Source organism: Armigeres subalbatus, chromosome 3 (genome assembly GCF_024139115.2).
Source record: "Armigeres subalbatus isolate Guangzhou_Male chromosome 3, GZ_Asu_2, whole genome shotgun sequence".
In the NCBI taxonomy this organism is placed as follows: Eukaryota; Metazoa; Arthropoda; class Insecta; order Diptera; family Culicidae; genus Armigeres; species Armigeres subalbatus.
In genome coordinates this window covers 49,029,099-49,131,312 of record NC_085141.1, presented here as the reverse complement: position 1 = coordinate 49,131,312, position 102,214 = coordinate 49,029,099, and the positions used below count along the sequence as shown (strand labels likewise).

At 39.9% G+C, this 102,214-nt stretch overlaps 1 protein-coding gene across 7 annotated transcripts; it reads left to right on the top strand.

The window, feature by feature from the left end:
- The first annotated feature begins 11,978 nt into the window (after positions 1-11,978).
- Positions 11,979-89,175, top strand: LOC134223734 (DENN domain-containing protein Crag). 7 transcript variants are annotated; one of them, XM_062702925.1, is made up of 13 exons: positions 12,307-12,605; positions 13,363-13,550; positions 13,744-14,258; positions 78,414-79,178; positions 79,242-79,348; positions 82,907-83,057; positions 83,117-85,290; positions 85,352-85,675; positions 86,300-86,383; positions 86,526-86,922; positions 86,985-87,425; positions 87,483-87,661; positions 87,727-89,175. In XM_062702925.1, exons 4-13 carry the CDS (start codon positions 78,429-78,431, stop codon positions 88,043-88,045), a joined length of 4,926 nt encoding a protein of 1,641 aa, XP_062558909.1. In that variant the 5' UTR covers positions 12,307-12,605; positions 13,363-13,550; positions 13,744-14,258; positions 78,414-78,428; the 3' UTR covers positions 88,046-89,175. The 7 variants fall into 7 exon arrangements, with proteins under 7 accessions (XP_062558910.1, XP_062558908.1, XP_062558907.1 ...); XM_062702926.1 differs by lacking the exons at positions 12,307-12,605; positions 13,363-13,550 and adding an exon at positions 11,979-12,084; XM_062702924.1 differs by lacking the exons at positions 12,307-12,605; positions 13,363-13,550 and adding an exon at positions 11,984-12,084 and having other exon boundaries at positions 13,664-14,258.
- The last annotated feature ends 13,039 nt before the right edge of the window (positions 89,176-102,214 follow it).

Here is a 102,214-nt window from a genome sequence, read left to right as displayed (position 1 = left end):
CAGTAATAATGTTGCTACTTCGGTTAGCTCTCGTAGATTAGCAAAATTTATCCGCCATTCAAACAGTGTGTGCTATCAAGGCATTCATCACCTCACTTCACCACGTGCCCCTCTTGCTTCCGATGGTGATTCCAACCACTCCAAAATTTGATTTTATTGACCCAACGAAGTACAACTCAGTGCCTCTAAACGATTGACAGACCCATTCTAAAGTTGGATTTTTTATGATTGACTAATCCACATCAGAGTTTGTTGTCTGAACCATCACGAATTTTTAAATGATTTGTCATGATTCTTCGCTCTCTATGATGTACTTTAAAGTACGTCAGTTCCTTCAATTAAGTGAAAGAAACAGCCATTATGGACAATATGAGCTGAAAAGAACTTTCAGCTATTTGGTTTTTTAATTTGGAAAAGTATGTTGATTTTTTATTCTTTCGAAAGAACATCTTTTTCTAAGTTACGACATATCCATTTTAAAACTTTTTATTATTTTGATTGCTTGGCAGTTATCACACAGGTTGACAGGCGCCCCATAGTAAAAACAAGTTAGGGGTGTTGAACACGCAAATTTATAAAGTTTTCCACCAAAATTTATAATATCTTGAATTTATGCTTAACAGATTCATAATATACTTATAATAATCCCTTATAAAAAAAAACATGTTTTAAAGTTCTTCCAGCCCGTTCTGGACGTTTCTATAGATTCCATACGAAGATCCAGAAATACCCACGACACTGCAAATTTCCTTACATATTTTGCTATATTGATTTAACAAATATTAGAAATATATAACAAAACGTTATAACTATTCAGAGAAAAGCCTCCGAACACTGCTTACTTTTTGAAGCATCTTCAATCCACTTTTTAATCTTACTTTTAAGTGAGATTCAAATAGTTATCGGACTGTACAATGTTGCACATTTGTCATTAGTAACGGAGGGGCGCACAAAACAGATTCCACCAAGGGCGTCGGGAATCCACGCTACGGCATCATCTTTTTTTTGTCAGTTAGCGAATGATTTGAATCGTGCACATGCTCTGAGATTTCAAGTTTTTTAATGCTGAATACTGAAAGTTCATTTTAGTATGCTAATGTTGAGCTTCGCTATCAATCCCATACTATACTAATACAAACTATTATATGCGAGAAAATAAACGAAATTCCAATTGATGTAACCGTTTTTTTAGAATTTTTATTTCTCAACGTTGAATTCAGCCTACAATGGATTGAAATTTTGTTAATAGTGGTCTTCCATTTAAAGTTTATCAATAATTTTAAAATTTCCCAAAAAGAAGTATGTATACGGTTTTATTCCAATGAAGATGAATGATATGATGAGGGTTAACTCTACCAAGGTGAAGTACATTGTTACCAGAACAAACAACAACAAAATCAGATTAAGAAAGGAATTGTTACATCGTTCCTGTTGCGGTAAGTGTCCGAACGGCTATACACTTTCCGACATCTTAAACTGCACCAACAACGGACAGCACTCCACTCTGCAACAGTGCTGCAACAGTCTCTCAAACGGCCCCTGCCCCCGTTCCGGCAGAGTAAGGGGATTCTTGCCCGAAGGCAATTGCAACCGCTTAGTGGATAATCACGAAAAATTCGGAAAATGTGCACGCGTCGAGGAGATGGCTCCGATCCAGGACGTTAGCAACAACAACGGCTAGCGCAATCTGGAACTCCAACATGTCCAACACCCTAAACCCCGGATGAGTATTTTTAGAAGCGGCCAATGCCGAACAGGGAGCGCTCACGGTACTGGTTAAGATACCACATTGATAATAAACAATTTTCAATAAACATGTAAAAATTTAATATGGCTTCTTTTAATTCTGAAAGCATTACTGTCGATTCTAATGGATTTCACACACATTTAGCTTTGAGAGTAAAATATTATTTTGAGAAGTTTCATACGCATTTAGTTTTGAGAGGAAAATGTCATTTTAAAATGTGAAATACACATTTAATTTTGAAAGAAAAATTTTATTTTGAAAAGTCGCCACTTATGAAAGTTTTTCCAGAAGTGAAGATTTTGAAATTGTAGATTCAACAGTATTATACTTTCTACTGAAAATCACTGAATGGTTTTCTTAATTTTACCAACGTTTCTTTTACCAACGATTTTTTTTGTGTGTAGCGTTTCAAAATTATGGAAGGACCACATTCCACGGCAAAGATGTCTATATGTTATTCAGTATAATGTTTGATGGGGACGTGTTTGAAGTTTAAGACTTTGTGTAATGCTTGGGACAAATGTATATGCCGAAAAACACCATGCGTCTCCACTTGTAGTAGGTAGAACGGGTTTGCTTTTTATTTTAAAATAGCTATTTACTGGAGAAGTAAATAAGAGCAATGGCATTGGAAACAAATCTCCTTGGAAATGCGTTCCTTAAAAAAATCATTGGAGAGACGTTCAATTTGACGTTGCATACTGGAAATACCTAGAGCACCGGCACCGGGATGAAAATACACTAATCTCAATGCTATATTGAACATCATCTCGCTACCTTTTCAACGCTGAGAAATTTGGTCATCTTCGGTAGTTAATTAAATTGCAGTTATCGCACAGAAATTCTGATAAATAGGCGACTTTATTTAACTAATCCATAGAATGCTCTGGATCAATTCTGTTTTTAATGGAGATTGCAGAAGGCACTTGAACAAATGTTTTTTTTTTGCAGTTCATTGCACAGTTAACTCGATAATTTTCGTTAAATCAACGAATTCTCCTTGAAGATACCGAACACTCGCTTTAATATTGCCATTTTGACTTTATTCGTGTAATTCTTTCCATTGAATCTTGCATTCGTTTGAAAAATTGATTCTGAGTGGGGAAAACCGATGAAAATTTTCGTTGGAGGGTGCTAAAACGCCAGTGTGCGGAATATGAGTCATGTTCGGGATTTGAGTCAAAACAGTAACAATGATTCAACGATTCATTGACTTTATTGTCAACAAAGCATCATCGTAAAATCGTTATCTTTATATCAAAGTAGGCGTTAAATTAACGACTATATTATCAATCAACAACCCTGAAAGTGTACTCCAAAGAAAATGTTGAACAAGGTATGAAATACGTAAATTTTAGATATCCAGGTATAATAGAAGACATAAACCACATTGTGCATTTCAATCTAATGCCAATTTCTGCGATATAATTTCAAAACTTGCACTGACAATGTCCTGTTTGAATATAGCAGAAGCAAAACTTTGAACGCCTCATTCCACCTAACGGTCAAAAATACGGATTAATATTTATTTTCTACTCTATCTACACATTCTGCAAAGACTCATGGTGTGCTATGGAACTTTTAGAGAAATATCTTATCTTGCACAGTACAGGGGTACAATACTGAATCAATCAATTCAAACTATGAGTTACATTTCACTGTGTTATGTTAATCAGCGATGTGCTTCACTGAAGGTGTGGCTCAAAATACCCTTAGCTTGTATTATTCGTCACGTTGTTGGTAGCAATTTTATTCGAATATGTGAGTATGCTGAGTACATTCGGCCATTGAGAGTTTCGCTCACCAAAAAGCGAATATTCGTTGAGCTAATAATACTACTTGTAGGTTTGTTCCACACCACATGTAGGTACTGAAGCACATCGGGTATACAGGAAATCTAAGACGCACACCTCTTCCAAAGCTAAGTAAAAATGCGAACCCTGTTTAGTTTTCATAGAGTGAAAATGACATAGAAACATAGAGAAGATCGTATTCTCAAAATTCAAATGTGATACATACTTTTAGATCCTACTTAGTCTTAGTTGTCTAATTTGGTCATAAAAAAATGCATTCGTGGATGAATGTGAATTAGTCTTTCACTATTTAAAATTGATTTGATCGGCATTGGCGTAACTACAGGGGGGCTAGGGGGGGCTATAGCCCAACCTAGGATCTGGCTACCCCCCCTAGAAAATTAGTAACTTTGTATAAGTATTGCACATATCTAGTCCACTGATTATATACAGGGGTAAATGCAGAGAAAGGATTGTCTTCATTATCCAATCCCTCTCTTCGAAACACTACAGCAAGTTGAATCAATTCGCTTAAGTTTTTGAACTTCGAGCAATTGTTATAAGGCGTGCTCATGACAAAATCTGGACCCCTCAAAACACGTTATAACTTATGAAATACCAAAGGAAATACCTCATCAACAAGTGAATTAAAAATTATATTATTATTATAGTATTACAAGTACGTAATGGATAATGGACAATTCCTTGAGATTTTCAAGTTTTTCCAGGATTTTGTGAGTAATTGTTATCTAAATCGAGCGTATGATCTTAACTTTCCTAACTACAGTAATACCTCGATATAACGTAACCTCGATATAACGTAACCTCGATATAACGTAACTCGATATAACGTAACTCGATATAACGTAACTTTTTTGTTGCTCCCATTTTTACAAGTTTACATTATAAACGTGATTCATTGAGTATAGAAATATGTTTTTCAATTCTAGGCCACTATAGGACCATCCTCAACATACATAGGGTGGAGGGAAGAATCTAAGATTTTGAGACGTGACGTCACATTCCAAATTTTCACGTTCCGACATAGCTTCTCTATGAGGCTGTCTGGGTTCATTCATTTTCATTCCTTTAGTTTACATCTTAACAGAAAACACTGAATCAGCAATTTGACGCTTCAATACACGGTTCGAGGCCGTATCTCTCCAACCTCGAATGCACCCCTCGCTCGCCAAGTCGTTATGTACCTGGTCAGCCCACCTCGCTTGCTGCGCTCCACGACTTCTTGTACTTGCCGGATCTGGGGCGAACACCATCTTTGCAGGGTTGCTATCCGGCATTCTTGCAACATGTCCTGCCCATCGTACTCTTCCGGCTTTAGCTACCTTCTGAATACTGGGTTCGTCGTAGAGCTGGGCATGCTCATGGTTCATCCTTCCCCGCCACACACCGTCTTCTTGCACACCGCCAAAGATGGTCCTAAGCAGCTGTCTCTTGAATACTCCGAGTGCTTGCAAATCTTCCTCGAGCATGGTCCAAGTTTCATGTCTGTAGAGGACTACCGGTCTTATGAGCGTTTTGTACATGATACATTCGGTGCGGGTGTGAATCTTTTTTGACCGCAATTTCTTCTGGAGTTTGTAGTAGGCCCGACATCCACAGATGATAGGCCTTTACCAACATTATTTTCCTACCAACATTATTTTCAGCCGTTAGCAAGGATCCAAGGTAGACGAATTCATCGACCACCTCGAAAGTGTCCCCGTCTATCGTAACATTTCTTCCCAGGCGATCCCTGTCGCGCTCAGTTTCGCCCATTCACCACCAGAGCAACTTTTGTTACTTCACGTTTCAGGGGGTGTACAGTTCTGCCACCTTTGCAATTTATCGGCCGATAGTGTCCATGTCATCCGCGAAACAAATAAATTGATTGGATCTTTTGAAAATCGTACCCCTGGCTCTCCGCATGTCACTTTCTAGTGTAATGTTGATCCACAGGCACGAAAGTCCATCACCTTGCCTGGAGTTTTCGCCCGAAATCTTCTCACAGTTTTGCCCCCATCCACCATTGTTTTGATTAGTCTGGTAAGCTTCCCAGGGCAGATGTTCTCGTCCATAATATTCCATAGCTCTACGCTGGCTATACTGTCGTATGTTGCCTTATAATCGATATACAGATGGTGCGTTGGGACCTGGTATTCATGGCGTTTTTGGATGATTTTTCATAAAGTCAAGATCTGATCCGTTGTCGTTAGGCCATCAACGGAGCCAGCTTGCCAATTTCCCACCCATCCGGACCCATCTTGATGACCTCAGCTCCGATACCATCCTTACCAGCTGCTTTATTGGCCTTTAGGTGATGGAGGGCATTCCTAACTTCCCTCATGGCTGGCTGGCCTCCATCGTCCGTAGAACTGACGTAGTCATCTCCTCCGCTGCCTTGACTTTCAGTGCCTGTACCCTCATGACCATTCAATTGTTCCTCGTAGTGCTGCTTCCATTTTTCGATCACCACACGTTCGTCCGTCAAGATGCTTCCATCCTTATCCCTGTATCCCTCGGCTCGCGGCACGAAACCTTTGCGGGATGCGTTGAGCTTCTGATAGAACCTGCGTGTTTCTTGAGAACGGCACAACTGTTTCATCTCCTCGCACTCGGCTTCTTCCAGGCTGCTTTAACTGTATTCCAGCAGTCCTCAAGAGGGGCCTTAAGAGCTCACCCTCTTCCAGCAACGCTGCCTCGAGATACTGCACGTATGCAGTGGCGACATCAGGTTGGTTTAGTCGCTCTAGGTCGTATCGCGGCGGTCGTCGGTACCAAATATTGTTGATGACGGAAAGGGTTAAGGCGCAGTGAAATCATCACCAGATAGTGATCAGAGTCGATGTAGGCGCCACGATATGTCCTAACGTCGATAATGTCGGAGAAGTGCCGTCCATCAATCAGAGCGATCGATTTGTGATTCTGTCTGCTGTGGTGATCTCAGGTGTACCGATATGGAAGGCTGTGTTGGCTGTTTTTGTTCGTCAGCTGATGGGCACTTAACTTTCCAAAAGTCGGTCTGAACTTATCCTCTTGGTCAACCTGAGCGCTCAAATCTCCTATGATGATTTTGAAGTTGTGGCTTGGGCAGCTGTCGTACTTCCGTTCCAGCTGCGTGTATAATGCGTCCTTATCATCATCAGTGCTTCCGGAGTATGGGCTATGGATGTTGATTATGCTAAAGTTGTAGAACCGGCTTTTGAATCTCAACCTGCGCATTCTCTCATGAATCGGCCACCACCCGATCACGTGACTTTGCATATCGGCCATTACTACTCAAGCTGTTCAAAGCTCGTGTGTGTTGCCGCTGCTCTGATAGACGATATGATTACCTCTAAACGCACAATTGATCTCTTCCATCAAACCTCCTACAGCGCTACGAATCCACGGTCCTTGAGCACATCACCGAGTATGCGTGTGCTTCCGATGAAGTTGAGAAATTTTCAGTTCCACGAATTTTCCCTAGGTGGGCACCACCGAGTTTCAGTAAACATGATTTTTGCTGAGATCTCAGTAAAAGTGACGGGTTCTGAGACAATGTAAATATTTTGCTGAGAATCTTCTTCTTCTTCTTATTGGCATTACATCCCCACACTGGGACAGAGCCGCCTCGCAGCTTAGTGTTCATTAAGCACTTCCACAGTTATTAACTGCGAGGTTTCTAAGCCAGATTACCATTTTTGCAGGCAGCCCTTACTTTGCACCGTTCAATGTGGAAAAGCGATCCATAAAAGAATGAAAATCGATCCATAAATAACATCTGAATATTCCATAAAACGCTACCATAAATCCATAAAATAGTTCGAGAGATTCCATAAAGAATATTTTTATGATCCATAAAACTTTGAAAAATGATCCATAAAAACTATAAATTGATTCATAAAATTTCAAATTTGCGCAATTTATATCCTGATGATGATCCATAATGTCAGCCATACATATGATCCATAATTTTGGTCATATGATCCATAATTTTGATAATGTGATCCATAATGCTTGGAAAGAAGGCCAATGAAACTATATTAATTGATCCACACATTTTATAAAATCTATGGATCATCTATCAAAATTTATGGATCATATCACCAAAACTATGGATCATTTGAACAAAGTTATGGACCAAATGGCCAGAATTATGGATCATATGACTAAAATTATGGATCATATTACTGAAATTATGGATCATCATCACGATAAAAAAAATGCGCAAATTTGAAGTTTTATGGATCAAAATATAGTTTTTATGGATCATTTGCCAAAGATTTATGGATCATTTGTCATATTTTCATGGGAAAATAGCAAGAATTGTATTGTTTTTCTTGACCATGTTAATGGAACATATTTCCCAATTAATTGCTAAATTTTAGCTTAGTTATGGATCGAAAAATTATTCTTTATGGAATCTCATTAACTATTTTATGGATTTATGGTAGCATTTTAAGGAACATTCAGATATTATTTATGGATCGTTTTCCAGTTTTTTATGGATCCGTCTTTATCGTTTATATGCAAAAGTATGTTTTGCCATTTTTGCATTCGTATATCATGAGGCTAACACGATGATACTTTTATGCCCAGGGAAGTTGAGACAATTTCCAATCCGAAAATTGCCTAGACCGGCACCGGGAATCGAACCCAGCCACCCTCAGCATGGTCTTGCTTTGTAGCCGCGCGTCTTACCGCACGGCTAAGGAGGGCCCCCTTTTGCTGAGAATCAGTACCTACTAAACGAAATTTCCTGCCGAAGTTCAGTTCTGAAATGACTTATTAGCGTAGCCGAAGCACTTGTAGCAGACCACAAGTGGTTGGTGTATGATCACGTAACATACCATTAATCACATTAACACATATAGGTGCATATAGGCTTTTTTTGTCGCAGCTACCTTCTCTGCCGTTTGTTTTACGACTCACTTCGTTTTCATTTTCGGCTTTTTAGGGATGGCAATTTCCCACCAGGGACGATGGTCCCACCGATGAAATTCAGTCGGTGGGAGTACTACACTTAACGTTTTGGGGCGGCATCCTGCACAATCTTACTCACTTTAAGAGTCGCACCACCAACTCCTTCTAATCAATAAGGAGGCGTTTCTCACGTTCCACCTCCTTACTAGACATTAGCAGAGACTTCCACTGCTGCCTAGCCATTGTAACTAGGTCGCAGAGAATCAGCACGACGAGTTTGAAATACTTGCTGAAGGTCTGAAGGTCATAAACGGCATGATTATGTCCGTAATTTCCGTTACCACGTCACCTTTTGGGTGCTCCCCCTCTCTACATGGTTAGTCAGCATGTTTTTAGAGATTGATCAGAGTGGCTTTGTCTATTTTCGAGTCCGCGGGACCTCCTCTAACCAATCCATCACCATAGACCATCATCATAGAAGATCTTTTGGTCGCCAAAGCGTGGGAGGTAGTTCCAGCTGACTCGATTCGCAAATCTTACAATATTCTTTACAATGCTCCATAAAGTCGAGAATGAGGATGATGTACCACTGTCAGTTTTAAGAGGCACACTGAGAAGCATTCATGAGAAGGGAAGCATACCGACCCTATGCCGGTGACAACACAAGTCAATGTCAACGCAAGAAGAAGCATGTCATGTCACAATCTGCGAGTTTTGTAAATGATAACGAATATGTGAACGAGTTGGAACAAGCAGCCCTCAATGGGTTCATTATGGTAATCAGATACTCGGAATAGAACAATTGGCCACTGACTAATCAGTTCTCGCTGCGTCAGATGCGTACCTAGGGTTACTGCTCCTGGACTTCATCTCATAGCTCCGATATTGGTCTCACGAAAAACAAAGCAATGAAAAGGTATTTTGTTTGTTTATTATTTTTGTGATTTTTTCCAGCAGTGAGCATGCATGTTAGCAAAAAGAAGCGACGAAATTGGTGCGGAATTTCTTTGTTTCGCGATGAGATGAATATATGTACAGTGAGATGGAAAACGGAACAGTTCCCCTATATCGCGGACATCGTAATTAAAAAATAGCACTAAAAAGGCTTCAGTGCAGAAATGTTGTTTTGCTATTTCGAACTGGTTTGAGAATTGTTATGAACTTGAGTTCTACTTCCATGAATAAAGAATGGTAATCTAGAATAATATTAAATTTTGGTTTATTCTTATTTATAAATTATTAAACGAATACTGATTGAAGTAATATTCTAAGTTAAAAAGTAAATACGAAAACAGAAATGGAAAAAAATAGATAAGCAAATAAGAAACAAAAAAAGTATCAAAAAATAAAAAAAATAAAAAGTTAACTAAGAAAGGTTGGAACACCCTGATGGATGAATAACATTGATTTTACGTTATGATTCTTTTATACAAAAAATATTTTAAACAAATATGAGAAAAAAAATTTGTTTCGATATAACGTAACCTCGATATACCGTAACGAAAATAAAAATTGAGTTACGTTATATCGAGGTATGACTGTAATACCAATCCTAAAAGCTACAGCGCATTATTATCACTGTAGGCTTCTTGAGAAAGGTTCGGTAAAACTCTTAGATTTCAAGTAGAGGTAACTGAAAGTTGAATAAGAAAGAACTTTGTATTCTTTCGGGTGGATTTTAAAAACTCTGCATACTATTTAGTTTTCTAAACTCCTATTGTCGCTGCAGCAATGAAACCAGTGAAAATGTCTCAGTAGGTGTGAAACAGACCTACTGAGAGAAAAGATGTGTTAAATGTTTCTATGTGCTAGTTAATTAACAAATGCTCCTATAAGTTAATTTGTTGCAATTTTTTTAACTAAATTGAAAATTAACGACCAATAAGTTGTATTGGGATGTATAGAACTGATTTTTTTAAACCATCCTAGAAGTTATTCTAACAGAGAAGAGAGGTTAGTTTGTTGTGGTCAGATCGCCATTTGAAAGCTCGTAGGAATTGTCAGGCCACTGAATTGAAAGCTGGCGAAAAAAGTTTGAATTACCTACTAATATTTAATTTATAATGTATTCTGGGTTCGAAGCAAATAAAAAAATCCTTTGAAAATCCAACATCCAACAAATCCAATCCAACATTCTATTTACGGCGAGCGCAACACCTATGGTTTTTTGAACATATCAAGAATTTTGGGAATCCTACGAGATTTCTATATTCTACATCATTTGAAATATTTAAGTCGTATTAGAAAAGTTAAAAAAAAGTTAGGTCCCCTAAAATTTCTCATTAGTTACTCCAATGTTGATCGGCCGATCATTCCGAAGCTATTGGAAAACATTGTATTTTTTACAAAAAAAATGAAAACCTTAAAAAATGCATTGCATTCAAATGAACGCAAATAGATGAGAACGGATAAAAGTAATGGAATCTATCCCCCTAAAGCTATATTTTGATCTCTATCTTGCCTAAAGCAGTATGTAGTCTAGCTGGAGTGAACAATGAATGGCGCTTCTATTGATATTTAGCTTTTGAGTAATATGTATCTGCAAGTAAGTGGAACGGTGTGATTTCACATTCAAATTTTACGGACATGAAGCATGGACGTTAAAAAAAGCGGACTAGAGAGCTTTCGAAGTTTTCGAGCGTAAAGTGCTGCGTGCATTATGAATCACGAGCTGTATCAAGTGTGCAAAGAAGAAAACAATGCAAATAGTATAAAATACGGCAAACTTTAATGTGCTGGTCACTTAGTGCGAATGTCTCAAGAAAAATAACGAAAACTAAATTCAACAGAGAACAACGAACATCAATTCGCTTTTGATACGAACATTATTTTAAGCTTTTAGTGGAATGTATTTACTTGTCATAAGACAAGTTTGTACTATTCCATTTAATTCCACTACTTTATTTTACCTTTGACAGATACGTATTTCGACCTCAACAGTAAGGCCGTCTTCAGTGTCTCGTACTTGACTCGACTCGACGCTTCATTGTTTTTAACAAAGGAGAACCAAAGAAAACATACAATAATGATGTGAAGTGACAAGTGAAGACATTCCACTAAAAAAGCTCAACATAGTTTTCTTAATACAATAATGATTCAAATAGATGATTAAATCTCCACCATAAGTTTTTCTATTTTGAATTAGGTGCTTTTCAACTCACGATTGATTTGAATCGTTCATGAGTTTTAGTACATTAGGTTTTTCCCAATGTACTGCGATTCAAGACTGTTGAAATGAGAAATGAAGCTTATGAGCCCTCCATTCAAACAAAACTTGTACAACCCCTTATTCCCCCATTTTCAAAGTGGTATGAAAAACGCGCAGGCTACCATGATGGGTATCGTCGCTACCAAACCAGCCATCACCCACTTCATCGCCGGGTTTGCCTGATGTGGGCGATTCGCTCTCCGTCAAAGCGATGCGATGTGCCATTTGTTTTGGTCGCGTAGTTTCCACGCACACACTAACAACATTGGCACTTTTCATTCATTCTTTTGCTCATGCATCGTCCTCTCGTGCTTTGTCAAAGCTCAGTCGTGAATGTGAGTTCGTTCCAGTCGGTTCGATTTGTAGTTTGATCCTGGGAACAATAAAATTGTTTCGGACGTCGTGACGTGTGATATTCGTTGTTGTTATTGTTTGTTAGTGTGCCATTGTTTTTTTTTGTGTACTGTTATCTCCCACCACCGTATATTGCTCTCTATCCGTTTCCTCCATTCTACGCTGAGCTTCTGGTGGTCGGTTGGGCGATTGGTGGAGCGTTGTCCTTCGCTCATACCTTGGTCGCGATGAACCGTCTTCTGTGACTTGTTTGCCATTCGATTGGCCAAGGCAGGCGGCTCAGGGGAAGTGAGAAACAGTCTTTTCACTTCATTGTGATTATTTTTCCATCGTTCTTTCGTCATTCAATCATCGATACTGCGCGACCATCTATACTGTTGCAGCCCAAGGGACGTTCGAAGGGAAACAGTGCAATCAATTCTAATTGGAAATGGAATGGTGAAGAGTACCGCGAGCGGCAGACTGAAAATTGATTCCGTTTTCCGAAATGCAGCGTGAAACGGTGTTAGCAAGGAATTTATTTCGATAAAATAAGTTCTACAGTGTTTGAAAAATTCAGGTGTGTTCTCTAGCTCAGTCAGTGATTTGCTTGGGTATGTGTGTAAGTAATGGACTTCTAGCTGTGCACAGTGGGATACGCTGAGCTGTGGGCACAATGGCTTGAATATCATTTTATTTTGAATAGGGGGAAAGACGGCTTTGGCAGGTTTTGTTCTATTGGCCGGGGGGGTTTTTGTCGACCTAATTTTCTGAAATTTGGCCACAATATTCTTTGATTTGCAAAGAATGTTTAGGCCAAATTTGAGCATAATCAGTCATAAAAAAAACCCTGACAATAATAGAACAAAACCTGCCAAAGCCGTCATTCCCCCTATTTGTTTAAATTTTTATTACATTTATTATCGATATAGGGGAACTGTTCGACACCTCATCTCATAGTTCCAATGTCCATCCCATCAAAAGCAAAGCAATGAAAATGAATTAGATTAAATTTTAAATTAAGAAATTTTGTTTCTTTTATTTTTGTGATTTTTTTCAGCGGTTAGCACGCATGTTAGCAAAAAGAAGCGTCAAGATTAATGCTGTATTTCTCTGTTTTGCGTTGAGATTAATATATTTTCATTGAGGTGGAAAACGGAAATTCTTAATATGTTTACCCCATCCCTTCCTTGATGGGACTGACTACATTTTACTCGAATGACCTGTTTTTCATTAGACAGAAAGATGCATCTCGTTGATGATGTAAATTTCACACGTCGACCACCGTATATCGTGCACGTCGACTCAAGAATAACTGACTATATTTATTCACTGCCAAGCCTGCCAAATGTTCAAATCATTCAAACGGAATCTTGCAGTTCAGTGTCCCACAGTGCGCTATACAGCCGTCAGACCAGAGTGTGCGTGGCGCGATTCTTGGTAGCGAGTGGCCAAGCAAAGAAGAACGATGAACAGTAACCATGGATAGAAAACAAACCCCATAAAGAAGCAACAACGCAACGGCCCTCAGAGCGAGCGGAGAATGAATCTGAATCGGACTGGCAAAGTAGGTGGTCGAAAGAAAACATTGCTGAGCATCGCTTCACGGGAAAACGGTCGAGTCGAGACCGTCGTCGTCGGACGGGTGAATGACGTTCCGATGATGTTCTTCCATTCAAGCGATCCAAGCAATCAAGGTGGCCTCAATTATTGCGAAATAACGTGTCGTCGGTTTGTTTTGGTGTTTTTACTGATACAAGTGCTGGAAATGTGTTGAGTCGACACACCTGGTGTCTGATAATCGAATTCAAATTGAATGTTCCAAGAATCAGTGATAGTAACCAACGAATCAATTTGGTGTAGTGGTGAAATTTAATTTTGCAATCAGAATATAGTTCTATGTGCTCGGAAGTGAAAATCAGAAATGTCATGGAATGTGAGGCTGCTTCACCACCTGTGACAAGCCAACAGTGTTCAGTGTTGTAGCTCTCCGAACAGGTACTCGTCCGGAAAGAGGATTATTGTGGATTTTCTTCCGTCATCGGAATCGACACCAGCCGGGTCCGAGCGGCTTCACGGGCGGCAGAGAGCACAAACACATTCAGCAGAAACAGAAGAGTGTGTCTCTGTGGAGCACCTATAGATATAGGTGGTAGCTGCCTGCCTATCTAGAGCGCCGCCGGTGCAGCAAGGAGGAAGGCCAGAGCGGACAGTAGCAGCAGCAGTAGCTATAACTTGGAAAAAAATATATAGCAAAGCAGCAAAACCAGATTAGGTAATGTACTACAACAATCAAGCTTTCGTAATTAGCGGGTAATTGATTTGCACAGGTTGTTCTCTTGGATGGGATTGCTGGGAAGGGAGAGTCTGGTAGGGGCTTTAAAACTGCACACTCCATATCATCAACTTTGTTGGTGGGGCAAAAAAGATTGAAGGGAAACAGAAGCAATTGTCAATTAGAACCATTCAGAACAATGTTATCAAAACACGTTCAGGAGATATATATTGCTATTATGTAAGTTAAGGCTGCAGCCATGGTAGTAAGAAAATATACACAAGTTGTTTTTCATTACCTTATGATTATGAATGTTGCATATTCCTAATTGAAACTCGACTGAATATCATAATTTAATACGTCAAAGCCAGTTATTCAACATATATCTGTATTATTACGGGTTGGCGTTAAAAACTACGGTTGGGGTAGTATTTATCTCCTCTTGTTATCTCAAACGGAACCGGACCAAACTGGAAAGGCACCAAAAAATTGTAATTAATTTACCGTGGAAATTACGAAGAATTTCCACGAAATGTTTTTATAATCTCCATGGATTTTTTTTCGGAATTTAAACTGTAATTTTTTTTTAATTTCTCCGAAAAATTCTTTGGCATTCATTGGTACTTCTCTTTTCTGAAAAAATTTGAAAACTATTTTCCGTGGAATTTCGTAAAAACTTCAAAGTCCCATGAAAATTCCGAAGAATTTTCAGTGAAACTTCCAAAGAATATCTTCTTATGGAATCTAATTTTATCACCTAGATCATAGTTTCCCAAAGTGGTGGGTCGTGACCCCCCGCAGCCTGTGTAAATCTTATGGAAGGGGATCGCGACCCCCCAACTTTGGGAAGCTATGACCTAGATACATTATTGTAACTGTTTTCTTCAAATCACACAATCCTCAAAATTCTCACGAGAATTAAAACATATTCAGTTGATGAGGTTTTAAGCATATTCTGTGTCGGACAAATGTCTAGTCGATATTGGGCAAAAGTTCTGTCAAAGTCCGTTAGTTTTTGAGTCTAACCCAAATAGCACAGTTGAGACCGATTTGGTTACAACAACTCATATATGACTGGATTTGCTCGTACATAAGTGGCAGCCACTCGGTGCTGCTTGGGAAGTCGGCCAATGTTGAGTAAGTTATTGCTATTGTATTTAGGTTCAAGCTTGATAAGTGTATCGATTTTTGCCTTGCTCGTACAACAGAGTTGTACCGAAAGGCTACATGATCACTCCAAAAACGAATTTTCGATAGGAGGCCCAGAGACCCATAGTGTTATATACAAATCAACCCAAACAACTGGTCAGTCAGCATAGGATCAGAAGTTATAGCCAAAATACTATTTTTTATGCCCAAAACACGCTAAAAAATACTTATTTCTATTTTTAGTATTTTTTGCACGAGAAAAGCACCAACCCCGCTAGGTGGATTAATAGGATTTTTCAATTAATCGCAGGGTAAACCTATGGAGGAATTCCCGAAAGAATTTGCGGAGGATTCAGCAACTCTTTCGAAATCTCCTTCTGGAATTGTTCCGGGAATTCCGTCTGGAACTTCACCAGTACTTCATTCTGAAACTCCTCCAAAAAATCTCCTGAAGAACAATCCAGGAATTCCTTCGGAAATTCCTGAAGGGATTCCTTCAAAACATCTTCATGAAACGAAACCAGTAATTACTTCGGAAAACCTTCCGGGAACTTCCTCCCTCAGAACTTTCCAAACCAATCCTACAAGAATAACATTAACAGTTTCTTCAGGAATACTCCCAGAAATTTCCCGTAGATTACTCCAAGAATCCCTTTGGACATTCCTTCAAGACTTCCTACAAAAACTCTTTCAGGGACTCTCTCGAAAAATCCTCCGGAAATAACTTCTTCTATTTAATTAATCTAAACATTACTTTTTTAATTCCTCCGGATGTTCTTTCAAAAACTGAAATAAGAAACTAAATTTCGAACTTCGTTATGAAATTCCTTCGGAGACTCCATAAACCATTCATTTAGAAACCTATTTACGAATTCCTTTAGAAACTTCTTCATTCCTTTGGGAATTCGTGCGGAAATTTCTTTAGATTTGGAATATTTGCGTATGCACTTCTTCAGAAATTGGCTAGGAAAATTTCTTAGGAGTTTTGGAATTAATTTGAGAGTTTCTTAGAAAATTCCTATGGGAACTCCCTCAGAAATATCCTAAGAAATTGTTTCAGGCATTTCAGAAAAAAAACATCTAAGAACTCCTTTAGAATATTTTCCAGCAAATCTTCCCAAGTTTTCAAGAAATTTCTTTGGAAATTCCTCAAGAAATTACTTCAGGAATTCCTCCGGAAATTTCTTCTAGATTTCCATAAAAAAATCAGAATTTCTTTATAAATTTCATAGGAAATTCCTCTAGATTTTTTTCGGAAATTTGGCAACTAATTTAAAAATTCCTTTAGAAATGCTTTGAGAATTCTTTTAGAGCAGCGGTTCTCAGCCTAGGGAACATGCACCCCTGGGGGTACTTTCGCCGGGCCCAGGGGATATCTCGGACAAAAAAAGTAATGACAGATGAATTACAATCGAAACTATTTGATAAAGTTTTAATAATTGTGTAATTTTTGCTATTTCAAAATTTTGTCCTGTACATAATATGCATGGAAATCAGCAAATCAAGGCCTATTCAATTCTGCCCTCCTCAATCAGCACGGTGGATGATGGGCAGTGGGACCAAAAATCAAATGGACAAAACGTCGAATGAGCTAATTTAAAAAATCTTCTTTGCAATCTACCTAATTGAAACAAAATGTTGAATAAGCTTCTAAGCCAAAATCTAGAGTCTACAGGTTCCGAAGCCATTTGAGAAGCACGGAGGATTTTTTTCCGAAAAGCTCAGTTGCTTCTACGCTTCTCGGAAGCCTCCTTCCAAGCAACTCGGAGGACTGCTTTCAAGAGACTTGGAGGCTCAAAAGGGTCGGAATCCTCATTTCAAAAGACCCGAAAGCCTCCTATCAAAATGCCCGGAAACCTCCTTTTAAGAGGTTCGAAAACTTTTTTTCAAGACTCCCGGAAGCCTTCTTTGATGCTTTTTTCTTCAAACTTTCTTTCGTTTTTTTCTCCTTCTTCTAAAAGGCTCATCTTTCAAGAGGCCTTTTTTAAAGTAGCTCGGAATTATTCTTTCAAAAGGCTTCGAAGCGTACTGTCAAGAGACTCAGAAGCTTCCTTTCAATATACTCAGAAGCCCCCTTTCAAGAGGCTTGGATGTCTCATTTCAAGACGCTCGAAAGCCGCCCTTTTAGGGGCTCGGAATCCTTCCATCAAAGGCCCGTAAGCCTCCTTCCGAAAGGCTCAGAAGCCTTCTTTCAAAATGCTCGGAATCCCCATTTCAAGAGGTTCGGATGCTCCAAAGCCTCTCTTCAAAAAGCTCGGAAGACTTCTTTCAAGAGGCTCGGAAGCCTCCTTTCAAGGGGCTCGGAAGCTTCCTTTCATATAACTCGGACGCCTCTCTTCAAGTGGCTCAGATTTTTTTTGATTCCAAAAAAACCTCCCGTGACACATATGAGAGGTCGTAGAGTTCTCTGCATCTTTTTTAAGTAGGTATCCAATTAACCAGCATGCCCAAGGACGCTCCCAGGACAGATCTCGACTACTAGAGAGTGCATTGCTTCAATCTAAGAGATAATGGTTAGTCCCAAATCAATATCTATGGTAACGTATGAAAGTCATTCTACTCTCATACAATAGTATTGGCTTGTACCACCTACGAATTTGTGCGAATTCCTCAATGCTAATGCTAATAGAATGATCATGTGAAGTAAATTAGACTGTACAATATTGGTTCAGATTTATCTTTATAAAGCCCATTTTTCTCCATTGCAAAAAATAGCATGTTTTTTTAACACAGCAATAGTAATTCTTGATTCAAAGCTTTCCTGTATTCCTAACATTGAGTTCAGAATCAAAAAGGCGTGTATGGCTTTCGGCCAATGCCTTTGGTAAAACTTGGGGTCTTAAACCCAAATATATCAAATGAATTTACATAACAGTTGTGCGACCAAATTTGGCTTATGGATGTCTTGTGTGGTGGCGAAAAGGGGAAGTGAGGACAATTCAGTCTAAATGAGGCCATCTTCAAAGAATGTGCCAAATGGCAATAACTGGTACGTTCTGTTCAACTCCCACGGCTGCTCTCGAAATTCTCTTCGACGTGGCTCCACTACACATACATCTTAAACAAGAAGCATTTTCTTGTACTTACCGACTATGGGTACTCGGTTTTATGGAAGAGAATCCTGTAAACCGCAGTTCTACACACACTTTGTTGTTACCGCTTATGGTTTATTGGGACAAATTTTTCTTTATTCCAAATGATCTCTCGCACGTTAGTAGTTTTCCGTATAGGACATTTTCAACACAATTTGTTTGTTACATTGTTTGTTACGCATTGTTTGTTACACTGACGGCTCCCTTCTCGAAGGTAGAGCGAGTGTAGGCGTCTATTCGCGTGAGCTGAGATTGGAACAGTTACACTTACTGGGTAAACACTGCACTGTCTTTCAAGCGGAAATATTTGCCATCATATGTGCACATCAATTTGCACTGCAGCAACGCATTATGGGCAAAGTAATATAATTCTGTTCAGATAGCCAAGCAACTATTAAAGCTCTCGTCTCGGCCAACTCAAGGTCGAAGTTAGTAATCGTATGTCCAACTCAAATTGAACAACTGAATTCAGTTAATACTTTATACCTCATATGGGTGCCTGGCCATACTTCCATAGCTGGAAACGAATTGGCTGATGAGTTAGCTCGTAAAGGAGCATCACATGACTTTATTGGTCCTGAGCCAGCTATTCCAATATCCAAGTGTTGGGTGAAGCTTTTGATCAACTCTTAGGCTGCCACTTAGCACAAATGGCATCGGAGTAGTCTGGATTCATGTCATCAAACAAAATTGTACATCCGCGAGCCATCTCCGGTAGTAGCAGGCTATTTAGCTAATCTGTCTAAACAGAAATGCAATATCTTAGTCAAGGCCTTGACAGGCCACTGCCGACTGAACTATCACATGGAAAAAACTCAACGCGTTGAATCATCTGTTTGTGATGTTGTGAATCCGATGATGGAACTTCTTATCATCTGATATGTCTATGCCCAGTCTATGTGCAATTGTGCTTCCAAATATTTGGTAAACACTTACTTAGGGAAATTGACTTCAAAAACCTGCAACTTCAGAGTATTTTGTTGTTCATAACCCCTCTGTGATAAGGAAATATAAGATCTTGCACGCTTCTGCGTTATATGTCCTCTTCAAGGACCCTTTTCCAAACTTTCCCTTTGTTCTCCCATCCACATTCCCTTCCTTTTTGTTCACTTCCTTTTCCGTCAGGTGTGTGATGAAAAAGGCTGTGCACCAAATTGAGGTGAACGTGACCCTGTAGCCAACGTTCTGATACCTGACACCTTAGGCCCAAATCAAAATCTGTGATAACGGATGAAAGTGATTCTACTCTCATACAATAGTCTTGGCTTGTACCACCTACGAATTTGTGCGAATTGCTCAATGCCAATGCTAATAGAATGATCATGTGAAGTAAATTATTGGTTCAGATTTATCTTATTAAAGCCCATTTTTCTCCATTGCAAAAAATACCATGTTTTTTTAGCACGAGTTGTATTTACGTAGAGGGAATGACGGCTTTGGCAGGTTTTGTTCTATTATTGTCAGGGTTTTTTTTTATGACTGATTATGCTCAATTTTGGCCTAAACATTCTTTGCATATCAAAGTATATTGTGGCCAAATTTCATAAAGTTTGGTCAACAAAAACCCCCTGCCAATAATACAGTCGCCTTTCCACGTCTCGATATTGAAGGGACCATCGAGATAGGGAGAGATCGAGGAATGGAAGGAAACTTGAAATGGGTACTAGATCGAAAAAAGCTCGTTGTTATGAAAAACGACAATGTCTTTTCTTGTTATTGATGTGTTTGTTATTGCCCAAAACTGGTCCAGTAGCCTAAAAATCTGACCATATCGACATAAGGAGAGTGAATCCTGAACAAAATATGATCAGAACCCATCGAGATAGAAAGATATCGAGATAGGGAGGTTATCGAGATGTAGAAAACCCAAATATATGTAGATCGAAGGGACTGAGGAAACCAACGACATAGGGAGAGATATCGAGATATAGAACATCGAGATGTGGAGAGTCGACTGTAGAACAAAACCTGCCAAAGCCGTTTTTCCCCCTACTTACGTACGATAAATACTACTAGTGCTGAAAAAACGAGTTTTGTAACGAGTTGCACACGCTATTTTTTGCAATGACGAAAAATGGACTTTAATTTAATAAATCTAAACCAAAATTGTACAGTCAAATTTTCTCCACATGATCATTCTTGTTCCCTGTTACCATGCCACATTGCATAGTTCGATTAGCCTTGAAGCGATAGATGTACTTGCCTTTGGAAATTTTCGATGTCATGTCCATCAAACTATTTCATTTATTACCCGACGCAGAGAATACACTATTTGAACACTCATCCAAGCTAATTCAGCAAAATATAGTCATGTAACTACTGTTCTGATGTTGGTTTTTCATTATAGCACCCAAATGAGTGTTATAATGAATATTATGCAACTCATTTGAGTTGCATTATGTTCAAAAGCACCCATTTTGTTGGTATGGAAAAGTAGGCCGTTTTATCACTCAAACGAACTGTAAACTAGATATTATGATCAGGAATTGCGAAAATATAATTTATCAAACTGTCAAGTAATTTAATTTTGATAATATAAAATATGTGAAAACCGTTGCACGGTTGAGGTCTTTTTTTATCCTCATAAAATGAGGGGTGTGATTAATTTTTTTAACCCAGAGAAAACTACGGAAGCTTATCATTTATGTATACACTCTCACAATATGTAGGCAAAAAAAAAGAATTTTACTAGCCTACCAAAATATCTTTCGTTGATCACATTCCTCAAATGAGTAGACAGTAGTTCGAAATGCCGGAAGCAACGAAACTTGTTTGCATCGTATAAATTGAAAGTCGTGCCTCCCACAATCACCGAACATTTGGACGTCACTAATCATGACGATACCGTCGTCGCCACTAAATTAGCCAACTAACAATGTCAACACAACGACCACAAGCGATCAAATCTCCGAACAAATTTCGCATTTCTCGTTTGACCACGCCCGTTGCTGTGTAATATTGTTCTACGTTCTGTATGACGTCCGCATTTATTTTCGAAAGCGAATCTTAACTCTTGGTAGTGTTATACATATACCAGGCCAAGTAGCTGAATTGCTGTTCATGAAACATTTCGACAGTACTAGAAAAATGGGATAAAAAATAAATTTGTCAAAATTAACTTTTCAGATTATTTCCAATACTGTACATACTTACTTGATACCGTAGATGTGAATAAAATTTACGCAAAATATTATGCAATATTGTCCGAATTATAAAAATTATAAATATGTTTATGTATCGATACATTTATTTAAAACATAACCAAGTGGTATATTACTGTAAAAAGCTTGTTACGGTTAACATGTTTTTATTTTGGGCTTTTATTTCCAAAGTTTCATATTAATTCTACATTTATTGAGCAACTTGAATTTTTGTTTGTGGTATAAAAGCTCGCGTTTTTTATAAGAAAAATATATCTTTATCATGAGACGTACACAGTTAGGTCATCCGTCGCGTGTTGCTATCGCAACCCAGCACAGCAAGATCAAGCCAAGTCAGTCAAACAAAGTCGCTCTTTCATCTCACCCAGATATACGGGGCTCGGGGCTTGGTCGACACCGAGACGGCGATCATCATCAACTACTAAAATATACATTAGCTCTATCTACAGCAAACCGGCGACGGACTACATATCTTTAATTGCGGCGCGCAACTACGCATTTCGGTTGATCTTTGATCCGTGTTCTTGCTCGGGGACGATCGCCGCATCTGTCGTCAAACACCAGACTGTATAGGCAATCAAGACGGCGTCGACCTATTAGCGTTGGAGTTGTTGAAGAACTCGGACTCCTGTCTATATGGAAACGCAATTGAAGACACGAGGTTCGAGGTGAATCTCGCCGCTCGATAGGTTTTAATTGTTCGTTGGACCTACAGGCAATTGTCTGGCTATTAATTAGCACCAGCCGGAGTAACAGTCGCGATTCCATTGCTAGTATCGTGCGCAGCTGCTCATGGAAAGCAAGTGTAAAAATAATCATTTCTGAATCTATTTATTTTATCGCCGCACATGGGCAGCCGTAAAACGGTATTGATAACAATGTATAAACAAACAGCAACGACGGCTTGCACTGGGTTGGGTTTTGTTTGTCGTGTGAAAACGATATCGCAACCGCACGATGGCACCTTGAACTTTTGAGGCTACCTTCCGATTTTGATATTGATTTGAAATTATGCAACTTACTCAGTTATGGTTTTAGTGATTGATGGGAAATGTTCCGCCTAGTAGAACTCCCGGAAATTCGATTAGATTGATTAATAAACCAACTCAGCAACTTTTATATATCCTAACCTTATCATGGTACTGAATGGTTTAGTACGTCAACCTCTAGAAAAAAGTTGTGTGGTGCGTTTTTGCTTATAGACAAATGCGCACGCTTGTGATATGTTTGGCTGCGCAATTCCGCAATATGCATCGTTATTGTGGTAAAATCCGTTTTACTCTGCCCCACTTGGATAAAAAGTAGGATTGATTTTCCTGAAATAAATTGCGTTTGCTACGGTTTATAATTTGTTTACCAACTTATTCAATATGCTTTCCCGGTGCTAAAACGGTTTCAAAAATATCAAAAATCTCGTACTTCCTCAAGTTGACGAACGCACTGAGAATCATATTCTCCCAATATAGGGGAACTGTTCCTATCTGCATACTACTAAAACATATTTGTCTCATCTCGTCAAATAAAACACAGATTTCGCCAGTTGTTGAACATGCGTTCTCACTGCGTGCTGGTGAACGCTCAATCTTTAGAAGACCTGTGCAGTATAGCATTCCGTAGGGTAACCGTACCCTTAGTGGAAGTAGCACCAATAGTGGAGGTAGTGGGGTTTTAATGAGAATTTTCATAATTATACACTTTACGATGGTTTCAGTTGATGCGTCATGCTTTAAATATCCTGTCAAATACAACTTATCCGAAGATTTCGCCCGAAAAATTATTAAAAACAATGATTTTCCTTAATAAAATTGACTCCTTTGCACCTATAGTGGTGCAACTGCACAAATAGTGGCAAGTCTCATAAGAAATCAATGGAATAGCACCACTATGGGTGCCAAAATTAATTTTTACCACCACTAAAGGAACAGTGTTCCCATTAGTGGAGTAAGCGATATTTGATAGTTGTTGATGTTAAATGACATCAATTTTCGGTAGCAACTTTATTAGTTTATCTATTGGCTAAGGTATTAAAACTTTAAATTTCCCATAATCATCAATTTAAAACAATATTTTCTTTTGTTGATATACTAATACCTCCACTATTGGTATCATTACCCTAATGCTTTTGGTAAGTTACCACAAAAGTTCAACTCAATGGACGCAGTGGTTCTACGCCCCAACAAAAAAAATGCTTTTGGTAGTAAAGTAAGTCGTTTTATAAATCAAACACGAACTGCAAAAGTGGTTGTTACGATTCCAAATTAGAATTAAAATAATTTTCCATATCTTAAGCATGAGTAGCATAACCTCCATATTACTGTTGGAAATCCGCTTCGCTTCGGGAGTGTAAAAGAGTGATTTTTTTTTAATGTCGGCTGAAGGTACGGAGTTAGTAAAGACCCTTGATATTCCAGCCAACAAAAGGGCGATCGTTTTCTAGGATACTTTGGATCCAGGGGTGTTTGGGGTGGTCGTTTTGCAGGGCCGCAATTACACTGGCCTTCGAAAAACGTGGGTATTCTCCGGATGTGATGAAATCGTACACAGCGGCTTTTTGCTATATGGCCGATTTCGAAATGGGAGAACGCCTGCGGATTGACTACTGAGAAGAGGATATTGATAAATTCTCTACGTGTTGGTCATGTTAGTTATAACCGGTATAGGAGTCTGCTATCGAGCAAAGCTTCTCCGAATCTTTACCGGGTGGCCCTGTTGCACAATGGGATCATCCTGAAAATAGACGATCGAAAATGTTTTGACCCCCTAAACGGCATTTTTTCGCCACGGTGTCTTCCTAGGGTAGTCTCATACTATTCCCCTGCATCAGCAGGAATATAAATTTCAAGAATAAATTTACTTGAATACCCGAACAAAAAATAAATTTCATGAGAATTTTTTTTAGAGGGTTGATGTCTTCAGCAAAGTTGTAGAGTATGTTATTTTGAACTTCTTTGCTGAATAAACCTTATACTTTGGACTAACATTTGTAGGGGAAATCGGTTCAATTTGGTAAACTAACCTCAAAATCGGGTTTTTAGGTTTTCCATGGTTTAGTTTCAATTAATCAACTCAGTATGTTCTGTGAACTTGTATATCTAAGTAAAATATAGCAATTTAAGGAGACTTAATTTTCTATATTTTACTTAGATATACAATGAGAATATGTGATGATATAATGATTATTAGGTCAAATAGGTATTATTTTATTCAATGTTTATTTTTTCAATTGGCACATCTTGGCACCTAAATTTATAATAATTTGTTAGCCCATTATGTCTAAAATGAGGTAGGGAATAAATAATTATCGGGTCTCATGAGGCACATTTCATCCAATAGGTATTTTTAAATGTCTCAAAAATCAAGGAAATCAAACTGTTTCGTGAAGTAGTCAAGCAAAATCGAATAAATTGTAAGATCTCATTTTTTTCTTCAAAGTAGAATTCTTAAGCTTTCATTTCATAATAATAGATTGAAAATTGGTTCAGTAGTTCAAACGTTATGGATTCTTGACAAAAGTAAATATTCGAAAATATCGTTCTTATAGAGATGGTATATCGTAATGCAGGTACACGTACAGCAATATCAGGTGAAAGCGATTTACAACCTTCCAGAGTTTTGCAAAATTTGGTTGAATTGCTGAATTATTCCTCTACGAAAATTAATAGATCCGTTGTTTTATTGTTTGGCCATTAGGGTTAGTAATTTTGAAAAATTATTACCATTATCAAAAGTTTACTTTTGTCAAAAATTCATAACTTTTGAACTACTGGACCGATTTTCAATCTATTATTATGAAATAAAAGCTTAAGAGTGCTTCTTTCAATAAAAAATATGACATCCTTCGATTTCCTTGATCTTGCTTGGATAGTTCACGAAACAGTTCGTTCTCCATAATTTTGGAGACATTTAAAAATACCTATTGGATGAAATGTGCCTTATGAGACCCGATAATTATTTATCCCCTACCTCATTCTAGACATAATGAGCTAACAAACTTTTAAAAACTTAGGTGCCAAGATGTGCCAATTCAAAAAATAAACTTTGAATAAAATAATACCTATTTGACCTAATAATCATTATATCTTCACATATCCTCATTGTATATTGCTGGAGTCTCCTTAAATTGCTATATTTTACTTATATATACAAGTTCACAGAACATACTGAGTTGATTAATTGAAACTAAAACATGGAAAACCTAAAAACCCGATTTTGAGGTTAGTTTACCAAATTGAACCGATTTCCCCTACAAATGTTAGTCCAAAGTATAAGGTTTATTCAGCAAAGAGGTTCAAAATAACATACTCTACAACATTGCTAAAGACATCAACCCTCTAAAAAAATTTCTCATAAAATTTATTTTTTGCTCGGGTATTCAAGTAAATTTACCCTTGAAATTTATATTCCTGCTGATGCAGGGGAAAAGTATGAGACTACCCTAGGAAGACACCGTGGCGAAAAAATGCCGTTTAGGGGGTCAAAACATTTTCGATCGTCTATTTTCAGGATGATCCCATTGTGTGTTGTTGTTCCTATGAGATTTTCAAAGGGTTTTGATTATGGGTTTTATATCCTGGAGCTGCAGCCGGTTATACCCGCACTAAAATGAGAAGTAAAGATCAGTCCTCGATCGATGGAGACCCCAAGGACCTTAATAAGTTTCCAGTTGGGAATCAGTTGATCATTTCCCTTGAGGCTAGGGCCAGATAGACGGTGTCGCCCATTTGCACACATACCCGCGGACACTTTTCGAGCGAAACCAACTGACGAGGCCTAGGGATGGACGGTACTACTTTTCGGATTCGCGTTCTGTTCGGAGTTTTTCTCCGACGACCACAAGCAGAATGTTCCCAGAATGTAGACAAAATCAACGCCAGGATCAACGCCAGAACGAACCCTTGTGGGATCCTAGTTTTCTCCAGGTGGAAAAAGGTGGTGGCTTTAGCTTAGCTTTAGCTTAGCTTTAGCTTAGCTTTAGCTTAGCTTTAGCTTAGCTTTAGCTTAGCTTTAGCTTAGCTTTAGCTTAGCTTTTTAGCTTGGCTTTAGCTTAGCGTTAGCTTAGCTTTAGCTTAGCTTTATCTTTTTTTTAGCTTAGCTTTAGCTTATCTTTAGCTTAGCTTTAAGCTAGCTTTAGAAAGCTTTAACAGCTTTAGCTTCAAGCTTAGCAAGCTTTTAGCTTAGCTTAGCTGAAGCACCAGCTGTTCACCCCAGCTCCAAGCTTCCTGTAGCTTTAGCTAGCTTAGCTTTTCAGCCCAGCTGAAACCTGTTCCACCCAACTGTTCACCCCAGCCCCACCCCAGCTCCAGCTGACCAGCTTTAACCCCTGTTCCCAAGCTTAGCTTTCCCAGCTTAGCTTCTGTTCCACCCCAGCTTTAGCTCCCCACCCCACAGCTCCCAAGCCTGTTCCCCAGTTCAACTGCCCCAGCTCAGCTCCCAGCCCCCCAGCTCCCACCAGCCCCACAACAGCCTGTTCCCAGCTTTAGCCCACCCCAGCTTTAAGCAACTGGCTTAGCTTTAGCTTAGCTTTCAGCAAAGCTTTAGCAAGCTTTAGCTCCCAGCCTCAGCCCCAGCCTCAGCCTCAGCTTTAGCTTAGCTTTAGCAGCTTTTAGCTTAAGCTTTAGCTAGCTTTAGCAGCTTAGCTTAGCAAAGCTTAGCTTAGCTTTAGCTAGCTTTAGCTTAGCTTAGCTTTAGCTTAGCTTTAGTCAGCTTTAGCTTAGCTTTAGCTTAGCAATAGCTTAACTTTAGCTTAGCTTAGCTTTAGCTAGCTTTAGCTTTAGCTTAGCTTTAGCTTAGCTTTAGCTTAGCTTTAGCTTAGCTTTAGCTTAGCTTTAGCTTAGCTTCAGCTTAGCTTTAGCTTAGCTTAAGCTTTGCTTTAGCTTACCTTGAGCAAATGAAGACAATTTGATAACTACATCGCTGCCATGGCAGCAAAAAAAATTGAAAAACAAATTGGAAATTGCCAATAAAGAAGGAACCTGCTGGCTGCAGTGACATCTATTTAAGGTGAATCGCGTTGGAGTCCAATTAAAAATCGACATAGCGCTTTAAAGGGCACATAACTCGAAAAGTAAACGACAGGCAAAAGCGGAAAATAGTTTTTCACCTTTGCTTACTTGCAGCACACACACGAAAAAATGGTTTACAGATGTGCTAACCGCCTAAATATTCACATTTGTGCGAGCAAAAACGCGAGGTGAGGGATAGCACGGCCATTGTGCCTGCCATTTTTGGACGCCGCCGTAACTCACCTTAAGTAGCAGAATATTCATTGAAAAAGGTAGCGGAGCTATCATTAAGAATGATCCGGTCTTCGATTGTCGGAAGTGGTCCTTACAGATCCACTTTTACTTGCAATGACTGTGCGGTCCAATAAAGCCTCTTGAAGGCCGATAACCGACTGGTAGCTATCGTGAGTAAGTAGCTCGTGGTTCTGCAGGTTGTTCCAAAGCGCGTTTATGTTCCATTGGAGACATAGCTTAGGGTAGGCGGTTTGGAGGTTGTTCGTTTCACCTTCAAAAGGCAGTGAAGATAGTCCCATAACCAATTGAGCAAATAACCCGAAAAGCAAAAAAAGGGTGTGAGATTTACCTCCTGCCCAGAAGGACTGGACAGGTTCTTTTCGTATATTATTTTCGTCCGGGGTTTGTTTCTTCTTCTGCGACTATCTAAGGGTGTCTTGGTCGGTCCGAAGGTTCCAATAGCGGTTGACATTTGTAGGGATTGTATAATTCTATGAATTGAATAATTCTTCAAACATAAGATTTTTTCAAAAATTACATTTCACTGAAATCAAAACTTAATCAAAAATAATATTCCCCAGAAAACAATATTTTCTCGAATATAGCGAATTTTTGGGTTGTCCCAGTATTGCATGAAACCGTCGATTTCATGCTCTGATTCTCAGTACCAATTTTTTAAGTGAGTCTATGAAAAAGAAATCTGTGTATGTCATTCTATGTTTTGAATAATCGTGCGATATTTGCCAAATTCGGGGTGAAGTTGGTTCATGGACGTGAATAAATATTTAATCTTCTGCTCAAGGTAAAAAAAAAATCTCAAGAAATATGAACCATGAGATGAAAGTCGTATTTCCCAGGATATATAATTTAAACTATATTTAGGATGTATTCCATCTAGCTTTCTGCTAAGCGGAAGATGTATGCGATTTCATCTAACAAGCGTAGCATGACGGTTAGACTGTTCCAGCTTTCTTTGATCAGAAAACAATTAATGCTGTGTTTTCTAGAATCGTTTTGCATCAAGTCATGTTTAGTTAACGTTTTCAAATATGTATTGTAAGCAGAGAATAAAATGTTGAAGCATTCGATGTGAGTTTTTTTTGGTTATTTAAAACATAGAATAACTTACTCAGTGTTTTTGTTCACAGACTCACTCACTGAGTATGATAACTGCTTGCGAAAAAAAGCCTTGATTAAAATGACATTTTTCGCCTGAGATCTTAGTTTTTCGTTAAAAACAACAGCCTCGTTGTTGATCATCGGGATTATATCTTTGTGTGCATTTATTTGAATCATATTTTCAGTTTTACGGTAATCTCTTGGGAACTTTGAATAAATACTCACTGACCCTTATTCATCCAAAATTTGACAGTGCAGAACCGAATATGAATATGGGGAAAGCCAGAGTAAACGCAACGAGCGATGCGACGCGATTCACGTAAAAGAATAACAATCATTATCAACAGGCTGTCAAATTGCACTGTCGCGTCGCATCGCACGTCACGTTTACTCTGTTTCGAAGTGAGGCGACAAATCAGGCCGATGGGTTTCATAAAAATGTTTCGATTATTCAAAGCTCTGATTATTAGTATCAATTGGAAAGTGGCTGATGTGTTGCTCTTTATTCATTGAGCAGTCTAAAGGTTCCTTCCATTCCTATAAATTACCTCCTCCCTGACAAGAGCAAGGTCGACCGACGGATAAGCCAGCGAGGTATGGGACGGTGCTTGCGTGATAAAAACAAACAAACCGCCCTGGTCCGTTGTGTACAACACCCACACCTCCGCATTAGCACCAGGCTACAAATGAAAGACCAAGGCCACGAGGCACGAGAACACCACCGCATGGCGGTGGCATTACTACTTCGGACAGTCGGTAGTTACAATTTGGGTGCGCGACCGGAAGTTTGGGGAATTTTACCCATATATGAATATTCATCTAGTTTTATTTTTAGGCATATGGACGTTTAGTACGATACGGAATCTGCTTTCTTGGAAATGCTTTCTTGTTCTTCTAAGAAGCTTTTTTTGTCCTCCATCGGTCCGAATGTCTAATGGAAAACATTTGGAACATACAGGCCTGTGGTAGTGTGGATTATGGTGTGTAACTAATCTATAAACGTGGTCATACGCCAAAGGGCTCTAGTTTCTATATGTTCTCGTTATTGATCGATGACGCCCTTGAAAAAAAAAACAAGTTACAGCGACACTACAGTTGAGAGCAGCGCCAGTGACCAGTTATACGGGCTAGGCGTACGCACGCAGCGATGAACTATTATTGTTGTGATATTTGAGAAACGAAATCAATACGCTTTTGGCGGGCGCGGTCCATCGGCTCTTGTTCTGAAAACTGTCGTCGTCGTTGCTGCCATTGACGACGATGTTACCTTGACGGTTTCGCATGGCTGCAGTGCGAAGCCGGTGGTTAGCAGCACACATTCATTCGTTCACTGAAATGCATTCATCACCCGGCGGGTAGTGTTTGCGGAAAGCTTTTTCTACTTTAGATAGTTACTGTGGGCTCATTTTTTGAAGGCCGTTTGTTATCACATAGGAAAAGTAGTCATCAAATTAAACACGAGACTATCCTGCTTTTTAATCTGCATAATCATAATGTGCTGCACCAGTATTGTGTAAATTTGGGATTTTTTAGGTGGATTGAGATATTTTTTTATTTTGATATCATGCATCGTTATATGTGCTGGCTTGATAAGCTATTTCGCTATCTTGTATGTAAAGTGATAAACAATGCTCTTGATTATTTTTTTATTGTACCTATTTTTCACTTTTAATTGTGTTTCTCAAAAAGCATTTTTATCATAGAGTGTTGTTATTGAAAGTCCGGCAAGGAATTAACCGAACAGTTAAATTAAATGTGTTGAAATTGAGACATGAACAACTATCACAAAATATAGTATTATTATTCACTCTCGAATCGAGGGGCACAATGCACATCCATGAAACGTACTTCACTATAAATCCCTGTTTCGGTAATATATAGTCATATTACCTTCTACGGGAAGTTGAATCACAACACTCGTCGTGACTCAGTCCAAGTTTGTTTGTCCCCGCCATCAAATGAAAACAACACAACTTCGAGGCAAACCCACAGGCTCTACACTTCGATGATTCTCTAATTACTAAATCGCAGCTGCACGCAAATTACGCTTCTGCGACAACGACAGTGATACTTGAACCGTACTGCCAATGGGGTTCTGGAATCCCATGAATGCTAGGCGTATAGCAAAGGTGCGCGATCTGTTTGCATCTTGCATGATCATTATCATTAGACCGTCACCGCCATAGTGAGGCACACTTCCTTATGAAAAAAATGAAAATGATGAGAGCTGCACCGTATTCAGTGCTTACATCGCATTTGCATCTTCGGAATCTTCCCCATCGCAGCACGTTGCAGTTTAATCATGCATGCGCATGATCATTTGAGCTATATGTATTAGACTGGCCCAGCTTAGTATGGGGAGAAAAAAATGTTATCGAATTCCACGGGGCACCCCCCAGAATTGTGTCTTTGGGTTAGAAAACCAATCTCTGAAAATTTCAGCTCAATCGCTTGTTGCATAAGCTGGCGCATTTGATTTGAAGTTTGTATGGGGATTTCATCCAAAATATATAGGAAAATACACCTTCGTCACTCATTCGATCTGGAAGTTGGTTCTGATTGTTCGATTGACCTCAGAATTTCAAAAACGGCAGTTGGTATGCTACAGAACAATTCCACAGAACATTGTATGATGATGAAATGAACTTTTATATAGCTTTCGGCTGATTTATTAGGAGCTGAATTGTGTATTTTTGGATTTATTGATCGAATTGTATCAACCGAAACCTATATAAAAGTTCATTTAATCATCATACAATGTTCTGTGAAATTGTTCTGTAGCATACCAACTGCCGTTTTTGAAATTCTGAGGTCAATCGAGCAATCAGAACCAATTTCCAGATCGAATGAGTGACGGAGGTGTATTTTCCTATATATTTTGGATGAAATCCCCATACAAACTTCAAATCAAATGCGCCAGCTTATGCAACAAGCGATTGAGCTGAAATTTTCAGAGATTGATTTTCTCACCCAAAGACACAATCCTGGGGGCGCCCCGTGGAATTAGACAACTTTTTGTTTCCTGGGCCAGTCTAATATGTATGTACGATGCTACACGACGCGAAACAATCACCACAACAAACCTCGGACCTACAATAATGGTGCGAGAATCTCGACGCGGAATGAGGTTTTCCTGTTTGCGAGTGGCGTAATTTTCTTATCAGTGAAGCAAGTGGTGTGATTGCCGTCGATCGATTAGCGAGAAATGGAGGAATTCCCGCGAAGTCCGTTTGTTCGTGTGATTAGGAGGGAATTCTGTTTACGCAGTGCCGGTGAAACGGAGGGTACATATTTTGGAGTGAAACTTCATCATCGGTCATCGACTAGATCCTATGAACCTTAAGGCGATCCGGCAGAGAAAGTTGTAGATCGGGTCTGTTGAGTGGTTGTATCCGTCTTGGGTCGGTGTCATTACGAAGATGAAACGGGAAGATGATTCATGTTCGGTGCGCCGTTGTGCGAGTCTATTAAAGACAAACCAGGTATCAAAGGCATTGATGTATAGCTTTCATATTTGTATTTCGGGAAATAATGCCAAAGAATTGATACCAAATGAAGCTCAGGAGTCTATGTTAGTCCATGATGTGTCATGGTTTCCCAATGGAATGAATCCAGCAGATCAAAAAAGTCATATTCAATTAACTTTTTTTATTATCCTCTTTTTCACACTTTACACCACTGCAAAATAGTCGGGTTTAGGCGATACTGATTTCAACGCATTTTTACTAGTTAAGGAGATGTTGGGGGTATTGGCGTAAATAAAAGGGGGTGGCCACCCCAGACTAACTATAGAAATTTTGAAATTTAGTTTGGATTCAATTTCATATTTATTAAATGTTTCTTATTAAGATTTAAGGTTTTATCAGAATTCTTTTGTGCGTATTGTATCGTATGACCATTTATTTGACAAAGTATCGATCTTGTCGTTGCAATAATCTACAATTCCTCTTGCAACACGTGATTACATTCAGGCTTGATTATGCAAAGTTCAGAAAGACGATTGCTTGAATAAATAAAATATATTCCTGCTGCAAGCTGGAGTCGGGTTTAAAAGAAGCTGAAACATATTTCGAGCACAATGAAGTAAACGGCAATTGTGGGCGATAATTATTTCCGAAAGCAAATTCGAAACAGAAAAAGGGAAACGTTTCGCGACTTTATCCCATAGCTCCTATTTCCGTCGTATCAAAAACAAAGCAATGAAAAGGAATTTGGTTTGTTTCTCATTTTTGTGATTTTTCTACCAGTAAGCACGCCTGTTAGCTAAAAGAAGCGACAAGATTGGTGCTGTATTTCTTTGCTTTGCGATGAGATGGACTAGTAAGACTAGGGTTGCTAGTTCCAACGATAATTCTTTTGAAAATATTCCGCTACAGTCAACTTTCACTCGTTGGACTATCTTTAGATGTGCTACTATTTAGTTGGGCGCCCGTTAGTTGAACTGCAGCCCAATTCAAATGAAGGTTAAGGTGATTATAGAATGAAGCCAGAAATCGGCCATTTTGTAAACCACGTGCTTTTCCAATATTTTTTTCAAGACCACGAGATGAAAGAACCATAACGCGTATGGGGCTGAAATAATGGTAGATCGTTTGCTTAGTTATGCTAAACAATCATGATTTGAGTTTCGGCACTGTACGAAAACTATTACGCCAGATTTGGGGTTTTGGAAATGTATGTAGATAAACGTGTGGTGAATTTGAAATTCACCACGGGCTTCATTCTACAATCACCTTAATGTTAAATTGGGACAGCTCGAACATTGTTTTTCACAGACTGGGCATTTCTGAATTTCTATTGTATTTGCAGATTTGACGTAAGGACTGTATCGAAAATAAGTTATCCACTCTATTTTATTCGGATAAAATCGGATGAATTTTAAAAGTTTATAAAAATTTGTCTAGCAATATATGCTTATTCTGTTTGTTAAGTTTTATGAAAAAATATAATACTTAATAAATATTGCACTATTCGAACATTTATTCAAGCATTTGTCTGTCAGCCCAACGAGTGAAAGTTGACTGTATTAGAAATGATATACAATCGAATATTAATTGATCAAATTGTTTTTTTAGTCCGCCAGCATAGCGCTATTCGTATATTCGTAACAAATATGAATGAAGTTGCGGAATAGAAAAACTTCTAGCCTAATTAAATTATATTCCAAGATATTGTATTGTGTATTGTGGTGCTGCTGAATTTATTAGACATATAGTGTCTTAAAATATTGGTTAATTTCAGAATCCCATCCGATTTCCATTACGTCACGCTACGAATTTCTCGCGGAATCTCAGGTTTCCTTCTGAAAATTCTCTTTGAAATCCCTGACATAATTATCGCTAAAATTTCTCAAGAACTTCCCAAATCTTCACAGAAAGATAAAACTATTTGCGTTACATCCAGTGGCACAGTTTTAAAAGTTGAATCAAATATTAGGATTATAAAAACCGGAGACTCACAAAAAATTGGGATGGGCCGAAAGTTATTTGACCAAAATGTCATTTGGCTGAAATGGACATACGGCCGAACTGGTTATTTGACCGAAAAAGTCGTTTAACCGAATAGGTAATTTGGCCGAAAGAGTCGTTTGACAGAAAGTGCCATTTGCCCGAAAAAGTCATTTGGGTAAATAGATCATTTTGCCGAAAATGTCGTTTGACAGAGCGGATCTTGCGACCGTAATCGTTATTTGGCCAAAAAATAGTGAATAATTGTGGAGTTAAAAGTAAGAAATCAGAACGAAGAAGTGAGAAACTAGAAGTGAGAAGTGAGACGTCTCATTTCTCACTTCTTATTTCTCACTTCTTACTCCTTATTAGTGAAATTAGGAGTAGGAAGGGATACGTCTCACTTCCCATTTCTCGTTCCTTATTTCGCACTTTTCATTTGTCACTTCTCACTTTGTCTTCTTCTTCTTCTTCAATGGCTCTACATTCCAACTTGAACTTGGCCTAGCTTTTCAACTTAGTATTCTATTAGCATTTCCTCAGTTATTATTTGAAATCTTTTCTATGCCCGACATTGCATGAGTATGTACCTTGTGTGGCATAGCATGAATACACTATGCCCAGGGTGTCGAGAATGTTTCCAACCCGAAAACATCCTAGACCGGACCGAGAATCGAACTCGCCATCTCCGGATTGGCAATCATACGCCTTTGCTCGCAAGGCTACTGGAGACCCCTATCTCACTTTGTACTTTGTGTAATTATCAGTGTGAAAAGTGAGAGGTGCAAATTGAGAAGGCGGAAATGAGAAATGAATAATTCGACGTTTCACTTCTCACTTCCGCCTCTTCATTTCTCACTTCTCACTATAAAAATTTGGTAGTGCGAAACGTTGAGTGAGAAATGAGAATTGAGAAAGTAAGAAGTTAAACGACTCATTTCTCATTCCTCAAACGTCTCACTCCTCATTTTTAACTTCGAACTTCACATTTTACCCAGTGAGGGCTTTGGGACAGAAGGTCGAAAGACAAAAGGTCGACAGACAAAAGGTCGAAAGGTCAAAAGATCGAAGGGACAGAAATTATGATTTATGGTACTTTATAGATAATGCACTTGTAGCACACGTTGCTTCTGTCTATTACGAAGATACAGAAGATTGTTAGTCTCTTGAAGTAATGAGTGTCAAAATTATTTTTCTCTTCTTATCTTGTATTGGATGTGGGCGATACTAGTTTTAATTTATTTTGTTTTATTGGGTTTCATTCAAAAATAAACTGCAAAAAATGTACAGTAAAAATGGTCTTTTAATCCCAAGAAGACTATTCAATACGCTAGGAGAAGAATGAATTCTGTCATCAAAAGAAAAAGTAGAACCATGAAAAAAAATTCACAGCAAGGTATGGAATGCAGCTTTCAAAATAATTTTCAAAATTTCAAAATAAAATTTATTTATAAATAATTTATAGCATGAGGTTAGAATTTTGATTATCTACATTATACATATATTAATTTGATTATTAGTGACAATGAAGTTTTTTCTTGAAATGATTCCGGAGATGGTACTACTTTTAATCTTAATTGAATTTCTAATCCCGCCTAATAAATTATTTTCATAAAAATCTCTGTTTGTAATTTTTAAATTTATTTTCAATTCCATTGGCTATACCTTGCCGTGTTAAATTTCAGTGATTCTACTTTTCCTCTGATGACAGCGTTCATCCACTTCTCCTCGCGTATGGACCTGTGAAGGGGTTCATCAAATTCACTTGACATTTGAGTGGGGCGTTCACTCGAACAAAAGTTCATTTTGCATTAATTTTACAACCTGCTCAAACGTTATAATTTCTTCGGAGAATTTTCTTTGCGTTGGTCTATTAGTGAGCTGTGCATTACACAATTAATTGCATATTATTCCGCGATTCAACCGTACGAACAATAATGTTAATTTATAATCATGGTACCTAAATTAAAGTTTTGCTTTGTATTGTTCTCAAGACAATGGCTCTCCAATGTTAGAATTTTTGCAATTTCGATATTTTGTCCTTTCGACCTTTTCTCCCCTTGACATTTTGTCCATTCGATCTTTCGTCTTTCGACCTTTTGTCTTTCGACCTTTGTCATAGATTCCCAGTGAGAGGTGAGAAGTGACGTAACCCAAGTAGCACACGCAATATCTTCCAAAAAGCATTCTATTCAGTTTCATTAAAGGCATTGGAAAAACATCAAAGCACGAAAAAGTTGCCTTAAAATGTTAAAAACGTTCGAATTGTGATCAATGTTTCATTAACATTGCAATGCAGTACGCGTTTGGCTTTTAGTAACAAACAACCAAAGAATACTGTACTGCATGTTGCATACACGAAACAAAATCATTAGGTTGCATATTTTTTACCATGTAACTTCAATGCGTCTTTCAAAATTGAATTGTTTGTTTAAATAAAGTTACAGATAAGTTGAGTGCATCTTCATGTTTGATTTAGCATCGTTCAACGTTTCGACAACTTATAATTTATTCCGGTGATGGTGCAATCAAGTAACAGGAAACCTGAGTACAAAACTTCATAATCGTATGGTTTTTATGGTGAGTCAACATGCAGTGTCTTCAAAGTGTTGAATGGTGCTGTGTTAGAGTGAAGGACTATCAATCACAAGACCCATACATCGAATCCAGTTTTATATTATTATTTTATTTTATTTTTTCGCAGAAGTTTTTTGCAACATTATTGCAATTTTACTGCAATCGATGAATGTTTCCGTAGGCTCCATCCCTTGCGCTTTTTTTGGTGGCACATACGCAAAGATTATTTCTTTACTCAAAGTTTCAACACAGTGAAATGTTCAGTAGTGAAACAAGTTGTGCTGCTTGGGTAAGTGAGACGTATCATTTCTATCATTTCATTTCTTTACCACATCACTTCTCAATTCTCACTGAGAAAAATGAGAAATAAGAAGCGAAAAATTAGCTGTGAGAAGTGGGAAATTTGACGTCACACTTTTCATTCCTCATTTCGCACTTCTGTCTTCTCACTGTAAAAAGTGAGAAGTAATAAGTGAGGAATAAGGAATGAGAAGTGAGAAATGAGACGTCTCGCTTCTCGTTTCTTATTTCTCACTTCTAATTCCTCATTTCGCAGTTATCAGTATTCACTTTGCACTTTTCACATTCACTATTTTTCGGCCAAACGACATTTCTCGGGTACTTATTCAAAAGCACGTATGTGATTTTGTAAACAAAGATTGAAACGTCGATTTGTCCAATCTGATAGCACTCCCACGCAAACCAACACCACCAACAGGTAACCTAAGCCTGCCCATACCTGTCTGTGGTGATGGTACCCCGGGGCAAGTGGGACCTAAAAAAACGCTAGTTGAGCAAAATATTTGACGCATACTTAGAAAACAGGTTATTTTAAAACATTAACCACGGATACATCATTATATGCTTCCATTGTTGAAGCGTAGGGGTGTTGGATTGGTCAATTACAAAAATATTGGTAATGCAAGAAATAAATTTACCTTCAGGATCCAGTTACCCCTTCAAACGGGGCAAGTGGGACCTATTCTGTTTTCTACTGTGAAACGAAACTAATTTGAGGAATGTAGATATACTTTTCATATTATTTCTGAGTATTTTTCAGATCATGGATTGAGATTAGTTGAATGTCGGACTTTATTTTTGCAACAAGAGAAGGATAAGTAATGTTAGCAGATATGAAAAAAAGACAACAGCCGATTTACTGTTCATTTGGATGTGTCTTGTTTTAATACCATATATATTACCATATTATAGCCGTACGGCTTGTTTAACAAACCATTCTGTTCGGCCAAATGGCATTTTCGGTCGTATGACATGACTCGTTCGGCCTTTGGTCTTTGCAGTTAAACGACCATTTCGGCCAAACAGCGTCTTCAGGTCAATGACTCAATCAGAAAAAAAAACGAGTTTGTCGGCTAAACAATCCATTCGTACATATGATCTGTTCGGCCGAACGGTATTTTCGGCCATCTGACACGTCTTCTGCCTAAAAGCACAGACAAACAGACGTAACAGCTTGAACATTTTTCTGAAAAATCCATCGCTCAACTCCTCTACCACCATTTTGCGAGCATGTTACACGAAACGATGTTTCGTATGACATCGTCACCAGAAGGCGCTGGAGTGAAATGTCAAACCCGAATGATTACGACACTAGCGCCTCTAGTTGTGAATTGCGTAATCAATTAAATTCAAATTGATCGTTGAAGTCATGGTCGATGGTATTTTCTCTAGTGTTACGTCTGTTTGTCTTTGCTAAAAGCTTTCTTTGACAAATGACCAATTCGGCCGCATGTCGCATTCGGTCAAATTACATTTTCGGCAAAACCATTTTCTACCTAATAATCGTTTCAGCCAAACTGCACAGCCAAATGAAGCTAGACTTGATATCTTTCGGTTTAATGTGTTTCGACCCTTTCCCAATGGGGAATACATTTAAGATTTTTTTCTAAAAACCATACATTGTGACCATATTCTTTTTCATTGAATTTTATTTCAAAACTTTTACGAATTTTGTACAGAAATAAATGATGAGCCCCTTATTATCCTCAAATTCTCTTATTTCGAATTTTAAATTCTATAAACTTTTTTCGGTACAGAAATTATTTCAAACAAAATTAGGATTCTCTTGCACTCGGCGGAGGAAACTCTTAGTTACAATTATTATATTATTTATTCCGAGTATGTCCTGTAATACATAGAAGTAGTCTGCATTCAACTGGGCCTATGATTGCACGTTGCCAACCACGCAGTCTACGGCTTTGTACAGATTCGATTCTATCCGCGCCTTTGTGGATAATAGGATTTTAAACAGCGGAATAGTACTTCAAAATCGATCGAACAAAGGAACAGTAAATAGCTTTTAGACAATGTATGTTTAAGAAAAGTTTTGTCATCCTGAATAGGAATCTCAACGTTCGCGAAACCTCGTCAACAATATACGAGATACGCAACTGGAATGTTAAGAAAAACTCCAATGTGGATAGGTGTACATTATGTGGAAGAATTTGATTTGAAAAATGTATTGGTGTTAACCACTTTCCTTTGATGTGACTCGAACCCACGACCCTCAGTACGCTAGACTGGTGCTTTCAACCAACTAAGCTACGAAAGACCCCCGTCGAGTTTCGCAACTTAGCGGCAACTGAATGAACCCGAGATCCCCAAATCGGACGCATAGTCAAAGCACTCACAATACATTGCCTAAACCAGCTTGTCGTTTAGCTTGGGTTTAGCTTATCGAAAGCTGTTGTCAAGTCGGTGAACATAACGTCCGTTTGTCCCCTTAAGGGTTCTCCTGACGGAATCCAAGTTTCATAGTGCTCGCGTTTTCGGGGACACACCACTCGATAAGGAGGCGGCGCACAACTGTCATTTTTGTTGACTTAGCTTTGCTGCGTCACAGCATGCGTGAAATATTCAAAATGACAGTTGTTGGTTGCTTCCGTATCGAGTGGTGTGCCCCCGAAAACGCGAGCACTTTGAAACTTGGATTCCGTCAGGTGTGACCTTAAGGGATTTTCTTGGGGTCTGGCAACATGTGAGTAATCTTCCAGCATGACAAAAAGGGGCCACTAAGTATCAAGGGAACCAAAGGTGGGGGATGTGGAACGTGCTTAACCAAAGAATTTGGAGCGGCAGTGATGGATGGTGGGGCGTTTGGGCACTCACGAAAAATAGACTTGAACAGCGATAATTTTCATTCTCCACATGGTTGATTTAGCATAGAGTTTCATGAAATAAGAAACCATGGTGAGATGTTTGAAATGGCAGCTAGCTTAAAGTCTAAGATTTCCTCATTTGAAGTCAAATTTCCCACAATTTCAAGATACGGAACGACAGTCAATGTACTCGAGTCCTATCCGGCGGATTGTACGCAGCGCAAAGAAGTAACGGACCATCCTTCAAATCGATAATGTCCCACACCTTCTGTAGACTTGCTGCACTACGATTGCAGCGATAGACCTCATAGTCAGGACCAAACACTTGATTGAAGATTGTGGAAGAGTCAAGCCAATTCTCGATCAGCTTTGAAAGTAAACTTTCTGTTAACTATTGGCTCATACACCTTTACATGAACTGATCGGTTTTATTTCGGGATACCAGCAATGGTGACGAGAGACCCATACGCTAAATTAACACGAGGAGCAGCTCCAACAATTCAGACGAACAGAGACATCCGTCGTAGTGCTGGATAATGTACGTGACCACAAAAGTTCAACCAGGAAGAAAACCGAATCGTAAGCGTCATGATTCTCATCTTCTTCTTCTTCTTCGATGACTCTACATTCTAACTGTAACTGGGCCTGCTTTTCAACTTGGTATTCTATTAGCATTTCCTCAGTTATTAATTGCAAGCTTTTTTATGCCCGCCATTCCATGAGTACGTATCTTGTGTGGCAAGCAGGGATGGGGAAAATCAAATTTTTGAAAAATCGAAAATGATCAAACTCACCCGCGATTTTACTTTTAAATTATCAAGTGATAAAAACTCGCCAGCGATAAAGAATCGTTTGAAAATCGTATCTTGATTTAAAGCATTTACCGTTACATTTAGAACTCTTTTTCCTTACTATCATGAAACCATAACGCCTAATAGAAGATATAACGTAACTGCTGACAATTATCTGATATTAGTGAAGAATAATGATTGAATGAAAATTCTGTGTTTATTATCGTTTGAGTACAAAATTTGAGAAGTTGTCGCCGGCGACAACTCGCCTACTGTTTTCACTTGAAAAGTTTTCACATGAAAATTGCAATCATGTTCGTCTGATAATGATTAAGCACAACACTGGTGGCAAGTACAATGGATACCCTATACTCAGGGTGTCGAGAATGTTTCCAACCCGAAAACACCTAGAATCGAACTCGCCGGGTTGGTAATCCTACGTCTTTGGTCACAAGGCTACTAGATGATGATGATGATGATGATGATACTACCATCTATTGTAGCAAGGCACCTGCCGATAGCACTGGCCATATCTGACAAACGATTTGATCATGATTATGCTATTGTTTGTATTTCATCAGACTCCTGTATGAAGGGCCAAAAATGGGTGGGGTGGTTCCATAAGCAAAGAATCCACGGGAAGAATAGAGAATCTCCTTCCAGAAGAAAGTTCGTTCATACAATATTATAAGGGTCTGTTCACAAATTACGTAACGCAAAAATCCGAGTTTTTGACCCCCTCCCTCACCCCCCGTAACAAAAAGTAACATTTTCGATACCCCCTCCCTCCCCCGTATAACGCGTAACTAAAAAGCAGTTTTTTTTCCTTCTGTGTGGGTTTAAGTATTTTTTGAACACTGTTAGAATAGGAACGGCACATGATCAAAAATCAAGGATATTGAAAACGCAGCTAGTAAAAACGAAAACAGAATTTGTCACCATAACCTATCAAATAGTTTAGCGGAGCTGTTTTGTCGAGAAATACAATATTTGCTTGGTGTTTCAGTCTCACTATGTGCTTGATTTCGCTAATGACTTATGCGATAACGATAGACATATCATTTTTAAACTGTTTACGAACTTTGGCTTGGTTTAATCGCTGTCTTTTAGAATTAAAAAAAAACACCAAAATAGCCGGCTTTGAGATAAAAACCAAAAAACTACAAAGACTAGCATGGGACAATTATGGCTAGTATGATAGTGAAGAGGATAGGTTGCGTATTCATCGTCTTGATCAAAACATGTCAGCAATAATACCTACTTCAATCGGTGATTAAAAAAGCATTCAAAATAAATAGTTATTCGCGTTATGCGTAACATTAGGTAGTCCCCCCCCCTCACCACCTTCTGGTGTAACAAAATATAACGCAAGTTGGACCTCCCCCCTCCCCCCAAAATCGTTACGTAATGTGTGAACAGACCCTAATCTAGCCCTCGTTTCCCAAGTTGACCCAATAGATGGGGAGAAGAGCCCGCCCTTTATCCACGAAACGTTGACAATAGGAAGTTTGCAATTCCACTCTTCCTATCCAAATCGCTTCAATCAGGTGCCCTGATAGTTATTTCATATGTATATTATCATACAGTTCAATAAAAAATAAAAATATAGGTATACATTGGAATTTTCTCACTAAATTTCCGTGCTTGAAAAATACACATTTCATCGTTTGTCCTGGTCCTTTCATCAGCACCATTAAGGTGACACGGGAAGCACTAACAATCATCAAATCGTCATCATTTTCATCATTGAATGCTTAACTTTTTTTCTACAACAAATATGATTTTGAAAAGTATCACCGGCGCGTGCTTACTCGCAATCTACATGCTGATACATTTACAGTTACATCAAACAACTGAAAACCGAAATACGCCGCTCCAAAGTTGCGAGGTGATAATGCTAGAAAGAGACGAAAGATAGGAAAAATAACACGGTGTTTAGTGCCTCCCCGATTCACCTTAACCTTAACCTTAACCTAGCACCATTTGTTTTAGAATAAATTGTTCTCTTCAAAATCGAGTCCAAAATTTCCTGTTTATAATCAGATGAGTCGTCCAAATCTTGAAAATTTTAATCTTGAATCTTTGAAAGATGGGATAAAAGAGGGAGCAGTATCAAACGCCATAACAAGCTAGTTAATTTATTTATCCTATTCCATGTTTCTGCACCCCAAAATATCGTAAATTTATCAAACTAGGATTATTTGTACGCGGTAAGAAACATTAAAAGTTACAATCAAACAGTAAAGATTCTTTTTTTGTGCTGTGACTTAATATGTTTTCTAGTCCGATGTAAATCCTGTACCAGGTGTCAAAGTTTTACCTCCTTAACTCTATATTCTCCTGTGTTAGATGATCGCTTCGATATTAAGTAGATGACAGTTCATTATAGAAAACAACATTCGATTCAACAGCTAATAAAACCCCTTATTGACCAAGAATCTCCTATGGTTTTGGTAATACGGGGTAGCACAATTCTACATACATCTTCTATCTAACCGTAACCATACATCTTGACCCCAACACTAAGGCCATCTTCATTATCTCACAATTGATTTCAGTCTGATGCTGAAAAACGTCCCCAGGGTACCATCAAAACGCATATCTGCACCACAATCATTTTTACAAATATTAAAGACTAGAATACATGAAAAACCTATAAGCAGTTTTCAAGGTGCAACATGTGTGAGATGTTCACGTAAGTTTTTGTACCCAATCAAACATTACTTGCTATGCTCGAGCTTGCACATAGCAATCTGAACACGAGCCTGAACTCCGATACACCCAGACATATTGACATATTGCTGTATGAAGGGCCAAAATGGGGGTGGTGGACCTGTAAGCAGAGACACGTACATGGAACCCACGGGAAAATGAGAATCTCCTTCCAGCAGAATAATCCAACAAAAAGAATAATGAAATTTGTAATACTTGTCAAGTTTTTCACGGAATGGTTTGGGCGCATCAACTGGTTAACAAATGTTGGAGATAAAAGTAATAGACGCGAACAACTAAAACTTTCCATCCTTGACTCCGATTGGCTACCACTTCATTGTCCAGGAATCATGAAAAAATGTCACAATTTTGTTTTGAAATGAATAATAAATAATGAAAATGAAAGTCATAAAATAGGAAAATATAGTAAAATTATTCACTATCGTCAAATCGACTCGCGAATTACAAGTCAGAGCAATGCGCAATAACATATTTTTTCAAGGTGACGGACTTGGGATTAAACTTATTATACATTTATTATTATTTCATTCAGGGGGTATTTAGAAATCTATGAAAATTCAGGTTAACCGAGAAATTAATGAATTCCAACCGTGTAAAAAAAACCTGGGTGTAATTTCAATGTGAGTCAGGAATGATAGCAAATATACCGTCTAACGTAGAGAATGTAAAATAATTCAAAAAGTATACAACATTAAAAGTTGAAAGATATAAAATAGTAGAGGAAAACTAATCAAACAAAATCAAAATGATACTCAATTATTCCAGAGATGACCTTCAATCTTGAGTTTGAACTCTACCAGCAACAGTAGAAAGTGATTTGCGGGACTGTGTAGATTGAGATTTTAGGGAAAACGGTCCATTATATTAGCTATCTACCATAAAAATTTGGTGATGGTAAACTAATAAACAAAAAAGTTATGACATTTCAAACATTTCACAATTTTCACATTTAGTTAAAAAAATTGTTTTCTGTGTAAGTTATTTCGAGAATTGCAGTTTGATGCAGATTTTATTGTTAAGGGACGTGATTTAAACAAGTTGTTTTCATGATATTTTGATTTAATTATTCATAGCATCTATAAGAAACTTAGACACGATCCAGTGTTGTGATCAAAAGTATTGATAGTGTCATAATTTTCATTGCACGTGACTGGCGAAAACTTCTTTTAATAGTGTTGAAACCTGTTGATAATAACGTTGATAGAAACATATCAGAAATGTTATTTTTAAGACAAAAGCTGCAAAATCAAAGATTTATATACACGTGTACGTCTATAGTTTACCTGCAAAAAATATACCTCTTAGAGAATATACTTTATGATCGGGAGGAAACGGGTATCTTCAACAACAACAAATGCATGATAGGTACATACCATGACAATGCTCACGAAAAAGCAAAAAAATTACTACTACTAAGGTTGTTAAAGATCTTATAGTAATTTTTTTCTTCAGTCAAGCAAATGACACCAAACTAGTCAGTAAAAACTTAAAAGTGATTTTGTTTATTGATATATTACGAACAACATGAGTAGCCGCTTTCTCAACTGTTGTAGGCCGTTTGATGGAAAAAAGTGTTCAAAAGAGTTACGAAATCTCACCGAAAGCACCATAGATAAACTGAAAGCGACTGGTTATGCTCCAATGTCCAAATTTTTTTTTGTTTACTATATGTGAAAATTGTGAAATGTTTGAAATGTCATAACTTTTTTGTTTATTAGTTTACCATCACCAAATTTTTATGGTAGATAGCTAATATAATGGACCGTTTTCCCGTTACGTTCGAAAAAAGATAGGGTTTTGAGATATTTGAGTTTTTGTGACAAAAATGATATTTTTAAAGGCAAAAAATTTTTTTTTTTACTGTGCACATTTTCTTAAGAATCACCATTTAGTTGTCTAACTTTGCTGAAAAAATCATAACAATCGAACATTCCGTTTTTGCTGTGCAGCTTTTTAAATATTTTTTGAACCATTTTCACATACACCCTTTTGAAAAGTTAGTCGTGACTCAATATGAAGATTTGATATCGAAAAATGACGATTTAGATGAAATTGAAAAACTGTGCAAAGTTTCAACTCAATAGAAAATCATGAATTAAAAATTTTCTTAAATTTTGATGCTGTTGCTTGGAATCGCTCGGCTGTAAAAGCAAATTCTAATTAATAATTAATTTTGAGCGTCTTAGGGGAAATTTTTTTCAAATTCTAATTTTTAATGTTGAAGTCTAGAACCATTTCTCGATTGTAGTCGTATCCACATGAGTCTCATGCAAAGCAGATAAATACAGATTATTGCCAAAGTTTGTTTAGAACAAACATCTTGAAACATAACAATTTTTCTGAAACATTACCCATATAAATAATGAAGAAGCCAAAGTTATATTATCCTCTATATAAATTCAATTGGAGCGGAACCGATTCAATGAAATTCTGTAGAAAAGTTATTATTATTATTATCGTCTTTAATAAAGAGGTTTTCAGCCCTTGGCTGGCTCACCTCTAGTATCTGAAAGCTGTAAATAAGTTGACGATTTGTGTGGGCAAACAGGACCTTTAGCATTCTCGTCTTTCCTCCTAACTTAGCCGATGTTCTCGTAGTGGTTTTAGCTGCGTGCAAGCCGCATCCATGCAAGGTACCCAGCATCAAATGTAGTCGTGCATACTTGCTTTTCATGTCATGTTTGAATAGTATGAAAATCATAGAAAATCAAATCAGTTTTGACATTGGCATTTGAACCATAAGTGAATAAAAAGGCTTGTTAACATGATTTCAAAACAATTCCACATTTTGAAATGTTCAGGTTTTTTATCAGTTAAAGATTTATTGGTTTATTTCAACAATTTATGTTTGAAGATTAAAACAGTTTCAAAACCATTTTATCTCATTTTCAATTTCGAAGAAAGCATTAATTCGTGCAGGTGAACGGAAACCAGTATATGTATGTATGTATGCAATCCGCCAACAAAACGAAACTGTACCACTTTTAAGCCAGTTGTCGCAATAACTTTATTGCCCTCGAATTGCATTAAACTTTCAGTTCCGCCGACGCCATCTCGAACCAGCTTCTGCTACAATCACAGGGTTTATGACCGAATAAAAAAAATACCTCGAAAACCCCGAACCGGCATCGATGAATAATTCAAACATCATCGAAACGTACGGTCAACTTTCGGCCTTTCGCTGAGCTGAGAGGCCAATGGATCCAGCAGAATCGCGAAACTAATGCGAAATTGATGCGCTTCCGATTGACCGATCGCACGTTCAGCCAGCCAACTAACCAAGCAAACAAATTGAACCAATTTATGCTTCGTTCGAGTCCGACCGTCTGCTGCGGATAGTGCTGCTTTCGTGCGGTGGCGGAAGATATTCTTCTTGTAAGCGCACAAAGAGCTTCTCAAGAGCGATCGTTGGACCCGGCAAGAAAGGAGTAACACAAACAAGACTACTGTGCGGTTGAGATGTTGGGGGGATTACATTCAAAAAGAAGTGGAGTAAATATCCGGATATATCCACCTATGATGGAATTTTTCTTAAAAATTCTGGGGTGGAATTTTTTCTATAAAGTATAATTGTTATTCCAACGACGATACCAAAAATGTTTGTATTCTTTTGTTTACGATTGGGATGATTGCCAAACATAGTTTCTGTTTTAAAGATTAAAAATGGTTAGTGGCGTTTTTCGCCAACTTTGTGAAGGGAAGGCTAAATTGGATTATTTTCGTTTCTGATAGAAACGAAATTATTTATGCAATTTTTAAAACCATCTCAGGTGAACGAAGGATAAAAACCGGAATCGCAGACAAACCCACGGGGGAGCACATGTGCGCGGTGTTCTCCAACCGGTTAAGTCGTCTAGCGGGTCGGGTGAGTAGTTGTTACAATAAAGCAGAGTCGCGCCGGCGTTGCGTTGATTTGCTCTTTATGCGCGCGGTCTCGCTTGGGCGAAGCTTTCAGTTGATTCTGTTGAAGCACATCCGTTGTCCAACGGCCGTTTCTACAGAGATCGGATCGGCCCATGAACTTTTTTTTAACTGAGGCTAGGTTTCATTGCACAGGCAGCTAAGGTAGACGATGACTCATGCGCTGTCTAGCGAGGTGAAATCGGCGTCGAACGTGTAGTTGAGATTTGATTTATGGCATATAATAGAGGGTAACCAATTTTAGCGAAGATCCCGTATGAAGATGTTTTAAACATTTTTGGTATTGATTGTCTAAGATTCCGTTCTCCATTTTTACGAACATTAATTCAAAATAATAAAAATGGTAATAATTCCAATTAACATTATTCATGTTTTTCACTATGTGAAACCTTTGAAAAGAACATCATTTCAGAGCGATTCTGTTTCCACGTATTTTAAAATAAATAAACAGCTAGAAAGAATAAAATTGTACACCGTCCTAAAATTTTATGAGTATGTATCAAAACGTTTCAATGGTAGTCCCTCTCCAGTTCAGCGAATAAAGTCTCATTTATCAGTACATGTTTATTTTGTATTTGGGGTATTTACCAGCAGTCTGATTTTCATCCACGATAAAACACGAAAGGGCTTCCTTAGCTGTGCGGTAAGATGCGCGGCTAGAAAGCAAGACCATGCTGGGTTCGATTCCTAGTCCCAGAAAATTTCAGGTTGGAAATTTTCTTGACTTTCCTCGGCATTAAAGTATCATCATGTTAGCCTCATGATAAACGAATGCAAAAATGGTAACTTGGCTTAGAAACCTCGTAGTTAATTACTGTGGAAGTGCTGACAGAACACTAAGCTGCAAGGTGGATATGTCCCAGGGGTGTAATGCCATTAAGAAGAAGAAGAAAGAGGTAACAAACTATAGGAAAAGATAGTCGCTGTCTTCATTGCATTTATCGGTACAATTCTGCTGACGATTTGACAAGTGTATACCAAACATGTTTAGAAAGAAAAACACTGTGAACTATTCCCCTCTACAGTTCTTCTTTAATGTATTTTGTTTTGTAAAATCTATTTTGTTTCATAAAAATGTGAATATATTACTTTCAAAAACATGCATAAGACATGAGAAATATGTTTCTTACATATTTCCCTAAAAGTTTCGATAATGCCTAAAAACGACTGTGTCCATCCAAATTAATATAAATACCCCTCCAGATTGCAGTTGTCGTGGTGGACGTCAATGTAGGTAAAAATCAAACACATTGTCGACTATGATGACGCCAAACGGCTGTCGAAATGCACGCAAAGCTAAAACTAACATACCGAACGGATAGCTGAAAGACACGACATATGGTGCGGAAGGATTGCTCTTTTGCCTGCTGCACTAAAATATACTGCAGTGTGTGACATATGGGGTAAAGACAAACACTAAGTCTTGTCTATTTTCGTTGTGGTTTATTTTCGTGTCTTTCGAAGTTGCTGTTGTTTACCGGAGAGCTTAATAAAAAAAACATTTTTATTTGCTGAAGTTCGAGTCGCGGAAAGAGTGAAAACAAAGCGCCCCTCTCTATTTCTTGATCGTTGTCCAACTCAGTTAAACACTAGATGTATAGGGTTATTGTCCCTGAGCATGTCATAGGGTAAGACACCCAGAGATCGCCTTCACCACAGCTTTCGCCCACCGATTTTAAAATCTTCATTTCTCGAGAACTAGTTGTTGAAACCAGTTAACTACTAGTTTTAGACAGATGAAGATTTTGAAATAGGTGGGCAAAAACTGTGGTGGTGGCAATTTCTGGGTGTCTTACCTACTGATTTTCTATGCAACTCATTGAAGGGTCTTCAACTTTTCCATTCGTATTTTTTTGTTTCTTTTAACAAGTAGCTCCAACTGTGTAACCACTAAAAAAAAAATATACACGCCCAAATTCATCTGAAAAAAAATGACTTCGACAAATAAATAAATTTCTGGATGAACTTTCGAAGTAATTCCTGAAAGAACTCCCGAAGTAGTTCCTCGAGGTATTTAAAAGTTTCTTCGGAAATTACAATAGGATTTGCTTCGGGAACTTCTTTAGGAATACTTCGAAAATACTTCCAGATTCTCCTCCGAAACGTTTTTAAAAAATTCCTCCGAAAATGAGCTCAGTAATCCTTCATTCAGTAATCCAGAAAATTTATTTAGACACAATTTGGAAATTTTTTCCAACAATAAACATTCGGAATTTTCTTCCTTTCGTATTTTTTCTAAAATTCCCTTAAGGATTTTCCTTTGGGAGTTTTATCGGATATTCTTTTAGAAAGTCCTTCTAAAATTCTTTATGAAATTTCATTTTTTTTCAAATTCATTCCCAAATTCCTGTAAAAAATCCTACGAAAATTTATTTAGAATTTTCTTAAGAAATATCTCCTGAAATAATTTCCAGAAAAACAGGAATTATTAGAATAAAAATTGAAGGAAACCGTAAAGAAATTTCCGAAAGTATTCCCGAATTAAATTACGATGTAATTTTTGAAGGAATTTCCAAAATAATTTCTAATGAGATTTTTAAAAAAAAAAAGATGAAGGCATATTAAAAGGAGTTCCTGGTAGCCCTGTGCACCACCACGCCACTCCGCCGTCGCCACCGCCGTATGATAATTAATCACGCCGGCGAATATTTTTTACTACTCCGATGGCATTTTCACTGTTAAGTCCAGATTTATCTAGCTCCTGTCGGAAATACATATTTCCAAGAATACGACCATATCCCACCATATCCCATGTTGTACAACGTGTACTCGGTCAAACAAAACAACATTTGTTCAAACAAATTTCACCTGACATTTAGGTATTCAGAAAAAGTGGGAATTGTTCTTCAGGGATTCAAGGAATTGTTCCTACAACTTCTACGACAGTTTGTACTAGAATATCTCGGTCTGGAAATATTTCAGGATTTGTATTAAAATTTGTTTGGAAACAACTACCTTTTTTGAAATTATTCATGAATTAAAACTTCTACACCTTCTTTAGAATTCCTTCAAAAATAAGACATACTTCATGCATAGCACATTAAAATCTTTTATGAACTCCTTCGGATCTTCCCACACAAATTTCTAACAAAAGAACAAAAGAGTTTTGGAAGAAGAGTATTCGTAGATATTCTTGTAGGTATTTTTATAAGAATTCTTGGGGAATTTCTGAAGAAAAAGCGGAAGAATTTTGCAGCGGAGTAATTTCCTTATGATATGTCGGAGTCGGAGTAGTTTTTAACGGAGTTTCCCGAAAAAATCCTCTAGTGTTTTCTGGGCGAATTCTAGAGAAATTGTAGAGAAGTTTCCGTGGGGATTGCCGGAAGAATCACAAAAATGATCCCCAGTGAAATTTTCTGAGAGATTCTTGAAGGAATTTGTGAAGGAGTTCTTAAAGAAATTACCGGAAGAATTCCTTAAGAAACTGCCGTAGCATTAATTTCCAGAAGCATCTATTTGACTTACTGAAGGAATTATGAGGTAGAAATTTCCAGGATAATTTCTGGAAGAATTCTTAGAGGAATGTGCGTAAGATTTTCCAGATCTAGATTTTGCAATTTATGTTCCATAAAAAGTTCTTCAAGAATCTTGGGCATTTTTCCGCAAGAATTTACAAAAGGTGAGTTTAGTGCAGCGGTTCTCAACCTGGGGTACATGTACCCCTGGGGGTACCTTCGCTGGCCCTAGGGGGTACCTCGGACAAAAATGCGTAATGGCGGACGTATTCCAATAAAAACTCATTGGTACAGTTTTGATAATTGTGTATTTTTATTTCAAAAATTTATATTGTAGGTACATAATATGCAATGCGATCAATAATTCCAATTGGATTGGAGCACAATGCATGAAAGACTGCGGAACAAAAGATCGAACGTGCAAAACGTCGAATGAACAAAATGATTTTTTTTGTGCTGGTTGTGCTTTGTGCAAGTGCTCGGTTGCTTCGTTGCAAAAGGATTAGAAACACTTCTACGCATCACGGAAGCCTTCTTCCAAGCAACTCGAAGGCCTCCTTTCAAGAGGCTCGGAAGCCTCCTGGGCACTTCAGAAGCCTCCTTTCAAGTGGATAGGTTGCCTCCTTTCAAGAGACTCGTAAGCCTCCTTTCAAGAGGCTCGGAAGCCTCCTTTTAAGAGGCTCGGAAGCCTCCTTTCAAGAGACGTGGTAGCCTCCTTTCAAGATCCTTTCAAGAGGCTCGGAAGCCTCCTCTCAAGAGGCTCGGTAGCCTATTTTCAAGAGGCTCGGAAGGCTTTTTTAAGAGGCTCGGAAGCCCCCTTTCAAGAGGCTCGGAAGCCTCTTTTCAAGAGGTTCGGAAGCCTCCTTTCAAGTGGTTAGGTTACCTCCTTTAAGAGGCTCGTAAGCCTCCTTTCAAAGGCTCGGAAGCCTCCATTCAAGAAGCTCGGAATTCTTCATTCAAGAGGCTTGGAAGTGTCCTTTTAAGATGCAAAGGAAGACTCCTTTTAAGTGGCTCAAAAACCGCCTTCCAGGCTCAGAAGCCTCCTTTCAAGAGGCTCAAAAGCATCCTTTCAAGAGGCTCGGAAGGCTTTTTTAAGAGGCCTGAAAGCCTCCTTTCAAGAAGCTCAAAAGCCTTCTTTTCTAGAGTCTCAAAAGCCTCCTTTTAAGATGCTCCCTCCTCGGAAGCCCCCTTTCAAGAGGCTCGGAAGCCTCTTTTCAAGAGGTTCGAAAGCCTCCTTTCAAGTGGTTAGGTTACCTCCTTTAAGAGGCTCGGAAGCCTCCTTTCAAGAGGCTCGGAAGCCTCCATTCAAGAAGCTCGGAATTCTTCATTCAAGAGGCTTGGAAGTGTCCTTTTAAGATGCAAAGGAAGACTCCTTTTAAGTGGCTCAAAAACCGCCTTCCAGGCTCAGAAGCCTCCTTCTAAAAGGCTCATAAGCGTCCTTTCAAGAGGCTCGGAAGGCTTTTTTAAGAGGCCTGAAAGCCTGCTTTCAAGAAGCTCAAAAGCCTTCTTTTCTAGAGTCTCAAAAGCCTCCTTTTAAGATGCAAAGAAAGACTCCTTCCAGGCTCAGAAGCCTTTTTTCAAGAAGCTCAAAAGCCTCCTTTCAAGAGGCTCGAAATCCTTCTTTAAAGAGGCTCGGAGGCCTCCTTTCAAGTAGCTCAAAAGCCTCCTTTTCTAGAAGCTCAAAAACCTGCTTTCAAGAGGCTCAGAAGCTTCCTTCCAAGATCCTTTCATGAGGCTCGGAAGCCTCCTTTCAAGAGGCCTAGAAGCCTCCTTTCACGAGGCCTGGGAGCCTCTTTTCAAGAGGCCTGGAGGCCTCCTTTCAAGAGGTTAAGTTGCCTCCATTCAAAAGGCTCGTAAGCCTCCTTTTAAGAGGCTCGGAAGCCTCCTTTTAAGAGGCTCGGAAGCCTCCTTTCAAGAGACGCGTTAGCCTCCTTTCAAGAGGCTTGGAAGCCTCCTCTCAAGAGGCTCGGTAGACTATTTTCAAGAGGCTCGGAAGGCTTTTTAAGAGGCTCGGAAGCCCCCTTTCAAGAGGCTCGGAAGCCTCTTTTCAAGAGGTTCGGAAGCCTCCTTTCAAGTGGTTAGGTTGCCTCCTTTAAGAGGCTCGGAAGCCTCCTTTCAAGAGGCTCAGAAGCCTCCATTCTTTTAAGAGGTTTGGAAGCGTCCTTTTAAGATGCAAAGAAAGACTCCTTTTAAGTGGCTCGAAAACCGCCTTCAAGCGGCTCGGAAGCCTCTCTACAAGAGGCTCAAAAGCCTCTAATTAAGAGGCGCGGAAGCCTACTTTAAAAGGATTCAAAAGCTGAAAGGAGCTTCCATTCTAAGGGCTTGGAATTAATCTTTCAAGAGGATTGGAAGCCTAATTGCGAGATGGGGGTATCTCAACTAATGCAAAAATTCGAAGGAGTACCTCTCAAGAAAAAGGTTGAGAACCGCTGGTTTAGTGGAATTCAATGTGAATTTCGGAAGGAACTCAGAAAAAAAACCTGTAGAGTCCTCGTGGTAATTTCTGTATAGTTTGCGAGGTAATTTATGAAGTGTACTTGACGAAATGTTTGATGAACTTCAGAGAGGAATACAGGATAAACTATATGGGTAATTATTTAAGAAGTTAAGGACTTCCGGGTATTTTCTGAGCAAACTTCCGGAGAATTTCTTGGAGAAGCTTCCTGAGTCATTAATGGAGGCACTTCCGGAAGCATTTCTGGATGCACTTCCGGAGGCATTCCTGGAGAATACTTTCGGAGGAAATTTAGGAGGAATTCCCGGAGAAACTTCCGAAGAAATTCCTGGAGGATCTTCCGAAGGAACTTCTGAAGAAATTTCTGGAAAAACTCCCGGAGGCATTCCTAGAGGAACTCTCGCAGGCATTCCTGGAGGAGCTTCCGGAGGAATGAGTGGAGGAATTCCTGGAAAAACTTCCGGAGGCATTCCTGGCGGAACTTCTGGAGGCATTGCAGGAGGATCCTCCGGGGGAACTTCCGGAAGAATTCCTGGAGGCACTTCCAGAGGTATTTCCGGAGGAACTTCCGAAGCAATTACTGGAGAAATTTCCGAAGCAATTCCTGAAGGAACTTCTGATAACGAGATAAACTCCCGGTGGCATTCCTAGAGGAACTTCCGCAGGCATTCCTGGAGGAGCTTCCGGAGGAATTCCTGGAGAAACTTCCGGAGGGATTCCTGGAGGAACTTCCGGAGGCATTCCTGGAGGAACTTCTGGAGGCATTCCAGGAGGATCTTCCGGAGGAACTTCTAGAGGTATTTCCGGAGAAGCTTTCGAAGGAATTCCTGGAGGAAATTCCAAAGCAATTCCTGGAGGAACTTCCGGAAGAATTCCTGGAGAAACTTCCGGAGAAATTCCTGGAGGAACTTCCGGAAGAATTCCTGGAGAAACTTCCGGAGAAATTCCTGGAGGAACTTTCCGAGGAATTCCTGGAGGAGCTTCTAGAGGCATTCCTGGAGGATCTTCCAGACGAGGTATTTCCGGAGGAGCTTCCGAAGAAATTCCTGGAGGAACTTCCGAAGCAATTCCTGAAGGAACTTCTGGTGAAATTCTCGGAGGAAATTTCGGAGAATTTCTTATGCACGAAATAAGCTCCCGCCGACCAACGCCGCCACCGATAACTCACGCCGTGACGCCGCCACGCTGCCGCCGCTGGCTGAAAATGATCTACAATTTTCAATCGGCGCACAGGTCTAGCTCCTAGGAAGCTAGGAAGAATTCTATAAGAAATAACCAAAAGTTTTCTTAAATATGGTATTGGAAACTAGAGTTTCCATCCCGGGACAAAAAATCCCGGGATTTAGGAAAGTTCGGGATTTCCCGATTCCCGGGATATTATTATTGAAATCCCGAAAATCCCGGGATACCTAGGACAAAAAAATCTGTTCCATTTCCGGTTCGCAAACAGTGTAATTTTTCTTCTTACAAAAGTTATTTGTTTTGAACGTGAAACCCAACTTAGGTGATAAATTCATATCATATTTTTATACCTCCCATCAGACATGATGTTTTTTCCAAGTTCGTTTATTTGGTAGGCATAGGCACGTATACGGAGCCAAGGTTCTTTGTGATGCACAATCGATATCATCTTATTATTGAATTAGTAAGAGAGGATCAGACATGAAAATATCGGAGATAGTTAATAGAACACCTTCACAAAAACTATTAGATTCCCCTATACCACTCAATGGAGGGCTACTGACTGATACTTTTTCCAGCAGCTACACTGCCGCTAACCGCAAGTCAGACTTATCTGTATATGGACGCCATACCCAGATTAAACTGACTTGCGGTTAGCAGCAGTACAGCTCTCTATTAATTAAACGACAAGTATCTACAGCACGGTGTGTTTGTCCGAAGAGGCTTATTTTCAAAAAATCAGTATACTCACTACACGAAAGTATAGGTTTTCCTCTTTCACGTAGGTGCATTTTTAAAATGTTCTATCGGGGGTCATTTTTCCATACATTTTTGGGGGTGTTAAATCGGCTATCATTTGAGATTTTTATGGAATTTGCACCAAAAATAGTGAAAAAAATAAAAATTGTTATAGATTCCCCGATAGAACATTTTAGTTTACCCACTATAAGAAAGAGGAGAGCATCTACTTTCACGTGGTGAGTGTTTCATAGATACTGATTTTGAAAAATAATATTTCCCCATCTACATCTATTTGGCGCCTGCTTCCTACTCTGCTGTCTGTCTTCCTGAGCTTCTTGCCTCCAAAACAATTCTTGATCCGATTCATGTCCTTCCAATCGACATTCGTACAACAAGTACACGCAAGTACACGTGTTCCGACCCCGATGCCCTGTCTATTTTTTTTTGGATCTTGTTGCTGACCAGTTCATGACTAAAGCTTCGCTTTTGGACTCCTACTGATCAACTAACAAGCTACCGAAACTTCGATCTTCCCACTAAATTCTGTACGGCGCTACCCTTGACTTTCGCAGCCAATGCATGATCCCACGATGCCACGAGACTTATGCGCCCGATCCATGGATCCCGGACTGCGATTACGTTTCTGTGAGAATCCATCGACACTATGTTTAAGATCCAAAATCTTCTTGGACCATAATCTGTTCCAGGGTTGTTAATCGATAAATCATCGTCGTTAATTTAACGCCAACTTCGATAACGATAACGGTTGTACAATGATGTTTCGTTGACGATAAAGTGAGCGTTGATTTAACGTTATCGTTATCGAGTACTCGCTGATTTATCGATAATTATCGAGTTAACTGTAACGTATACTACAGTTAAAAGTACAAATATTCTCAAGTTGGTTTTACAAAACCTATTTCAAGCATTGCATCACCTTCAAATATTCAGAATCGCGTTTAAATTGTGGATTTAATTGGAATTCAAGAAGGTCACCGAATTTTCCAATCATTAAATTTCTTACAGAGTAATTGTTTTCCATAGTAAATAATCTGAGAATATTTTAAATGTCTTCACTGTTTAATTTAGTATGATTAACAAAACTTCTATGTTGAAGATGCAAAACACCCAGATGAACGATTATTTTTTTAACAACAGTGAGGAGAAAATTCCTCAGCCTAACCGAATCATACTGAATAGGGGACGAGGTTGGTTCACCAATTCATTGAGAGTATTTTTACTCGGTGCAGATACTCTATGCCTAGAATGCAGTAATGCAGGTCGCTGCATCAAATATTGTTTTAGAGCTTGAATCCCAACATGTTGCCGAGGGATTCCGACTCCAGCTGCTTATCCTTGCTTATCCGATAAGAAGGATTGACAAAGAAAAAGTCATCATGCGTCGGCGGTAGAAGCGTACATATATTGATGTACATCTGTCTGATTAGTTCTTATCAGAACAACTATGCATATTCAAAACAATGCAAACAGTCAAGCCGACTTCAACCGCCAGCGAACCCTTCTTCTCGGACTCGGCGATTATATATTCCAAAAGGGTACTCTATCTTCGGAGAAAAATGTGAACATTATTTGCTTCTAGTTTTTTTTTTTTTCGAAAGAATCGATTCAAATTAGAGTTCCAATTTGAACTCTGTATTATCTGGCCTTTCTAAAATATGAACTTTACCCCTGAACATTGAATAAAATCGTTTTTGAATCAAAAAATTAGTTTTCTAAGGAAACATTGAAAAATCCCGGGATCCCGGGATTTCCGAGTCGACGAGTAAATACATTCCACTAAAAGCTTTAAATAATTTTCGTAACTTAAATAATTGTTTGTAGAAAAGTGAAATAGACGAAGAATTTAGTTTTTTATGGAATGCCTCAAACAATTTCTTATTGAACTTCCTAAAGAATTTCAGGATTAATTTCTATATTAATTTCTTATATAAAAGCTGCTTCTAAATTTTACATGTATACAATGTTTTTTTTATATTCCTGGAAACTCAACGAAAACCCTGAAAAAAAAACAGAAAAATCAGGGAATATTTCCCTTGTCATAAGACGATGCCGAATTTCCTCAGTCGATGGCGTAGCTGGTGGGTGATGTAAGGTTCAAAGAACATATTGCAGAAGTAAGTAAGGCTAAGAGGGAAACTGATAAGGGATTAAATTATGAGTTTAGGTCTAAGGTAGCTGAACATGTATATCAGGAAAATCAGTCAATTACGACATCAAACATTAAAATTTTAAGAAATGTCTCTTCTCCGTTGGAAACTTGATGTTGCTGAGAGCTTGGAAATCTACCGACAGGTACAAACGCGATTGTTGAATAAAGATCAAGGAAATGGTAGCTCCTGGCTCTTCAAGTTTATACCTAAGCATTAAGCGCAGCAAGCGAGTAGGGGAACAGGTGGTAAAATGAACACGTTAAGGAAACGCGTTGAATTCAATTATAAAACAAGGATAATTCGCCAGTTTTACCACTTGGCCCAACAATTTAACTCATATTCTTATTGCACTGAACAATTTTTTCGCTAATAAACATTGTTTTATATAGTTTTTCTTCGAAATAAAAAACACCGAAATTTCGCATGTTCAAAAATAGTGCGGGTAAAATGAACACTACCTGGTGGTAAAATGAACATCGCTTCTAAAACCCTTTTGAAACATTTAATTATCTTTTTTTAACTCTAGCACTGTATATACAACTAATTGAGATTACGAGAACCTTTTGAAAAATCTGGTATATCTTTTGAAAAGCTCTTAATTATCAATATAATAAAAAGAAGGAAAAAAGTTTTAAAATATCAGTTATTTTAAAATTAAATTACTATATTCAAAGTTTTATCTTGGTTATTTGATATGGTTTGTTTCTTCAACTTCCGCTTCACAAATGCACAACTTTTATCATAAATTTGTGAAAGTTTGATACAAGTGTTCATTTTACCCCCATACATGCCATCTGATAAAAAACTCTTCGTATAACGATGCAAACCAATAATTTGACTATTTACCCCTGCAACATCTTTGTGAAGGTTGTCCTATTTGCCACTGTAGTTTGCACAGGTTTGGACCAATGTTATGATGAACTTATTAAGAATTAAAGCTTGCGGAAAAATAGTTGAAAATTACATCAGACCCAATTTTTACGGCCTCGTTTGATATTTTGGATAGTAATAGCTATTCGTTCGGTCTCAAAACTAAAATATTGGCTTAGGTACCTTATTTTATTTCAAAGAAAACGTGTGCATGGTTAACATACGCCTAAATAGTGTTTTAATATAAATATAGCCAACTGTTCATTTTACCACCCCTGTTCATTTTACCACCTCTTCCCCTAGAAGTAAGCACCGTAGTAAATGTAACTAGATAAGTACCTAGATAAATTATTATACCTACGCATAGTATAAATAGTGTAAGCTGCGATCATTTCCTTCAAGTCGAGTCAAGTACGAGACACTGAAGCCGGCCTTACTGTTGAAGTCGAAATACGTATCTGTCAAGATACAATTAAGTGGTGGAATTCAATGGGATTGTACAAACTCGTCTCATGACAAGTGAAGATATTCCACTAAAAAGCTCAAAATAATTTTCTTAGGGAATTTTTATTTTGAAGATGAGTCGACACCCTGGATGATTGACTAGAGAATTACTAATTTCGCGAAGCCTTTCTGTAGTTATGAATCAATATTCCATATCCAACAACTTTCAACTCTTTCTTTCGACAAACATGTGAGGTTTATGACAAAATTTCTACAAAATGTTTAACCAACCCGATATAAAAAAATGCTAACCAATGGTGAAGCAAAACCTTATTTGTTTATATATTTGACCAGAAGACAATAAATTCCAATGTGTTAAAACAAGCGAAAAAATAAAATCTTTTTTGAAGGGAATTAGGGCTTTTCAGTTCAAGACGAGCTCGGTGGTCTAGTAGCTGAAAATTATTTTGAGCTTTTTAGTGGAATGTCTTCACTTGTCATAAACTCATCTTATGACAAGAAAAGGGTCTAGTAGCTACCGATTCTGCCTTATAAGCAAGAGGTCGTCGGTTCAATTCCGTGGGCTCGTCCCTTTCCTACTTTGTATTTGTATCTTAGTTCTTTCTGTGTTTCACGTTCTACCAAAACGATTCCTACTGTTATAACCTCCCACACATTCCCAAAACCTCCCGTGGCACTTATGAGAGATCGAAGAGTTCTCTGCATCTTTCTTAAGTAGGTGTCCAACTAACCATCCTTCTCCTTCCTCAGCATTCCTAAGGACGTGGCCAGGACAGATCTCGACTATTGGAGAGTGCATAGCTTCCATCTAAGAGATAGTGATTAGTCCCAAATCAATATCTGAGGTAACGGATGAAAGTAATGCTACCCTCATACAATAGTCTTGGCTTGTACCACCTACGAATTTGTGCGAATTGCTCAATGCTAATGCTAATTAGGGCTTTTCAGTTCAATTTTGTTGTTTGAAGATCTATAAAATCGAATTCTTAGTGTCCACATCAGAAATAAAATCAAAAGGTGTTGAAATTTTGGCGAACACAATGGAAGGGAGTGCTGCAATTTGTTATGATTTACTAAATCCGACGCGAACTCATTTTTTATCCATTGGATTTTGTACATGGTGGGTCGCGAATACTATGGTATAAAATAATACTATACTAAAGCCTAGATCATTTAAAAATGGGGCACTTCATTTTAGAGATTGCGCCGTTCCTAGTGGTTGGATATGCAAGTTTTTCACAGCGTTTCATAAATAGTAAACCATTCATTTTGGTCTATTTTTTTCACAGTTTGAAACTAACGTGGTTTCAAAATATTCACCATGCAGGAAGAGAAACGAAAAATAATTATGCACAGTCCTGCAAAATCCATCTGCGTCAAAAGCCTTATTTTACCGCTCATTCAGTCCCATGATGGCCTATTTACGTTTGGCTAGATTTTGCCAGCTGCCATTGCAGTAAGGAAGTGCTACAGTGATACCACAATAGTGGAGTCCAGTCCATCCCAAAAAATTTGACTCCAGCAAATTGTCTACAGTTCCATACAATAGAGTAATTTTGGGTGATTATTAACCAGAAACTGAAGATGAGGAGCAGGGGAGCAGGTATCACTGATATTGGCCGTATGAAGAATTGGTGGAATCAGCTAGCCAAAATCATGACTGAAGAAAGTGTGCGCCGACTGACAAGCGCCATCAACAGAAAACTGAGAGAATTTCTTTGAAATAACGATGCATGATTCGTTTCAGTCATTCATAAGACATAAAAAAATATAACTTTTGTTTCATTCTTAAAAAGTTTTTCGATCAAACTTAAAATTTGAGAATTACATGCATTTGAAAGTGCCCCATTTCTAAATGATCTGGTCTTTATGATATAAAAGTCTTTTTAAACTGAATAATAGCGTTCAGCCCTCCTTAGCCGTGCGGTAAGACGCGCGGCTACAAAGCAAGACCATGCTGAGGGTGGCTGGGTTCGATTCCCGGTGCCGGTCTAGACAATTTTCGGATTGGAAATTGTCTCGATTTCCCTGGGCATAAAAGTATCATCGTGCTAGCCTCATGATATACGAATGCAAAAATGGTAACTTGGCTTAGAAACCTCGCAGTTAATAACTGTGGAAGTGCTTAATGAACATTAAGCTGCGAGGCGGCTCTGTCCCAGTGTGGGGATGTAATGCCAATAAGAAGAAGAATAGCGTTCAGCTCTGTTCAGCGATGAATAGATGTCGGGTGTATCTTGTAGGAAACTAATTGGGTCCAGGATACTGTCAAGAGAAAATATTCCTTTAAGGACATAGTTGGAAGAGTACCACGATGGCAGCCAATATGGCACCGGACCTTCCACGGGCCAACCCCACACCTCCCGCACTTCTCTCCCACCAACATTCGAATGCATCGAACAGCATCGAACAAAAGTTAATTATTCAAATTACTAACCTGTTCACAGCATATTTCCTTACTTCCCGTGATAATGAACATGTTTCTTCAATGAATCCTATGTATTCCGGCTCGAATTGTAGTATAAATTAGCAGTTTAGTGCCAATTTAATAGCCGTCCGCGATTTGTTGGGTTCATCACTGCACTTCACTTCTTCTCAAAGGGCATTGGAAAATCAAGTTTTACTCACTTCTCCGCACATGAGCAGCCCGAAATGTTGATAGAATGCAAATCAAATACCACTTTTGAAATCAGTCACTTATTTGAACCGAAAACTTAGTATAAACTGCTAGATTTGCCCGAAAAAAACGATTAAAAACTGATCGCGGAGCGAATGTAAACACCGCGGTGCACCGGCACCGGCAGCAGCAAACTAATAAGTAGGGTGGCTCAAAAAAATAATTTTGCTTCGCCACGCTCAGTTGATTATGATTTATAATTTGGGTGTCATCCAATGGTTTGGGCTGGTTTGAATAGGCTTACCGTGCGCAGGTCGTTTCAGGTTTGTATGACAGTTGATATGGCGAGGTTGAATTTAACATTATTCTGATTCTGGCACTCCGTCATTGGGCGATGGCGAGGGGGGAGACCATATGACGGGATGAAATATTTAAGAGCTTCAACTCCATAGACAATCCATATTGAATGGTCGTTCCAATAGTTGGGAGTCGATTTTAATCGAGGTTGCGATTCTTTCGCATGACAATTAGGCTTCTCAGAAGGCATCAGTGAAACGTGAAATTCAACAAAATACCCAGAATTTGTCTGTGATATCTATCGTACCAGGGGGAGATACTTCATACAAAAAGTGTGACATAAGGGTGAGTATAAAATGCTATATTTGCGTTACGTAATCAATGGATCTTTCCTGCGGTGCGGTTTTCGTTCACTGAAGTCTCTGGAATGTTGCTTTCAGCAATGTGGGTTCTCTTTTCGCCAGCGTTTGGAGGTAAAGCGCCGTAATCAGTGTAATAAAAGGTTTAGTTTCCCATTCTAGTTTTCATACAAACCTGAACCGGCTTGCGCTCAACCAGTTTTTGTTCAAATCGGTTTTTTTAGGACACTCGGAGCATGGGACGGAATAGAGTGAGCGTGATGATGCTGGGTCGTTTTTTGAATCACCCTACTAATATTCTTTGTTTTTTATAAATACGACACCAATACTACTACAGTATATGAAAGTTTTTACTGTACCAATACTATCGAAGCTTTGTTTTGGTACTCAACCCACCTTCACCTTAAGCGGAATTTGGAGCAAATGTGCCACCTTAAGCGATTTGTTCTGTAACTTTTAGGAAACTTCTTGTTAAAACTCGTTCAAACCCTTACGTATACTTATTTATACTTGTTTATACGAAATCAATAGTGATTTTCTCAGACACCATTTAATCCAGTACCGTACAAGTAATCAATCATAAGAGAGAGAAAATAGCATCATAATATATTTACCTAGTCTTGAATCGATTGACCTGCAGTGACATCAGAGGCCCAGAAAACCACATGAGGTCCGGTATAATATTTCATTTTCGGTTTATCTTCTGTGAAGGCTTGGCGTTCGTGCACGTGCACGCAACCAAGTGTAGCTCGAATTGCATAAGGTTAATTTTGTTGTGGCTAGATGCGGCATTGATGTAGGTATTTGCGCATCACATTCACTACGTAAAACTAAATCGTGTCGATTATGTGTTTCAGACGAAGCAGTAGATAACATCAGATGTTATTTCTATTAGTAAATCATATTTATTTCTATTTATTTCATACAACATGATTCATCAAAACTGAGCTCTTGAACTATGTGTAGGTTATTGGATAAAAATAGCATTAATAAATGGAGATATATTCCATAGCGATAAAAGGAAGGATACAGTGGAAGCGCCATATTCTGCACACATAGGGCCTAAAAAATTTTTCAAAGTCAAATAATGTTAAGAAATTTCATTCTTATCCATACGTGAGCAAATTTGAAAGCATAGTTATTTTTTTTCTTAAATTGTACTATATTTAAATCTGTACAGAATTGGGAGCTGACATCATAAATGAAAATGAAATATGTGTAAGTGCATTTATCGCTTAAAACCATTGACAGAATAGAATTCGATTCGAATAAATTGGACGACTACTCACCCCATCACGACGCGACGCTACATGATAGATTATTTACATGTCGATTTGGCCGGTGTCCAGTACGGACATGTGTACCATTTCCACTAGCAACTGACAAGCACTATGGGTTCAACTGCCCCGGCTTCATGTTTCAAAACCATCGGCAAGCAAATAGCAATCAACACGCGGCACTTGTCCATCAACGCTTTGAATCTGCTGCTAGCGGGCAAAACCGGCGCGATGTTGCGAATTTCGAAAACAAATGAAGCAGTGGAGCTATCAAGAGAGGCGAAACTCCAACTGCTGAAAACGACCATGACCTGCATTCGGGGACCAATTACGTCGCCTTTTTACATTGTTGACTACGGTCGGATTACTGCCACCGAAGTATCTGTATTGCAAACAGCCGTTTATTGCCCTTAGAGGGCATTCATAAAAGACGTGCCACGTTCAAGAGGACGATGAGTTTGAAAGGGCATTTCGTGAGCACTAAATTTCACACGAGTATGGACGGATAGGATCATAAGGCATCTAATTTTCGTCCCCGTAGTTTATAAACTCTCACTTATTGTGCCAATGTTACAGCCGCTAATGGATGCTCACGAAGTGCTACTTTTGGCGATGTTATGTTTTATGATGTTTATGTAATTTAACGTTCATCACATTGTGTTTAGTACGTGGGCAAATAGGGCTACTACCCAAGGGGCATTGTCTTACGGAGGTAAATTGTCGCTCTGGTTGTGACTTGATTGTGAGCCATTGTGAAGGATGACAAACCGACCCGAATCACGTCACGTACATCTAAAAGTGGTCCCTTTTATACATTTCCGTGAATATGGTCAATTCAAAAACATTCATCGTTCTCGGTAGCGGAGGATGGTCTTTGGTGGAACGTGATCCAACAATTGGCCATTAAACTTTTTGGACAGACTTTTCGGACGGCACCGCGGATTGTCTTCCAATTGCGGGCACCTTTGAAAAGTGGCTTCTCTGAACTTATTTTTAATGGACTGAAATTTAATCCTTTCCTACAGTACTAAAACAGCTTTCGGTCGAATGAGAGCAGGTGGTTACGTCAACTCATGAACGCACACACCTGCTCTACAAGGTAAAACAGCCGCGGCAAGTGGTTCAGCTATATGGTCCAACGGTTGCTGTTGAAATGCACACCCCCTGGTAGAATCATAATAATTGCGCGAGATTGAAGCATTAATTTCCTTGCCGATTATCGACAGCTGATGCGTATCTATATTTTACACACCGTTGCGCAGTTACATTGCTGATGAAGTTATAGAAACGCGTTTGTATGAATCTACAATTCGTTTCCAGTCAGTCAGCCCAAGTTCAATGACGCCTTTCCTATAGCACCACACTCATCAGTACTCGGCCCGCAGCATGTATTAGCTTCTAGGAATATGACATTCAACTCGACGTTTGCCGAGTTTCTGTGAGCTCACCCGCTCGAGGTCAATGTTGCAATTATGTGACTCACTGTTGAACAGTGGTTACCCGCTTGACGGAAGCTGTGTTTTATGAGATGTGCCTCGTTCGATTATTGCAACGGAAACATAAAACTAATTTTATGTTGGAATGGAAAGGTCAGCATTATTGTGTCGGGTATGTTTACATTACCGTGTTCATTGTGCTGATGATTTCAGAAAACGATACCAGCGGATAAATTCAAAAACGAATCGTGGTTGGGCACTGTATTTATAAATAGAAAAATATTTAGAGCTTTTCAGTGGAATGTCTTTATGTCAACTCGTATGTTAGTATGAACCTATTTTTTCACAAAACACTTCGATAGAATAGAGTTCGCCGTCAAACAAAATGTTGATTATCTCCTTCTTCTGTGCCAAGAGCTGAAAGCCTCTTTAATAAAGAAGATACAGAAAAATCTTCTTCTTCTTTTGCTCTACATTCCAACTGGATTTGGCTTGCTTTTCAACTTAGTATTTTTTAGCATTTCCCTAGTTATTAATTGAAAGCTTTTATATGCCCGTCATTTGCATGAATATGTATCTTGTTTGACAAGTACAATGTATACACTATGCCCAGGGTGTCGAGAATGCTTTCTAAAACATACTAGACCGCACCGACAATCTAACTCGCCATCTCCGAATTGTCAACCCTACGCCATGGCTAAAAACCCGAGCAAAAATGAATAACTTTTTGATAACAAATTCTATTATCCGGTTATCGAACATATTGATAACTAAACTTGTTATCATTTTGGCTGAATTAACAGACAAAATAACAAAAATGATATCAGAATTTTGTTCCAGAAATAACTACATGAAAACAAATAAGGTTATCACTGATACCAAATTGATAGCACATTTTGTTATAATTTTTTTTACTCAAATAACTAATTTAGTTATTATTTAGCTATCAGCCATCACTGTTGTATCGACTAAAATAGTTAAATCTTCTTTTGCCGACTTCGTTTCGCATTGAAAAAAAATGTTGGCATTCACTGGGATTTGAACTCGAATCGAGTGATTGTGCAGCGACGTCTCTAGGCACTCACCCAATTACGCTTTCTTGGGAGCATGAGAGAAGAGCACTACGCTTTCTATGATCTTGCATTTACTGGAAGACTATTTACAATCAAATCATGATGCCGCTGACCATTTATGTAAATAACAGTCAGCTGGACAGAGTGCAAAGCAGAATACTTATTAATAACAAACCTAATTACCCAGTTATATTGATAACTGGAATTGTAATCATTTTGGTTGAATTACCAGTCAACATAACAAAAATGATAACCGAAATGAATTTAAAATAGCGAATCAGCAATCAGTTAGGATAAATTCGTTTCGTCGTCCTTTTATTGAATACATTTTGTTTTCAGTTGTGACCAATTAAATAATAGAAGCTTAGGTTAGTTTTTCTCTCGAATATTATCACTCATCAGGTTTTTAAAACAATTACTAGCAGCGCCATGCTGTAAATCGATTTTCGGTTATAGGTTTTATTCAAACTAAACCACAACCTTGCATTTTCACAGTGAAACGTTTCATGTTTCATATGCATATATAAACATAAACACTGCTGATCCCAGGAAGAATAAATCTGTGAAAAAATGTTGCTATTCGGTGGATCCAGGGCCGGACTGTGTGGGCCTAAATATACGAAAAGGTTGGTTTTGGTACAAAAGGTTATGTGGGGGGCCGGGGCCATGGCCCCCGGAATTAGGATTCGAATGAAAATTTCGTATGAGTACCTAGTCCACAATGTGCATTTTCGCCTACAAAGTTCTTAATTAAGTTCTTAAGTTCTTAATTAACTACAACGTTTGGTTCTCAGATACATATTTCATTATTTAACGACACCTGAAATGAAAGTAAAGTTAATAAGGATAGTATAGAACAACCAGCAAAATTTCAACTTTTGTGCAAATTCCTTTGTTGACAGAGAAATAAACAAATCCAGTAGATATCGTTATTAACGAGGAAAATCACCGTCTGCTTAGAAGAAAGTTTCAGTTCAGTGTTTGGAAACAGCTCTTGTCACACTATTTATAGCATAGGCCGGATCCATTTAGCAGAAGTTAGTATTGTGCCTTGCAACAAAATAACATCTTTCATAATCATTTTTCAAAGCTTCTACAGATCTGGCATTCATCGCTACAAACCACCACGTGGCGGTCAAATTTTCAAAATTATCAAACTACCTTTTTGTTACAGGTATGTTTTTCTTAGGATTACTATGGCGCTTATTTTTTGGATGCGTCGAAAAATAAGCGGATGAGTGAATTTTTTTATGGGTTGTATAATATGTTTGAAAGAATAGAATGCTTAGCCCGATATCTGAACGACGCGAAATTTAGAAGAAAATACCAAAATTTGTTTTGATAACAAATTTAGTTATTATTCAGTTATCAGTAAATCACATGATTGATAACTAAATATCAAGTTGATAATAAGAATAACTAATCGTGTTATCAGTTTGATATCATTTCAGTTATCTGCCTTTGCTCGGGAAGATTATCTACTAAACGCTTATTAGACCGACAACTCTTTTCAAGCACGAGACATAGACAATGCTTGTGTTGGTGCGGGAGAAATTAGTAACTGATGTCATTGAAAGAAGCCGAAAAATGCAGCTTTTAGAGACATCCATCATCCATTGTCCATTCTCCAAAAATATGGCTATGGTGGATAAGCCTCAGGCTGGTAAAAATGGTTCTGGAGCTATGATCTGAGTATTATAGAGATGACATCTATGTACAGCATAGAACATTAGAGTCTTAATACGATACAAAATATTAACATTCAACATGCGACCTTTATAATTGTTAATCGTCCATCTGTATTTTGTCTCTAACAAGATGATAGAAAAAAAACCAGATTAATCCAAGTAGCGGCGATGATTTTTCAATAATTCCCAAATGCAATGTCCGATCGGGCCAAATTTCAATAGAAACCATTGGGACCTCATACCCCTTCAAATGCAACTTGTTGCGAGTAAATCGAATAAGTTCCAAAAAATGTGCCTACAAACACACACATACATACATACATACACACATACAGACATCACCTCGGTTCGTCGAACTGAGTCGATCGGTATATAACACTATGGGTCTCCGGGCCTTCTATCAAAAGTTGTCTTTTGGAGTAATTCTTTAGCCTTTCGGTACAACTTTGTTGTACGAGAAAGGCAAAAAATAAACATTAGAAGTACTTTGCCATATCCAATCCATCATCTAACACAAACGATCTCGTGCAGAACGTTACTACTTTGTTTATATTGACCAATTAGTAACGTTCTGCATGCAATCATTAAGGCAATTGTCATTGTCTATAAGCCAATTGTATCTTTTACCGAAACATTAATAAGGGCCTCTGAAAATTGTGTAATATTTGGTTGATTTTTTTCCTTTATGTACTCTTTTTTTCTTTTCTTTATTTCGTATAGAATCCGAAAATTTAAAATAATATTGATGGTTTTTTTTCTGAGTCGTATGAAAAAAATGTAGGAAGTAGTTCGTTTTGAGTAGTAAACGTCACTTGTGGAACACGTTCGTATGAATAACAGCGACTTTATTACACTACAAATATATACGTTGCTACTCATGTCTGTGATGTAGATTATAAATCAGATTCGCAGTGAAGTGTCGTTGTTGTGATAAGAAAACTAAGAAAATTATGAAATGATCATCGCCATCATGTGGTCTATTTATGTTATGACGTTACAGCCAGTGTTGGTAAAATCACTCATAAATCTCAATCAACGAGCGCTCCCGTGCGATAGAAATCGTCTGCGATTTCAAACGAATGCATCACGCTTGAATTTTTCATGCTAAAACGCATCATTTCACTCATTTTCCAAAAAATCATTTTGGTTTAAAAACGCATTTGAAATCAATTTGGAGGCAATTTATTGCTTATACTTAAAAGAGTGTCTAATATTTCATGCGACAAACGTCAATTCATTGTTTTTAACGAAAGAGAACAAAAGAAAACCTACGATGAAAAAATGGATGACTCAACTCATCCATGAGTTTTTAGGTGCTGAGTTGGGTGCGTTTCAACTCACGCTTGATTTGAATCATCCTTGAGTTTGAGATTTAGAGTTTTTACCAACACTGGCTACAACATGCAGTAAAAAGTAGTAAACTGTAGTAAACGCTCAAGTTCGAATGTAGTATGCGTTACATGTTCGAAAAGTTTTTGACGAAGAACTACGTCTGTTCTTTTTATACCGGGTACACTTTGCGATTGCGAAAATAGAAAACCGTCACGGAAATATGATAAACTTTAAACGTTAATATCTTAGCCGTTTCTCGATGAATTTTCATTTTTTTACCATTCGATCAAGGAAAAGTCAACGTTTCTTTGTATTGTTCTTAAAATACTAATTTTTAACTATTATATTATCGATAATTGCTAAAAAGTTTAGAAACACAAATTTATAACTAAGTGGTGATTATGCCATTCTCGATTCAACATGTTGAATTCGAATTAATGTTGTAAATGCAATGCTTTCATTTATTCATTTATTTAGTCTACATCTAAGCAGAGAACACTAAATCAACAATTTGACGCCACAATACACGGTTCAAGGCTGCATCTCTCCATCCTCGAATACGCCCCACGCTCGCCAAGTCGTTTTGGACCTGGTCTGACCATCTTGCTCGCTGCGCTCCACACCGTCTCGTACCTGCAGGATTACAAGCGAACACCATCTTTGCAGGGTTGCTGTCCGGAATTCACGCAACATGCCCTGCCCATCATACCCTTCCGCCTTTAGCTACCTTCTGGATACTGGGTTCGCCGTAGAGCTGGGCGAGCTCATGGTTCATTCTCCGCCGCCACACACCGTTCTCTTGCACACCGCCAAAGATGGTCCTAAGCACCAGTCTCTCGAATACTCCAAGTGCTTGCAAGTCCTCCTCGAGCATTGTCCATGTTTCATGTCCGTAGAGGACACCCGGTCTTATTAGCGTCTTGTACATGACACATTTGGTGCGGTGGCGAATCTTTTTTGACCGCAGTTTCTTCTGGAGCCCGTAGTAGGCCCGACTTCCACAGATGATACGCCTTCGTATTTCACGACTGACATTGTTATCGGCCGTTAGCAAGGATCCGAGGTAGACGAATTCCTCGACCATCTCGAAGGTATCCCCGTCTATCGTAACACTGCTTCCCAGGCGGGCTCTGTCACGCTCTGTTCCGCCCACAAGCATGTACGTGGTCTTTGAGGCATTCACCACCAGTCCAACTTTTGTTGCTTCATGTTTCAGGCGGGTGTACAGTTCTGCCACCTTTGCAAATGTTCGGCCGACAATGTCCATGTCATCCGCGAAACAAATAAATTGACTGGATCTGTTGAAAATCGTATCCCGGCTGTTACACCGGCTCTCCGCATGACACCTTCTAGCGCAATGTTGAACAACAGGCACGAAAGTCCATCACCTTGTCTTCGTTACCACTGCAATTCGAATGAACTGGAGTGTTCGCTAGAAATTTTCACAGTGTTTTGCACACCATCCGCCGTTACTTTGATCTGTCTGGTAAGCTGCCCAGGGAAGCTGTTCTCGTCCTTGGGTTTCCATAGCTCTATGTGGTGTATACTGTCGTATACCGGCTTGAAATCAACGAACAGACGATGCGTTTGGGACCTGGTATTCAAGGCATTTTTGAAGGATTTGCCGTACAGTAAAGATCTGGTCCGTTGTGGAGCGGCCGTCAACGGAGCTGGCTTGATAACTTCCCACGAACTCATTCACCAATGGTGACAGACGACGGAAAATGATCAGGGATATCACTTTGTAGGCGGCATTAAGGATGGTGATCGCTCGAAAGTTCTCACACTCCAGCTTGTCGCCTTTCTTGTAGATGGGGCATATAACCCCTTCCTTCCACTCCTCCGGTAGCTGTTCAGTTTCCCAGATTCTGACTATCAATTTGTGCAGGCAAGTGGCTAGCTTTTCCGGGCCCATCTTGATGAGCTCAGCTCCGATACCATCCTTACCAGCTGCTTTATTGGTCTTTAGCTGTTGGATGGCATCCTTAACTTCCCTCAAGGTGGGGCTGGTTGGCTTCCATCGTCCGCTGAACTGACGTAGTCATCTCCTCTGCTGCCTTGTCTTTCATTGCCTGTACTCTCAGCGCCATTCAAATGTTCCTCGTAGTGCTGCTTCCACCTTTCGATCACCACACGTTCGTCCGTCAAGATGCTCCCATCCTTATCCGGCACATTTCGGCTCGCGGCACGAAGCCTTTGCGGGATGCGTTGAGCTTCTGGTAGAACTTGCGTGTTTCTTGAGAATGGCACAGCTGTTCTATCTCCTCGCACTCCGCTTCTTCCAGGCGGCGTTTCTTCTTTTGAAAAAGGCGGGTCTGCTGTCTCCGCTTCCGTTCCACGTTCTGCCGGGTACCTTGCTGCAGCGCGACCGCCTGCGCTGCGTCCTTCTCCTCCAGAATCTGTCTGCACTCTTCGTCGAACCAATCGTTCCGTCTCTTCCGGCAACGCTGCCTCGAGATGCTGCGCGTATGCAGTGGCGACATCAGGTTACTTCAGTCGCTCTAGGTCGTACCGCAGCGGTCGTAGGTACCGAACATTGTTGATGACGGATAGTTTGGGCCCAGTTCAACCATCACCAGATAGTGGTCAGAGTCGATGTTAGCGCCACGATATGTCCTGACGTCGATAATGTCGGAGAAGTGCCGTCCATCAATCAGAACGTAGTCGATTTGTGGTTCTGTCTGCAGTGGTGATCTCCAGGTGTACCGATACGGGAGGCTGTGTTGGAGGTAGGTGCTGCGAATGTCCATATTCTTGGAGGCGGCGAAATCAATTAGTCGTAGGCCGTTTTCGTTCGTCAGTCGGTGTGCGCTGAACTTCCCAATAGTCGGTCTAAACTCCTCCTCTTGCCCTTGTCATAAGACGAGTTTGTACAATCCCATTGAATTCCACCACTTAATTGTATCTTGACAGATACGTATTTCGACCTCAACAGTAAGGCCGTCTTCAGTGTCTCGTACTTGACCTGACTCGACAAGTCGAGTCAAGTACGGAACACTGAAGACGGCCTTACTGTTGAGGTCGAAATACGTATCTGCCAAGATACAAGTGGTGGAATTCAATGGGATTGTACAAACTCGTCTTATACATTCTTAGACATTCCACTAAAAAGCTCAAAATAATTTTCTTAACTCCTCCTCTTGGCCAACCTGCGCGTTCTAATCTCCTATGATGATTTTGACGTCGTGGCTTGGGCAGCTGTCGTACTCACGTTCCAGCTGCGCGTAGAATGCGTCCTTATCATCATCAGTGCTTCCGGAGTGTGGACTATGGACGTTGATTATGCTGAAGTTGAAGAACCGGCCTTTGATCCTTAACCTGCACATTCTTTCATTGATCGCCCATCACTATGAAAGCTGTTCCCAGCTCGTGTGTGTTGCCGCAGCTCTGGTAGATGGTATGATTACCTCTCAACGTTCGCACCATTGATCCTTTCCACCAAATAGGTTTGTTGGCAGCGCTATGATGCCGAATCCACAGTCCTTGAGCACATCGGCGAGTATGCGTGTGCTCCCAATGAAGTTGAGAGATTTGCAGTTCCACGAACCGAGTTTCCAATCGATAGTCCCTTTTCGTCGCAGTGGTCTTAGCCGATGGTTTCCGGTCCGTACTCTCTTGTTGATTGTTCGTTGCTTAAGATTTTTAAAGGCTGGCTTGCAGGGCCTGACACCAAACCCCTAAATTTCCGGAGGACCATTTCCACCTTATTTCCGGTGGACCATGGTGCACAGTTTCACTTAAAGTCCCTCGCTGGCACTTGGACGATGATCAGCCGCCCCTAACATGGAGAACAGACGCTGTTGTGAGCCGATCCTGACATGGAGAACAGACGTTCAATAAGATTTGCACCTCCGGATAGGAGCAAATCTTCCCTTCCCTGTCAGCATACGACCATAGTTCCCACCGGGGTTGGTTACCCGATCTTCCCTAAGGTTGCTCGTATCCCGGCCAGCACCGCGGGGAGGTAGGGATAGGAGTTGGTGGGTAAGAGGCTAAGGACCGCGAGATGGTGTCTATTTTATTCCTTCAGGTACGCGATTACCAATGGTACGCTTTACCCAGCATTTGCCGTGCAATGCTTATTGCCTACATTTTATCGGTTAAAAGATTTGATGCAATTCTTCCACACTGCTTAAAAATTAATAAATTATGAGCGTAATGAGTTGCGCCTCGGCTAAAATGATTAATGATTTAATGTGTGAATGTAAATAATGTTTTTGTTGATTAAAAAGTAAAAATATAACCCAAACTGCTGGATTTATTGAAATACAAAAACAATAGTGTCGAACTAGGATATTTGCTCCGTCGAATGAAACCAGTTGCACTCGAATCGGTCAAGTCCTTCTATAAGAAACACGTTTAACAAAAAAAAATCAGATAGTGCTCAGTTTTTCGAGTTGAGTCGATTGATATATAACACTATGGGTCTTCGACCCTCCTTTAATTTTTTTACTTTTATGCATCGCAAGCACAGACATCAAAATCAAGCAACTTTCAGGTTTGGATCTGATTCTTAGAGATGTCGTAAAATCTCGATTAATCGATTAGTAACTAATCGATTACTTTCGATTCTTATCGATTATTGAATCGATTAATCGTTGGGTAGTAATCGATTAAAAATTAATCGATTATCACAACGATGAATCGATTAATCGAAGTAATCGCTTAATTTGCGACATCCTTATGATGTTGTAAAATCCCGATTAATCGATTAGTAACTAATCGATTACTGTTGATTCTTCTCGATTATTGAATCGATTAGTTGTTGGGTAATAATCGATTCAAAATTAATCGATTATCACAACGATTAATCGATTAATCGAAATAATCGATTAATTTGCGACATCTCTACTGATTCTAAGATTTCACGCAAAGCGAACACATCAGCATGAAGGCGCTGGTAGCAGTCTCAACGGAAAGCCATTGTATTGGTGGTGATCGTCGTGGCACTGCAGTGAATACTGTAGCACAGACAAACAGACATAACACTCACGAAGTTTTCATCGTTCACTGATCTACCGGTCAATTTAAATAATCTTTAGTTGGCCAATCGGTCACAAGTGGCGGGCGCATCGCATTTGCTCTAATTTGACGTTTGCTCACTAACGTCATCTTGTTCGTGATTTGCCCAACTAAGTGAAAGCAACAGATGTCGTTAGTGTTTGTACGACGATGAATGTGATGAGTGAATGTTCAATATGCTATGTCTGTTTGTCTGTGGCTGTAGATGACTGAATGATGGCAATGATAGCTCTTTGCTCAGCAGCAGCGTAATTGACTTCTTGCTAAAGTATTAGAAAGCCACCTAAATAAGCAAAAACATATAAATTGAAGATGTCTTTGATAAATGTGAAAATTTGGAGTAGGATGTAAGAAATTTAGCTGGAGAGTTAACCCGTCAAACCTTTCAAAAATTTTATTGATCTTTTAGAAAGCAATTGTACGACACTCTAGAAAACTTAAAGGATTGATGCGTTGCTGAGAGAATCCTTTGAAAATTTAAGATTTGTTAGAAATTTTTTGATAATAAAATTTTGTGTCTCTGTGAATCTTAAATAATTTCTCTAAAATTTAAGACCATATAAGCAAGTATTTTACTTGAATTTTGCGTCTTTCTATCAAAAACTCACTTTGTTGTGGAAGTTTTGGTGTGGCTAAATCGACCCCCCCCCTAGCCCCCTGTATTTATGCCAATGTATAATACTAAACATAATCCGGATCTCCCACTACCAATTCAATAGAAGAAAAGGTGATGATCCGAGGTAATGTTCTATAAATCTGATTCTTTGAAGAAATTCAGGGTGATATCTCATGTGAAAATTACAAAAATGCATACAGTTGTGTGGGAATTTAAAACAATTGTATTTAAATCAATGTAGAATGTCCTACGTCACCTTTGAGTCCCCATCGTTTACTCTGTGGGCTTAACTTTCGAGTAGATACTACAAGCTTTGAGATATGCTGCTTTTTATTCATACGACCCATTGTCTGCGAATTTTATCATTGTGTGCGATCAGTGTCTTATCTATTAACGAACGAAACTAGCCATGTTTATCTTCAACTAAAAGTGGCCGTTTTTACATGCCACAAAGTGTAACGTCGCTATTTCTGATAATAATCAATCTCTCATGATAAACAGTTCCATGCCACGCACTTCCTCGTTGCCTTTTATTGCCCGTACAAGTCTTCGGCAAATATGGCCACCCGGGAAATGATTAGAATTTCTAATCGATTCTGCCGGCTACCGTATTTACGCATGTCACAAGCATTTATCCATCCACCCAGTTGACCATTCATATTCCATCAAGCGAGAGCAGCAACGAACAGCAACGTAGAATTTCGGCAAAGTTCCAAAAACGAATCAACACCACCCAGTGCCAGTGGATAGTTATGCAAGAAGGCGAGGGCAAACGCTGCTGGTTTGATGGCGCGACATCTCATTGGTTTTCCTATTCGGTGTTTGTTATGTTGCTTTCCTCCCATATATGCAAATGTATACAGATTGGCCTTTATGCTGACAGGAAGAACTCGTCGCCGTTGTCATCATCGTCATCGTATGCAAATGGGCCCCAAATCGAATTACGACGCGTCCGTCGTTCGCTCACTTTACAGACACCATTCAGACGCAGCGAACAAGCGTCAACGATTTAGGGTTATTGGTTATGCATTGGTTCCACACTTACGTCAGTGCTCTCTGCCCACATATACGGCGGCGGATGGAAGAGTTGTAAATAATGCGTGATCGAAGCGGGTTTGAACTAGCGACCGGCGTCGCCTAATAACGAGGCGGGTAGGGTTAATGAACCGATCAGTGACTATTATGGTTGCAGTTCACTTCCGGAAATGTGTGAATGCTGTTTTATATTTTGAAATGACACCTCAGCAATGAATTCGGTTCTTGAGCTTGTCGTTTACTTGTTCGTATACTTAAACGTAGCATTTCCGAAGGTTCCTACTTTTAAGATAGGCTTCCCAAAATAACATTGAAAACTTAAATTTATCCGTCTAATGGCGATGATGCTTTACTAACATCTAACTAATGCATCATCTTCGACAGCATATCGAAAGAACTAAGGGGTCGTACTCATATTACGTAAGCACCTACGGGAGAAGGGAGGGGGTCTGTTCTTTTCTTACGCACTTTTCACTTCTCATTTCTCACTTCTCACTAGGAAAAGTGAGTAGTGAGGCGTCTCACTTCGCACTACTCACTTTTTACAGTGAGAAGTGAGAAAAGAGGAGTGAGAAGTGAAACGTCTCGCTACTCACTTCTCATTTCTCATTGCTCACTGTAAAAAGTGAGAAGTGAGTAGTGAGACGTCTCACTTCTTACTTCGCACTACTCACTTTTCACAGTGAGAAGTGAGATGTATCACTTCTCACTTCTCACTGCTAAAAGTGAGTAGTGAGTAGTGAGACATCTCACTACTCACTTCGCGCTTTTCACTTTTAGCAATGAGAAGTGAGAATTGAGGCATTTCACTTCTCACTCCTCATTTCTTACTTTTCAAATGACCTATTCGGACAAATCTCCTGCTCGGCCAAATGACATGTTCGGCCAAATGTCCTATTCGTCCAAATTATCTATTCGGCCAAATGACTTTCGGCCAAACGGCCTTTCACTAAACAAATATTCGGGGTTAAACAAAAAGGTTGAGATAGGCTCGATTTCGAGAAAAACTGGGAACATTGGACGTAGAAACTCTTCTAGTTTTCTGGTCGCATTCTAAATCTTAGTAAGATCTCTAGCAAGATCGGAGGCTAATCCTACGTCTCAAATATTTGTTTCCTGTACAATTATGATGATTACATCCTCCACCGTCCCTCCAGGAAAAAAAATTAACAAGGCGAAACCAACATAATAAGACACTAAACTCTAATACTGATTTTACAAGGTTCTTATGCCGAGTTGTAAGAAAATATAACATTCTCGGGTTGAGTATGTTCGCAGCACAATTTTCTTTTTTAGCACTGAAGGGAATCGAAAATTATTAAGCACTGTGGATGTGCATCTCCAAAACTAAGCTAGTAAACGAAGATTATCTCTCTTCTACGAAATATTGATTTTGCAACGCTGCTTGCTCCAGTTCGCTTTTACGACCGGACACCCGGTCACTCGAACAGACGCAACATCAAGAGTACATACACCGCAAACAGTATACTACACTGCAGAACTCCTTGGTTATTGATTATTTATGCATGCACCGAGGTCCAGTAGTAGGTACGTACAACACAATCTCAAGTATGCTGACCTCAATACTGGGCAAACGAATGGAAATGTCCCTTGTTTGCAATGGCATCCTCTTCAACTTTCGACTACCCTTCCACGGTTTGCTACATATGAATCCTTCACCACTTATTTGTGTAATGATGAAAATCCATATCTACTGTGTAGCAAGACGAAGTACCCGAGAAGGTTCAAGCACCCTTACTCGAGCGCCTCGCATCGGATCTCCACCGCCATCGAGTGGTTGACAAATTGCAGCTAGACCACTAATTATTGCAAAAGTTGCAACAACGTCGTTCCGTGTGTGGTTTTTCTCGTTCAGATTGAAGCGAAATCTCATTTTCTAGCATGGGGGGCGAAGGTAGGTTCGTACCTTGGAGAACATGTTGTCGGTGCCGGGTGATTAAGGCTCGGAGGAATTCATTCATTTGCTAGTAGACAAGCACCGACAGCAAGCCACCGAATGCTGAGCCAATCATAAGGAATGTTTGTATGAACTTAGTTACAGCTTGTATGGCGATTCAAGTAGGTTGATAAATAGATGCCAACGTTGATTATGCCATCAATCGAGCGTACGGAGTGGAGATATATGGCGAACTCCATTAGAAACGTGACTTTTTGTATCACGATCCACGTGCGGAATGGCCAGCATTGTGGTTGGTGCTGCTGATATTGAGCAAGATATGGTGTTTAGCTGGTGGTATCAAATCGATAGTGTTTGTTGCTAATATGTATGTATGACGAGAGGCAAGGTCACCGTTAGAAATATGATAGGAAAGTGTGATTTTCCATTTATGAGGGAAATCAGCGCTATCAATATTTTGCGTGACTTGGTGTGTCATGTGCAATTATCGGCACTTTTATTTTTGCTGTACCTTCTGAACATTAGAGGTGGTTTGTGTGATACAGCTTTTTATAACACTGTAACATTTTTTGTGTTCTTCATTGAAACACAACACTTTTGATCGACATTTATTAATCTGATTATTTGTTCAAATATGTTAGGTTAGGGATTTAGGGACCACCTTTACATCATTTGTGTACCATTGTGTTTGTAGGCATGTGAATGACGCTATTTTGCTTACAGCTTTTCAAGTTTTCTACAATGTTTCCAGAATGGCAACTAATTTCCATATTTGTTTTCTCTTCTCTATTCCGCTTCCAGACAACCGCACCCACGATGGACGAGCGTCGGGTGGCGGATTACTTCGTGGTGGCCGGCATGCCGGAGAACCCGAAGCTACTGAAGGAGAACATCTTCAACGATTCGTCCCACCTGCGATCGGCAGTCACAATCGATCCCATCACCGATATCGGTGTGTTCTTTCCGTCGCTGGGTGAAAAAATTCCCGCAGACTACGAAGTGCTGGAGAACACACCGACCGGTCTGCTGGCAGATCTCAACTATGGTTCGGTGCGAACGACAGCCTGTTTCCTGTATTACCGCCGGGGGAAGGACAAATCTCCGCTGGTTGACATTGGGGTTATGTACGAAGGAGCCGAACGGATCATGCCCGATGCGGAAATCGTGCATTACACCCCAGGCGATCGGTTGGCCAATGTGAACAATTCGTCCGCCAAAACGTTTCTCACATTTCGAAGAGCGAAGAATGACATGCCCTGCAACGAGCTGGTCGTCACCGATCTGTGCGTGGTGGTACCATCCAAGGGGGAGAAACCGCCGCATGCCTTCTGCATGATCCACAAAACGCTCAACAAGGGCATCATGGGCAGCGACGTATATCTGTGCTACAAAAAGTCCATGAACCGTCCGAAGCTCATCAGTTATCAGCCGGAGATTCTGCACAGGTATCCCACGGTGGATCATAACGATTTCCCGCTGAATTTGTGTCCCAGTGTGCCACTGTTCTGCCTGCCGATGGGAACGACGCTTGAAGCATGGCCCCACGTTCCCGGTGGTGATGGGAAGGTTTGTCTGCGTTTGCCTTTCTTCCAAAAGTACATTTTTGTTCACAACATTGTCTTTTTCCAGCTGAAACGGAAGCCAATCCAGCCTATTTTCAGCACGTTTGTGCTGACTGTCAACGATGGAACCTACAAAGTGTACGGTTCGGCCTTAACGTTCTACGAAGATTTTGAGTAAGTATGAAAGAAATATCCTCAAATTCTGCATTTTTGAGTAGTTTTATTCGTTCCGACGGAAATTGATATTTGATCTAATATAGTCCGCGAAGGGTAATGGGAGGTTATGTTAGCCTTAGATGTAACGTTAGCTCATCACGTAGAATAACACTATCCAACAAAATTAAACTTTTATGTTCCTTTCAACCATTTCCAATGTACTTAATAGATTTTTTTACGCTGAATTCAGACACATATCAAGATTTTCTGTAACACGTCCAGTTTTTAAAATAAAAGGGTTTTAATTCACAAAAGTACGTATTTTCATAGAAATTTGGTTTCTTTGCTCTGCAAAGCTCTATGTCAGCTTTTAAATTCGAGAAAAACATTGAAATTTCCAAGTCCCCAGCCACATTCGAATCGACGTTACTCTACACAAACATCTCCTTATTTATTGTGCATCTGGTAGATTTCTCGATGAAAGGAAGCTTCCAGGCCTCTTGAAAGGAGGCTTCCAAGCCTCTTGAAAGGAGGCTTCCAGGCCTCTTGAAAGGAGGCTTCCAAGCCTCTTGAAAGGAGGCTTCCAAGCCTCTTGAAAGGAGGCTTCCAGGCCTCTTGAAAGGAGGCTTCCAGGCCTCTTGAAGGGAGGCTTCCAGGCCTCTTGAAAGGAGGCTTCCAGGCCTCTTGAAAGGAGGCTTCCAGGCCTCTTGAAAGGAGGCTTCCAGGCCTCTTGAAAGGAGGCTTCCAGGCCTCTTGAAAGGAGGCTTCCAGGCCTCTTGAAAGGAGGCTTCCAGGCCTCTTGAAAGGAGGCTTCCAGGCCTCTTGAAAGGAGGCTTCCAGGCCTCTTGAAAGGAGGCTTCCAGGCCTCTTGAAAGGAGGCTTCCAGGCCTCTTGAAAGGAGGCTTCCAGGCCTCTTGAAAAGAAGCTTCCAGGCCTCTTGAAAGGAGGCTTCCAGGCCTCTTGAAAGGAGGCTTCCAGGCCTCTTGAAAGGATGCTTCCAGGCCTCTTGAAAGGATGCTTCCAGGCCTCTTGAAAAAAGGCTTCCAGGCCTCTTGAAAGATGGCTTCCAGGCCTCTTGAAAAGTGGCTTCCAGGCCTCTTGAAAGGTGGCTTCCAGGCCTCTTGAAAGGAGGCTTCCAGGCCTCTTGAAAGGAGGCTTCCAGGCCTCTTGAAAGGAGGCTTCCAGGCCTCTTGAAAGGAGGCTTGCAGGCCTCTTGAAAGGAGGCTTCCAGGCCTCTTGAAAGGAGGCTTCCAGGCCTCTTGAAAGGAGGCTTCCAGGCCTCTTGAAAGGAGGCTTCCAGGCCTCTTGAAAGGAGGCTTCCAGGCCTCTTGAAAGGAGGCTTCCAGGCCTCTTGAAAGGAGGCTTCCAGGCCTCTTGAAAGGAGGCTTCCAGGCCTCTTGAAAGGAGGCTTCCAGGCCTCTTGAAAGGAGGCTTCCAGGCCTCTTGAAAGGAGGCTTCCAGGCCTCTTGAAAGGAGGCTTCCAGGCCTCTTGAAAGGAGGCTTCCAGGCCTCTTGAAAGGAGGCTTTCAGGCCTCTTGAAAGGAGGCTTTCAGGCCTCTTGAAAGGAGGCTTTCAGGCCTCTTGAAAGGAGGCTTTCAGGCCTCTTGAAAGGAGGCTTCCAGGCCTCTTGAGAGGAGGCTTCCAGGCCTCTTGAAAGGAGGCTTCCAGGCCTCTTGAAAGGAGGCTTCCAGGCCTCTTGAAAGGAGGCTTCCAGGCCTCTTGAAAGGAGGCTTCCAGGCCTCTTGAAAGGAGGCTTCCAGGCCTCTTGAAAGGAGGCTTCCAGGCCTCTTGAAAGGAGGCTTCCAGGCCTCTTGAAAGGAGGCTTCCAGGCCTCTTGAAAGGAGGCTTCCAGGCCTCTTGAAAGGAGGCTTCCAGGCCTCTTGAAAGGAGGCTTCCAGGCCTCTTGAAAGGAGGCTTCCAGGCCTCTTGAAAGGAGGCTTCCACGCCTCTTGAAAGGAGGCTTCCACGCCTCTTGAAAGGAGGCTTCCAGGCCTCTTGAAAGGAGGCTTCCAGGCCTCTTGCAAGGAGGCTTCCAGGCCTCTTGCAAGGAGGCTTCCAGGCCTCTTGCAAGGAGGCTTCCAGGCCTCTTGCAAGGAGGCTTCCAGGCCTCTTGCAAGGAGGCTTCCAGGCCTCTTGCAAGGAGGCTGCCGGCCCCCCTGGAAGGAGGCTTCCAGGCCTCTTGCAAGGAGGCTTCCAGGCCTCTTGCAAGGAGGCTTCCAGGCCTCTTGCAAGGAGGCTTCCAGGCCTCTTGAAAGGAGGCTTCCAGGCCTCTTGCAAGGAGGCTTCCAGGCCTCTTGCAAGGAGGCTTCCAGGCCTCTTGCAAGGAGGCTTCCAGGCCTCTTGCAAGGAGGCTTCCAGGCCTCTTGAAAGGAGGCTTCCAGGCCTCTTGCAAGGAGGCTTCCAGGCCTCTTGCAAGGAGGCTTCCAGGCCTCTTGAAAGGAGGCTACTAGGCCTCTTGAAAGGAGGCTACTAGGCCTCTTGAAAGGAGGCTACTAGGCCTCTTGAAAGGAGGCTTCCAGGCCTCTTGAAAGGAGGCTTCCAGGCCTCTTGAAAGGAGGCTTCCAGGCCTCTTGAAAGGAGGCTTCCAGGCCTCTTGAAAGGAGGCTTCCAGGCCTCTTGAAAGGAGGCTTCCAGGCCTCTTGAAAGGAGGCTTCCAGGCCTCTTGAAAGGAGGCTTCCAGGCCTCTTGAAAGGAGGCTTCCAGGCCTCTTGAAAGGAGGCTTCCAGGCCTCTTGAAAGTAGGCTTCCAGGCCTCTTGAAAGTAGGCTTCCAGGCCTCTTGAAAGGAGGCTTCCAGGCCTCTTGAAAGGAGGCTTCCAGGCCTCTTGAAAGGGGGCTTCCAGGCCTCTTGAAAGGGGGCTTCCAGGCCTCTTGAAAGGGGGCTTCCAGGCCTCTTGAAAGGAGGCTTCCAGGCCTCTTGAAAGGAGGCTTCCAGGCCTCTTGAAAGGAGGCTTCCAGGCCTCTTGCAAGGAGGCTTCCAGGCCTCTTGCAAGGAGGCTTCCAGGCCTCTTGCAAGGAGGCTTCCAGGCCTCTTGCAAGGAGGCTTCCAGGCCTCTTGCAAGGAGGCTTCCAGGCCTCTTGCAAGGAGGCTTCCAGGCCTCTTGCAAGGAGGCTTCCAGGCCTCTTGCAAGGAGGCTTCCAGGCCTCTTGCAAGGAGGCTTCCAGGCCTCTTGCAAGGAGGCTTCCAGGCCTCTTGCAAGGAGGCTTCCAGGCCTCTTGCAAGGAGGCTTCCAGGTCTCTTGCAAGGAGGCTTCCAGGTCTCTTGCAAGGAGGCTTCCAGGCCTCTTGAAAGAAGGCTTCCAGGCATCTAATCCTAGTTTATTTTTGGCTGCAATACATCGGAAATCAGAAAAGGGGATCAAGTCTCCCCAGTCTCCCCTACTTAAGTAAGAATCTACTTAATCTCGAACTACTGTACAAATAGCATTTAAATCTATATTTTCTTGCGTATCGTTTTTTTTTTGCGGAATCAAAATGCATAAATCAAAACATTTGCATTTGAAAGAAAATTCAGGGATCTGTATTTTGCCCAATAATACTTATGAACTATTCTGCTTCCCACCATGATCTCTTTCTAGTGAACAACTACTAAATGACCAGCAACGAGAACTGCTCGAATGGGGTTCTGATTCACACAAAACCTATTCTTTACACGTGAACAAATCTATCTGCCTTCTGTCCAGGTGGCCTTTTGGCGATACTTTCGATAAATGGCTCCAGTTTTTGCATGTAAGTCTATCATCACATTCAGTCTGACTTGAAAACTAACGTCACCTGAATACTTTCAGCAAATCTCCATATTTGATGAACCTCTTCCGGTTCCGATCGAGCGATACATAACCCATCTGCTCGATGAGGTTCCGTTTCCTTCCCCGAGCATTATGTTGCATTTGTCCAGCATTAACAACGATCGAATTCTGCTCACACTTCCGGAAGACTCGCCTCTTCCCCGGAGTGGAGCTGGATTCCGGCAACTGTTATCCAATCTAGGTCCGGAAAACTGTCTTCACGTCCTGCTTTTGGTCATGACCGAACAGAAGATTCTAATCCATTCGCTGCGACCTGCCATACTGACAGCCGTTGCCGAAGCTGTCTCGTCCTTCCTTTTCCCCTTCAAATGGCAGTGTCCCTACATTCCATTATGTCCACTGGGTCTGGCGGAGGTTCTGCATGCTCCACTGCCCTATCTCATCGGAGTAGACTCCAGATTCTTCGATCTGTACGAACCGCCAAGCGATGTGACCTGCGTCGATCTCGACACGAACACGATCGGTTTGTGCGAATCGCAGAAACATCTCAACACAAAGCTACTACCCAAACGAGCGGCTCGCATCTTGAAGCAAACGCTTCGCAACTTGGACGATCTCAGCCAAACCAGCTCGAACGAATCGTCCAACAGTTTGGACCGGGACTTCAAGAAGAAAAAACGCGAACAAAATCTCGAGCAACGGATACAAGAAGCGTTCCTACAGTTCATGGCGTCGATTCTAAAAGGTTACAAGGAATACCTGGTTCCAATTTCAAAGGCACCCACCAGTCGTGCCACTGATCCGGATGCACTGTTCCAGATGAATGCGTTCCTGCGATCGAGGGACAAAGCCCATCATAAATTCTTTCAAATGCTCATGAAAACACAAATGTTCATCAAGTTCATCGAAGAACGATCGTTCGTGTCCGATGGTGATCACAACTTAGCGTTCTTTGACGAGTGCGCTGAGAAGGTAAGCGCTTACGAGGATACTCCCACAGAGATCAAACTGATCGAGTGGGACGCTGGTCACGGTAGTGAGCGAACCAAAGTTATACTGCCTCCGGAATGCCAGCCAGGACTATCTGAGAAGGACTTCATTTACGGATCGTTCGTTCTGAACCCTATCCTGTTGAAACAATCCCGACGAAGTTTATTGGTCAACGCGCTCCAGCAACACAACAGCTTAGCGCCAGGCTCTCCGATGGCCCGTCGTACGAAACATGAGATTAAAACGGCCCAGAAGTTGGCACGCAAGAACCAGGGCAATCCCGAACTATGGGCCAAACACCTACTAGCGGCCTGCTACTCGATCTACTTCATGGTCTTGCCCAGCTTGATCTCGGAGAATGCCGGCCGGGAACACGCCATCTTGAAAGCCGCCTACGATCTGCTAGGAAAGGCTTGCAAACTAAAAATTCAGTGTGACGAGGTCTGCTATCGAATTATGATGCAGCTGTGTGGAATGCACAACCTGCCTGTTCTGGCCGTTCGTTTGCATTATCTAATGAAGCGCTCGGGAATTCAGCCGAACGCGCTTACCTACGGCTTCTACAATCGATGCGTGTTGGAAGCGCAGTGGCCTTCAGACTCCATTTTATCCAGTCAAATGCGCTGGAATCGTCTTAGAAACATCGTAATGGGCGCTGCCCATTTCAAGCGAGCGGGTAAGAGGTTCGCCGCTCGGCGAAGACTCTCCGTTTCGCAAGAGAACAATCTCAGTACACTGGAATCCGTTGATGGAACGTCTAGAACCAGTCTGGATTCGGGAATCTCGCAGGCAGAGCATCAATCTAACTCCGCTATCGACTATGCAGCGTTTGATAAGCTCCGTGGACGATTAGGAGCAATCGTACGACAATCCGCCGCCCATCAGGAATCATCGGACGTATTATCTAGTGCCGGATTGCTCATCACCGGCGAAGCAGGGTTGAAGATTAGTCCGAAAGAAAAGCAATCCTCCTTCAAGCCTACAAGATCCTGCGATTTGAGTCCACGTATGCTGGCCCGGGCAGACAGTTTTGCCGGCGATTCCAAGTTCATCGATAAGCTGCAGAAACAGTTTCCCAACGGAGGAGTGGCGCCCAATGGCACGATCGGAGACAGTGCGGTAACTAAGGTGAAACGAGCGTTGGATTTCCAGAATGAAACGGAAAACAGTTCACAGGAAGAGCTGGTGGACGACAAAGACAACGGGAAAGGAAGTCCAACCAAGTGAGTTTTAGGGATGATGCTTTTCTGACATTTGAACTGATCAATTTCTTTCCAAATGTAGGGTTTCTCCTCGGACGCTGGTGACTCAGGATGATCCACTGGGTGCGTTAAACGACGACGGAAACGACGAGATGTTAGAAGTGCGAAACGCAACAGAGAAGCTTTCTCTGACGGGTGCCAACGGAACTGGTGGCCAGAATGGAATCCATCACAACAATACCATCTATACGGATCAACCGATCCTATTTAAGGGTCAGCGATCCGCCACGTTCGACGACTCGTTACAACTGAACAAGAGCATGCAGCGGTCGGAGACGATGCCCGTGACCAGTTCGGTAACGTCCAGCTTTGCCAGTATCGGATCGTCCTTGAAGTTCAACTTTGGGTGAGTATAAAGGGAAAATGCATGAATACTAAGTGGTTGATCGTTGTCATTCTCGATGTCGTTTAGCAAGTTGAGTTGTATTTGGAATGATGCATGCCTAAATTGTTCATTTTGGGGATATCGAAAGGTGTTCGAATCATTGTGAGTAGGACGGATGTATAACATTTCTTGGCAAACTAGTCTACGGTCGATGATCAATTATTGGTTTTCTATCTACGAAAGGACAACAACTTTTGTTTATTTTACAATTTTATTCTTTTTCTTAATTATTCCAACACTTTTGGCACAATTATTTAATTTATTATGTCTTTTTAATTTCATAATTTTTATCTTTTTATAGTATCTGTTTTTCTATTTTATTAATTTTTTGAAATAATTTTTACCATTTTTTTTTTTTATTTTCTTCCACTACCTATATATTTTTTTCTTATTCGCTAATGTGGAACAAAAAGTCGCAAAAGGCATACTGCAAACAAGTTTACCGAGAAATGTTTTTACAATTAACCAAACTTACATTCGAGTTCGATTCGATCGCCCAACATCATAGGCTCGTTAACTTAGGCTCTCCCTTTTATTACGCATTATAATTTCCCGTACTCATAACTCATGTTTATATTTTGGTAGCCGTTACTCACCTGCACGTTTATCCATGAAAAAAGATTTCAAATCCCTGTCAACGAACGTGATAGAAAGCATTTCCAGCGTCAGGTAAGTGCACGTCATGTCCCAGAATGATATTCTTCCAAAAACGTGATCGTTCGATGTTCGATGTTGTTGAGTGTAGTAGCCCTGAAGCCCTTCAAATACAATCACCTATCGTGCCTAACGTAAATTATCCGCCCTATTCCAGTCCCAGTCTGACGGGTAAGAAGTCGAACGAGATCCTCCAGGGTGGTCTCAGTAGTATCAAGAACGCAGCCACTTCGGTTGCGAAAAAGCTAGACGAAATCAAGGAAGCCATATCGGCGAACACAACGCCGGTGAAGACTGGATCCGGTACAATCAACGGTAGCAATGGGTTGGAAAGGGAAGGACTTGGTTCAGAAAGTGACCTTCAAAATGAGGACGGAGTCAACGGCAATCGATCGCGGAGGGTTTCGAGCGAATTTGATCTCTGGGGCCGGTTCAGTGAGTCTAGGAAATCCAGCTACAATAATCTTGTGCCTCTTGGAGAGAATGCCACATCCAACAATAGTTTGAACACGTACCCCACTCTGCCGGACAATGTCTACACAGTGGTGGCTGAGGTAGGATTTTAGTAACGTTGATGAATTTCTCAATACAAACTTTCAATTCAATTTTTTCTTAGGTTTCCGAACCAAACGAATCCGATATAGTCCTGCAAATTACATCCTGCTCTCAGTGCCACAATTGTTCGGTCCTACTGTATGATGAAGATGTGATGGCAGGCTGGTCGGCGGAAGATTCGAATTTGAACACTACATGTCACGCCTGCACCAAGGTAACGGTTCCATTCTTGAACGTTTTCGTTATCTCTGAAGAGCACCGGTCAAACCAATCGGCGATAGCAAAACAGCAGCAACAACAAGCGGACGTGATATCCGTGCCATATCTTAATCCATTGGTTCTTCGGAAGGAACTGGAGAACATCCTGAGCCAAGAAGGAGATCTCGCACTGTCCAAACCAAGTTTCGTCGAGGAGCATCCCATCATCTACTGGAACTTGGTGTGGTTCATGGAGCGAATTGACGTCAGTACGCATTTGCCGAACCTCTCACTCCCTAAGCAGGTAAGTTCTGAGTTCGTTAGCCTTAAAACATAGTTCAAACCATCTGCTCCATTTCAGAACGAAGAAAATTTGGACCCTTTGAGCAATCTGAAAACCGTCTCTGTTCATTGTTTGTGGGATAATCCACGATTACACTCGGAGGCTGGACCGGCCATGTACATGCTGTGGCGACAAAACCAACCAGCTAGTCCACTTTTAAAGGCCCTACTCACCGATCAAACCTCGATCAACCGGGCGTAAGTTATTATTGATTAAATATCGTGTATTAAAACTAATAATTTCATCGTTTCCTACATACCAGCGTCATGCAACAGGTCATAGCATCAATCCGCTGCAACGATCTGCTCACCCCAGTCAAACGGTTGGCCAACGAACGGCACAAGCTCAAGCACCGCGGTGTTGATCGCACGCACTCGATCTACAGGGACATCCTATTTCTAGCGTTCATCGCCATCGGTCGATCGAACATCGATCTGATTTCGTTCCATCGAGAGTATGGCGCAGTGTTCGACAAACTCACCGAGAAGGAATGCAACACCTACTACCGGAGCCAGGATCTACCGCCTTCGTCGGCGGCCATCTTCTGTCGGGCATACTTCAAGCCGCTGATGCTGCCCTGACCGCAAATGAATCGATTGCGACACGATCTCGTTGTTGGATCGCAATCTTGTGCGCTAGGGAATAGGTAGCCACCGGGTCAGACGGTCAGAAATAGGGTCGCCTACCTTCGCCGAGCAAGGTAAGTGATCACACGTGATAGGATCGTTTATCCTTTGTAAATTTTTTAAACATTGAAGGACAACAATAAATTATGTGTAGGTAAATGAGAGATAATCCATTTTTTTCTCAAAGAATCGCTAACTAATAGATTGATTGCATCATCTCATCGTGAAAATAAAGCACCAACTACAAACGTAGAGGTTATGGATACATAACGTCTATGTTCAATAAATTCATCCTGCTTATAGGAAAAGGAAGCTGTTGTAGCAGTAAATTATTAGTAATAAAATAAATGACTACAACACTTAATCAAACCACAAACACTAACCCATATAGCAGAAATCAAATGAGATTAGTCGCAGAAATGCTTCGTGTTGACGACATACCGCAATCAGATTATAATACTTATTTTATTGACCTTTGCAACTGCGCAATGCCTAATACTGAAAACAGTAAACATTTCGAAGGAATTTTGTGATACCAATTATAGTAAAGGATAGGTTCCGCTTTCTTTTGGCACACTTGCATGAGATTTGCGAACGATTTCCAACCTACACATTTAGGTTATGTCATATCAACGTATTGGCAATATATAGGAGCTTTTTTATGTGTTAGTTACTGTGTTAGCTATTAAGTATAGTTATTGAGATAAATGCTTTGACAAACTTTCTACTTTGTTAGATGTATTTTAGGCTATGAAATTTTGCCTTCTTTTGTTCTAAGGTCTGCTGCAAATCAATAGAGAAGGATTAATGCGGTAGGAGATCGTGGGGTAATGATCATTTCCGGTATATTACTGTTTGTTCGAGGTATCGGGAAAACAGTTCTGAAGCGCATGTCCCTTAGAAACATTGCTGAAATCACAGAGTATTATTTCCAATGGAAATGTATTACCCCACGATTCCCTAGCATTCATAATTTTAAAGCGGCACGAAATGAGCAGAAAGTTCGATGTTATGTTAGGGTCAATGGTTTACAAGACATGGCTGACAAATAGGTGGAATGAATAAAGCATATATATGTGCAAATCCAGGATGGTTCGACATGGAAGTGAGGATATCACATCCCTTGATCATTTAGTTTGGGTTTTTCTCGTTTATTTAGCTTTCATTTAATTGTAATGCTGACACCATTAGGGCATACTTGTTTCTCCACTAAATTATAAATCCAGCTTACTTGATACTTGATAAGCTACAGCTCTTCGACGAACCTACGCCGAATGGAGTATCATTCTCCACTGGACTCGATCCAGGACAACGGGACTTAAGCTGGTTACGAAGTCCGTATTTGCAGCTGCAATACACCTTTTCACCTCGCGGGTAATATCATTATCGCACGTCACTAATGAACCAAGATACACAAATTCTTCTACTATTTCAAATTTTTCACCATCCAGCACCATTTCGCTACCACCACCACTAATGAATCCACGTCGACCATGTACTTCGTTTTGCTGGTATTGATCGTGAGTCCAATCCTCGCTGTCTCCCTCTTAAAAGGCACAAAAACCTCTTCCACGGCACGGCGATCAATCCCGATGATATCGATATCGTCCGCAAATCCCAGGAGCATATGCGATCTTGTGATAATGGTACCGCTTCTTTGCACACCAGCTCTCCTAATCGCTCCCTCGAGCGCTCTATTGAACAGTAGATTCGAGAGTGCATCACCCTGCTTCAATCCATCTTTGCCATAATTCATGCCGTTTCACTGAATCGTACGCCGCCTTGAAATCAGTAAACAGATGATGTGTCTGCAAGTTGTACTCCCGGAATTTATCCAGAATTTGTCTCAGGGTAAACATATGTTCCGTCGTTGATCGGCCCTCACGAAAACCTGCTTGATATTCGCCGTCGAAGGACTCTTCAAGCGGTCTCAATCTGTTGAACAGAATACGGGACATCATTTTGTACGCCGAATTAAGGAGGGTTATTCCACTACAACAACTATTCCTCGGTAATTGGCACACTCTCTCTGTGCCCTTTCTTAAAGAGAGGGCAAATGAGGCCGTCCAACCAGCCAGCAGGCAATTCCTCGTCTTCCCATATTTTCGACAAAATATGGTGCAGAACTTCAAAAAGCTGCTCACTGCCATGTTTAAGAAGTTCAGCCGGGAGCTGGTCCTTGTGGTACATCTCCGAGTTTTCGCCGTCCATTTTTAAATTTAATTCCGGTGCTATATGGCCCGTTTACATATGAGCTAGTTCTAGCGGACAATGCACTATCCAACAATACTAGCACGAAATTAGCATAATGTAAACGCTTATTTTTGAGAAAAAAAAATCAAACTTAATCATAATACTATTCAGTCATTTCATTTGATGAATCGTCCGATGTAGTCGTTGTTGGAAGATCAATAAAACACGATTTTTCTTCATCATTTACGATAAGTAGAACAACCGCTAAAAGAGAAGCCTTCCTGGTCTTATCAATGCCACGTGGTGACTTTTGCCACAGTACATTAGCTTCGATGGAGAAATTCGCACGTTCGACTATCTTGAGCTGTTTTTTAGAAAACAGTCTGCAGTATTTGAACTCGTCACTGCTAATGTCTTGAGAGTATCCAAGTTCAAGCCGCCCTTTCTCAAAGATAACTTTTCGCATTATGTCAATGTACGGACGAGGCTTACAAGAGTTCAGTGTGTACTGAGAAACGTTCAACTTGGTTTGGGAAAAGTCTGTTACTTGCATATCGAGTGTCTCAACATTTTTCTTAGCATTTGCAACCGCCGACTTGAAGTTTCCGAATGTTACGACTCATTCGTAGCGCATTTTTGTTTCAACTGCAGCATGAAACAAATCAGCAGCCATAAATGTATGCCTTGGCTGTAGATACTTGAAAATTATTTGCTCAGTCTGAACTGCGGAGCTATTCACGAAAAGGATGATGTGTTGGAAAAAATTTTGTTCTGCGATGAACAGTTGTCCAGCCAAAACGTTATTTTCTTCAGGTGAGCATACTTCTCAATGATTTTGGCAAAACAACTGAGCTTGTCATTGGTATTGCGACCACTGATTGCCTCGGACCAAACACACGCCGACACGGGGAATGAACGTTCATACGCACCGACTGGTACAAAGGTTTCGTTGAAAACCAACAATCTTTGTGAGAAGATGATGCTTTTAAATCCGTCTAGCCGAGGAAGTTGTATAACCTAAAAATAAATATATAATAGTTGTAAACCGTCACTTGTTATACACAATACGAACAAGATCGAGAACGTGACCCAGGACCATGTGAACCCCGAAAGGTTAATAAATCATTGCAGTATTGATATATACAAAAACTTACTTTTTGTAGATCAACTGACAGTACGATCTCGGTAGGTGTTGTAGATTCACCATTTACATGATAGCCTTCCGTGATTCAGTGTATCGCTTTTGATGCAGTGAGTGTGCCATACACAGGGTTCGTAATGCTCACTCAATCTCAGGAGCACATGATTTTCCCTCACGAAAGTTTTCGGGGAGAAATCGCTTTTCGGGAAAGAAAAACAGCCTGGAGAGTGATAACAATTTTTCGCTCACTTCGATTGCCACTATACGTTGGTTTGCTCTTTTTCTTTCATATTCGAGTCTTTTCGTTGCATCATCAATGCAAATGGTAGTAGCTTATGTGGAACAAATAACTTAACGCTTCCATACAGATAGCGTGGTTGTATGGCTGAAGTTAGCGCAACCCCACAGCTATTATTGTTACTCTTCTGTATTCGAATCCCGGCGCAGCCGTACAATTTTGTAATTGTTCTGCGATAATTCTCGTGAAAAGTGAGTGAGAGGTAAAAGTGATGAAACGCAAAAGGATTTTCATCTAATAGGCAAGATTTTCGTTCATCTTCCAATGCTAATTCTAGAGAAAAGATTGATGGGTGAAAGATGATCCTCAACATAAACAACGAAACAAGATTTGCCCTTGGCTCGAAAAACGCTTGCTTTGGTCTCATTGAAACGAAAAGTCGAAACCCTGGCCATACATATATTGCATTCCGCAGAACATGAATCCAACTTTTTGTGCTGTTCAACGGCTACACATGTCTCACATTGTTCATTTCCACCCAAGTCTTACGAATGATATATTACATTTCTTCACAACTTTACAATACAATGAATAGCTTGCCTTAGGAGATTGCGTGGACGTGTAATAGTGATAAATAGCCTTTTCTGTTAAGTCAGAAGGGAGATAGAGGCGGTTCGGCGCATGCTCCCTACACTCAAAATAATTTAAACGTCAATGTTACGTGAAAACATACGTAGCTTTTTTCCATCCCATTTTTCACGTAGCAGCTACGTGATCCATAGGTGACAAATGAACTCATGAACTCGTGGGATATCACCAGAGTTTCACATCAATGCTACGTGACTTTTCTGATAGCTTTCACCATACGTGTTTTATAAAAGTTGGATTATATTTTAGTGAATTTGAATCATTTTGTACATGAATTTTGTGGAAATTTATTATTGCCACTTGTATACTCTAAATCTCAAATATATTTCAATATCTGCAAATGTAGGTAATTAAATAATGCGGAAGCAATGATAACTATCATGATTACGTATATTATGCAAAATTCCAAATTATACATAGGCATCCACATTTAAGTGTTGTTTGGTGTATACATGATCTTTTGCATATGAGGCTGTAAACATTTGCATTGCTATCTTTTTTACTATAAAACGCCAGATCATCCTCAGCCATCGTTCTGCCTTTTCGGGTAGTGGTCTTTGCAATCAGTTTTGCCAATCGACCTAACAATTTTGATGTAGAAAATCTGGAAATAAATATCGGATGACTTATTTGGTTTATTATGAAAGTACCAAAAACTTCACTTACGCTTCACTTCGCTCTTCGCATCATAAGGGATCATTTTGCCAAAATTGCTAGTCGATATTTTGCAAATCTTAAGTTATGGGTTTAAATTAAAAATTGCCAAATGTCTCGAAAAATTGTCTTTTAAAAGCAGCAAAACCACAAACACCGAATGAAGGCAAACTTTATTTCTGTCAAAATGAACTTCATGCGTCTACGTGATTTTCACGTAAGAGGCAAATGGTGACCTAAGTAACAATTACAGTCCTCGCATTTACTTTTCATAGAAGCCTTATTGAATGCTACCTTCAACAGATGAATCATGCGAAAAGTTCATTTTCATTGATCTACGTGATTTTTCAGGTAGCATTGATGTGCCAATTATTTTGAGTGTATACGATAGTGAGAAATTTGTGGCCCATATGCAAAAATATGTTCCCCTATAGCTTCTCGGGCACTGTTGTTCCTTTTGTACTTTCCACGTTTGTAAGTTCGTGGGCCGTCCTGTTGTTCCCCTTGAAGACTTCTGTAAATTATATTTGTGAAATCATACGCAAAATTAGAATATTATCAATTTAATTTGTAAAATGTATTTGTACCCGCAGTTTTCGCGAAATCCGAGCGAGTTCAAAAACATTTTCCTGCATACCACCACGAGATCAGAACTTGAACTGGGAAGAGTGCACGTATACGCTAGTCGTTTCGACAAATTTGCCTTCTTGTTATTGTCCCGTTGACGACGTCTTACTATCGGTTTAAGATGGGCGAACTGTTTTTTATGTTTCCTTGTCCGGCAATATCATGCTTCCAAAACTGTTCATAGAACCGTAATCTGTCGTCTCTCGAAAGTTTATTGTTGCATTCTTTGCAGCAACCACAGTTTTCCAGAATAATCAAATGGGATGATTGTCGTTTTTGGCATTAGTTTCCTTTAGCAAATCCTTTTTAGTTTTCTTTTTGTATCGCTTTTGTAATTGTTGTCCTTCTTCGTCGTCCGAATCATTAAAATCAGAATCGGTAATATTCCCTCCGGTCGCTTCCAGGCAGTTACTTACGGCGCTTGTTTCAGGTTTTGAAAAACTTGAAGCTGATGCGAAACATGATCTGTCGCCATCCAAACGAGAAATCGGACATCCGGTCCTTGTTTCAGCTGGCGTGTCTGTATCGCCGGTAGTATTTGTGTAAAGCGATTCGGATATGTTTCGTTCCAACTCTGAAAGAACGCCACTTCCAGGTGCTTCATCCAAATCGAATCCAAGGAATTCTTCGGAATCAGTTTCACCTGAACCATACTGCTTTAAATAATGCAAAGCCATTTTAAAACTTTACTTAGTTTAAATATCACCTCCGTTTTGCGCACTACAATAAAAACATAAACACGCGAAATATCAGACGCAACAACAAACACTGCACCTCAGTGGGACTGTTATGCGTCCATATTCCGAAATCTCAGAGAAATTCGCCGCATAAGCGTCCCAGTACATATTTTGATCGAATAAATATTGGAATATTCAAAACTAAGAAATTTTTTTCGGGTTGCGTAGAAAATAGTACCAATTTATCAATAGTTGTGACTTGAACTGTTTTGAAAGCATGAATAGTAAGATAAATGCGAAACAAAATTTTGAACTTCAAATCCGTTTTACTTAATTCCCCAATGAATTATTGGCAGTGGCTGATTTTCTACCCGCCGCTGTCACATCCAGGCGCTATAGTATATGCGCAAAATAGCCAGCATGAGTTAACCGCCAGAAATTTGTATGGTGAAAGACATCTAAAGGCTACCTTACACCTCGGGAAAAATTTTCGCCGGATTTTGGTCCCCGTGCATTTTAAATGGGGCCGGGATTTTGATTTTCCGTGCTCAAATCCCGAAAACATCGCATATGCAAAAACACATGGGGAAAAATTCCGCGGACCAAATTCCCGAGGTGTGAGGCTACCTTAACGCGGGTTTTCTCAAAATTAGGAACTTTTCATGAAAAACTATTTGGTACCGGTTATTAAGGATGGTGTCCGCTACACGCCCGTTGCAAATCACTCAGAGACTGAGTGAAATTGTATTGCCGTCTCTTTTTTCTCACGGAAATCTTACTCAATTTTCGTAAAATGTGGAACTACTCAAATTTTGAGTAGTTCCACTTTTTACGAAAATTGAGTAAGATTTCCGTGAGAAAAAAAGAGACGGCAATACAATTTCACTCAGTCTCTGAGTGATTTGAAACGGGCGTGTACTACGCCTGCCAAATATTTTTTCGATTAAGGTGCTTAATTTTGAGAAATCGAACCTCAGATGCCTTTCGCCATACTGATTTCAGAAAGTTAACTCCTAGTGTGCCGCTGTAAGCACGCGCAAAGCAGGCGATTCATTCATTATGCATGAAAGAAGAAGACGCATTTTTTGTCATTCTTTCTATGCTTGATGATGGTTGGATGCAGTCGATCGCAACCACTCTTCGCATTGCTCGGAGTTCACGGCTAGAGGCCGATGATGGCTGAGGCTGCGATGGCAGCTGTGGTGGGAGATAAAAAAGAATAAAATTAGCTTAGGTTTTGGTCCAATCCGCGAATTAAAATTAGATTTAACTTAAAAGCACAGACAAACAGACATAACACATTGAACATTCACTCATCAAATTCATCGTCGTTGGAACACTAACGGCATCTGTTGATTTCAGTTAGTTAGGCAAATCACGAACCAGATGGCGGTAGTGAGCAAACGTCAAACTCGAGCAAATCCGATGCGCGCGCCACTAGTGATCGATTGGCCAACTAATGAATATTTGAACTGACCAGTAAATCAGTGGACGATGGGAATTTGATGAGTGTTATGTCTGTTTGTCTGTGTTAAAAGTGACAGTTCGGAAATTATCAGTACATCGGCGTAGCTTTTTCCCTCGGTTCTGATAATACTTGCTTCGCCTCTGTCCCGTCGATTACGCCCATCGGAAGGCCATACGGGCGTTACCCTTCTTGGCCATCGCTACTTGCTCTCTACCGTTTTCTTTGCGGCTTGCTTTTCCGCTAATTTCGCTTTTTTGAGGTTCCCTCCATTGAAGGTCTTCCTCCATGCGAACTTCATCAGTGATAAATCATCACCCTTTTTTGGTGGGGACACTCGCCCACACCGTTCCTTAGAATCAGCCATTTTCCTGACCTTCTCCCGAAGTTTGACCGTATCCTTCCTCTTTGATGGTACTGGCTTGGAACTATAGCTCCTTTCTGATCGGCTCCCAACTCGACCTTACTGAGCTTGCGTCTTCGGAGTTCTGCAGCCTGGCGCTCCTTTACTCACTTACTTACTTATGGATCCTGTACACCTTCCGGAATATCTGCAGCATGCGTCTTCAGTTCTACAACGAAGGACCGTTTCACCGTGGCATCTTCCAGTCGGCGTGTGTTGAACCGTCATCCAACTCCAACATCCTCAGTAAGGAACCGAATCTTCAATTCGACCTCCGTAGCCTGGCTCACTGCCAACTTCTTCTCCTCAGTAAGTAGGCAGATCTTTCGTTCCGCCTTCTTACTGGCCTCCAGCAGGGATCTCCATTCCTGCTTTGCCTCTACAACGATGTTGCAGAGGGTCATCACAGTCATCGCTGTATTTGCCGCGGTAATCCAGAAAGGGCATGATCACGTCCGCGATGTTCGTGATCAGCTCCATTTTCTTGCCTCCGCCATCCTGCTGGCTGGTCATAGCCTCGTTAATGTCCGTGTTCTTCCATTTTGATCTCGACCGACGCTAAATATGTCCTACGAAAGGCTGAAACACATAAAGCTGAACTCAAAATGCTGAAATCCCGAAAGGCTGAAAGTCTCAAAAGGCTGAAATGTATCGAAAGGCTGAAATTGATGGAATGAAATGAATCCCAACCATACGATATGTTGTACCAACTATGTCGAGTGGTTGGATAGTGAATAATGAATACAGAATTGAGAATGAAGAATAAAAGAATGAAGAAGAATAAATATTAAAAAATAAAAAATAAAGAATTAAGAACAAAGAATAAAGAATGAAAAAGTACAAAGAATGAAGAATAAAGAATAAAGAATAAAAAATAAAGAATAAAAATAAATAATAAATAATAAATCATTTAATAAATAATTAATATTCAAAAAATTTAATAAAGAATGGAGAAAGAATGAAGAATAAAGAATAAAGATCAAAAAATAAAGAATATAGAATAAAACATAAATAATAAAAAATAAAGAATAAAGAATAGGGTAACCAACTTGATTTGGACCCCTACACATTTTGGACCCTCCTGGCGACATTTTTCTGATTTCTGAACTAAAAACAATGCCGCTGCTAATTTCCCCATTGGCTTCAGGAAATTAACATTGTTCAGCATCTATTTCATTGGTTTCCCGTGCGAAAAAGCGATATTTAGATGAAATTTTGAGGAAATTAGTTTGTTCAAGAAGGCGAGCGTTACAATGCGTTACGCTTAAAAGTATACATCACTGAAAATCTCAAAACGTACACAATAAGTTTTTGTCGAAATTGTGAATTTAAAACGCAGGAATCTTCTCATTGATGCCTGCCAATCGAAAGATTAGACTTGGCTTCGACTCAATTGACCAGGGTAAATTAAAAATTCGACTTTGAAGAGACTAAATTGGGGGTGTCCAAAATGTGTACATTTGGGGGTCCAAAATATGTTGCACTGTCCAAAACGAAGAATATTTTCATTTAAAAAAAATGCAAATTTCACTGATTTATCAATAACTGAAGCTCATTTCGAATTCCTATTTCATAAATACACTCTAAAAAATCATCATGTCATATTCACTTGAAAAATCACGTAACTCGTCTGTCTTGAACAAACGACGATTGGTACGTGACGTTAGTATTTCGCGCTTATCTTTTTCTAGACTTTCGCGGCGGTCTTACTCTCGCAGGCTCGACTGCGAAGGTAGACGTCAAGATAGCCGCCGGGTTAAAAGATAGGGAAAATTTTCCCTCTCAAAACAAAACCACGTGCTTTTCGCCAAATGACAGCAGTACTCGATTGTATTTGTATTAGTGAGAGGCAACCGGAGTCACTGAGTACATGGAGAGTGTTTATCATGACAAGTGCATACGGTGGGTAAGATTTTTATTGACTCTGTCGTGTTTAGTGACTGTTGCGATTACCTGAGAAGCAGCCAGCAGGACGCCGCAGTATTCTATATTTTCTCGAGATGCATAATAATGCTCACCTGAAATTCATCTTGGTGAATATGACTGTATACCCACGTAAACAATTTAAGTGAGATTGTGTTAGTGTGATTGCAGCTTCGGCATTTGCGGAAGATCTGCATTGTGAACAAGAATGACTGATACATAACCTAAACATAATGAGGCTTCGCGGAGGTAAGTGATATTTCAGGTGCATCTAGGTTGATATTTTCCGTGCCTGCGTTTTTCCTCCTTGGAAAAAAAAAACAACGGAGGTTGGTTAAAATTTATTAGATTCGTTGAAAAATGATGTGGAAGAAAAGGAAGCTGCATGGAAGTCTAGAGCTACAGTTTTCCGGTCGCGTTAGTATAAAATTTGTAGTCTTTGTTCCACTACTTTTTGGTTAATTAACAGCGGCAATATTAGCAATTTTCGAGCAAGAAACTGGTTTTAAAATTTGACATCATTTCTCAACAAATCTGATAAATTCCATTCAACATCCGCCGATAACTTTTTTTTTCATCAAAAGTGTTTCTGTGGTAACTCCAAAGCGCAATGACCAAATGGCGGCATTTCAATGTTTCAATGCATCAACAACGCGAAAAAGATTCCCTTTTATGGGCAGTCCCTGTTCATTTTTGTATTCATTCCAAAATCACTATATTGCAATACATTTTAAAACATGTAGTGGTTACCTGCTGTCTTGTAGCTTTCACTAAAATTTCACGTAACCAGTACGCACAAATCACGTCAGGTTCACCTGATCAAACACGTAACTACTTTCAAGCTTCACGTCATTAGTACTGGAAGATCCAGTCAGAGTCACCGGATAAATCACGTAACTCAAGGAAACTAAAATTTGTTCAGGTTACTTGTCATTCAGGTCACTCTTACGTGAAAAGTATGGTGGATGAGAACCACATTCGTTTTCAGGTAAATATGACCTGAAGATTTTTCAGAGTGTAAGACTTTCATCTTTAAAATGGTGTCATTTCCAGTGTTGGTAAAATCACTCATACATCTCAATCAACGAGCGCTCCCGTGCGAATGAAATCGTCTGCGATTTTAAAGGAATGCATCACGCTTGAATTTTTCATGCTAAAACGCATCATTTCACTCATTTGCCAAAAAATCATTTTGGTCTAAAAACGCATTTCAAATCAATTTGGGGGCAATTTATTGCTTATACATAAAATAGTGTCTAATATTTCATGCGACAAACGTCAATTCACTGTTTTTAACGAAGGAGAACAAAAGAAAACCTACGATGATTCAAATGGATGATTCAACTCATCCATGAGTTTTTAGGTGCTGAGTTGGGTGCGTTTCAACTCACGCTTGATTTGAATCATCCATGAGTTTTGAGATTTTGAGTTTTTACCAACACTGGTCATTTCCGCCCATATCGAACCTGTATTTCAATAGATATAAGAATATATTGGGATGCACTTCCTCTAGGGGTCCAAAATAGGACAGTTACCCTAAAGAATAAACAATAAACAATAAAGAATGAGGAATAAGGAATAAAAGTTGCACAGAAAAGAAGGAAAAAGTCGGAAGAAGAGAGAAAGAAGGCAGAGAATGAAGAATAAAGAAAGAAGAATAAAGAATAAACAATAAAGAATAAAAGTTGCACAAAGAAGAAGGAAAGAAGACGTAAGTAGAGGGAAAGAAGACGGAGAATGAAGAAGAATGAAGAATAAAGAATAAATAATAAAGAATAAAAATTGCACAGAGAAGAAGAAAGGAAGAAAGAAGAAGGAAGAAGACGGAAGAAGAGAGAAAGAGGACGGAAGAAGGGAGAAGGAAAATAGATGAAAGATTGAATAAAGAGCATAGAAGAAGGAATACGGAAAAATGAAGATAAAGATGGAAGAAGGAATGATGAAGCAAGAAGAAACAAAGAAGAAGAACAGAAAGAAGGGAGAGAGAAAACGAAAGAAAAAGAAGGATAAAAGATAAAATATTGAAGAAAAAACATAGAAGAAAGAAGCAGGGAAAAGTAAGATAAAGAAGGAAAAAAGAATAATGATGAAGCAAGAAGAAACAAGGAAGAAAGAAGACAGAAGAAGGAAGGATAAAGATGGAAGAATGAAGAAGGAGCAAGAATGAAGAAAAAAAGAAAAGGTAAAAGAAAGAAGGAAAAATCTTGTAATCTTGTAATATCAACGCACCCTCTGACCATAGCCTATCTGCGTTGTATTTAAATACCGCTGAGCGATACGTCTACTGGGCAACACGTCCGGTGTGCAGTGCACTAAGATCTCCTTAGATGCGACCGGACCGAGATCTTACTTAAGGCTCCGAATTGTCCGTTTCGTTGTGATATGTTGCCATAAAATAGAAATATATGCACTTGCTTTTCTAATCTACGGGAATATTTAAATTTACTAATGATATTGATTAGTGACAAGTAAATTCATTCATCGATCAGATTAGAACGAGCTCAGTGCAATTAAAATATAAACGCAATACTTATCTGCAATTCACAGAAGATGTTGGGATTGTCCTTGAAGTAATCACGTTGTGAACACAGAATTCCTGTATTGACGGCGGTTGTTATGAATATGAATACCACTGCTGATACCGGAACTATAAGATTTTCTTCATCACTGGTCGTCTGGAAAGAGGTAGATAAAAGAATTAGGCCGCTTTCACTCGCCGGCCCGCAAAACATTAGTAAGTAATTAATCTTACTACAAAGACAAAAATACAGTTCTAATAATTCTGTCTTATTAATGGATATCACACATGCCCATCTGATACTCAACTTAACCAAAAACATATCCTCAATACTTAATAAAACGATAACTATATACTTTCTATTATTGTCCATATACATATACCTACTATTCAATCTAGGATTCCAAATCGGATAAATTAATTCAGTTCCTAACTAAAAGCTTATCCTCAACGCTTTGGCTGTCAATAGTCTCCACAATATGAACCTTGAAGGTTATAACTTTGTTCAATCCTACATCTGTTTATATTAAAACTCAATCCTAACTGAACCGAAGCCGCTTTCAACACATAACTGCCCCGAGCACAGCCACTACATGCGACCCACAGGACCCCAATCGAGGACGGCCTACACTATACCGTTGTGAGCTTACACCCTCTCCTGGGCTGTGCGACGCTGAAAAACATGCTCCTAACGTTTGATGCCTAAACAATAAAAATAATTAAACTAATTACACTAAATCTTACACTTTTGATCGAACCCGGCTGACATTCGCGTTAAACAATGTGTTCCATGAGTGCTGATCACTCATGATAATGCCCCGAATCGGCGAATAAAATGCAGTTTAACGCAGAGTTTAAACCCTCTGCTGAAAACCTAACTTCTAGGAATTTGATTCGTAAAAACAAATTATACTGAAATTGGTGCGTGGCAAAATAAGTTTTTCTATTAGCTAATTTAGTTAAACCCTGACTACCCCACATTATACTGGCCCGTTTGGAGTCATCCAGTGGCACTTGGTCTTAGCATTCGTTTTCTTTTTAAATTCTATAACAATTAACCACGCTTACCCCCATATTAGTATTATGTAGAACGAATGCTTGACTATTACTATACTAAGGGTCTGTCTCATGTGGAGAATTAAACTGAAATTGAACTAAAAAGTGACATTTCGATGATTATCGAACAACCCTGCTGGCAGAGCAAGATTACTTTTGACAGACATAGAACCATTTTGCATCCATGTCTTATTGGAATTGCTGGGTAGCACCAGCCATTCTTATGACCGGGTTGTTTGTTAATTTTCGAACTGTCACTTTTAGGTTAAATTCTCCAAATGAGACAGACCATAAGTATAGTAAAAGACCGGAAGTAATAATTGGGCCAGCCACCACCAAGGTAAAAGAAAGAAGGAAAAAGGAAAGAAAATGAAGGAAAAAGAAAACAAGACAAAAGATAAAAGAAAGAAGGAAGGAAAAAGGAATAAGAAAAAAAGAAGAAGATACTTGGGAAAGGAAGAAGGTAGAGGAAAGAAGACAGGAAGGGAGGAAAAACAAAGTAATGAAAGAAGAAAGAAAGAAAAAGAAACAAGGAAAAGGAAGAAGAACAAATAAAAATGAAGAAAGAAGAAATCAGAAAA

Coding starts and splice junctions, on each gene's coding strand:
- LOC134223734 (XM_062702926.1), top strand. CDS start 78,429: ATGGACGAGCGTCGGGTGGCGGATTACTTCGTGGTGGCCGGCATGCCG. Junction 79,349..82,906: donor ACGTTCTACGAAGATTTTGA/GTAAGTATGAAA, acceptor ATCTCTTTCTAG/TGAACAACTACTAAATGACC. Junction 85,676..86,299: donor TCCTTGAAGTTCAACTTTGG/GTGAGTATAAAG, acceptor ATATTTTGGTAG/CCGTTACTCACCTGCACGTT.